The sequence below is a fragment of the Macaca nemestrina genome, chromosome 11 (assembly GCF_043159975.1).
Source record: "Macaca nemestrina isolate mMacNem1 chromosome 11, mMacNem.hap1, whole genome shotgun sequence".
NCBI lineage: Eukaryota > Metazoa > Chordata > Mammalia > Primates > Cercopithecidae > Macaca > Macaca nemestrina.
In genome coordinates, this window is record NC_092135.1 from 44,418,691 (window position 1) to 44,562,869 (window position 144,179).

A 144,179-nucleotide genomic window follows, 5' to 3' on the forward strand; every position below is an offset into this window, starting at 1 on the left:
CTAACATTCTCCACATTTTCTGCACAAATTTTCCTGTACAGAATCTTACATACAACAGAGTTTAGAAATCTAAAAACTAACCAATTATCAGTCAGCAATCTTGAAATTTACAGTTGATTAGTAAGCTTAAAAATGTACTATGAAGTCCAAATTTAGTCTCAATAACACTAAAATAATTCATTTGATTTTGAACTATTCGCTCCAGTAACAGGAAGTTTTACACCCATTGTTCAGGGTAACTTAGATCATTTAAATACATTCTTAATAATAAAGGTTACTTTGAACAGTTTCTAGAAAACCAACATATTGAATAGCAGTTGCTGTATCAGTTTATTAGCCTTCAATTTAAACTCTCAAGTAAAAAGTATTCTTTGGTTAAGTCAAATCACTGAGGACAATTCAGCCAGATGGCCATGGTGCCGATTCAGAAAATATTAAACTGCTTACTGGAATGAGTCAACTGCAGGACTGATTGATTTAGTCACATATTCAAAACTTTTGCTTCTTATCCCATTAAAAGTAGCACTAATGAGCAGCGGCTATGACCTTCCAGTGAGAAGCCACAAGTTCCACAACCCCTCAATATTTACCACTCAAATTTAATCTTTTTAATGGACACCTTAAAAGGGATCTGATAGAAAATACTAAGAGCTGCTCAGATACTAAAACACTTAGGGAGGCTTTTGATTAATGTTGCATGATTAATCAATTGATTAATATAGTTTTCAATACAGATGTTAGGACACTGTCTACTTTAATCAACCATTCTGAAAATAGTGAAGATAAATGCCATACTTTTGTGTCTGCTAGGAAAAAAAAATCCTTTCTTTAAAGGTTGTTAATTATGACATAAGCCTTATTTACCACACGCAAATTTTATCTAATGTTGACATATTTATACATAGGAATCATTAATGAGATAAGTGGGTTCCTTTTGGCAAAGCCATATTTTAATCACTTTAAAAATAATTTATTTAGCCATTTTATGGACCTTTTCCTTAATGAGAAATTATTTTAGAATAATGCTGTAAAATGCATTAGAATCTTAAAGTTTTTATTATTATTTTCCAAGACCATTTGTAATTTGTGATAATGCTTTCCACCATACTAAAACTGAAATCTTTATTCCAGTCAAAAATAATCACCCTGTAATTACCGTGACAAACTGCCCAAGCTGTATCATCGTGGCCATTTCAACTAATGATATTGTATTAGAATGCCTAGCAATAGACTTCAAATGGAAAATATAATTATGTGCATTAGTTTGTCTAAGCATTTATAAGATCACATATCCATCAGTTTTCAGGTCTCATAAAGAAAGCCATACATCACTGTCACTGTGAGTTTTGTTACTGAAAGCACAGGCCTAACAAACTGAGCTTAAGATGCGTATCTTAAATTTCACTTGTTTTGTGGATCACCAAAATCCCTGTAAGTTAAACCAGCATAATCGAGAAGAGCTTTTCCTCTGGTGATGGAGGAACTCTGAGCACAGACCACTTCACACTCTGACTAAACAGAAGACTAGCCAGCCCGAGACAGCTTAATCTAGCTTTTCCACACCTCCTAAATCTGTGGGAGACTGATTTGGCATAAAAGCCTATGGAAAGGCTTTTGGGCAAGGTATCAAATTAAAGGTTTCATACTGTCGGCTCCACTGACCTGAAAGATATTAGAAGGAAAAAAAAGTGCAAAAAAAAAAAAAAGATGTACATTTGAGTTGTGAATGGAAGAAAACAGTTCTTTGAAAAACAAATATGCAATGAACTTGAATAAATGATACTTCAAATAAATGACAGCATTAGAATTAAAATTTGATGATTATTTACTGAACTCTGCATACAACAAACCGTAGAACCCTGGGAACGTTGCTCAGCTTTTTTGTCTACCAGTGTTCTCATTTGTCAAATGAAGCCATAGGTGGATTTCTTGATCCTTTCTAGTTTTAGCTTACTGTAACAATGTGATTCAAACCTCAATTTAAAAAATATTTGCTCTATCAGTTAACAAAAATGTGCATGAAAAAGTGAAACCTACTTTGGGATAACAAAAGAAAATTGTTTTAATTGGTTGCAAAAAAATAACCCATCAATAGATGTAAAAAGTTTCTCTTCTACTAGGGATAATTATGTTACAAAATATTATACACCCAAGGGCCCAAATTTGAATTTGTTAACTTCTCATGTTGTGTGTTCATTGTCTGTAGAAAGTGATAATCTGTGTGTGATTTTCCCCTAAAATGTGTCACCTGTGCATGATGCTGAAAATGTGTTAAAACATGTTCTACCATCTTCAGATCAGTCTTCTACCAGCTCTGGAATGAGAAAATTTACTTCTCTATGATATAAACCTAATGGAGGCGTGTTTCTAAAGAGCAGCACTATTGACATTTTGGGTTGGATCATTCTTTGTGGTGAGGTTATCTTGCGTACTCCAGGATGTTTAGTGGCATCCTTGGTCTGCACCTATTAGGTCCTGGTAGAACTCACCCTCATTTCCAGACATGAAAACAAAAAATGTCTCTAGATGTTGCCAAATGTCCCCTGAAGGGCAAAATCACCCTTTGTTGAGAACCAATGTCTGACAGCATAAGCAACTAGTGAAAACATTGTTTGACCAAGAAAAAGTAGAATTCTCTAAAGTCATAAATATGTAGATTTTGAAATAATTCCATGGTTATTTATTTATTTTATGTATCTACTTTATACCAAAGCATGTGAAAAAATTTAAATAACACAAATACTTCTTGGCATTCATGTGTCTTTTTTCTATTGCTGGATCTGAAGATGCTTCCTAAGTCCTGCCTCTGAGAAAAAAATTGACCAGGAATAATTCTTAACCTAATTTTAATCTAACTGGAAAGAAAAGGTCAAAGTCAAAGAAGCTGGGGAATTAATAGATAAGGTAAGATATTTTTCTATTCATGAAAAGGCAGGATTTGTTGTTTTTTAATATCCAGTTGATTATCACGATTACTCAGCTCAATTAGTTAAGGTTCTCATGACCTCATGGATGTCTAAGACAACAGCTTCCAGTTGTCATAACCATACATACATATTTACCTACGTTTTACATCTTTTAAATTAATACATCATTCTCATAAGTTAGGAAGAGTTATTCCTATTCTACAGAAAACTGAGGCTTAGAAATGTGAATACTACCATTAGGTGACAGAACTAATAGTCAAGTCTAGGTTTTCTAACTCAATGATTTGTGATCTTAACTCACTGTTCTCAGCTAGGATTATTTTATTAAGTTCTGCATTATTTGTTACAAAGTATAAATTATATCTATACAGTAGATGAAAATGTTACTCAGTTCTGTTTGCCTCAGCTGTCTACAAGCCAAAAGCTGAGAAATAAATGACTTTATGATCTTAATTTTCATACAATGATCTCCCTTAATTTATAAGTAGAAAAAAATTTTTAAAACAATCAATCAAATCTTTTTTTTCCTCTTGAGACCACTAATTCATCAGTTCATGGTGTATAGATATGATTCTAAACCATATAAAATATTGTAGCACTAAAGTCATCAGTATTTCATCCCCTAAATTCTAGAATTTGATTTAGCATTTCCATGAAGTATTCACCAGGGGCTTAATTTCTGACTTTCTGAGTTCTGGAAGGCTTGTAGGACACGCAGAATAAGATAGTCATCTTTAAACCCCATGTTGAAGACAGGTCTTCCATTGTGGGAGCACATTCATTTTTCTCTTTAGGAAATGTTACCATTCCTTTGAAAGTCTAATGCTATGCTAACATCAAGTAACATTCAGCAAAATTCAGCCTACATTGTGTTATTTCCATGTTTTGGCGCTATATACATTTGTCTATGCTTTCAACTCAAAAGTTGAGCAATATTGCTTGCTGTATTTTGGTGCCAGCATAGATTTAAGCCATCCAAACAAGACTGCGTATTTGAACTGACAGAGAGTAAATGATTTGCATCTGGCATAACTGATGGTGGTGTCAAAACCTTGGAAGATAATTCATTGGTAAACATATTCCTCTGGATGCCTAGCCACACATGCCCAATTTCCTATCAAGGGATAGAGCCAGATCATTGCCAGAACAATGTGAAATATTTTATACAGATAATTCAAGAGATTATTTTGCTTTGACAGAAAACGGGGAGTGGGGGGAATATGGTAGTGTTCCTCATTGATGAGGCAAGATAATTTTTTAACCATCATTGCAGAAATTAAATTTCATGCAAAAATGCCTTTATTACAACTACGGAGTTGATGAACTAGTAAAAATAATCACAAACAGCAAGCTTAAAAAAAGTAATCTATAATTCCTGGTTGTAATTGGTAAAGAAAAAAAAAGTTTACATCAGGCCATGACTAAAATGATGACAAAGTAGGAATACAGCATTAAGGTCTTAACACACATATGCGTGAACTACCCAGGTCTCTTCAAAGAAATAGTCATAACTAGATACTGTGCTCAATGGAATAAAAATCTTTGAATCTTTCCATTCCTTTCCACTCATAAGGAATGTATACATTGCTTCAGATGTCTGTGTTAGTCTCTTCTTGTGTTGCCATAAAGGAACATCTGAGACTGGGTAATTTCTAAAGAGAAGATTTTTTATTGGCTTATAGTTCTGCAGGCTGTACAGGAAGCAGGGTGCTGGCATCTGCTTCTGGTGAAGCCTCAGGAAGCTCACAATCATGGCAGAAGACGACAGGAACCAGCATGTCTCATGGAGAGAGTGGGAGCAAGAGAGAGAGAAGGAGGAGGTCCCTAACTCTTTAACAACCAGATCTCATGTGAACTAGCTGAGTGACAGCTCATCACCATGGGGATGGTGCTAAACCATTCAAGAGGAATCCATCCCCAAGATCCAATCACCTCCCACCAGGTCCCATCTCCAACACTGGAAATCACATTTCAACATAAGATTTGGAAGGGACAAACATCCAAACCATATCAATGACATATACCAATGGAATTTTGTCCAGGTGTTCATAGAATTGGGTTGAGTTAAATAGTCTCTTGAAGAATGAATGCATGTCATATACAGGGAATAAACTTCAAGATAATTTAAATTAAATACAACACTCTTGCTATTAAACTACATGTACCGTAGTTTATTATCTCTCTGATCATTTAGTTGACCTTTCAGGATCTCATGGCTCAATCAAAAACAGCTATTGAGTACCTATTTTGTCATACACTCTGTGCCAAGTATTGGATCTGATACAAAAATGACTGTGGTTTTTATCTCTGTCTAGCTCTTAGTCCAGGGAGGATATTTAAGAAATTCGCTTTTAAAAATATCATGATGGTAGAGCATACTATTCCAATAGATGTGGGCACAGACTCTGCCTGGGTTATTTCAAAGGCTTCACTGTGAAGGGGATGGTGAAGATTGTATGTTTTTGTCCCCCAAAAATATATGTGCTAAAGCCTTAACTACCAGTTTGGCTGTATTTAGAAATGGGAACTCTATAGAAGTAATTAAGGTAAAATAAGGCCATCAGGGTAGAGCCTTGATCCAACAAGATCAGCGTCACTATGAGAAGAGACAGGCCAGGCGCGGTGGTTCACGCCTGTAATCCCAACACTTTGGGAGGCTGAGGAAGGCGGATAATGAGGTCAGGAGATCCAGACCATCCTGGTTCACATGGTGAAATCCTGTCTCTACTAAAAATACAAAAAAATAGCCGGGTATGGTGGCACGTGCTTGTAGCCCCAGCTATTCGGGAGGCTGAGGCAGGAGAATGGCGTGAACTCAGGAGGCGGAGCTTGCAGTGAGCGGAGATCACACCACTACACTCCAGCCTGGGTGACAGAGTGAGACTCCCGTCAAGCAAGCAAGCAAAAAATCAAGCAAGCAAGGAAGCAAGCAAGCAAGCAAGAAGGAAAGAAAGAAAGAAAGAAGAGACATCACCGAGCTCACCCACTCTCTCTCCCTCTATGTGTGCACACAAAGAAGAGGTTATGTGACCACATAGGGAGATGGTGGCTGCCTGCTAGCAAGAGTAGAGCCTCAGAATAAAACCTACCCAGCTGGTACCTTGATTTAAGACTTCACAGCCTCCAGAATTGTCAAAAAATTCATTTCTCTTGTTCAAACCATATAGTCTGTTATTTTGTTACAGCAGCCAGAGCAGACACATACAATGATATTTCAGGTGCATTTTCAAAGATGAATCAAAGCTTTCTTACAAAGATAAAACACAAGGGAACAGAAATCAGTGAATGGGGAGAAGGGGTAGATGGAGAGTGAAGAAGAGATCAAGAACAAAACAAGGGCAAGGAGCAGCCTGAGTAAAAGAGCCCTTTGGAACAAAGCAGGACAGAAAACATATGCATGGTCAGAGATAGAATGTGAGGAAATTGGCATGTGATTTATTGTTTCTTTTTCCTGTGTCAAGCCAATCTTCTGTTGTCAAGGGAGGTAGGGATAAATAGGTGGCTTAAAGTAAATTATAAAGGTTTGAAATATTTGCTTTGGGGAATGAAAAAATGAACTAACCACAAATCAATGGTGGTCCAACAGGATTATTAGAGCCAGGTTGGAAAGTGGTTTATAATGACTAATGAGTGTCTTTTAGTGGTGATAGTGATGGTGTTTTCCACATGCAACAAAAGTGGAGGAAACAGATGATTGGATTGGCCAGATCTAGCTGACTGGCAGGGCAGCTATGGCAGAAGCAGGAGGTAAGGTTACTGTGGGTGGTGGAAAAGGCTGCCTGGGTAATCTTATGCCCTGGCTGTGATAAAGAAAAAAACTGAAGTGAAGAAAGCAATAAATCTTGTGAAAGGGGCAAAGGTGTGAAAAGTTGAAAGAGAGGACAAAGGGGAAAATTTGGTTAGAGGATGAAGGTAAAAAAAATGATAGATTCTATTTAATGGAATTAAGAGACAAGAAGTTTTAAATATTATTGGGAATGTATTTTAACTTGCGAAGTATGGCAGAGACTGGAGGAGCTCTTTACCACACTAGTTTCCCTTTCCCTCTGGATGTCTAGATAAATCACCACTCTGTAGGGAAGAAAAAGTAGTTTTCTCCTCCCCCATCACAAGGTTCGTGGCCAAGGACCCTATAAATAAAAGACAGACTAACAAGAAAAATGCATAACAATTTTATTTAATCAAAGTTTTACATGCAGTGGGAGCATTCATAAATGAAGGCCCAAAGACACAGGGAAAACTATCTTTATGTTAAGTCTGATGAAATAAGAGGATAGTTGTGGAGAAGAAACATGTCTCAACAAAAAGGAATATGACCTAATGGTAATAAACTGGGGGAAACATAGGAAGGCCTGTTTGCTTCGTCTTCTCTGTGTCTCAGGCTGATATTCCTCCCCAGGTATGGGGCAAGACACTTGTCACATGAGGATCTTCGTGGGAGAAGGGAAAAGATCAGAGCCTGACCTTCCTAGCTTTTATGGCTTGCTTCGGTGGAGAGGAATTCTAGTTTCTATGACCCACTTGGGGGTAGAAAATGGGACTGGAGGAGGGAAGGCCAGAGTCAGTCGATGAAACTGTCTTGTTTCTGAGGCCTTCTCAATCTTATTCAGCTCAAAATCATCAGCATGTCAAAGTGTCATGCTTACAGGTATCATATTCAGAGCCCAAATAATTCCCATCTGGCTTATGAAGCATAAGAATTAAAATAAACCACGTTCAAGAATGGGCTATAGTAACCTCCTGAATGTGATCCTCACTTCTTTGACCTTCGCTGGTGACCTTGGAAACCATGTGTTGAAGATGCAGAGCCACATGATGGAAGGAGAAGCATAGCCACTTGCAAATCAAAATCACCTGCTTTTACTATTGCCTTAATAATAGAGGGAGAAATACAAAATATTTTAGATATTTCAAGTGGATTATTTTCTACAAATGTTATAAGAATACTTTTCAATTTCTATAATATAAATGCTAAGTAAGCTTATTGCATGAGCGCCCTCATAATGCCATGTGTGCTTTCATAATGCCACTCAGCTAATCAGGGAATTGCTGTATGATTTCATGTGAAATATTTTCGGGGTTCCAAAGAGAATAAGTGTAGTAATGACCATGAGCTGTTTAACCAAGTATAATGATTAAAAATATAGGCAAATACTTACAGATTTTTAACTCAAAATGCCCAAACATATCTTCTGAACACATTCCTTGCTCTCTAGGTATCTCTATAAAAACAGGTGGGAGCTGAGTTTTGAGTGTAGAAGGGGGAGTTCAGAGAGGTAGAAACCCTGAGGAGAGACTTACATACCTCAGTTCCACTTCTAACACCTTCTGAGTAGTTTCTCCTCCTCCTGCTTTCACCATGTCTTTGAGTGACACAAAGCCACTGTGTTTTGGGGAGAAAAAAATGCAATAGTCTCACACCCATTCTTCCTTTTAGCCTCCTAAGTGGTTTTCTAAGAGTATTTTACAGCTTGTTCCTCCAGATAAAAGAAGAGAACATTGTTTCAAAGCCGCCTCTAAAGCTCTATCCTTTCTCTTTTCACTTAGAAGACAAAGAATGCATGTAAATGCTAATGAGAGCTTTTGCATAAACAGAGGAAGAAGCAGTGAAAGGCCTTTTTTCTTAATCCCAGAAGTGGCAAAAATAAGTTTTTACCTCTGCTTCTTCTTAACTTGCCAAAGTCTACAACACTGTCCTCCCAGCCTCCCACATTCTTCTGAGACATCAGCCCTGAGGAAGGTAAGGGATGGTAGAGCTTGGCCAGCTGGTAACAATAAGACAGACCATTTGTGAGCTTTAAGGGAGGGTGAGAAATTCTGATGACCAGGCACTGTTTAACAAAGCAAGTACTGAAGCCCTGGGGTGCTTTGAAAATAACATGTTTTGGAGCCACTCAGACCTGAGTTAGACACTTTGTTCTATTGTTTAAGAGCTGTTTGCCTCAGATAAGCTATTTCTCTTCCTGGAATATCGGTTTTTCCTACCTAAACTGTGGGGGCGGGGGGGGGGGGCGGAGTATCAACTTCACAGACTTGTTATGAAAATTAAAGATAATTGGCCGGGCGCGGTGACTCACGCCTGTAATCCCAGCACTTTGGGAGGCCGAGGAAGGTGGATCACGAAGTCAGGAGTTCAAGATCAGCCTGGTCAAGATGGTGAAACCCTGTCTCTACTAAAAATACAAAAAAATTATTGGGGCATGGTGGCACACGCCTGTCATCCCAGCTACTCCGCAGGCTGAGGCAGAGAATTGCTTAAACCTGGAGGGGCGCAGGTTGCAATGAGGCGAGATCACACCACTGCACTCCAGCCTGGGCAACAGAGCGAGACTCAGTCTAAAACAAAAAAAAAAAAAAAAAAGAAAGAAAGAAAGACAGAAAAGAAATTAAAGAGTTAAACATAATAGTTGGCCATGTGCAGTGGCTCACGCCTGTAATCCCAGCACTTTGGGAGGCTGAGGCGGGCGGATCGTAAGGTCAGTAGATCAAGACCATCCTGGCTAACATGGTGAAACTCCATCTCTACTAAAAATACAAAAATTAGCCTGGCGTGGTGGCGGGTGCCTGAAGCCCCAGCTACTTGGGAGGCTGAGGAAGGAGAATCACTTGAACCCTGGAGGCGGAGTTTGCAGTGAGCTGAGATGGTGTCCCTGCATTCCAGCCCAGGCAACAGAGGGAGACTCTGTCTCAAAACAAAACAAAACAAAACAAAACAAAAAAGAAAAAAACCAGTTTAAGTAATGCTTGGAGCCTAATAAGGAAAATATTAAATGGGAGCAACTTGATCAGTCAAGAGATATTTGAGTACCCTACTATGTGATATCAGCTTTGTAAAATTAGCAGGGAAATGGTAGGGGAAGTAAGGTGAGTGTATTAGGGAATTGGGGTTTCAACGCAAAAGTATTTGAGACAGTTCTCAATCCAGAAAGTTGATTTTGGCAAGGCTAAGCATGGGCTTGTGACACAGCCTCAGGAGGCCCTGATGACATGTGACCAAGGTGGTTGGGGCACAGCTTGGTTTTAGACATTTTAGGAAGACATGAGACATCAACCAGTATGTGGGAGATGTACACTGGTTGTGTCTGGAAAGGCTTCCAAGTCACAGGTGGATAAGGAATAAACAGTTGCATTCTTTTGAGTCTTTGATCAGCCTCTCACTAAATATACAATTTGCATGTGAGAGAGGGTAGAGAAATAGTCACTTATGCCTTAGTCTGACTCAGTGAATCTGCATTTTTACATAAACAGTAGGACAGAGGAAGCAATCAGATATGCATTTGTCTCAGGTGAGCAGAGGAATGACTTCTGTCCTTCCCTGCTCCCCCCCCCCCCACCCCCGCCAGCCACCACCCATCTGTGAAGATAAGCTATCTATTTACATTGCCCAAGGTGAAATTCAACAGAACTGTTTTAGGGTAAAAACCTTGAGACCCACAAGGATTTTCCTGTGCTGGATAATCTTCAAACAAAGACAATAATAAGATCATAATTACACCTAACATAATACAACTATCCTTTTTACAACTGGAAATGTAGCAATCCCCAAATCAAATACTATTACATAAAGTTAACAATACTTCAATGCTGGTATGATTTCAATAAATCTTATGTCACATAATAGAGGAAATAAAGATATTTTCTTAGTACAAGTGTATACGTGTACAAACATGTTTTTAGCAAAAGAAGGAGGAAATACTCATGACAATTACAGTCCTCATTTCTGCAGCTGGTCACGTGGTTGTAGCTGGTATTGATGACTGCCTTCTTCTACTACCCATTCTGTATTCCCTTTGCCTTCAGTAAGCACCTCGGGAGATCATGGATTTTTTCCTGGTGGAGTGACAGAAACCCTCATTCCTGAGAACTACAAATCTGGCCCATTTGTAGTCCTGCCTGGATTGGGCTATTGTAGTTTCCCATTGACCTTAATCACAGGGCATGGTAATACTAAAAGATGCCCTAGTGGATCTCCTATATTCCATGCATACTCTTCCTTACTACTGTTGTGGAGTAGTAGACTGATTTCATCTTGATAGTCTGGGTCAATCACCCCAGCCAACACTGTAACTCCCTTCTTAGCCTGTTGACTTAAAGGTAGGAGGAACCCAAAGTGTCCAGGTGGCAATCATAACTTCCAGTTTAATGGAATCATTGTGTCTCCTGGTGGCAGCTTCCCTCCCTCTGGAACTAAGGCCTCTAGGACAACAGAATGTAATGTTGCAGGAACAGGAAGCAAACATTTTGCTAGTGGATCACTGGCGGTGATGGTGAGTGGTGAGTGGTGCTATTTCCACTTCCATCCCTTGATTTCTGAACCTGTGAATCCTGGCTATGGGAGAAATAGTACCATATATTGGATGCTGATTTGGAACATACATGACCTTCTGGAGAACTCTGCCTCACCCTGCAAAGTAGTGTCACCTTAGTGTTGTAATTGTGGCTTCAAAAAGCCATTCCACCATTCTATCAATCCAGCTGCTTCAGGATGATGGGGAACATGGTAAGAGCAGTGAATTCCATGAGCATGAGCCTATTGCCGCACTTCTTTAGCTGTAAAATGAATGTCTTGGTCAGAGGCAATGCTGTGTGGAATACCATGACCGTGGATAAGGCATACCATGAGCCAATGGATGGTAGTCTTGACAGAGGCATTGTGTGAAGGATAGGCCAATCCATATGCTGAGTAATTGTCTATTCCAGTGAGGACAAACCTCTGCCTGTTCCATGATGAAAGAGGTGCAATATAATCAACTTGCCACTAGGTAGCTGGCTGATCACCCCGAGAAATGGTCCCGTATTGAGGGCTCAGTGTTGCTCTCTGCTGCTGGCAAATTGGGCACTTAGCAGCAGCCATGGCCAGGTCAGCCTTAGTGAGTGGAAGTCCATGTTGGTGATCCCATGTGTAACCTCCGTTCCTACCACCATGGCCACTTTGTTCATGATCCCATTGGATGATGACAGGGTGGCTGGGGAAAGAGGCTGAGTGGTGTTCATAGAACTGGTCATCCTATCCACTTGATTAAAATCCTCCTCTGCTGAGGTCACCCGTTGGTGAGCATCCACATGGGATACAAATATCTTCACAGTTTTTGACCACTCAGGGAGCTCCATCTACATACCTTTTCCCCAGATATCTTTGTCACCAATTTTCCAATTATCCTTCTTCCAAGTCCCTGACCATCCAGCCAAACCATTGGCTACAGCTTGTGAATCAGTATATAATCACATATCTGGTCATTTCTCCTTCCATGCAAAGTGTACAACCAGGTACACTGCTCAAAGTTCTGCCCACTGGGAAGATTTCCCTTCAACGCTGTCCTTCAGGGATGTCCTAGAAAGGAGCTGTAGTGCTGCAGCTGTCCACCTTTCGGTGGTGACTGCATATCGTGAAGAGCCATCTGTGAACCAGGCCCTAATCTTCTCTTCCTCTGTTGACTGATCATAGGGAACTCCCCATGAGGCCATCGGTGCAGGCTTGGGGAGAGAAGGCAGGATGGCAGCAGTGGAGACCAGGGGCATTTGAGCCACTTCCTCATGTAACTTACTTGTGCCTTCAGGACCTGCTCAAGTCCGATCACATACATACCACTTCCATTTGATGATGGAATGCTGCTGTACATGACCCACTTTATGGCTAGATGGGTCAGAAAGCACCCAGTTTATGATAGGCAATTCAGGTGCCATGGTGACTTGATGACTGATAGTCAAACGTTCAGTTTCCACCAAACTCCAGTAACAAGTTAAGAGTTGTCTCTCAAAAGGAGAGTAAGTATCTGCAGAAGATGGCAGGAACTTGCTTCAAAATCCTAGAGGCGTCTGCTGTGATTCAGCTATGACGACCTGCCAAGGCTCCAAACAGCATCGCTATTTGCCACTGACATATCAAACACCATTGGAAAAGCACAGAAGCCTGGACCTGTTGCAGAGGCTCCTCCTGTTCTGGACCCCACTCTAAACTGGCAGTCTTTTGGGTCATTCAACAAATGGGCCAAAGTAACACACCCAAATGAGAAATGTATTGCCTCCAAAATTGAAATAGGCCCACTAGGCATTGTGCCTCTTTCTTGGTCGTAGGAGGGGCCAAATGCAGCAACTTATCCTTCACCTTAGAAGGAATGTCTCAACAGCCCAAATGTCCCTACACCATTGAACCCCTAGAAATTTTAATGAGGTAGAAGGTCCCTGAATTTTAGTTGGATTTATTTCCCATCCTCTGGCACACAAATGTCTCACCAGTAAGTACAATGTGTTTGCTTCTTCTTGCTCACTGGATCCAATCAGCATAATGTCATCAATGTAATGGACCAGTGTGATATCCTGTGGAAGCAAAAAGCGATCAAGGTCTCTCCAAATAAGATTATGACACAAAGCCAGAGAGTTGATATACCCCTGAAGTAGGACAGTAAATGTATATTCCTGGCCTTGCTGGCTGAAGGCAAATTGTTTCTGGTGGGCCTTGTGGACAGGAATGGAGAAAAAGACATTTTTCAATTCAATGGCTGCATACCAGTTGCCAGGAGATGTGTTAATTTGCTCAAGCAATGAAACCACATCTGATACAGCAGCTGCAATTGGAGTCACCACTTGGTTAACCTTACGATAATCCACTGTCATCCTCCAAGATCATCTGTCTTCTGCACAGGACAAATGGGAGAGTTGAACGGGGATGTGGTGGAAATCACCACCCATATGTCTTTCAAGTCCTTGACGGTTGCACTAATCTCCGCAATCCCTCCAGGGATGCAATATTGTTTTTGATTTACCATTTTTCTAGGTAGAGGCAGCTGTAATGGCTTCCATTTGGCCTTTCCCACCATAAAAGCCCTCACTGTACTAGTCGGGGAAGCCAATGTGGGGGTTCCACCAGCTGCCAAGTATGTCTATGACAATCATGCATTCTGGCACTGGGGAAATGACCACAAGATGAGTTCAGGGACCCATTGGACCCAATGTAAGTTGGACCTGAGCTAAAACTCTATTAATTATTTGACTTTCATAAGCCCCTACTTTAACTAGAGGACAACAATGACGTTTTGGGTCCCCTGGAATCAACGTCAGCTCAGAGCCAGCGTCATGCAGTACTGGAAATGTCTCATTTCCCCAATGCACAGTTACCCTGGTAAAAGGCTGGAAGTCTCCTTGCAAAAGGATGGGAGAAAGATTCACTGTATAAATTGTCAGTAATGTAGTGCAGTTCTTTCTCAAGGGGACCCAGGCTCCCCTTTATTCAAGGGGTTCTGGGTCTGTAAACTGGCTCAAGTCTGGAAATTGATTGAGGGGCCATGATCCTCAGTTTTTGTAATTTAAATTAGTCTTTTGTCCATTTGACCTAGAGGTTTTCTGCTTGTATAAATTAAGTAGGAATGCAGTAGGCTTCCTGTCAATTTCACTTCTAAGAAGTCCGTGATTAATTTGCCAATGCCAGAGGTCTACACGAGTCAGACTGTTCTGATTGCTGCTTTACCTCTGCTGTCCATTATGTTAGCTATGCCCACCTTACCTTTAACAGTTGAGTGCCGCCACTTGGCCCCTGCCACCTTGGGATCCAATTATTCCCATTGTATTTAAATTTTGTAGTTGAATGACTGCAGTTCCCATTGTTAGATATGGCATACAGAGAAGAGCAATTACAGGACTCTTCAAAGATGCACGTGTTGCCCTCACAAATCTACTTTGCAAGGCATTGGTCAAGGGTATATCTTCTGGACACTCCCAGCTGGGATGAGTAGGTCTAAAGTGACTAATCCACTCCACCATTCCAGTCTCCCTAAGCCTTTGGATCCCTTCCGCTACATTAAACCAAGGAAGATCAGGCATTTCCAGCTCACTCACAGTGGGTGACCTTTTAATCCACATTTCAGCTAACCAGCAAATAAACTATTAGAATCTTTTTTAACTCCTTGAGCTGCAATATTAAAAGCAGAGTCCCTACTTAGTGGGTCCAAATCAATAAATTCAGCCTGATCCAACTCTGTGTTCCTTCCACCACTATCCCATATCCTTAATATTCATTCCTATGCCTGTTATCTAGATTTCTGTTTGTATAAATCAGAGAACTCAAACAGTTATTTTTGAGTGTAGCATATCTCCTCACAAGTCACAGTCCCAATCTCCTCTCCAGGGGCCAACTGGGACTTCAGTCTAGTCATAGGTGTAGAAGCAAATAGGGGTGTTGGGGGTTTCTCCTGAGAAGAATCAACATTATTTTGCCTGGCAACTGCCTCAGGGGACGCCATCACTGCTGCCTCAGGCAGCACAGGCTTTATCTCCTCAGACCAAGGTGGAAAGGCTGATGGTAGCATGGGATAGGGAGTGGATGCTGTTTCCACTAGAGATGGGAAATCTGATCCTTCTGGCAAAAAACGTTTCATCAGAGTTTACAAACTCGGTGTCCCCAGCTTCATCAGTGTCCTCCCACATGTCCCCATTCCAAGTTTCAGGGTCCCATTCTTTTCCAATCAATGCTCTCACTTTACCAGTAGACACCTGTTGAGGCTGTGCATGCACCTTTCATTGCAGATCAGTCACTCGCATGATAAGAGCTTGTGTCTATTTTTCCACAATTTCAGCTCTTTCTCTACAGGAAATAAGACTCTCACTCTGAGCAATCTTAGCAGATTTGAGTCTCAGTATCTGCTTCTGAAGCCAGGAGACAGAATCCCTGAGTTCATCATTTTCTTTCATCACTTTGTCCACTGAACTTAGGAGGAACCAACCAGGATCATTATGTTCTCCAGATATGGTCAAAAGTATTATGTATAGGGTCACTAAACTCCTTGCCTCTCATGAGCAGTGAGTCAGGAATATCAAATGCATTTATTTTGTATAACTCTAAATAGTTCATGCCAAGGACTATCATTATTCTTCATATTATTAGAAGTAGAGTCCTTAGCATTTTTTGGGTCTAATCATATTAAGTAGCCAACTTCAGAAACCCCGATACCAACAAAATAATTCCATCCTTAATATTCTATTCCTCTAGAACCACTCCTGGTATGAAAATCTGTATTAATCAGGGTTCTCTAGAGAGACAGAACTAATAGGATAGTTTTTAAAGTATTAACTTACATGGTCATGAGGTCCCACAATAGGCTGTCTGCAAGCTGAGGAGCAAGGAGGGCCAGTCCGAGTTCCAAAATTGAGAAACTTGTAGTCCAATGTTCGAGGGCAGGAAGTATCCAGCATGGGAGAAAGATGTAGGCTGGGAGAATAGGCCAGTCGGGACTTTTCACGTTTTTCTGCCTTCTTTTTTTTTTTTGTTTTTTGTTTTTTGTTTTTTGTTTTTTTGAGACGGAGTCTCGCTCTGTCACCCGGGCTGGAGTGCAGTGGCTGGATCTCAGCTCACTGCAAGCTCCGCCTCCTGGGTTCACGCCATTCTCCTGCCTCAGCCTCCCGAGTAGCTGGGACTACAGGTGCCCGCCACCTCGCCCGGCTAGCTTTTTGTATTTTTTAGTAGAGACGGGGTTTCACCGTGTTAGCCAGGATGGTCTCGATCTCCTGACCTTGTGATCCGCCCGTCTCGGCCTCCCAAAGTGCTGGGATTACAGGCCTGAGCCACCGCGCCCGGCCTTTCTGCCTTCTTTATATTGCCTGATAAGATTGTGCCCACCAGATTAAGAGTGGATCTGCCTTCCCCAACCCACTGACTCAAATGTTACTCTCTTTTGGCAACACCCTAACAGACAAGTGCAGGATCAATACTTTGTATCCTTCAATCCAGTTGAGTTGACACTCAGTATTAACCATCATAACATCCTTCTTTGGGGACCTCTAAAATTTACTAATCCTTTATCTGAATCCACAATCCTTTATCTGAAACTTTTGGGACCAGATGTGTTTTGGAACTCAGAATTTTTCAAATCTCAGGGGGAAAAAAACCCCTCACAGAACATACTAAATGAGGTTTGGGACAGCACCTTGTAATAATCACATTATGTTAAGTCTGCAGTGAAATCGAGAATATTTCAAGAAATGAACTGGAGAATACAAATAGTCTCACATTTGGTCAGATCCAGTTTTGCCACCCAATGGACGGTAGGGGCTAAGGGCCCACTGAAGGTTCACTGAAAAATCACTGACATGAGGCAGATTAATAGAAGTAAAGGCATAGAAATGTATTTAACATGTATACATGGGAACCTTCAGAATGAAGACAAAAGATATACGGAAAATTCTCCATTTTTATGCTTAAATTCTACAATGTATGGACAGCCATGTAGAAACATGATTGGAGGAAAAAGGCATGATCTAACATTTAAAGATTGAGTGAGGAAACTCGCAAGCCTGTCTGTCTAGATTCTTATTGGCCTCTCCCAGCATAAATTTCTTCCTTGTATATATGGAACAAGATCTTCTCTGGAATGGGAGTCTTATAACCTACAGTCAAGGATGATAGGTCAGAGAGTTTCTTTAAGGCCAGTTTTTACACAGATAGGGAAGAGGGAAAGTTAGAGTAATACTTTTAGGATTTTTGGTTGGCTTTGGGGAAAAGAGGTTCTGGTTTTATGACACACTTTTGGGAAGAGGGTTTCTAGTTTCTATGGCTAGACTTGAGAGAAAATGGGCCTGACAGGAGGCGAGGAGAAGGTCAGAGAAAAATATTTTATTCTGAGGCTGTTGCTGAGCCCTTCATTTTGGGGTATGTTTTCTGAGCCCCAATAAGGCATTCATTTCAGTCTTAAGCGTCTTCAGGACTTAGAAATCCCAGATAATGGAATGTGAATATGCATACTGAAAATATCTTTGAATTGTCTGCAACTGAAGTTTGCTTTCCTTTCTCCCCCACTGCCCTATAGACAAGTCCTCAGCAGGGGAATTGCTTTCACCTCAGAAGTAGCAGACAAATGTACTCTGTTTACAAGTTTAAGAAAGAAAAAAGTAAAACGTAAAAGCTAAAATCACATTTCTTTGTCCCATTTTGACAATTCTGTGCCTTCTGTCTTCTTGGGATTAATTACCCATCTCCCACCCTTGTTTCAGCTTCCTACATGTGTCACAGGCTTAGTCAAGCTTTTCTTGTTTTAATGAAGAGAAAAAACAAACAAACAAAAAGTCAGGTCACTCTATTTTCCAGAAACTAAACCTTCATTGGAGACTATTTTATTTTCCCAATCATTAAAATAATTACTTATGCACTAATTTTGTTTTTCTTTTTTTGGTTTTTGACCTCCTATGTTAAAATTGGTAGACCAAATGAATATTGCAATTTGAGTAATTTAAAAATCTTTGAGTCTTGCCTTCTTTATAGATAAAATTAATTTAGAAATAGCATTTTTGAAACCAGACATTCTTTCTAAACTAAGAATTCCAGATGTTTTTAGTCGCTGCCTATGACATTTCCACAATCAGAATAAATTGTGTTTCCAGAGTAATGTAATAGATAGAAGTGCTGAATAAATCTCGTGCAGTTGGGATGACAAAATTAACATGCTGATGACATTTTAATGTTTCAATATAATCAAGGGGGCATGGATCATGCCTCCACCAGTTCTAATATAATTCTATTCTTGAATCCTTTTCGAGACAAAATAAAATATAGATTTCAGAAAGTATATAAGCACAGTGTGCTACAGTCTTCAGACAAGCTGTTTAGGATGCATCTGAAATGCTATTTAGGTTCAGCTTTGCCAGTAGATATTTTACCAAAGCAAATGAGTTATATATATAAAAATCATGGGTTAAGGGCAGATATTTTGTCAGTTTTATTCTCAAGGCTGCTATCGGTGCTTCTGCTACAATTACTATTTTATATTTAGGCAGATAGTTTGCTAATTGAAACAGAGAAAATAGTCTATTTTGATTGGATACAGTGAACAGCTGTTATTCACCTATTCTCACAAAAACAAGAAAAAAATGTAAACAAATAAACTTCTTGGACTCAAAATGAGAAAAAAAGAAAGACAAATAGCTGATAATAGCTACTTGAAATCTTAAAGTCAAATTTATCCCGGGGGGGGGGGCGGAAATAGCTTGACTAACTTGACTATACATGTAGGTTGAAAAGTTGTGTTAGGTGTTGACAAAGTTGTATCCTGTTTTCTCAGTGGCATTGGAGAGAAGAATGAAGACAAAGAGTTGGAAGAATGGCAAAATCTCTTTCCTCATCTGCCCACAGAAAGGGTGGTGATGATAGGCTAGATGGGGACAAGAAGCAATGATGTTTTTGCCAGAACTCAGGTATAGACAGAAATGAGTGACATAAGATATGTGATTTCTTGGACACTCATTGAGCTCACTGTAAAACAGTGACAGAACAAATGCTTATTGCTAAACAGTACTTTTCAAGCACATACTTGAATGTAAACCTCAAGATTTTCCTTGAGAAAATTTTTCTGAAGAAAAGTCTCATTCAGAAACAGAATATAAATATATTAAGCTTATAAGAGAAGACCCCCTTGAGTGGAGCTGGGTCAAATGGCTGGCCCTGCTGTGCCTTTCTAGAGTGCAATATTAAATCTACTGCTGCAAATTCACCAAAACATGGGACAGACACATTTTTCCCAAAAAAATTATTTTCCCAACATATTCTTTTCTTTCAGTCACTGCTGACAAACTGATCTTTCTAAAACATAGTCTTGAATACATAGTATCTTGCAATGGATTATGTATTATCCCAGCTTTCTCACCTCCACACCCATTGCAGAGGACACCCAGCCAGGCCACTAGTGCTTCTGCTTACCTCTCCAGTTCCCATGTGCTCTCTGTGTTGGTGTAGATGCTTTCAGCCACAGTGAAACGAAACCCTATTCAGAGTGGCTTCAGTAACGAGTAAACTGATTGTTCCCACCTTAGAGTTAGAGCAAATCAAAGCAGGAAAGGAAGAATGGCTTGATGATGACATCAAGGGGCTTAATTCTCTCATCTCTCTGGTCCATCAACCTATGGCTGTTTCTTCTGGTGTTCTAAAGATGGCTGACACAGAGAATTGTGGCTTCTCTTGTTCAGCTCTACCAAGAGAGGAGAGGGTTGGAAAGGAGAGGGGAGCAGGGGGGAGGTGGAGAAGGAAATTGAGGAGAGACGGAGAGCCAGGAAAGAGGGACAGAGCCAGTCTATAATCCTGGAAAATAGGTCCTCATTGGCCCAATCACAAACCATTAGCAATTGGCAAGAGAAGACTAAAAGTCAGCTAGCAGAGCAGAGGAAAGGACCATTCTGTGAGTGCATCCATGATTTCAACTCTACCAAACTTTGTCCCACAACCCTTCATCTGGTGATCTGACAGCATAATCCACACTCAACTGCCAAAATAAGTATTCAGAGGCTGAACACTGAACCTGAACAGCAGCTCTGGCAGCAGAGTCTGGATTAACATGTTTTGTTTGTTTGTTTGTCTTAGGTAGGGGGCTTTTTTGAAAGTATGTTGAATGTCGTTCAAAAGAATGTGTTTTAACGTCACACCCAAGGGATGCAAGTATACGATATATCAGTGTGTTTATTTCTCTCTCTCTTCTTGGAAACCTTGAAAGAGTGTACTGATATTTTGATCCTTCCAGAAAAGGCTGAGGAATCTTCAGAAAGTAGAATTGTTTTACACTAAGAAACTAGCCCACATCCAGGACATCACACATACAATCAAAACACTCCAAGTTGTCAGTTGCTTTAGCAGATTGATGGCTCTAAGGACCTCCCATACACTAAAAACCTGAAGTTCCCTGATAGAGGTTTAGTTAAGAGATGTCTTCCTTCCCATCTTGCTTATTGAATTTGAAAACTTCTTAGCTTTTTCTGTCAGGGAAGCTACAGAAAAGAGAATTGTTACAGGAATTAGTTAAAAGAAAAGAGTGAAAAAAAGATAAATGTAAATGAACTTTTTCAGCTCGAAACACTGGGAAAGACTAAATATGCTTTCACTGGAAGACTGTAAGGGAGGATTTTTTAAATAAGATTTCTAGTCTCGGAATACTCCTAACCACGATATAACACTGTTACAGTAGCCTAATACTTTTCTTTCAGTAAGAGAAAAGAAATAATTCAAAGCTTTCCAAGTTTGTTTATGCAGTAATGATAAAACTGTTCATCTTTTTTTCATTAAAAAGTGAATTACCAGTGCATTCTGCTATTAGGGTCAATTCAAGTCGAATTTGTGGAGATAGAATTTTTTATGGTCACTGTCATTGTTTTAGACACCTCCAAATATAGTACCAAATCATCCAAGAACCTCACTGCAGAAAATCGTAGCGATCTCTAGCTTTCTCAAACTCCTTCAATAAAATGAAACTTAGGTGCATTTGTGTGTGTGTGCAAGCTTTCTTCCGAGTGACTATATTTGTTTAGGGATTACACTCAATTATAAATAAATTTATTATTAAATAACAATTTCTAAAACTATTATCATAAGACTTGGGTAATACATTGTCTTTCTGATAAAATGTCTTAAGACAAAATGTAGAATTTCTTGAATGGTCCTCCAACATAACTTTTACAATGGACATTTTAGAAAACTTCTGGTAAGGAAGTAGAAAAAATTATTGGGTAGGCGTATTCCTATACATTGTCTACATATTAATCCAGTTTACCGAAGATTTCAAGATTGTCATTCTTAATACATTTTTATTTTTGTTACCCAAATAGCTGTTTTGAATATTCAAAAGAGTTCTAGATTTGGGGTCTCTTTAGTCTCATACTGGGGACAAGATTTTGGCCAAATTATTTAAACTTTTAAATTTCACATTTCCTCTGTAAATGGAATTACTGACCCCAGGAGTGTCTTACCTTATGGGTAATATAAGAGAGCACAGGGAGCAAATTCAAATACAATCATACCTATTGGGGTTAAGCAGTGACCAGTACATGTAAAGAAGTTTGAGTCAGAGTAGCAGTAAGGAAAGAGATGTTAGACACAAATTGGAATATTTTGAGAAAAAGTTCATGTGGTAGCCATCCTTCGAGGTGGCCCTTAATGATCTTTACCTGGTAGTATTCATATCTTTGTATAGTGACCTCCTATATTGACCAGGGTTGTCCCATGAAGCCAATAGGATACTGTAGATATGACAGTGTAACTTTTGAGGCTAGATCATAAATGACATCATGTGTTCTATCTTGCATTCTCTTAGATCACTCACTTTGGGGAAACCAACTGCCATGTTGTGAGAATACTCACACTAGCCTATGGAAAGTTCCATGTGGCAAGGACTAAGGTCTCCCAACAACAGGCATCATGAACCTGCTGGCTGTGTGAGTGAGCCATCCTGGAAGCAGATCCTCCAGCTCTAGTCAAGTCTTCAGATGACCACAGTTGCTGCCAACATCATGACTGCAACCTCATGAGAGACCCTGAGCCAGGACTACCTGTCAAGAATTCTGGAGGGTCTATGATTTTACCCTAATTGCCAGCTAGCATGTTAGCCTGCTGTATATTTATGGATTATAGCAGAAGACACAAGATTCCTGGGTCACAGTCAAAGAAGTTTGCATTCACAGCCATAACAATAGCCAGAGAGTTAGCATGTTCTCACACATGTTCAAATCCCACTTCCCATAGGCACCACAGAGGACCAGGTGACACTTGCACATATAATGAATTGCATTATAAGAGAGGAATCTTGAGCCTAGGAAACCTAAATATTTTATACTGGACAGTAAAGATGGCTATCCTTGGTTCAGGTAAGAGATCTTATAGCTATCTTCCAAGGCAGAACACTATACAAATATCTTTGAAAAGATAGCCTTGAATAAAGGTCATCAGTGTCTTGGTTCTCAATACATGTAGAAATGTGAGGGATTCATGGAGAGTCCTCTCTCGATCTTACACAGTTAAGCCACTCCTAAATTCCTGACTCACAGAAAATCGTGAGATGATTGTTCATCTGTTTTGAACTCAGAAGTTTTAAGGTAATTTGTTACATAGTAATAGATAACTAATATGGTTTATCTATAAAAAAGAAAAAAACTAAGTATTAATAGAAAACAATAATTATTACATAATGACTAATTGGTAAGGAGTATGCAGTGAACCTTGGACTAGCAGCAGTAGCAGTACTAGCACATGGAGGACTGAAGAGATTAGGGGAGGAAAAGTTTACTGAAAATAGGAAGGAGCAAGAGAACGTAGAACAAGCCACCACTTAAGATGAGGCAATCTTCAGTTAAGGCTGGTGATTTCACATGGGATTCATCCAGGAAAATAAATATCCTAACCTCTCTTCATTGCTTTGTACTTCTCCATTGGCTGAAAGCAAATGGAAACCAAAAGAATGGAAGCTTTGTTGATGTCATTCAGGCAGATACACTTCCCAGGTAGAGAAGGATGGAAAGTGAATGTAGGGAAGCAAATAGAGAATATCTATCACAACCTGGCAAATAAAATAGCTCATGCATGCCTCTTCTAAAAGAAACAGTTTCTATTCAGAAGTAAACGATTATATTGCTATTGGGTTATTTAGTTGGAAATACAGAAATTGGAGAGGCATCAAAGTAGGGGGTAGGGGAGGGTCTTAAACAAAAGGGAGAAATAAATTACTTACTGCATGGAGACTCCTTCCTCAAGGGTCATCAGTAGAAGGCATTACTGTTTGAACTCATTTCATTTAAGCCCAACAATGCTTCCAATGGCCAGGTATTCTTCCCAAGTGTCAATGTCAAATGTGGAGACATTTGATTCTCTGAACCCAAATTTTTGACCGTCTCAAACCACTCACCCGAGCCAACACTTGTAGGTAATTGAAATTCAGTTGCATATTGTGATTGTATTCTGGATCCCAAAACTCAGCTTTAGATAGAGAAAAAAGTGCTTTGCCAATTATCACACAGAAAGCAAAATAAAGTGGGACACTATGAACCCTTTTTATAAAAAGATCATTTATCAATTTGAAAGCCTTTATAAGTAATCAATGGCTTCTCATGATTTCTAGCAATTCAACTATAGTGGATTTTTACATAGAGTGTGATTTTAACCTAGATTTAATTTGTTTCCATCATTTACACTCAGGGCCAGACACAGAGAAACAGATTTTGATATATTTACTAACACTTAAATACAAAGCAGATATCACAAACTTCTCTATGAAACAAATACACTGTATTATTATTTGGAACAAAAGTTTTGGGGAGAAAACTACTTCTGTCTTTTTTTTTTTTTTCTTTTGAGACCAGTCTTCCTCTGTCTCCCAGGCTGGAGTGCAGTGGCATGATCTCAGCTCACTGCAGTGCAGTGGTGCAATCCGTCTCACTGCAACCTCCACCTCCCGGGTTCAAGCGATTCTCCTGCCTCAGCCTTCCAAGTAGTTGGGACTACAGGCACATGCCACCATGCCCAGCTATTTTTTTTTTTTTTTGTATTTTTAGTAGAGACAGGGTTTCACCATGTTGGCCAGGATGTTCTTGATCTCCTGACCTTGTGATCTGCCCACCTCAGCCTCCCAAAGTGCTGGGATTACAGGCGTGAGCCACCGTGCCCAGCTACTTCTATCTTTTTTAGAAGTTAAAACAATACGAAATTTTATCTATAAAAAGGTGATATTTTTAATGTAAAAATGGGGTTCAACCTATCATTAAAGCATTAGCACATTTACATAATATTACTTAAGGAGATATTAACTAACAATTCATAGAATAAATTACAGATAATAAGTACAAAATGATTAATGTATTAAGAGTCAAATAATTATAAAAAGAAAAAGATAATAATTTCAATTAACTAAGCTTTTCATTAGACTATATGTTGTTATAGAATTTCTAGAATGCCTGTTGGAAGTAAATAGCAATAAATTTTTAAGTGTTCACTTAATTTTATGTCAGAATTTCAATTTTAAAGACATAGAGATTTGAGAAGCGAATTGTACATAGAAAGATGAATCTCAAAGAACTATTTTACATTACCAAAAGTATTTGGAAACATCTCCAGGCTTAGCTACAAATTAATATATCCAAATCTCATATGTCATAATTTTGAATGTTATTTGGCTATTAAATGAGAATAAAATATATTTTTATAACTTTGAAATTTCTCATAATATGATAAAAGTAAAATAGAGACAATATTATAGACAGTATGATTGCAAGCATAATAAATAGTCATGTATATATGACTAAAAGTAAATATGCTAAAATATAAATATTAATTGAGGATATATTTGCATGGAAGGATTATAAATGATATTTTACTCTTTATAGTTGCTATTTTTCCCAATCTTTCTAGTAAATATAAACATCATTAACTTTTAAAATGTTCCTTTTCCTTATTTTAGAAGTCCAAATGAGCAAATATTGGCCAAGCGAGCAACATAAATGCACACTAAAATACCTTTTATGTACTGTCAAAACAACATTCTCCTAATCTTCCATTAATAAGGGGGTTTATAATATAAATTACTGAGTACTGTTCTATGACTCTAGTACCAAAAGTCATCAGTCATATCTGTAGCTTTTCACAACACACAATAGAATATATATATTGAATTCAAGCCAAGTGATTACTGACTGGTGTTTTAGAATGAGAATTCACGCCAAGTGATTGCTAACTGATATTTCAGAGTAAAATTTCTGGGAATTCAGAGTGATAGCTTCACTACTTGTTCTTTTTCACCCCATGAGCACACTAATGTTTAAAGTCTTAAGTATAAATTGAGGATATGTAATCACACAAAAGGATGTGGGCACAGCGCAGTGTCTTTTCTGTCCTTGGGAGGAAAAACACAATAGAGAAATATGTTTGTGCTATAACCATTCCTCTGTACATCTCTGTTTTGCTGATAAAATCAAAGTGGAAGGATATTTTCATTTTATATTAGACACATAATGAAACTTGAAGGTTTCAGTTTCCTTCACTTTATTGGTGTTAACTTTAATTTTTATAGATCTCAAACACTGCTTAAACTTTTCATATCATTCTACAATAACTATTTGAAAGTGTTCATTTCAATTATCTAGGGGATATTTCCTGTTCTGTTTATTTTATCTACTAACTAATACCACAAGGCATAGTTTCGTCATCTCTTGCCTGAATTGTTTCAGTAGGCTCTTGACTGTTACTATTGCCTCATTCCCTCCTTTCTTTCATCTATTTGCCTCACTGACATCAAAGTTACCTACAGTAAAATGAACATAAACAAAAATAAAACAAACATAAGTTATGTATTTCAAAATTCTTTAGCACATATTCACGATCTCAGAATATTCTTCAGCTGACCTTCTTTCCATTACCTCTGTGTGCATGTATATTCATACCTCCACAAATTTACTTCTTCTCTTCTTTCATATTCCACCTGGAACTCATGAACTCTGACTGTATCTTCAGTGTTGTACTTATTTAATAGTTCATTCTGCCATTTTATTTCTTCCTTGTTCTGTTTTGTTCCTTAGATTGCAGACAGTTGAGGTACATTTTCTTCAGTTCTCTGTATCTGCAGGATTTTCCCCAGTGATTTCATTACCTGTTGGATGAACAAAAGGCCTATCAAACTCAAAATTTTACTTCAAATATATATGTTGATATATATGTTGATCATTGCTCTATGATGTTTCATTTGTCTGAAACCTGAGTTAGTTACTTCTTCATTGTTATATACCAATGTGGTATATATGAGGCTCTCATCTTTTCCCATAATCTCATTGTTCCATCAACTCCTTCAGAGACTATCTAAATACGACTTTATGAAAAAAGATTAGTTCTTGGATATTTTCAAAATAATTTTGATGTACCAGCTTTTTTAAAAGTTAATTGAAAAATAATTAGTTTCTTCATAACTTTATCTTTTTAAATTTTTTATTTCCATAGGTTTTGGGGGAACAGGTGGTTTTTGGTTACATGAGTAAGTTCTTTAGTGGTGATTTGTGAGATTTTAATGCACCCATCACCTGAGCAGTATACACAGAACCCAGTTTGTAGTCTTTTATCTCTCACCTCCCTCCCACCCTTCCCCCTAAGTCTTCTTTCTCCCAATAAATAATTAGGGTACAACTCCAGTGTTCCAATTATTCCTCTAGGTACCAGGGGTATAGCAATGACCATGTCAGACACAGTCTTTGCCATGATGGATTTCTCAGGTTAGCAGCAAAAGCAGACATGATAGAAAGATTTACAGAAAGAATTCTGCAATTGGAATTCTTGGAATTATAGTAAGTGCTAAGAAAAAAAATGCATTCTTTCTGGTAAGGTTTATTTGGAAAACCTACCAATTCTGGGTAGTTAGAAGAGGCATTCAAAAGAAGCTCATATTTAAACTGAGATTTATGAAATTAGCAGCAATTGATGCAATAAAAATTAAGCAGGAATTATTCTACCTAGAAAGAACACTATAAGCAAAGGCCCTGAGCTTGGAAAGGACATGAAGTAACTGAAGACCAATGTGTCTAGAGTACAAAAAGGGAAAAGAATTTATCCAAGAAACATAGGTTGCAATAGTTCTCTGATAGTTCCTCAATTACTTATGTTAATGAGGAAGAATCGATTAAGTAAGACAATAGCTGTGGCTTGGTGAATACTTTGCAGCCAGCTTCCACTTCTGTAAAGTGACAAATGAGAATGGAGACTTCAGATAGGATGCCTCTGCTCTGTCACATTTTTTATCAACCCTGTGCAAAATCATCGAACTAGAAGTGGGTGAGAGTGGCTTTCAAATAAAATACATTCATCTTGATGTAGAAAACCTTATTATTAGACACTTTATAAGGAGCCTGTAGCAATATAAGTGAAGTCCCTCTTTTTTTTTTTTTTTTTTTTTTTTGAGATGGAGTCTCGCTCTGTCTCCCAGGCTGGAGTGCAGTGGTATGATCTCAGCTCACTGCAACCTCCACCTCCCGAGTTCAAGCGATTCTGCTGCCTCAGCCTCCTGAGTAGCTGGGATTACAGGCGCATGCCAGCACGCTGGGCTAATATTTGTATTTTTAGTAGACACGGGGTTTCACCATGTTGGTCAGGCTGGTTTCGAACTCCTGACCTCAGGTGATCGCCTGCCTTGGCCTCCCAAAGTGCTGGGATTACAGACGTCAGCCACCACCCTTGACCGTAAAGTCCCTTACATGAACATTTAAATTATTTTGATTAAAAATCTAAACAGTAGAAAGAAGAAACATAAAAATCAGGGAATTATAAGATGCAGAATTATAAGAGAGAGAGAAGAAACAGTGACAAAATAAAAAATTCAAGGAAGGATTCCAGCCACTATGGGAATAAGATTGTTATTCAAACTAAATTAAAAAAATTTTTTTTTTTCAATATGCTTCCTAGTGAGCATTTAATTCTTTTACCTTATTTACAAATTCCAGAGTTGTTTATAATAATTTTTTTAAAACTTTATAAATATATTAATGAGTTTTGCAAAATGTTGTGTGAAGGAAAATGCCTTTAAAAACATAACAAAAAACTGTCAATCATCAAAGGGTCTCACCAATACAGAATGCTTTGTTATGAGTGATCCAAAGGCAAACAGAAGACACTTTGTTTTACGTGTGGGAAGGATGGTTTTTGAAAGATATGGCTGTTTTTCAATTGATGTGCCCTCTGGTTTATAATTTTTCCACTTAGAAATCTTTACCAAAAAAAATTTTACTATATTGCATTTAACATGTTCAAAGAATCATTCTTTGATCCATTGTTTTGATTTTTTTTTTTTTTTTTTGAGATGGGGTCTTGCTCTGTCACCTAGGCTAAAGTGCACTGGCATGATCTTGGCTCACTGCAATCTCCATCTCTCAGGTTCAAGCGATTCTCCTGTCTCAGCCTCCCCAGTAGATGGGATTACAGGCACACGCCGCCATGCCTGGCTAATTTTTTGTATTTTAGTAGAGACGGGGTTTCACTGTATTGCCCAGGCTGGTCTTGAACTCCTGAGCTCAGGCGGTCCTCCAGTTTCAGCCTCCCAAAGTGCTGGGATTACAGAAGTGAGCCACCACGACCTGCCTTGATCTTTTCTTTTAAAGCCAGAATATTTTTTTGAAGAGAGAAGAAATCTATTTAAGACTAAGTAATACTGGCTCTCTATTAAAAAGCATTTTGCTAACACTGCAGATAAAATTATTCTAGCAACATTATCTTTAAAATGTTTACAGCAATATTTAACATATGTATTTTGAGGTCTCATAAAAATTGCAGATTAGTGAAAATTCAAATTCAAAGTGATAACCAGCATACTTCTCTAGGGCAGGGAGGTCTAAAAGATGGAGACATTCAGCTCTGGAGGTGCGCCTCCTGGGATTTCCTTAGCTCACATGCAACTCCAGGCAAATTTAAATAAATTGGGGTTTAGACACCCAGATAAATGGTCAGATTACTGCTAATTAGTGAACTATACAAAGAGCAACCAACAATATAGTTATTTGATCTTTGTTCACTCTCTTCTTCTAAGACCTTGCATACATTCCTGAGCAGAGAAAACAGATGCAGAGGATAGGCCACGGAAATTCAGACTTGTCGAAGAGAGAGAAGAGAAGGAGAAAGGGAAACTGAAAAGAGAAAAAAGAAGGAATAGAAAGGAGTGGTGGAATGAATAAATTATGGCTAGAAGGACAATGATGAAATATAGCCATGAGGAAGATAGGAAAATGAAGAGAGGAAAGTGTATGGAAATGAAATATAGCTGTTGAATCAGAAGTTCAATTAAATATATTTCAATGAATAGTCTCCCATTGTCTTCTAGCTTCAAATTAGTCAAAGCCACAGTAATTTGACTAATGGAATGAGGTAAAAAAGGGGTTGCGTAAAGTTTTACACATTTTTAACATAACATTACTTCTGGAGGCAGCATGTAAGAGAAGCAATATGCTTATAATATTAAAAAATAATACAATTCAAATTTGCATATATAATTTTAAAATAGTAAAACTTCTTTTCTCAAAAATAATGCTTGCAATAGGAATAGACGAGATAATGTCATGTCTCCATACCTCTGCCTTCTAAGATTCTTTCTCCCTGTGCTATCATCTATTAAGCCTATCATTTTAAAACATGTATATCTTGGGATCTGGCTGTCTTTTCCAATTACATTTTAAAAATATTTATTTAATAATATATTTTTGTCTAAAGTGTTAATTATGGATTCTATATTTTTATGGAAATAATTGTTTCTGAGCTCTGTGACATAAATGAAGTTCTTTTCTTTTTGAGTTGAAATGAATCAGTAGTTAGAGAAAAACAACTCAGGTTCAAACCACAAATGTAGACTTCAATTTCTCATATTTTTTTTTTTTACTACACTCTGAGGCATGTCTCCCTGTTATGTATATTTAAAAGACAATGTGGGATATATTTTATTTCGATTATAAAATTTCTAAGAAAACCTGAAACAATTTACAACTTGCTACATTATAATAAGTATGTGAGTCAAGTTCAGTATCCTCTTAGCTTCCACCCACCCTCATCAACTTCCAGATGCACATTCCACTTCCCAAGCTGCTCCACGGCCTCTATTATGTGTTCCCTATAATTTAATATCTATTGTACACTGGTTAGACACTGTTTGACACAAATATCTATACATAGTCTAGAGAAGAGACCACAAAATTCAGGGTCAAGCTGCTAATACTACTAAGTACTACTAATTACTTTGAATATAAAGGTCTTAATTCTGGATTCCAATTCATTGCCAAAATGAATTTATTCTGGGAACAACATCTCAAAGATATTTGAATAGCATTGCAGTTATGTGAACTGCCCTGAAGTCCATTGGAGTCACATATTTTTAATTTATTTCTCAAAAATATAAATGTAAAATTCAATATGCATACATGTTTCAGTAAATAAATAAGTATATATATACAATTCAATATACATTTGAAATCACTTCTGAAAAAGACATGATTTTGATGGTTGCAGAATACACTTTTCCTGCAACTTACACATATTCAATCATTATAAATAATTTTCATTCTAGGATAGAGTGTGCTTTGTCTTATAACAGTTATTGCTAATTTTATTCCTCACATCCCATTCATTAAATATCATTTGTGGCATGAAACGCTAGGTATTTTAGGGAATGTAAAATAGGCTCTTTTTATCTTTGAGAATTACATAAAGTAATAGGGCAAACAAGATATCTGGGAGCAATTTTGGCTATAATATGTATTCATCCATCCAATTATATTTATTCAATTATGTTCATCTTTTATATGCTATAAGACACTGAGGATAGGTAACATTTACTAAATGTTACTGTGAATGTGTGTCATATGAATTAGCCGTCGAGTTCTCACAAATACCAATAAGACAGGTACTAATTTATCTTTTTTTTTTTTTTTTTTTTTTTTGCAGCTCAGGAAATGAGTCACAAAGTGGTGAAGTTCCTGTGCCCAAGCCACATAGACAGTAAGTTGTGGCACTGGCAAAGTCTTTTCCAAAACTGACACCTTTAGCCATTGCATGTTGTAGTCCCTCAAATGCAAACAAAGGAGCAATTCCTTCCTTCACATTTAAAACCAAGTTGAGATGCCGTACCTGCAGATTTAACCACATTTATACATACTGGAGATAAGAAGAGAAAAATTTCAGACCAGTATAAAACAACCATTTTAAAGAATGATATATGGTATAGATAGTCCACGGATTCCTTTAGAACTTGAAAACTCTTCTGGCAGTAAAAATTTGAATATAAATGAAACATCTAAATGTGTAATTCAGGAGGACAAAATTCTCCTCAAAAATCCAATAAAGAAAGATTATGTCCAGGACGCTCCCTCAGACAACCAACAGAGCCAGCTGGGATTTGACCTGGCAGAGAAAAATTATTGGGCTTAAAATGAGTATGTAAGTTCAACAAACTAGCTAAGTCTAGTTCTTACCTTGTTATACCTCTGAGTTGTTTCTTAATGGCAAAATTTGTCATGATTCCAGGACTTACACACTACTCATTAGTGATATATAAATGCGTAAATAATGGAAGGTTTGGAGAGCAACATGTTAAACTTCGTGTCTTCAATAAGCATTTAACTTTGTTTACTAATAGAGTCATTACCTGTTAACTGAACACTAGTATTAGGTATATACAAAATATGAGTTAATTATGTCACTTAAAATAATGATATTAAGGACACACATTAGTGGATTAGCTATTGAGTTATAGCAAAGTTAAGCCTTTGACTTTTTGAGGGAAAGGAAGATTACATGATCTCTGACCATGACTCCTTTTCTGCATGGGAAGCTTTCATAAACAGTTAATATTAATGCATCCTGAGACCAAGGCCATTTCCAATGCAACTGTTTCTGAACATTTCCAATGCAGAAAAGGAGTCCTGATCTGAGATTATTTAATCTTCCTTTCCCCAAAAAGTCAAAGGCTTAACTTTATGTTCAGGAATGTATCCTCTTGCTCCAGCCTTTTATTATTTTTATATAATGTCGAGTCACTTTATTTTATATCCAGGTGTTTCCACCTACTACCTTTAACATAGAAAACCAGAAACTAGATCTTAATGATTGACTCAATAATAATTTAGAAAAGAATGCCATAGATTCCTGTTGTAGCTAGGAAGCAGCCAGTCTCTGTTAGGGCAACCACACAATCAAATTTATTATGTTGGTGACACCTTTGTATCCCACAGTTGTTTTTTTTTCACATGTAATTAAGATAATCACAATCAGTACTAAAATTTAACTTTTTTCAATAATGATCTGCTATGATTTGCAGCTAATAAAAATTATATTGTAAAATAATATTTGAGAAAAAGTGGCCTTTTATAAAGCATATTGTTATTAAATTTTATTAAGAAACTATACATATATAAATAAAAAATTATCGAAAACTCAGGTTAGATGTTGAAATTATATTTATATGACAATTACTACTGACATTTTTCCCACCTTGGTTCTTTACTAATTTAAAATATTGTTTGACAGTAAAATACACTTCTATTTCATTAAAATATTATTCTAAAAATCCTGCTACCTAGTTCTTATGTACTTATGTTATGCACTGTATGTAGAATTATTTAGTCTAACCCCTGACTCATGTCTTCCTTCTGATCTCTCGATCATGTTGAGCTAATGTCAAGAACCTCTATACCAGAGTCTTTCTAACTGCAAGCCATGATCCATCAGCTAATAGTTATAATGAGTATTTAAAAAATATATGTATATGTAAAATAGACAAATTTTTAAAAGAAAATATCAGTGTGCAGGGTGTGTAGTAAGAAACATACTTTGTGAAACTTTTTCTGTTTTATGTATATATGAAAATAGACTGGTGCATACAAGAAAATATATTTCTTACTACTGGACTAAGTCAGAAAAGTTTGAAAACGACTTCATTAAAATAAACTATATGAACAGATAAAGAAATGAAACTACAGAGGGTTTAAAACAACTTACTCTAGGGCTTACCTAAGTAAGAAGAGGTTGATTCAGAAGTGGTATTTACTTAGAACTGTCTAGTGGTTATTTTAATCATGTTGCCCACAGAGTACACTGTGTAAATCAAAGAATGGCAGCCAGCAAGAATATATGTACTCTGTATTTCAGAACTTTTATTCTTTTAACTCAGCAGCCTTTCTTATTATGGCAAATATGCAGCACTCCAGAAGAAAAACAAAGAACATATAATCATTTACATAATTAATTTGATTATTTTAATAAACATTGTTTCTAGTCCCTATAAAAATGATAATACCAAAAAATCTATATTTTGTTTCCATTAGTCTCAATTAGTAATGTAGTCATTTGTAAATTATATCATTGCCTACCATGCATGTATCCAATAATCTAAAATTAAAATCCAGTATGCTGTGCCATTCTCATTAAATGCCTTACATCTAATCTGTTGCACTTGAGCTAGTGAAGGATATTGTTTTGGAAAGGTAATTAGCAATATTATTTCTTACAACATTCTATCTGTTACAATAGAAATTTTCAGAAGAAACTAGCCAATATTCTAATTGAACTATCCATTTGACATAAGCATTTGCACTGATACTGTTAATTATCCTCTGCTTTAACTGGTCAATTAAAACTGTAAAAGGATGACCAATGTGAAAGTAGTGTTTTTAAAATGTTGTCTCCCCATCATTTAACTCCAAAAACTTAATTGTATCACTTTCACCAAAGTGAATCAAATGCTTCTAAAAGTGCACATATTTTTCTTAAAATTTAAAATCAAGTAATAGTCTGTGTCATATGGTGACAAGAACAGTTCAAAGTACCATTATCACTGCTATCATGGTAATAATTAATTCTTTATTTATTATCATAATGAGAAACCATGTTCAGAAAATGCTAATTGAAAAATGCAGATATCAAACACAAGCTATTCATTGCCCATCAGCCAAATTGCTTCTTACACTTTTGGCAGATTAGCACAGAGCCTTCCAAATAATTTATCTAGCCTACTCCAAACTTTTCTAGCCTTCTTATGTTTCACTTCATGATTTTTTTAATGGCCTGCTCTAACATGAAGTACCAGCATTACACTTTTATTTGTTAATCTGTGATGGATCTTTCATCCTAATCAGAACTGTTTCCTGATTTTGTTTTACATACGGTCTTACTTCATTCCTTAACTGGACTGATTGGAATAAGTTTGTAACTGTCTATGGTCAATTAAGTCTGAAACTTTAAAACTTCCAAGTATAACTTTATCAACTTCAAAAGAACTGATAGTCATTTTCATATTTTCATATTGCCCAGTGAAATCCGTAAGTGAACATTCCAAAGGACCTTAACTCTAAATTCATCTAGATACCTTATGGGTACAGAATAAGATGCTGCTGATTTTTCCCCAACATGTAAAAACTCCAAGGGCTATAGATCATTAAGTGTGAATTATCTCAAAATGACTGTTTTCTGATTTTTTTCTAGAGTTTCAGTCTTGTATTGACACGTGGGACACATCGAAAATGATGCCCTGTAATCACCTGAATATACACTGAACTCCCTAAGTTTTATCTTAACTTTGCTGACTTTACTGTCTCTTTTTTCCCTACTTCTCTCAATCTCAAAACTTGAGTGTTATTAAAATCAGTGTTTGTATTTGACAATCACACTCAACTGGCATGCTCATACATATATATCCAGTAATTGGGTTATATTACAGCATCATTTGATGCCTTTTCTTATGGTCCTGTTGAGTCATGAGGAGCATCATATAATAAGAAACAAATACAGACAGAGGATTCAGAGCACAGCACAAACATGAATAAAATATTGGGTGGTAAAGTGCAAGGGGGACATGTTTGCAAGGAAAAGATCCAAACTTCCTCAAAGGAAAGCACATATAAACTCATCCTTGAAAGTTCTTCTATATCAATATGTCCATTTCAAAAGAAAGGAAAGGTAAAATAAAAAGCAACAAGGGTAAAAATGAAAATTAAATGGTTGCTCCAGTTATATTCCCAGAGCCAACGAAAAGTGAAAATTCTGTGAGATGGTTGACCAATGGCTCCAGCAGTAGGAATCACAGAGTCCAAATTCCTGTTGAGAGGTTTCGTATTCTTACATTTACTGTCCTACAGAGAACTTTCTATATTAACCAAACTTATACCGTACTAGCATGTCAGCAATGTACTAGTTAAGGCAAAGCATCATTCATAGAAAATTTGGATTGAGATGATTCCTTCTCTATGAGGCATTTCTCTAGAGATATCTTTCTAAATTAAAGACTTGTTCAATATGTCTGTTCATTATCACAATCTAATAGTGCTGTCTGTCAGCTTGTGTATTAAGACTGGTATAAACTGCATTTACATCTTTAATATAGCTGCCTTTTTATTATTTAATGGTAAAATCTATTTTCTTCTTTACATGGGATATTTAAATATAGGTGAAAGGTGGCTAATGCTGTCTCAATATGCTTATTCAACAAGGATGACTTAAAATCTGACCATCCATGCAAATGGAATTTTGTACTTGTGGAAGCAAGAAGTCAGAAGGGGTTCTCTCCAAGTAACTAGTAACTCTGCGTGTTCTAAAGATTACTTAGTTCTCTGTTCAAGCTGTCTTTTGTACATAGTCGTGTATTAACACAGGACAATTTTGACAGTCCCTTGGCTAGGCAAACAGGAACTAGCCATCCTATCTCTTGGGTCAATAAATTCTGCCCAAAACATCCTGACTAATTGAGCTAATGGATACTTAGAATATGTAGGGTTGAAGAAACTGTCAGATTGGACAGCTGGGGGATCATTATGCACTACTATCATAACTAATCAAAAGTCTGGAAAGGGACCGGAATCATTGGCTGCTATTATTTAGAGGACAATCCTCCTCTGCTACTATAAAAAATACAGACCACATTCTGTTCTTCATTCAAACGATGTTCTTTCTCAGCTCTTTTATTAGCATATACTGTTTCCCAAGCTGACAATCGCTAATGTACTTCTGACTTTACCTGCCCTTTTTTCCTCCAGTGACTTATCTTAATCTACTTGATAGGATTTTCTTTTAAAACAGAATACCCCATATTTCTGTAAAGGCACACTTTTATAGACATTCAGTCAACTTCTCCTAACAGCTCTTAGTGTGAACAAAATTAATGAACAGTGCACTAAAATGGTTATAAATAGCACAAATAAATAGGCAAGGTGATGAACAGGTACAGCTCTTCCTCTTCCTCTTTCTTTCCATTTTGCTCTCTTCCCTTCCCTTTCTTCCTTAGTCCTTTTCCCCGTTAAAATAGTCAGACCTAAAGCTGTTAGGTACAGCACAATGACTTACGGGTTAAGGGATGGAAGCCCCTGGGGTGAGGTGGCAGGGAGCAGAACAGGTTATGAGAACCTAAGCAAGGTAAAGAAGGCATCTGTGCAGAGGTGCAACCCTGTGGGAGATGTTAGAAATCAAGCAGGAAAGCGAGGGCAGGCTTACATAACGAAAGCCGACCTTTGGATATTGGAGACCAAGCTGTAACACCATAGAAGGAATAGCAGTGGAAACAGTAGTTTGTATACATATAGGGTTTTAATCAAATGAGTATAATGAGAATATTGGTAGGCAGGTTTCTCAATGGAGAGGAAATTTACCAATATGGAAAAGTAAAAAAAACTAGAAGAAAACCCTGTGGAAATAGATTGGAACTGAAATTAGTGGTGAAGATGCACATACACAGGTGAACACACACATATATGCACATATATGGAGTTAAATGCAGAAAATACATAGATGTAAATTCAGTAGATATATATGAGATTTGCATCAATGATAAATATCAGTATAATGTATATATGTCCACACACCCACACCCACACACACACACACTCTGACATACTGACAGGTGCTAAGAGCAATGGTATCCTAGTAACAATAAGAAAATATAGAGAAATCAGACTGTGGCTTCTAAATACCACCCACTACTAAAACAAAACAAAACAAAACAAAATGAAAAACAGAGCCTGTTTGAGATCTAGTTGATTCTAGGACCAGAGCAGGATGAGCCAAAAAGTCTTGATTTATCAAAAAAAAAAAAAAAAAAAAAAAAAGGAAAGAAATGCTCAAAGAATGATGGGCGTAAGTCAAAAAGAGATAGAAACTAGCTTGAAGTGCTCCCACTGGACAAATCAGGATAGCATGACCAACAAAATAAATGATAGGAATGGATTAGAAGCTGCTGAATATAATAGAAAACCATGAGTTCATCTAGATATAAATAAGCTTATAAATATAATGAGGAGACTATTACATAGTTTAAAAGTATATAGAATACTTATTCTAAGGTTTAAAAATGGTTCAGAGGATTTGCAAAATTTGCGAAGAAGCTTCTGAGTAATTGTGCAAAACCATTAGTGGTCCACATGATGCATGTGTGCCTGGCTTTTCCTGGCAAAGATCACTCTGATCAAGCAATAAACATAGGCATCATAAATAATGGGAGAAACAAAAAAATCATGAGCCCCTTGATGGGACATAATGAGAAAACTACAGCATCAATTCATTGATACTCTTTTTAATGACGGATAATCTGAATGTAATCAGGAGCACCAATCCAAATTTAATAACGTCTGAAAAATAACTGACCTTTAAACTTCACAAGCATCAAAACCATGAAAGTCAAAGGTTCAGCAACAGTTCTAGGTTGAAGGAGACTATTGAGATGTAATAATTAAATACACTACTTGACTCTGATCAGATCCTTGGAGGATTAAAAGGAACTGCTATATAAATGTTAATTTCCTGATTTTGATGGTTGTACAGTGGTTGTGTAGGAAATAAGAACTAAAACATTTCAGGAGTGACGGGACATAAGGACACTGAGGTACACTCCACAGGTACAGGAAACAATGTTACTTGTACCATACTGGCAACTTTTCTGTAAGTTTATGCTTATTTCTAAACCAAATTAATTAACTAATTAAAATTGTGTAGAGAAATGAATAGAAAATAATCAAATGTGGTATATGGGTTTTCTAGCCATCCTCAATCTCATCTGTTCCTCTACAAACTCGTTTACCACATTGCATTGGAAAACACTGTTTAAATATCTCTCCTATAATCTCCTATATATTTATGTCCCCAATGCTTTAAAAAGCTCATATCTGTTCTTGAAGAGATCATACTTTGTTCATAACTGAGTTGTAAGTAACCTAACTTGGTTTGCCTTTTTTTTATACAAAAGAGAAAAGTTTAGATATATTTTAAAGCCAGCTAGAGAAACCAGAAGCAACTCAGTATAGCACCCAGAACATAATGCATTCTGCCAATGAATAGAGTAATGGCATTGGTTTCTTAGAATTATTCAGAAAATTATTTCTAAGTCTCACAAGCTCTCTGTGCCATTTTCTGGAAAAAGAAACACTGCATAAACCATTATGTTTTTTAAAAAGAAGTCAAACATAACAAAAGAATCTCCCAGCTTGTAAACTGTGCTGAAAATTTTCTTAACAGGAGGTTGTTTTCGTAAGATACTGACCAGGTAATGTTTCTGCTCTATTATTCCTTTTACTAATTGGCAAAATATGGTTACTGGATTAAATGATTTTTAAGATTATTCCTACTTTAATTTTTGTGGTTGTATCCTTTGTTCACCTTTTCAGAACTCTGAAGTAATCAAGGCTCACATTAACTAGAATTAATATACACAGGAGAAAATATTCATTTGCCTTTTGGGAGTCAAATATCTCATGGTATGATTTAATATAAAATTTTAATAATAATCATTAGGATTTTCATTAAAATAAACGATATGTAGCTCATGTTATATATGAATACTACGTGTCAAATGTCAAAACGTACCTTGCAACTAGTAAAATAATATAATTTCCATGGGTTCAAAATGGAATGAAGTTTTCTTTCTTTTAGGCCTGTTGCTTATTTTAAGTTAAATATCTTTGATAACCTTATTTTTCTCACTGCAACTGCAGTGAGTTGAGGAAATATATACATCTTAAAACTCAGGACTAATTTTGAGTTCTGTTTCAGTTGTCCCACCCCCACCCCAACCCTCTGCATTATTTCTTCTAATTTCCATGGACTATTTTATCCGAAGACACTGTGTTATATTAAATTACAATAATAGCAATCAAAGTCATGGGGAGCAAAAGGATTTTCGATTGCAGCCCATGCTTGGCTCTCAATAGCACAGCAGAAGGAGAGCCTGAAAAGCACAACAATTCAGAGAACTTGCCAGCAGACCCCATTGTCCTTTCGGTTTCTAATGACACTGAAGTACTTCCATGATTAAAATTTAAAGGCTTCCCGGTAACCAAGTAATTTGCCCAAAACTCCTTATCTAGCACTTACCAAGAAGACTCTGATTTTAATATACTATTAATCAAGCTCCAGCCAAGTTTACCACTGATACTTTCAATTATAGAGAGACTAGCTTCATCTCTCTCAGTATGTATGTATGAGATATTTTTTTCTGATTAGTCAGTTACCCAGCAATGAAATAAACCACAGACTTGGTTTAGATACACATTACTAAGACACTAGTTGTGGATTTGCTAACAAACTAAGATTTTTAAACTATTAACCACTTGTAAGATGATTAAAATCTGAAAGCCTTGGTGTTCATTACCAGGAATTAGCTATTAGTATTATTAAACCTGCAGTGTACTCATTAAGACACATGCTAAAACAGGCTTTATGATATAAAAATCAACTAAGAAATGTACTTCAAGAAAATAATGATGGATATATATCATCAGTTTCAGTGCTGTCCATAATATCACATATTTACAAAAATATAGAATATTTATATTTATATCAAATATATATGATATAGACATATTTACATTGCATAATATTTACATCAAAAAAAGTTGACTATATAAATTATGAATTATTCCTTCAAAAGATTGAATAATATAAAAATATGTTTATAATACTTTTTACTAATATGGAAGGTACTTAAGTGGAAAATAGCTGGTTTATTTTCTTAAAATATATGCAAGTGATAAATGACACTGTAAATATAATCACCTACACATGACCAATGCTTATCCTTTGGTGATTAGGGATTATTTTTACTTCTTTAATTCTGATTTTTTAAATTTGCATTTTCAACATCAAAAATATATTGCTTTGTAATCAGATAAATGACATAAATTCATCTCATTTCACACATAAGGCATCTATATAGCCAAGGAAAAACCGAAGTATTTTGTCCTTTTCTTTCCCCCTCAATATTTATTTAATACCATAATGACTATTATACCAAGTCACATAATTATTTAAAAAAATATATCTGGAATGCTATATTATTGATGTTTGCAACAAAAATGTAGACTATGTGCATGCAGCTTAGTGGATGATAAAAAGATAATCACTAAATTACTTTGGACAATTCAGTACAAAATAAAAATAATTTTGTTGACTTATTTTTTACTCTATTTTAATGTTTTATATAGGATAATTTTTGAATATAATTAAAGACCAGGAATTTTACTATATATGTAAGGTTAAATATAGGATGATTTTAAACAATAAGTGACTATATGATAGTATTTGCTAGTGTTAGCAAGATAAGATGAAATTAAAAAATTGACACTATGTAGATTGAATTCGAAATTGCTAATTGTATATTACCTTATGTATTGCTATATGTAAATTAAATTTTTTGATTAAATATTCATGCAATGTGGAAGACAAATTTTCTGAAGAGGGTTTTAGCCAACTTAAATGTATAGCTCCTAATTCTGGAGGCATGTGGTCTTATTACTGTTTTTATGATAATTTGAAATAACAGTAATATAACCGCAAAATCAAGTTTTTATACATAGCAATCATTCACTAATATGTTAGTCATAGTAGCTCATATTTATATAACATTTTACAAAACACTTTAACAATGATTAAAAGTAAATCTCAAAAAAATCACTGAATTTTATATTTTAATCATTATTTGCAGATGAGAAAATTCTGTATCAGATAGTATATAAAAATGTTCAACTTTGCTAATGATTAGAGGTAAATAAGTATCTGTTATTTTTAATTTTAATTTATAATATTAAAGATTCTTTTTTTAATATTTTGATAATATTTACTGTTGTTAGAGACGTAGTCTCCTAAGTTTTCTCTTATTTCTATGAAAAAGTATAGTCATTTTGAAAAGAAATGAAGCAGTAAGTATCAATTTTCAAAATATTCACATTATTGAACCAAATAATCCCCTTTCTGAGACTTAGGTCTAAAGAACTTAACTAAAATAGAGGAAGAGTTCAACTAAAAATAATTGACACAACTTAACACATAGCAATATCAAAATAGGCAATTAAATTTAAAAACTATACATTTATTAAAATATTATTAATAAAGTTGTTTTAAGAGCAAGATAATTTTTTATCTTATCTAGTGCTTTACTGCTTTGTCATGGTGATGTTTCTCAAAAAATATGAAGATTAAAGATGAAAATGAAATGTACCAAAATGTTAATGGTACTTATCTTGCAAAAATATTGGAATTGTTTATTTTCTGTTTTAATATTTCTTCTTTCTTATAGATTTCAGACTTTCAACACTGAGCAAATGTCACTTTTTCAAACAGAAAAACATAAAATTGATTATGTTTTAAAACTTTCCATGTTACCTAAACAGTCTCTTGATGTAGATTGAGCTTGATGTGACACTGTATTCACCTGACATTATCCAAAACAAATTAATTTAAGGATGACTAATACCATCAGAGAGATAAAATAAGATTTTCTATAAATGAAAATGTAAAATATTTCAAACATTTGATTTAATTTTTTCATTAATATTGGATTTGCAGAAAGTATATTTGGGAAAGTTTAAGTTTCATTATGTAGCCAAAAATTGATTGAAAACAATCACTTTGCAGTTTTAGATATTCTTGATGATTAAAATGATTTATATTATTTATGTAATAATCAGTAACTTGGATTTTAAAAATATTCCACAGTAGATGATTCATTAACCCTATCTCAAATGCACGTACTTTTAAGATCTCCCAGCATAAATAGATAAATAAATAAATAAGCCATTTCTTTTTCAGTTCTCCTTTCTGATAGCTATTGTCTGAGATTAACAATTTTCTACAAAATCAAATGTTAAGAAGAAGATGGAATGACACATTTTAACCAATTATAAGTATAATATATGTGAACATACACATGTCTTTAAAACAGGAAAACACATAAGTGTCAATATACTTTAGCATACACCATGAAAAAGTTTTTGAGGCCTTTCTAAACTAATTTTATACAAAGTAAAGAAAGACTTTTCTGTGAGCTTTGATTTGATATTTTAATAGTGTACAATCACTTGTACATAAAATTAGAGAAAAGCTTAGCTTCAGTTATTGAAAATGCCAAGAAAGTGGAATTAAAGTAAAAACATAAAATCACAGGCAGTTTGTACTGATTCCAAAAAAAAGAACTGCAAATTTTGTAACTACTATTTTTTTGTGTTCTTCACGATAGTGGTAACTTACTATAAACATACAAAAAATAGATCTTTACTCTTTCTGAGGTAATTACATTTATTTCACTTACGGTGCTTTTTACTCAGGTCATCTAAATATAATAACTATATATTTAACTTTTTAAAGTACTCTGCATCACTAATTTCTCAGGTTCCTAGAAGCTATCAAATGAGGCTACAAATGTGGAGTATATCTACCTTACATAATAGATAAATAATTACACAAACACATATATACACAAAGACTGAGTAAATAAAAGTGAGGAGTGTGACCTGAAAAGCAGCCAATATTAGTTCATTGATTTCTCTTTTTAATGAACACTTTTTTTCCTACTTTGCATATAGACTTGATTAAGACATATTCAAGTTGGCTATTACACGAAAGATTTGAGTCCTCCTATGAACTGCACCTTCTCTAGAATGCAGGTTTATTCTTTATTAAGGGGAATTCTCAAGTTTGTTTATGATTGCTAAGTAGATCTTACAATAGAATATTTAGGCAATTGTCTACAGTCTAAAATAATGTTGAGTTTCCCTCTGCATTACCTTCCAACAAAATGCACAGCATTAACCAATTCTTTTCTGTCAACTAGCAATTTTTGGCAGATCCCTTTTGCATGATTCATGAAGGACCAGTAAAAGGCTAATTGTTCAAATTAATTTGCGTAAATGACTAAGCAAGAGATAACAAAATTACATCTGCACTTGTTTGGCAAAGATTCAATAGCAGCGGCCCTGTACTGCCAGCTGCTTCCAGACAACACTCTTGCAGAAATTAAAAGCTACAAATATTAATTAATACACTTTTTTGGTACGTTAATTTGCACTGAAAGGTTCCGGAGTGCAAAACTGCTGAGAAGATGAACCATGATAATTAGAATTAATGGGATGGATGCATGTTTTTTGCAGCTGAAGTTTTAAAAACCCATGAATGGAACTGGGAACTTGAAACTGACATTCTCATAAATCTCTATGATAATGCAGCTATTAGTATTAGAAGGATTAAGTACTATGGCTCCAGAGTTATCAATCACATGACATGTTATATCCCATCTGTCATTGCAGTAGCTAAGACACGATAGCCGTCCTTGAGGAAGCCGTATGAAAAGCGTTGGGAATTCAAGGAATTGTAGTGATGACTGTCAGACTACAAAATGAACAGCTCAAAACTCTGACTTCCAAACAGAAATAATAGCCAACACTCTATTTGTCAGCTTGGTACTTTGCAAATACCCTAACTCTAGTATCTATATTTAAGATTGGTTAGGCAATGGGAATTATAGATAGATCACACTGGAAAAAAGAGTAGTAAGATGTCACAGACTTTACCTTTAATTCATATGTAGCTCCATGACTATGAGTTTGCCTGTAAAATATTTTTTACTGATTATATTATTAACTATACATAGAAACATCTTAAAATCTTACTGTTGACATACTAGTAAATATGCTGAAATAATCTTGATACAAAGTGATTAAGAAATAAAAATGCAAAGCTTGCGCTTTTAGCTTTATCCATTGATTTGTAGATGTTATAGTTCAAGAACTGTCTATCAAGATATAACATCAGTTTCTACATGTAACTTCCCAAATACTACTAATTAATATAATTAATGTATGCCACATATTTACTTTTGTTGCTTAAATAATAAAGCCACATTTGCATGAAAGTTTATAGGATACATGCAACACTTTATTTATCTAAGCTTTCTATTTAATTTACCTAAGTTTGTATTTAGAAAGAATACAGCATTGAAAATGCCAAGAGGAATTGTCTTACAGCATTCTAATTTGGATCCGTTAACACTTTTTTTTTTTTTTTTTTTTTTTGAGACAGTGTCTCGCTCTATCACCTAGGCTGGAGTGCAGTGGCACGATCTTGGTTCACTGCATCCTCCGCCTCCCGGGTTCAAGCGATTCTCCTGCCTCAGTCTCCCGAGTAGCTGGGACTATAGGCACCTGACACCACGCTCAGCTGATTTTTGTATTTTTAGTGGAGCCAGAGTTTCACCATATTGGCCAGGCTGGACTCAAATTCCTGACCTTGTGATCCGCCCACCTCGGCTTCCCAAAGTGCTGGGATTACAGGCGTGAGCCACCACACCCAGCTGTGGATCAGTTAACACTTTCTAGAGTGTCCCATCCACCATAAAATACTGCATTTAGCGAGAGATTATAAGAAAATGAAAAAAAGTTTTAATATTCTTTTTAAATATTAAATATTTGGAAAAATATTATTCTTTATACCAGGCTACCAATATGCAGATGGATGAAGGGAAAACTCTAGAATTAAGAAAAATTTTTCACTGATATTCAAAATTATGCCCTAACATGTTTATTCATTTTACAGTGATTTTATTTTTTATTTTTTTTCGAGAGAGGGAATCTAGCTCTTGTCACCCAGGCTGGAATGCTACGGCTCGATCTTGGTTCACTGCAACCTCCACCTCCCAAGTTCAAGCAGTTTTCCTGCCTCAGCCTCCGGAGTAGCTAGAATTACAGGCCTGCACCATCACGCCTGGCTAATTTTGTATTTTTAGTAGAGACAGGGTTTCACCATGTTGACCAGGCTGGTCTCAAACTCCTGACCTCAAGTGATCCGCCCACCTCGGCCTCCCAAAGGCTGAGGGATTATGGGCGTGAGCCACCATGCCCAGCTCATTTTACAGTGATTTTAAAACATATATTCCTTCTATAGCTTTCCCAGATATTATCTTTCCCTAAGATTTTGTGAAAACTTGTGTGTACTTTTTTCTTCTGGAGAAATGCCTGATTACATTTTATTTATTTATTTATTTATTTATTTATTTATTTATTTAATTTTATTTTTTTGAGACGGAGTCTTGCTCTATCGCCCAGGCTGGAGTGCAGTGGCAGAATCTCAGCTCACCCACAATCTCCGCCTTCTGAGTTCAAGCGATTCTCCTGTCTCAGCCTCCCAAGTAGCTGGGATTACAGGCACGTTGCACTGCGCCCAGCTAATTTTTGTATTTTTAGTAGAGTGGGGTTTCACCATGTTGGCCAGGCTGGTCTTGAACTCCTGACCTCAGGTGATCCGCCTACCTTGGCCTCCCAGAGTGCTGGGATTACAGGCATGAGCCAGTGGCCCGGCCAACCTGATTACATTTTAAAATTATATTTTCAAAAGTGTTAAGACTCAAGTTTAAATTCAAGGCTTTGATCTCACTTTTAGTAGAAATATATGCATTGTCAGGAAGGAAATATTTAAAACTGCAAACAGTCCTTTACTGTCCCTGGAAACAGATTTTGAGTCTTCCTTGATAATAGTATCCATAAAGGGTACCAGGAGGACACTGCTGTCATTATAGACGGAAAGAAGAGTCTCAAAGTGAAGAAGTTCGCAGCATCAGAAGGCTGAGTGACAGGGTAAACCTTGCCTAGCTTAGAACTGTGCTCAGAGCCTGAGTTGCTTCTGAGGCATGATAAAGGACCTAAGTAATTTATTCAGGGGATAAAAGATCATGCAGTAACTTAATAGTTTAAGTATTTGGTGACTCATTGCCATAAAGAGACTATAGATTGGACTTTATAGAGAATATCTTAGTGGCAAGACTGATGAAACCTGATGATACAAACCTGAAGAAAGTAGAGAGTGTTTCTCAGGGGATGAAGCAGAACTGTCACTCACATACTCTTATCACAATAAGCATTTCTCAAATTTTTTTTCCCAAAGGGAGGAATTTACAGCTATGAAAGCATACTCAGATATATTAACCTTTTTGTAAGCTCTTTAAATGGCCAGCTAATATGCAGAATAAGAACTTTTTTGTTAGGATGGAAAAGGTGATATGTCAAGGTGTTTGTTTACTTCATTGATAAAGTCTGTGCAAAAATTACAGAATGCTACCATATGGTGTTCATTTGTCCTACCCTTCCTGGGTTGTCTCTACTATTTACCAGGTATACTAGCTAGACTTAGAAATATGCCCATTCCACAAGCATTTGCACCCAATTGGAATTCCTATCATACCAAAAATTTCACAAAATGTAAACATGTTATCAAATACTTCTTTGAAAATTCAATAGGATTTGTTCTATAAAAAAATAGTTTTCATAAGCCCTTTAGTAGGACACGCCTAAAAATTGTTAAAATAGATGCTGTTTTCTAAATTTGAGAATGATATACAAGTTTCTAAAACACTTCATGAGTTTATTATCATTTGTTTATGAAGATGAATTTATACCTTTAATATTCATGATTTGAGTCTCATAAGGTCCTCGTCAGAGTAGTTAAAACATTTTATCAAAGAACACACAATAGTTTTCTCTATTGGGAATGTGTTTCTATGTATATATGTAATTTCAGAATCATATGAAAGCTTTATGGCTTTGTGGGCACCAGCTTAGAACAGTGCCTGACACGGATCAAGCTGCTGTTTTACCAGGGAAGAATTATTGGCCCTTGTGTAAGCATGATGGCATTGCCTGGCAAAATGTTAGCTGCTTCTTTTATCATCTTATTTGTAAGTTAATATTTCAGGATATAACCACGCAATAGGCAACAACATTCAAATTTGAAGAAACTCCCGTTTCTTCACGCAGATATACAAAGAAAGCGTCATGCAGATACTTTATGTCCTTAGGCAAAGTGTCAAAAGTTAAGAAAAAAAAATCTATACAACAAAATAAACATAATTTAAACAAAATCAAAACCAGCATTTTTAAAAATGATCAAATTCCTATCATCAACATTCAATCTCCATTTTATTTTGCCCATAAAGAAATATCTCATAAATAAAACCTAGAAGACATCTCTTTCCCAAATCTTAAGGCAATAAAACAATTTTCCTGAATCAAATTTTTAATATTACAGTATCATAAATCAAACACACATACACAGCTTTATCCCGTTTGGACGATCACACACAATAAAATCTGTGCAGCTATTCATAAGCGGGTGTAGTACAAAGTCTCAGCCTGACAGTTTCTTTCCAGAATTTTACTGTTTTAACCAAGGAAAAGGAATTATACCTCATCTGCCAATGAATTTCTTCCACCTAAAATACTTTCTGAGCAAACATTAGAAGAACTTCGTTTTAAAAGAGAAAAGTTTATGAAGGACAAAACCTACATTAGCCATTCTACTTTTAAGTGATCTTTCTGGCCTGCTACCTGCTATTCTCTGTACAAAGTATAGAGGTTTTATTTCTTTCAACTATTATTTGAATTATTTGTTTGTACTTATCTTTCAATCAGTCTTATTATTATGTTGCAAAACTGAATTGTAAACTCTTCGAGGACATGTTCTCAAGCTCATGTGACCTCATACAGTTTGGTATCCACTACAATTCCCAAATGTGATTTGTCTGCATTCAATTTACCCTGCTTTGGGAACGTCTTCCAACCTTACACTGACCCTCAATATCTGGAAATTTCACTTGTTAAAATCTGCCCCTTACTTCCACCAGGGCACACAATTGTAATGTGGGCATTTAAGCTAGAAAAATCAGACATTTTGCCCTCAGAAACTGGACATTTGTAACTGAGGAGTTGGTTTCTGAAAATCTTTAGAACTAAGTCAGTTTAACTATAGTAGTTTAGATTAAAAGTCTGTGAGATTCCTAGATTTTCATTCTTGGTCGTTTACTTGATTCTTGGATTCCTCACCATGGCTCAATAAAATTCCATAATTTTTCCTTTTGGGAAGCTGGCTGGAGTTGTTTTCCTTTTCTTTTTAGTTGTGTTTTCAGTTATAATTCTAGGAAACTTAATTAATAAATACGTATTCACTAGAATTAACATCATGAAGGAGTTTCAAAGAAATATATTCTTTATGCCAGGTGCGATGGCTCACGCCTGTAATCCCAGCACTTTGGGAGGCCGAGGAGGGCAGATCACGAGGTCAGGAGTTTGAGACCAGCCTGGTCCACATGGCGAAACCTCATCTCTATTAAAAATATAAAAAATTAGCCGAGTGTGGTGGCACACACCTGTAGTCCCAGCTACTCAGGAGGCTGAGGCAGGAGAACTGCTTGTACCCAGGAGGCAGAGGTTGCAGTGAGCCAAGATTATGCCACTGCACTCCAGCCTGGGTGACAGAGTGAGACTCTGTCTCAAAAAAAAAAAAAAAAAAAAAAAAAAAAAAAAAGTATAGTCCCTATAACAAATTTTAAGAGAAAAAAATAATGATTTCTTATCAAACCCCTTTCAATAAATGAATAAAAATACCTGCCTCTCTATGTATGTATCCTATGAACAAACCCATTATTAATAAAACATCTGTATGAGTTGTGGCAAATTTTATTACATATCAAAATATTCCATCTGATTAAAATATATTTGAAGAATCCCATTTACACTTGTGCCAGACTATTTACTTTGAGGTAGCTATGCAAGGTTTTTTTCATTTTGTTTTGTTTTGTTTTTGTTCCTAGGTAGAATTCTCAAATCAACATCAAAATAAAGCTGCCTTTTGAAAATAATTTATCGTTGCTAAATTATTCATTGCATTCTCTGTATCATTAAATGTATTTGTGATTAGGAAGAGTTAACATCCCATAAGACATTATATACACCTCCATAATATCTTAAAAAGCAAAGACAATTTTTCCATTAGTGAGTGAGAAAAAAATAAAGCAATCATTAAGAAGTCATATGATTTTGGGATTTGGGGGACAAAGATACTTTGAGAGAGCGTCTTTCATGACAAAGACTGTTCCTTTTTTTTGAGAGGCACACAGAATCTACTTGGTAGAAAAATTATTGATGCATAAGGAAGCCCAAAAGGTGGAAACCATTTATTTGTAAATCTATTTCTTGAACTCTTGTTTTTGTTTCTTAAATCAAGCTACTGAAATTGGTATTAAGAAGTAAAAAAAAAATTCATACACAGTAACTAATGTTATCACTCTATGGAAGAAAACGTTTGACGTGTATGTATAAGTTACATAATATATTTAGAATGTTGATGATATAAATAGAAGAGGCATTTTAACACCTTGTAGTTTCCTGGAAAACAACTTACCATCCAGTGTAGTGACGAAAATGAAAAGCCTTATATTTCCCCATCAACATGTGACTATGGTAAAATTTTAACAATCAGAATACCTAATGTTCAGTCTGGGTAGAAGGACTGGTTGTAGAATACTAGATGGATAGGTTAAAATGGTACCATATGTCTTCAAAACAATGCATTGTGACTAAATGATTGGCCACAGTGCTGTTGGCAACTGTTCCTCTGAAGTTCAACTTAGAAACGGAAAATGAATGAAACTTGTTTACCACCGACTGGTCATAACTCACTCTAATCTTGCCAAGGAAAGATCTGCTACCAGGTTTCCCATAATCTTAGGTTTTTGTCATCCTAATTCCTTTCAAACAAAAGGTTTTATTATTTGAAAGAACATTAGAATAAAATTCCTTCTGAGATTACTTTACATTTGCTATTCATAAGCCCCAAATAATAGCACACCAGGGTAAAAGCAGCAGTCTAATATATTCGCCACATGTCTGACCACTGATTACCTTTTATTTAGAGAAATATCCTGGAGATCAGGTATAGGTTTCTTACAGCCATGTGACAAAATAAAAAAATTATTGTTCTGGGAGCAACACTCCTCCAGTGGCTCTTGAGTGATCTTGAGGAAGTCATTTCAATTACCCTTGGCTCCGTGTTTGCATCCAACATATGGCCATGCAAACTCGGTATTATTCACTAACTCAGTGATTCAATTCAAAAAGGAATGTCTACTAAAACTGAAGGCTGATTTTATCTTTTCAAAAGAAAAGACAAACATACCAAAAAAATTGCCACTCCTCTCTCTTGGAATATATAATTCATTTTACATGGCATTTGTTCTTAATGCTTGAAAGCGGGGCTCAAAGTAACAAGCCAAGTGAATAAGAATGTGTCCATGTTTTGTTTCATGTAACCAGCACTCACTGTGGTGGTGACTGACTCTTTTTTTCTGGACCACAAAAAGGAGTTCATACTGTTTGCGTAAGAGATTTAAACAACCAGGCTTCATGTTTTTATCATTTGGTAAAGCTGCCAGAAGAGGTCTCAAATCTCAAACTATCAATGAGTAGAAGAAAAAAAAAAAGATCTTACTTTTTTAAAAAGACTATGGAAAATTGGAAAGGAAAAAAGAATATAAAGAAAGCAAAGCTCAGAGGAAGTAATAGGGTTTCCAGTACTACGTAGCATGTCAAAAATATCAGGGATTCAGTCAGACCTTTAATTAAATTTTTTTTCTTAGAGTGCAAATACGATGAAATGAGTAACTTCCTGATTGTATTATTTTTCCTCAACATTTGTCTATGATTCTTAAAGGAAAACTAAGTATCACTGAATGAAACCCCAAATCTGGCTTTCTGAAGAGTATTCGACCCTGGAAAGTGGTCGCATGCTTGTCACATTTAGTCTATTACATAGTTCTAAGTCTATGTAAAAAATACAAACAGATATTGCTAAACAAGGCCTTAGCAAGGCAGGACTGTGATTCAAACAGCCCTTTTCATTCAACACCTTCTGGTGAGTAGAACTAGCCAGGAGCAACGCAGACTGGGATTAAAAAACATGACCAGCTGTCCAATGGAGTCAGGTTCTATGAAACTAGTGGCATTTTCTCTTAGAAGCAATTGAAATAAACAAGATATTTGTCAGTGTTTCAGTTCAGAGAATGGAGAATATGCATTTTGAGAAGTGAGATAGTAAAAGGTTGAATTAGTTTAAAAAAATTGGAAGAGACATGCTGGTAAGGGCAAAGGAATGAGCTGATAAATTAAGACATTTTATAGGAAATATTTTGGTGGTTTTTATTATGTAGCTTTCTTTGGTTAGTTTTTCAGGTTCTTCTAACCTAAGCACTTTTAGGAATAAAGTGATTATGACTAATGTGTCTAATAGCTAATTTAGTTAATGTAACCAATTTATTTAATAATTATGACTAATGTGCATTTACATACATTGTAAATTACAAGTTTTATTTCTCACCAAAAACATGTTCTAGTGAATAGAGATTGTATTAGTTGGCTAGGAAAACCATACAAAATGCCACAGACTGCATGGCTTAAACAACAGAAATTTATTTTCTCACGGTCATGGAGCCTGGAATTCCAAGATCAAGAGGCCAGCAAGGTTGGTTTTTCTTGAGATCAATCTCCTTTGTGTATGCAAGGTCGCCTTGTTGCTATGTCCTCCCATGGCCTTTCCTCTCCGTGTGGGGGTATTTCTGGTGTCTCTCCCTCTTTTTATATGGACACCAGGTATATTGGATTAGGGCTCCACTCTTAGGACCTCATTTATCCTTAATTACCTCTCTAAAGATTCTGTCTCCCAATACAGTCACATTGTGGGTTAGGGTTTCAACACATGAATTTTAGAAGGGCATAATTCAGTTTAGATCCAGCATGCGATAACTAAATCATTTCTAATGCATTTTCTTATTATAAAGAGACTCCTTCCTTATTCATCCATCTCTTTAAAATAGTTATTACTATGACTTAAGTTTTAGCTCCTCTTTTAATGGGTTTATCAGACCATTTTTAGGAAGTGTATTTTAAAAAATTTCAAATATCAAATAAGATCTTGACCAAACCAGAAATTGTAAGCAGCCAATTTAGCATAAAAGCCAACACTGTCTACTTTGGTATATTATTGAAGTGACTCACCGATTTAATCAAACCACACTTAGGTACTAGTGTAGTGACAGAATTTTAGAATAATGTCTTTGAAGAAGTGCCTACATATAACTATTAGAAAAATTACCTGAAGTTTGGAAACAAGCAATAGATTACTAGATGCTCTTTTATTACTTTTCTATTTACTTTTCAAAATTTATGACTCTTTAGGAACACACCCTAATGTACAGATTTTTCTCAGGTAAATATGCAAATCATTTCTCTCCAATGAAGAGATAACTGTGAAAGTCACAATTTATTGCCCAGAAAGACATTAACTGGTTTTATACCTAACCCAAGAATCTCACCCTAATATGTTTTCTTAAAATTACCTCTATACTTACCTCATCAAATGTTCTTTGAACTGATTTTAACTTTCCTGGTCCATTCATTAATTAACAGGTTAAATAAAATCTTTGACACATGTCTGTTTAATATTTGCCTCAGAGCCACAGATTTACTTTCCTGAAAATAATACTTAAGCATAACCAATAAACACATATTCATTAATATCTTATGTTGGCATACTATAATAAAAAATCTAATCTGGAAATTGAATCATTAATAGAGACTATAATACCAAATGATTTATAGTTTAATTTTAAAATTACTTGTCATGCTTTTAGGGAAAAATGGAAAATTAAAACTTTAAGAAAAGCACCTGGAGCATTAAAAAAAGATTTTCTGTTATTTCTATGTTTATGTAAACTTATATAGTAAAAGATTACATTTCTTGTTTCCCATTGTCGTTTAATAACCATATGTTAATTCTGTATGTAGGCATTGTGAATACATATTTACAAAGAGAAAGAAGGGAAATTAGTATGATTTTAATCTATGGCTATCTATAATAAAGCAAATCATTTCTAACCTAATTGGCTTTGAACTCCCTGTTACTAATTTGGCTAGAGTCCCACATTGACTCTAAGTGTTTTGTGGGGGAAGCAGCAGCTCAGTGGTTTTTCTTCCAAAGAAATTTGGCCTAGTGTCATGAAAGGAAAGGAACTAGCTAGGTGGATTGTTGGTTTATGGAAATCTAAATACAGGTAGGATCCTTTTGATACAGTCTTACTGGGTCAATTCTTCTGTTTCTTCAACGTTTAAGGTCAGGAATCTTTTTCCATTGGGAAGTCTTCCTTGCCTACAAACATTAGCTAAATTAGATGCCTCTGAACTCCTATGCCGTCCTTTAATTGCACTTAATATGTATTTCGTATGTTTTATGATTCTGCCTCCTCCTTTATTCCATGAGTTCAATAAAAAGAGAAACTGCAATGTTTATCATCCAACTAATTTAATTTTTGACATCTACATACTAAGTAAATAAACCCAGATAAAATATATTTGATCAGAGGACTAATTAGCTTGACATAAAAACTTGAATATGGCCTTTCTCCCTAAAAAAATCTTTTAAAAATACCTCCCAAAATTTCCCCCCAAATCGGCATCTACTCCGTCAGAGAATTATAATATTTTTTCTTCCGCTTTTATAAAATAACCCGGTCAACAGTCAAGACCGACCAGCTGCAAGGAGGAACCAGGAGATTGAGGCCTTCCCGCCGCCCGAACCGGAGACCCGCACAGTGGCTCCCCGCCGGCAGCGCGCAGACAGCGGCGGCCAACCGACCTCACTCTGTGGCTGGTAAGTCATTTCCGATTTGGTTGATTTTTTGTCCCTCAGCGCATGCCCTTGCCCCCTGCCCTCGGCTCCGAGACCCCCGGCCCGGCACTCGCTCTCCTCCTCTCATGAAAGGGCCGCGGCCTGTGGCCCTGCGGGCAGCCGTGCCGCGATGAACCCCAGCGCCCCCAGCTACCCCACGGCCTCGCTGTACGTGGGAGACCTGCACCCGGATGTGACTGAAGCGATGCTGCAAGAGAAGTTCAGCTCAACCGGTCCACCCTCGCCATCTGGGTCTTCAGGGACCAGATCACCCGCCGCTTCCTGGGCTACGTGTACGTGAACTTCCTGCAGCCAGCGGACGCGGAGCGTGCTCTGGCCACCATGAACTTTGATGTTACAAAGGGCAAGCCAGTATGAGTCCTGTGGTCTCATTGTGATCCATCACTGCTCAGAAGTGGAGTGGGCAACGTATTCGTTAAAAATCAGGACAAATACATTGAGAAGGCACTATGTGATGCATTTTCTGCTTTTGGTAACTCCCTTTCGTGTAAGGTAGTTTGTGATAAAAGTGGTTCCAAGGGCTGTGGATCTGTACACTTTGAGACACAGGAAGCAGCTGAAGGAGCTATTGAAAAAAAATGAATGGGATGCGCCTGAATGGTCTCAACGTATTTGTTGGACGGTTTAGGTCTCCTAAAGAAAAGCAGCAGAACTTGGAGCTAGGGCAAAAGAGTTCAAAGTTGGACCGACCTTAAGTGTGAAAGTAATGACTGATGAAGGTGGAAAATCTAAAGGATTTGGATTTGTAAGCTTTGAAAGGCATGAAGATCCACAGACAGCTATGGATGAGATGAATGGAAAGGAGTTCAGTGGAAATCAAATATATGTTGTTCAAGCTCAGAAAAAAAAGTGGAAGGGTAGACAGAACTTAAGTGCAAATTTGGACAGATGAAGCAAGATAGAATTACCAGATACCAGGGTGCTAGGGTTTATGTGAAAGATCTTGATGAGAGTATTGATGATGAACGTCTCCAGAAAGAGTTTTCTCCATTTGGTATAATCACTAGTGCAAATGTTACGATGGAGGGTGGTTGCAGCAAAGGGTTTGGCTTTGTATGTTTCTCCTCCGCAGAAAAAGTAGCTAAAGCAGTTACAGCAATGAATGGTAAAACTGTGGCCAGCAAGCCATTGTATGTAGCTTTAGCTCACCTCAAAGAAGAGCACCTGGCTCACCTCACTAACCAATATGTGTAGAAGATGGCAAGTGTACGAGCTGTGCCCCACCCTGTAATCAACCCCTACCAGCCAGCACCTTCTTCATGTTACTTCATGGCGGCTGTCTCACAGACCCAGAACCTGCTGCATACTATCCTCCTGGCCAAATTGCTCAACTAAGACCAAGTCCTCCCTGGGCTGCTCAGAGTGTCAGACCTTATCCATTCCAAAATATGACCTGTGCTATCCGCTCAGCTGCTCCTAACCACCACTCTGAGACCAGCTTCTTCACAGATGTTACCAGTCATGTCTACACAGTGTGTTGCTAACTCATCAATACAGACAATGGGTCCATGTCCTGTAGCTGCTACTGCTGGCTCCACTCCTGCTGTCCACATCATTCCACAGTACAAATATGCTGCAGGAATTCACATTCCTCAACAACATCTTAATATACATCCACAGGTTACCAGGCAGCAGCTTGCTGTTCATGTCCAAGGTCAAAAACTTTTTACCGCTTTCATGTTGGCATTTGCCCCTCTTCAGCAGCAGAAGCAGATATTGGGTGAACGACTGTTTCCTCTTATTCAAGCCATGCACACTACTCTTGCTGGTAAAATCACTGGCATGTTATTGGAGCTTGGTAATTCAAAACTTCTTCATATGCTTGAGTCTCTGGAGTCTCTGAAGCTGTAGTTATACTACAAGCCTACTGTGCGAAAGAGGCTCCGGAAAGCAGTTAACAGTGCTACTGGTGTACCAACTGCTTAAAATTGATCAGGGACCATGGGGAAAAAAAAAAAAAAGCAAAAAACAAAAAACTTGTGTTTCAACAAAGAAAACTAAACATCAAAAAACTAAAATATGATGGAAAAACTTACAAAACATAAACAAGGAAAACAAACTGTGAACCTTATGTACTGAGGAAATACCAAGTCTAGCAAACTTACTAGTCCTAGATTACTTATTGATTTGAAAATAACAAACAAAACACAAAAATATAGGAAAATGTAAAAACAAGCCAGCCATGGTGTCTCATGCATGTAATTCCAGCACTTTGGGAGGCTGGGGTGGATCACCTGAGGTCAGGAGTTCGAGACCAGCCTGGCCAACGTAGTGAAACCCCATCTCTACTAAAAATGCAAAAAATTAGCTGGGCATGGTGGCGGGCACATGTAATCTGAGCTACCAGAGAGACTGAGGCAGGAGAATTGCTTGAACCTGGGAAGCAGAGGTTGTAGTGAGCCAAGATCATGCCATTGCACTTCAGCCTGGGCAACGAGCAAAAAACTCCATCTCAAAAAAAAAAAAAATTAAAATTAAAATTAAAAACAAATTAATGTTTCATAGACCCTGGGAAAAAGAATTTTCAGCAAAGTATGAAAATTTAAAGCATTTCTTTAATTTTGTAACTCTTAACTGTGGAATAGCTCAGAATGTCAGTTATGTTTTAAATAACAGAATTGATAACTAAGCAAGGAAATGTAACTTGGATTATGAAATTCTTGGTTTAATAAAAATTCCTTAAATGGTTAAAAAAAAACCTAATAGGGTCAAAAACATAAGGTGATTATGCAGTGTATGTACACATAAAAGGAGGATGTGGTCGGGCGCGGTGGCTCACGCCTGTAATCTCAGCACTTTGGGAGGCTGAGGTGGGCAGATCACGAGGTCAGGAGTTCAAGACCAGCCTGGCCAGCATAGTGAAATCCCATCTCTACTAAAAATGCAAAAAATTAGCCGGGCGTGGTGGCGGATTCTTGTAATCCCAGCTACTTGGGAGGCTGAGCGAGCTACCCAGGAGACGAAGGTTTCAGTGAGCCGAGATCATGCCATTGCACTCCAGCCTGGGCGACAGTGCGAGACTCTGTCTCAAAAACAAACAACAACAAAAACATAGATGTGTATGCATTAATACTAATATGTGAATCAAACAATTAGTCAATTTTTTTCCAAAGTAATTGCTTATTTAACCTAATTCCACCATTTTGTTGTTTTTTCAAACCTTAATGGGAGTATAAACACAATCTGACTTTCAAACAGGTTAAATCTAAACCCTCTACACCTTTATCTAGCAATTGCTATGTTGTATAGCTTTCTTCACTGTCACATCACAGCTATGATTTTGTAAAGCATTTATTTTTATAGCATTGGAATTTGTAGCTATTAGAATATCAAAGCTATAGGAATATTTCAAATATTCCAAATATAAAAACAAATTTGATTTCAGAGGGAGACTTTACACATTTAAATGCCTGAAAATAAGGCATATAATAAAGAGCCTGGTAGACCGTGTACTCTGACAATATCACTGAAAATGGCTATAAAATCTGATGGAAACACTGAAAAATTACCTTTGAGGAGGATGCAGAATCTGTTTTCTTTGTAAACTGACCCTGAAAATGTGTCAACACATTTTTAATATCCACAATAAAAAGTCAACGGCATGACTGGGAGATTTCTTGGGCCTGAAATAAAATATTCATTTTAGTGATTTTTCTTATTTAATGTGGTGAGGTGAAAAATTGATATAGTCTATCCATTTTTCTTTAGGTATCCCTATTAATATCCACTTCTAAACTTTCAAAAAGCGTAACTAAACAATGCAAAAAATATTTGTGATTGCCAGAGTAGCACAAGGGAAAACGAAGACCTCTCAGCCATGAAAGAAGGAAACAAATGGGTGAATTTTTTCAATGCTTAAAAGGAATCCATCTCAACCATGTCAGTAGTCCATCTTATTTGATTTTCTTCCAATGTAAGCTAAAGTACAGGTTATTCTCACACCTCAGTAAGGATGTAAGGTATTTGAAGACGAGCCCTGTAAGATTAAAATGTCAATAATATATTTATATATTGCAGTAAGATGCAGCCTTTTGCAGTCTGATATTTCGATTAGGAAAATGAAATATGCTACTCTGGTTTTTTGAACTTCTTTTCAAGTTTTTAAGAGATTATTGTTTTAGCCTAGCAGTTATTATTACTCAAAACATACTTTTTTTTTGTTTCTATGATGTATTTATTCTATTAATATTTACTAAGTATTAAGTATGTATTATCAAAAAATGATGCATTCTTTAACCTTTCTTGGAAATCAATATTTGGAAGGATAGGCTGGTAGAACTGTTACTAAAATATGTAGGCAATTAATTCCTCATAGGGATAAAATATCTTCCAACAATTAGTAGATATTATATCCCATTACCAATCTTATTCCATTATGACAGTCAAAAATTTGTTTCCTAGTCAAAGAAGCACTTCATTTATCAACACTTATGTATTCTGTGTGTTTCAAAGACTTCGGTAGTTGTCTCCTTGTAATATTTCAGCTTTTAAGCTGCTTCCCTGCCTCACTGAGCTCACATAAGATACATCTGAAAGCTTTAGTACAAATTTACTTCAAATAAAGTCTTCAATTCATTTTCATGGCACCAAAAAGACAGCTTTAATAACTGCAATGACAAATAAACTGGAAATCATTCCAGGCCTTTTCACTTAACTGACAAGTAGAACACTCTCATAATGAGCCGCAGGTTTTACGTTTTCTCTTTGACCATAATAGCTTCATTTAAGAGTGTCAGACCCTGACACTTCATCATTTATCTACATTATTTCTCTTCTTCTTTCAAATAAATTATGGAATACTAGACTGAGCACATAAAAACAAAGTGACTTGTTATCAGTAAACAGTAAGATAAATTGTCCAGAAGTTCCTCATTTAGTTCCTTTTAAATTTAAGGGCAAGTTATTGGGTGCACCTTTTTTAACTTCCAACGTTTGCATTTTTACAACCATCTTATTTCTCTTGCCACTGGCCTCTGTGCACTCATCCAGAGCCTGATGTGGAAGGCATAAAGTAATCCCATTATCCCAAGGTTGGCCGCTGAAGTACAAAGAGGCAGAAGGGGAGAAAATCAAATAAACAACTTTGAGAGAGATTTCTCCACATCTATAAAAACCCCCATCCATAATACATCTTGTCATACTAGAAAATGTGACACTTCCAAAGTAATGAACAGTGCAACTGTAACTGTTTTAGCCCTTGGAAATACAGCACTGACTTTAAATGGATGGGTGAATGCCATCTCCTCTCATTTCATCTTTTTTTTCACCTTATGGAACTGGAGGAAATCAGAATCCCAATCGGATTGTATTTCTCTTTGAAACTGTTGACCAAGTTTATGGAAATCCTCACCTCTCTTCCTTCTTACGTATTGGTTTAGTATTAACTTAAAAGGACTTAAAGAATCAGATCAGATTAATTAATAGAAGTATCAGTATTTTAGAAACACTAAAATGTGTTTGTGTATGGGGCAATGCATATTAAAGTCTTATTTATATGCTAAATGTATCAATGAAAGATGTATAATGTAGGCTGATTGTATATTAACAACTTTTCATTGACGTGAGTTATTCTGGAATTAAGCTTTAAGATACTGTTGTTTTACTTTGCTTTTCCTAGATATTACAATCAGTTTGGTCATAATATCTCACAGATTTAGCAACAATGTAACATGGAAATTTAAACACTGGTAACTTAGTAATGTTTTATAGATGCCCTACTCAGTGCAAAATTCTGATATAGGGAAATACAAGAAAAGGCTATATGACATTACCCATCCTCAAAGATCTCTGGGAATAGGTTTACGTATCTAATTTTGGGATGCTATTTAGCTTCTGAGATTCTACAGTGGTGAGAATAATTTAAGGTGTGAATAATTTATATGCCTCTATATTTATATTTTGAGGAACTTTTCCAAGTTTTAGTTCCTGAGAAGTTGGTGTAATAATATGCTATTTTGGCTCCTTCTACTAACCCAAACATGAAGATATTTCAGAAAGAGATGTTGATGAATTTCTCAGCCAGCAGATATCATAGAAATGTTGGTGGATGTGTGGGGGCAAAAGAAGATGGTTAGGGCTGTATGTGAATGGGAGAGTGTTGGGTGGTGGAGGTCAAGGTGAAAGGAATGCAAGGCAGAAGAACTTGGAGTAGAAACAGTCCAGGTAATGTCAATTTAGGTAGTCATACGTTTTGGTGGAAATGTGCCTTTTGCTTTCTTATATTTTGTACCTTTGCAGGAATAGTCAGCCTAGGAGAAGGGGAGAAAAGAAATATCTCTTTAAAAGACAGTGTCTTAGTAAATGTACAGATTATCTCATAAAAGCTCTTTATGCTATGGCATGTCTCCTATTCCCTAAAGTCACAAAGAAAGACAAAAGCCGGGACAAAAATTATCTTCCCATCCACAAGTATACAACCCAGTAAAGGTGACTAACTCACAAAAGACAATACAGACTCGCAAGGGAAAGTAAAAAACAAATATAAGACAAAGACAAGAATCAGCAAACCTATAGGCTGAAGACAACAAACTTCAAACCTAAAAATTAACTTTAAAATGAATATGCTAAATATCTTCAAATAAGCAAAAGAAAGTATTGTACACTTTGTTTATTGAAACAGAAACAAACAATCATAAAATATAACAACAATGACGACCAGTAGTCTGGGTGTGAAACATCACAGAAAAGAGAACTCAATATATGGTTCACACACATGCAGCTGAAGAATTGGTAAGAGAAATGGAAAATAAGGTGAAGGAGTTCATTGAGAAAGATTACAAAGGGAGAATGCTAATAAAGGAATGCAGAATGAAGGGAAAGGGTTAAGTTACATATCCGAAAAATTCAAACAGATTGAAAAAGAAATAACTGGAAGAATTTAATGAATTACTGGTGCGGAGTTTAACAAATAAAATTATGAGAACTCAGATACAAAGGATTTATGGCAAGGCAAGCAGGAAAAATAATAAAAAGACTGATACCTAGAAATGCAGTGAAATCTAAGAATTGCAGAAACATAAAGACAATTTTAAAGGCCACCAAGGAGAAAAAAAATAGATCTTCTATAATAAACTGAGAAACAGATAGTCATTATGCTTCTCAACATCTATAGATAATGTACTAAGTAGCAGAGCAGTAATATTTTCAGCATCACAAAGAAAAAGAAATTCAAAATATATAGTTATATATATAAACTACCATTTAAATGAGCAAAGCCCAATAAAGATATTCTCAAGCACATTTCTTGATAAGTTTCATTACACAAGACCCTCTTTGATAGTACCATTGGGTATAAAAAGATAAATACATTTGGGTGGTTTCTATCAGCAGAAAAGAGAGTATTAAAAACTATGATAAATAATAATATCAAACATATAAATCCCCTGAAGTTGGTCTTATCATTATCTCTGTATTATGGAATACAAAATTGAAGCAAATAAATTTCACACACATAGGAAATAAAAATGCCAGGATTTGAACCCAGTAGTTTAGCTCCAGAGCTTGCATTCATACTTGCTACAAACAATACACATACACACATTTATACACACACAACACACACACATAAAACAGTTCAGAGTGAAAATTCAAAACTCCAGAACTGCTGTGTCATCTAACTCTAGTGAGCACCATTCACATGGAATATATTGTAATAACAGGGACCATCCTGCACTTTGTAGTTTATGTAAAGGGCATCTTTTGGAGCTGTGCAATACAATGGCTCCATTTTTATTAGAATGCTATAATTGGCTAAGTCTATTTAAAAAAAAAACAACAACAGCTAACTGTAAAACTCATACTTCCACATATGAACACATACTCCAAATTTATAGAATTAAAAACAGTGTAAAATTGGTTCAGTAATAAACATTTAAATCGGAACAGAATGGAAAGGTAAGCAACACACATATATACGTGGGCACTTGGCATATGAAAGCAGTGGCACAATAAACCAGCAGAAGTATGTACAAGTTAGATAGAAAATGTTGAGAAAATGGTTTATTATTTGGATACAATTAAGATATATCGCAGTTACACAGTCCACAATGGTGAATTATGTTAGCTAAAATGTCAAAGTTAAGAAGGACTTCTGAGTAAGACCCCAAAATTACAAACAATAGATAAAGTTGAATGCCAGAGGAATATCTGTGTTGAATAGTAGATACTGCAGATAAGGTTAATATGTGAGTAATGTGTTCAGAGACAAAAGCGGGCAAAGAATTAATGCTTGCAATTCAAGTACTTTTGCACATCAACTAGGAAATTTGCTGAAACTTAATGGGAAAATGAACAGAAACATAGATGAACAATTTATACAAAGGACGACTAACAAACATCAAAATCATTCAGAATAAAATGGAATAGTTATTTCCCTAGCAAAATGTCCTGTATAAAAAAGGTAAAATTTGAAATAAATACTCTCACCCACATTTAATCATTTTCCTATTTATTATCTAAATTATATTCTGAGGAACACTAGCTGGACTCAATTTTACTATGAATTCTTCAAAAGAAAAACTGATAAATATCTAAAACACTCAAAATATTATATATGTAGTCTGCAGCCAAAATTTAAAAAAGGAAAAATATGTGAATATGAATACATATATATTTATAATAATAGTTATGACTGATTTATAAGAATCAAGGAAACCAATGAAAAATGGAAGCAAATTTATATGGGGTGATACACTTACATCTCAATGTTTAAAAATGTGCAAAAGCTATTTAAACAGAGTTAGTGGCCAGGTACAGTGGCTCATACTTGTAATCCCAGCATTCTGGGAGGCTGAGGTGGGTGAATCACTTGAGGTCAAGAGTTAGAGACATATATATATATATATATACACACACACACACACACACACACACATATAAATATGTCTATATATATGTGTGTTTGTGTGTGTGTATAGTAGTAGTTGTAATAAGAGTAATAGTAATAATAACTTACCAGTCCCTGCAACTACATCAGTAAATCTCAAAAACATGATGTTAAATAAAAATATGTGGATATAAAAGATTACATGCTGTGTGATTTCATTTATATGAAGTTCAAGAACAGGAAGGGCTCATCTATGGTTACAGAAATGTGAAGAATACGTACTTATGAGGTATGTGAATTGACTGCAAATGGATATGAAGAAAATTTCTGAGATGATAAGAATGAATGATTTATATGTTGACTATGGTTTTTGTACTTAGATATAAATATTTGTCAATAGTCATTGACAAACACCATATATACACCTATGTAGATTCTATCTTAATAATAAAAAAATACTAAAAACCCCCTTACTAGTTTGGTGGTAGATATCCCACTGGATGGGCTTAACATACTGAACACAGCAGAGAAGCAGATGAGTGAATTCAGAAAAGATGTCAATAGAAAACATTCAAACTGAAGTATAGACAGAAAAATGAATTCTAAACAAAAAAGTCAGAATATATGAGAAGAATAGGTGGAACTCAACCAAAAGATCAAATAAGCTTTGACTAGACTCCTAGAATGAAAGGGGTAAGAGAATGATGCAAAAAAATTTTTTTGAAGTAATAATCCAAAGAACAGTATCAATCCACAGATGGAAGAATCTCAGCAAATCCCATAGGATAAATACATAGAAAACTAATCATAGGCAATCATTGTCAAATTGCTAAAAATCAAATACAAAGATAAAATTCCATAAGCAGCCAAAGCAAGATCTGATATTACATTCACGGGAGCCGTATACTGATGACATACATGTCAACCAAATTTGGGGAGCTAGAAAACAATAGATTGAAATATTTAAAGTACTGAAAAGAATAAAAAAGCTACTAAAGTGTATATCCACTCAATATGTGCTTTTAAGATGAAGGTGAAATAAAGATTTCAGATCAAAACAAACAAAAACCCTGACTCCTTGCATTCCTCACACTTGCACTTCAAAAATTACTGAACAGATTTCATCACCATGAAGAAACATGATCTCAGATGCAAACTCAAAGCTTCAAGTTGGGATGAAATGACCAGAAATGATAAATATGTAAGTAAATGAAAATGAATATTAATGACTTAAAGTTATTTTAAAAAATCATGTTCTGACCAGGAAACAGAAAGCACAGTAATAATTTGAGCAGAAAAACATTAATATAAAAGAATTATTAATTAGGCTGGGCTCGGTGGCTCACAACTATAATCCCAGCACTTTGGGAGGCTGAGGTGGGTGAATCACCCGAGGTCAGGAGTTTGAGACCAGCCTGGCCAACGTGGTAAAAACCTGTCTCCAGAAAAATACAAAAAGTATACAGACGTGGTGGCAGGGGCCTGTAATCCCATCTACTCGGAGGCTGAGGCAGGAGAATCATTTGAATCTGGGAAGCAGAGGTTGCAGTGAGCCAAGATCATGCCATTGTACTCCAGTGTGGGTTACAGAGCAAGACTCCATCTCAAAAAACAAACAAACAAAAAATTATTTATTAAAAAGTGGTTAACAAATATAACAAAAGAATGTAAGAAAATGCTAAATAATACAGGGATAGCAAATAGCCTTCTATCTCCAAGGCTAAGGAAGAGCACCCAAAGATGAAATAAACCTGGGTGGGACTACAGGCGGCAGAGCGAGACTCCGTCTCAAAAAAAAAAAAAAAAAAAAAAAAAAGAAATAAACCTGGGTGACCCGTTGCTTCCCAACACTACTACCAGCCTGAGATTCAGTCCTTGCTAAAGAGGGTAAGTCTGTGGTCTTATCCTCTTTAAGGTGAAGGGTGAATACATTCACTGTGTGCCATGGCACAGAGCTGTTCCACAGCCAGTAAACTAGGAATGGTGAGCAGGAAGTTGCTTGATTTCTGGTGAAAATCTGAAACTTGAGAGCCACTGAACACTGTTTCATGTTCAGTGCTGGAAGCACTGTCATAGGAAGCAGAAAGAAAGGCCAGTAGAACTCAGAAGACAAGCTTCTTCCCTTGCTTTGCCCTGCAGTGTCCCAACAGCCCCCTCCACTGCAAAGCTTACTATTGAGCCAACTGATGAAGGAGAACTGATTGCAGCAAGCTTGCCCCGCCCACGGTCCATGGGCTACTTAGATGACTTTGAATGCAGCCCAACACAAATTCGTGAAATTTCTTAAAACATTATGAGATTTATGCATCACTTGAAATATGCACAACAAATAAAAGTTTGCTAGATCTAATATCTGTACACTCTGGTTTTTTTTTTTTTTTTTTTTTTTTTTTTTTTTTTTCAGCTTATCAGCTATCGTTAGTGATAGTGATTTTTATGTGTGGCCCAAGACATTTCTTCCAATTTGGCCCAGGGAAACCAAAAGATTGGACACCCCTGGATTATGGAGTGCAATTCTAGTATCATGAGCAGGTAATGTAGGGCAGATCACAGCTGAGAGGCAATAAACTTATAACTGGTGTTTAACATGATATCTTGTAGGAAATATAAAAGGTGTAATTGTAAAATATGTGACTATACCAGCACAAAGAGTGAGAGGAGGGTAAACAGTTAAATCAATGTGAGATACTTCTTTAGTTTGGGACATAAAAAATAAAGTAGTTTCAACATATAGATGTATATCATACTAAAAATTAACCAAAGACGTCTCATTAAAAAGATTTTTTTTAAAAAAAGATCATCAGCAAGGATATGTCTTCCTTTTTCTCATTATTATAAAGAATTAGAAATAAATTTTTTCTAGCAATAGGAAAAAATTATATTTATCCGCACAACTAAATATGGTTCTATAATTTTAGAGAAACAGGAGTTGTAAATGAATATCTACCCACAACAAATGTTCATTATATGCAGTCTAGTGATAAAAGCAGGTTTTAAAACTGTAAATACTATCTTATAATAGCTAGATTATTGAGCACTTGTGGTATACCAGGCACTCTGCAACATGCTCTCATTTTATCTTACTGGCAGCCCTATAAGGTATTATCTCCATTACAATATAATCCCATTTTCATAAATACAGTCACACATATATTTATAGGAAAAATATTAAATTTATCTCTTATTTGGTGTGATAACCAGTACTTTTAAATTAACCTCCATTGTGAACATGTATTAGTATTCTGAAAAAAAATTAATTAAGCATGTAGAATTAAAGCAATGGGTAATCTAATCACAATTATTTACCTCAGATAGTGGAAAAATTAACCTATAAATTTAAGAAATATGCCTGAAGATTATGAGACTAAGCAGTTTATAACTCAGCAGTTAATGTAGTTTGCAGATTGTTTTTATTTGTTTGTTAAAAAGAATCAGTATGGAAGATTTGGCTTTTCATCATGCCTCTACCATTAACAAGAGCAAGTTGTTTGCAATTACTTTGAATATGAAAAACTGCAAATATTACTTTCAAGAGATTAATTAAGGTCTCATAACTTGATCTTTTAATTTAGGTACACTGACATAAGGTATCCACAGATGGTTCACACAGTTGATCCATGGTTGAAACTACAGGACCTGTATTATATCTGAAATAAAGCAAACAGAAAGACATGAATTTGCTACTCACAAAAAAGATAGCAATCTTTATTTAAACAGCTCTGTGTAATATGAATAAAAGAGAATAGAGAGTTTAGTAAGTAAGATGACCCAAACTTTTATGCAAGATCTATGGCATTCACCATTTTTGTTTTCTTTTTTTTTTTTTTCTCCTGAGCACATAAATGTCCTTGCAAAACAAACAATTTGGGGACTTACTGTATAAATAAATTGATCTATGTAAAGTAAATTATAATAATATGAGGATAGAATATAAAGTCCTCTAAAGGTATGTAAATGAAGTTTTAAAATGTGTGTTCAAGGGAGTCTTCCATAAGGAGGTAACATTTCATCAGGACTGAGGGTCCAGACCTGTCCTGGGATATTCTTGTGTACTACAGAAAAGGCATCACTTGAAATAAGCACTCCAAATAAAATTTCACTAGATCTAGTATCTGTACACTCTGTTTCTTATCCTTTCTTCTATAAGTTTTTAAAATCTTGCTGTCTCTCATGATCCAGTATCTTGGTATCTTCTACTGGTCTCTCTCATACCTGTGTAATTCTCTTTTATTCACAGCTATTCTGCATTAAAACTATTCATAAACTTTTTAATCTTGTTTCTTAGAATTTCCAGTTCTAGAAGTCATATTTGTCTTCTAATATTATATCATTTCGAATTATTTTTCCAGATTGTTATTCTCATCTTTAAAATGACCTGAAGTGTAGTAAGCATTGTTTATATTGAAAGTCTGCATTTTATATTTCCAATATCAGGAGCCCTAGTGGGTGTCTTTCTGTTTCCCTTTTTTCCAAATTATTCTGATTTATATTTCTTTGTTCACCTTGGTTGTGTATAATTTGATGCTTGACACGATAATTGATAATTTATTTGTAGATACAGTTTGAAGTTTAGGATATTGTTTTCCACTGGTGTGTCACCTGGGAGAAGTAGCTTTCCAGAATATTCTAAAGAAGTTTGAGTAACAAATATTTCCAGGGCCATTCAAATGACTAGAGGCTGGACTATGGTTTGGTCTGTATGAGGACTGATTTGTGTCCACTTCACCTTCTGTCCCAATTCAGAAATAAGGGCATTATACCAGGGTCACTGTCCTTGTGAGCCCTTTGCTCTGAATTGTGACTGCAAGCCATGAAAGAATTTCAGAAGAGCTATTCAGTCTTTCAGCCACCTCTCTGAGAATCTGCAGAGGTCCCAAAGGTGACTCACCTCGTGGATTTCAATCTCCTCTTGGAAACTGAGCTAGAAACATTTCATAACTTTTAGCTTTATTATGCCTTCAAGCAGCTATTTTGAGTAACTGCTCCCACTTCCTAATTTCTAGTTTTCTCAATGAGAAGGTTACTCAGTTATTTTATAATCTGCAATTTTAAGAAGAGGAAGTCTCCATACACAATGTTAAGGACATATACTTTACAAGTAGTTCAAATTGGAAGAAACACAGCTAAGAACAATCCAGGGGTTATAAACAAAACATAGTCTGCAGGAATTTGACCTAATTGGTGAAAGTCATTTGGCTTTTCGTGATGAAATATTTTTTAAAAAATCAAACAAGTGATTTTTTTTTTTTTTTAGAAAGCTAACTCTGCAGGCCTCTGAGGACTTGCGAATGTGCACCGTCTGTGAGGCACTAATATAAACACTATCCTTCCTGCCAAGGTAATACTCCATGACTAGAAATGGGAATGCCGTGTTTATACCATCAAGCTCTAAAGACACACACACACGCACACACACACACACCATTTTCAGTCATTCATTGACCTTAATTATGGCTTGTTCTCTTAGCTCATGAATTACACAAGGTTGACTTCAGAGAAAATAACTCAGTTGATAACATTTGCTTATGTTTATGGATAAAAACAACTTTTAAGAACACAAATATATTTTTCCTTTGATTAAAACAAATGATTCGGGAAAACATGACACTGTTTTGTTTTTTCTCTATCTTCAAAATAGTTTTATTCTATTTTGGGAGGCAAGGCTCTATCAGTTGTCAACTACTGCATTCTAGGACACTGTATATAATTCCAAAATTTGAAGCATATGATTTGCTTAAGGTAATCAAATAAACTAAGTTCTTATCAAACCTTACTTCTTCTTTTACCACGCGTGAATAACCTAATAATGATGGAGACCAGAACCATTGCCTAGTTTTGCATAGGAGAGCGTAAAAATACAGCCTTCATTTGTGAATGTCTTTAATAAAAATGAAACATAAATATTTTTCAGTTTTATTTTACAACTCAAGTTCAAAACATCCGTATTTTAAAGACCATTCAAAGATAAAAAGGTAATGCAAATTTTAATAAGATATACCTGTTTTGAAATAATCTACTCTAGTAAGTATAAGAGATTTTGTCTTATTGATACCACTCAAACAGTTATAGATCAAATATTACAGAATGAGCATACATTTTGAGATTGCTAAAAAAAAAAGTAGCATTAAAAGAATGGATACACAATTTTATGCTATTTAAAAGTTCAAAAAGAAATAAAACCTGTATATCAGATAAGGCATCAGTTTAAAATTTGCAAGAAATATGAAATTTACTGTAGATTGGTTTTCAATGCTCATTTTGTACTTACATTACAGTGGTATTTATTAAAATATTTACAAGTTGTTTCAAGAAGGAAGAATAATCTGTAATTTAGATTTATATTCAAATATCTCTGTAAATAAGATGTTAAACTGTTAATTTAGACTATTTCTGATCTACAATGCAGGCTTTAAGTATAAATCCTTAAAAGAGTGCCTTAATGTGTATCTTTTAAAAATGTATCCAGGCATGTAAGATTTTAAAGAAAAAGAACAGAATAATTTTGTGAAACAAACTGTGAGTTACATTAAAGAAGAGTACTTAGTTATGAATATATTAAATCAATTCATAATTTGTACTCTTTATGACTGAAATTATGTAATGTTCAGTTCTGTATGTGTGTTTTACTTGATTGATACCCAAATGAATGCTGTATTGATTATATATTATCCTTCTTAATTATCTTAAATCTAAATGTAAAATAACACACATATATGTACAATATCTATGTCTCAGGAGTACCTTGGGGTGTGTAGCACTTTTAATTAAATTTGGTTAACATTGTAATGTTCCAAAATTTCTTTTTATTTTCTGATTTACTGTTAGTTGTGCAAGAGATTAAAATAACCAGTAAGAGGTAATATAATCAAGCAATAATGTTATGAGAACCGGTACATGCATTACTTTCTAAAGCTGACATGTTTCTCCTGGCCCTTCTGCTTTTTAAACTCGATTGCAGCCTGTATTTTCTAAAGCAATGGATGGACTATATAAGTCTGTCTTCTGAAGTGATGAGTTAGAGAATGTTGCAAGAGTACTTGCCAAATCATAGTACCATTATTAATTCAAGCATGATGAAATTGCTCATTTTTACTATAATCATGTAATTCATCAAAATACTACTAGACCATATCACTCTCAGCTATTACACTGATATAGCACCTAATTCTAACACCAACAAAAGCAGAAAATTATTTTGCTGTTTATCTCCCCAAAATAGTAATTGTTTTGAATTTGGGCAAGCGTTGCCTCATATTTTGATAAAAGGAAAATTTCAACATGTTTTTATGTACTGACTTGAATGTAGTTGTTTTGCATTTGAATAACCTCATCTATTAAGCTTTAAAATATGTCAGGGTGTTGAGAACTGAAATTCCCTCATGTCAGTTTCTTTATTGTTCTTGATGAATATATCACAAACTGGGGTAGTATACAAGTAAATATCCCCTTAAGTCATAAACAGAATCATGAAAAATTACAGTCTCATTACTGAACAGCTCTTCCTTGAAAATTTCTTTTGCCATCAAACCTATACACTTCCAAATACTATGTTGGAAATTGAAATGCAGTGGACAATAGCCCTACTTATTGTCATTTATCCATAAAAGTTTTGTTGGGCACAATTTATTAGGAATAAAAAAGTAAAATTTTGTACATATTTTTTACTAAGATACTCAACTTTTGTCTAATGCTCATGGATTTATTTATTTCATAAGAACCATTTACTGCTACTAAAATAATATTGCAATGAATAACAATATCCACTTATTTATATGCTGTACTTGAGCATTCAATATGTGTGAAATTGTCCCTGCTCTTTTCTGAGGACTGAATTGTCTGCACAATAGTGCCATGCAGAGGAACAACCTTATTAGAAGTTAGAGTTATCAATAAATAGATAAATTAAAATAAACTAAGATAAGCTAAAATAGATTTTAAAAAAGAAACTCTGGTTGCTTCCTGTGCCACTGAATCTATTATTTTATTGTACGTTTCCTTTGTCTTTAGAGTTTATGTTTGTAAATTAGTTTTCTTCATGCAGTGGGTCTGACAGCCTTGGAAATCTTCAGCTTGGTGAATTTCTAAGGTAGGTAGATCCCACTACCCCCACTGATTCTGATTTACATGGGAAGAGGAACACAGGCTGAAACATATTCCTTGCCCTTGCCCCTCCTCCTTTCCTCTACCCTGATTTAAGATCACTATTTATTTTATTTATTTTTTATTTTACTTTAAGTTTTGGGATACAGGTGCTGAACATGCAGGCTTGTTACATAGGTATACATGTGCCATGGTGCTTTGCTGCACCTATCAACCCAATCATCTAGGTTTTCAGCCATGCATGCTTTAGGTATTTGTCTTAATGCTCTTCCTCCCCTTTCTCCTGATCCCCCAACAGGCCCCAGCGTGTGATGTTCCCCTTCCTGTGTCCATGTGTGCTTATTGTTCAACTCCCACTTATGAGTGAGAACATGTGGTGTTTGGCTTTCTGTTTCTGTGTTAGTTTGCTGAGGATGATGGTTTCCAGCTTCATCCATGTCCCTGCAAAGGACATGAACTCATTCTTTTTTATGGCTGCAGAGTAGTCCATGGTGTATATGTGCCACATTTTCTTTATCCAGTCTATCATCAGTGGGCATTTGGGTGGGTGCCAAGTCTTTAGTATTGTAAACAGTGCTGCAATAAACATACATGTGCATGTGGTTTTATAGTAGCATGATTTATAATCCTTTGGATATATACCCAGTAATGAGATTGCTGGATCAAATGGCATTTCTAGTTCTAGATCCCTGAGGAATTGCCACACTGTCTTCCACAATGTTTGAACTAATTTACACCCCACCAACAGTGTAAAAGCATTCCTATTTCTCCACATCCTCTTCAACATCTGCTGTTTCTGGACTTTTTAATGATCACCATTCTAACTGGCATGAGATGGTATCTCATTGTGGTTTTGATTTGCCTTTCTCTAATGACCAGTGATGATAAGCTTTTTCTCACATTTGTTGCCCACATAAATGTCTTCTTTTGAGAAGTGTCTGTTCATATTGTTTGTCCACTTTTTGATGGGGTTGTATTTTTCTTGTAAATTTAAGTTCCTTGTAGATTCTGGATATGAGACCTTTGTCAGATGGGTAGATTGCAAAAATTTTCTACCATTCTGTAGGTTGCCTGTTTAATCTAGTGATAGTTTATTTTGCTGAGCAGCTCTTTAGTTTAATTAGATCCCATTTGTCAATTTGGCTTTTGTTGCTATTGTTTTTGGTGTTTTAGTCATTAAGCCTTTGCTCATGCCTATGTCCTGAATGGTATTGCCTAGGTTTTCTTCTACGGTTTTTATGGTTTTAGATTTTACATTTAAGTCTTAAATCCATCTTGAATTAATTTCTGTATAGGGTGTAAGGAAGGGGTCCAGTTTCTGTTTTCTGCATATAGCTGGCCAGTTTTCCCAGCAACATTTATTAAATAGGGAATCCTTTCCCCATTGCTTGCTTTTGTCAGGTTTGTTGAAGATCAGATGGTAGTAGATGTGTGGTGTTATTTCTGAGGCCCCTGTTCTGTTCCATTGGTCTATATATCTGTTTTGGTACCAGTACCATGCTGTTTTGGTTACTGTAACCTTGTAGTATAGTTTGAAGTCAGGTAGCGTGATGCCTCCAGCTTTGTTGTTTTTGCTTAGGATTATCTTGGCTATATAGGCTCTTTTTCGGTTTCACACGAAATTTAAAGTAGTTTTTTCTAGTTCTGTGAAGAAAGGCAATGGTAGCATGATAGGAATAGCATTGATCTATAAATTACTTTGGGCAGTATGGCCATTTTCACAATATTGATTCTTTGTATCCATGAGCATGGAATATTTTTCCATTTGTTTGTGTTCTCTCTTATTTCCTTGAGCAGTTGTTTGTAGTTCTCATTGAAGAAGTCCTTCATGTCCCTTGTAAGTTTTATTACTAGGTATTTTATTTTCTTTGTAGCAATTGTGAATGAGAATTCACTCATGATTTGGCTCTCTGCTTGTCTATTATTGGTGTATAGGAATGCTTGTGATTTTTGCGCATTAATTTTGTATCCTGAGTCTTTGCTGAAGTTGTTTATCAGCTTAAGCTGTTTTTGGGCTGAGACAATGGGGTTTTAACACTCTCTTCTTTAAAAAGAAAAAATTAAATTTATTTATTTATTTATTATTATCATTATTTCTTTTTTTGGTAGAGAGAAGGTCTTGCAATGTTGACCAGCCTGGTCTCATGCTCCTGGCCTCAAGTGATCCTCCTACCTCAGCCTCCTGAAGTGCAGGGATTACAGGCATGAGCCACCATGCCTGGCAAGATGACTCTATTCTTCGGGTTCTGGAAGTTCACAGTAAGCATCTTCCATTAACAAAAACTGTAAACACGGCTTCCAGAATGTGGAAATTAAATTTACAAACTGAGGCAATTGGATTAATTTAAACAGACCAAAGCCATGCCACTCAGCAACAAAGCCCTTGTACCTACTTTACGAGCTGCCTGAGGCTCTTCTATTGACTGCCTATTGGCCAGTGATCTCCTCCTCATCTGTTGTAATACATCTCATGTGATACCTTGTAAGTAAAATGAATATATAAAATCCTGCTGTATCCCAGTTCTAGAATATCCAAAGTGAAAAGAATATACATCTTTTTTATAATAGCACAGATGTAAAAGGTTCTGCTGAGTGCAGTAACATAAAACTATACAAAGCAACTTCCCCAAGAATTAAACAAGTATGAGATTGAATTGCGAAAACAAAAAAACAAATTCTGTAAGCTTATTTTTTTCAAAGCATTTATTTTGCTTAATCTCTAGTGTTAACAAGTGAACTATGATTAAAAATAATAGTAAGTCTATGTTCCATACTAACAGAACTTACTGTTGTGATACTGTAAATAATATAACTCCTTTATCTTGTTCATGGCTATCAGACTTGGCTTTTGTTGAATTTGTTTGTTTATGGCTTCTGGAATTTAAGAAAGCAATACAAATTTCTAATTAATCTACCTAAGTATATGGTAGAAAGATCTCATGTAGGCCAGTTTAAAACATGCTGTGAATTCCTAGATTCTTCATTTTGAAACTAACTTAAATAGAAGTTTATGTGGTAATTCACTTACCTTTCACAAAGTATGCCTTCATATGGTAAAGGGGGAAGTGTTCATCAAAGGATTACAAAACATAAAACATTTATTGAAAATTAGGAATTTAACCTTTTCCATTCAAAGTGAGGAATACATGTGTATATATATATGTATTGACTCATCTTCTTAGTAATGGAATTCCTAGGCAGGGAGGGGGAAAGATGAAAACTATTTGAATATTGGATAAGATTAAAACAATCTTCCTCTAGGGAGATTGTTCTTTATTTCTGCTATAGGAAAAGAAAACATTTTGCTAAATCTTTACTAAAAGTTCCTATTCCATTGGGATGTCTCCTAGACAGCGGGCTTTTTTGTGTAAGAATTGAACTTCTAGGATGAACTTGAATGTGTCAAGTGGATCAATATGAGTTTTCTGAATAGCATACCATTTCAGAATTCTCACCTCAGAACCTTTATTGGGTTATGATGTTTCTCTTTTTCTTTCCTCATCCCCCTTTAAGAGCATACTTTTTTTGTAAGTTTGAATTAAGACAAGACTATTTAATCCTTTTACATGATTATTTATGTCAAAACGTCACTTTGAGCATTATATATATATTTGCTCAATTATACCTTAATAAAACTGGAAAAAGTTTTCTTTAATGTTCTATCTTGCAAACATTATATAAATATTTGCATATATGATACATATGTATCATAATATATGTATGATATGAAATATTCATCTGAAAGGATTAAAGCAATGAACAAAAAAGAGACCATATAATCTATAAACAAATTTTAAAAGAAACACAAATTTTTAATACTGTCTCACGCTAACATATAAAAGACCTGATGTCATCAAATATTTCTCTTTGACTCCTTTACAAAATTTAGATGTGGGTGTTTTCTTTAATTTTATACCATGATATATACCATAGAAGTATTTAGAATAAAAGATAGTCAATTCGACCCCTGCTTTTTAACATTATAAAATGTGTTCAGTTTAGTAATAATAAAACTCAAATAAAAATGAGAAATAAAATTAATTTTATTTTTTATTAAATAAATTTTATTTATCTGTAACTTCACAAGCATTTATTTAATGTTTGAAGCTAGAATATTTTAAACGTTTTTTTCAGCTGTATTAAGGTATAATTGACAATTAAAATTGTATATATATAATTCTCAAAGTGATGTTTTGATATATTCATGTGAAAGGATTAAATCAGGCTAATTAACATATTCGGCACATCACACACATGACTTTTTTGTGGTAAGAAAGTTTGAGATTTAATCTTTAATCAGTAATAATACAATACTATTAACAATAGTGACAATGTAGTTCAATAGATTTCCAGAATGTATTCATCGTAACTAAAACCTTGAACCCTTTAGCCAACATTTCTCCAACTCCCTGACTTTTCTCTGCCCTGTGTCCTGGCAACTACCATTCTACTTGGCTTCTCTCCGTTGGATTTTTTAGATATCCCATACACATGAGATAAGGCAGTATTTATCTTTCTATGCCTGGCTTATTTTACTTAACATAATGACTTCCAGGTTCATCCAAATGACAAGATGTCCTTCATTTTAAGGCTCACTAGTATTCCATTGTGTATATATACCATATTTTCTTTATTCATTTGTCTATTGTTGGACAGTTAGGTTGCTTGTATATCAGGGCCACGGTGAATAATGTTTCAATGAACATGGGAGTGTAGTTATCTCTGTGAAACAGTGATTTCATATACTATGGATATACACCCAGTAGTGGGATTGCTGGATCATATGACAGCTTTATTTTTAAGTTTTTGAGGAGCCTACATATTGTTTTCCATAATGGCTATGCCAGTTTACATTCCTGCCAACAAGGGCATGAATTCCCTTTTCTCCACATCCTCACCAAAACTTATTAGCATTTGTCTCTTTCATAATAGCCATTTTAAAAGGTATAAGGTGATATTTCATTGTGGTTTTTATTTGCATTTCCCTGATGATTAGTAATATGCACATTTTTTCATATAGCTGTTGGCCATTTTTTGATGTCTATTCAGGTCCTTTGCTCGTTTTTCAGTAGGATTATTTCCTTGCTATCGAGTGTTTAATATATATATTTTTGATATTAACCCCTTATCAGATGCATGGATTACAAATATTTTTCCCCAATTAATAAACTGTCTTTTTGCTCTGCTGATGATTTTCCTTTGCTGTGCAGAAGCTTTATAGTTTGGTGTAATCCCATTTGTCTATTTTTGTCTATTTTGTCTGTGCTTTTGGGGTCATATTCAAAAAAGTAATTTCCCAAATCCATGTCATGGGGCTTTTCCCATATGTTTTCTTCTCGTATTTTATAGTTCAGGTCTTATGTTTAAACCTTTAATCCATATTGAGGTGATATTTTTATTTGGTATGAAATAAAAATCTAATTTCATTTTTCTGTATATGGACATCCAGTATTTCCAACACATTTATTGAAGAAACTCTTTTCCCCATTACGTGCTCTTGCCAGTCTTGTGAAAAATCAATTGACCATAAACATGTGGGTATATTGCAGGCTCTCCATTCTGTTCCATTGGTTTATGTGCCTGTTTTTAGGTCACTATCATGGTGTTTGATTACAATCACTTTGTAGTAGATTTTGAAGTTAGATAGTGTGATGCCTCTGGCTTTGTTTCCACACCCCCCTACCACCCCAATATTGCTTTGACTATTTGAATTCTTTCATGGTACCATACAAATTGCAGGATTTTATTTTTCTATTTCAGTAAAAAATTTCATTGGAATTTTGATAGGGATTACATTGAATCTGTAGATCACTTGGGTAGTATGGACATTTTAACAATATTGATTTTTTTTAATCCATGAACACAGGATATCTTTCCATGTATTTGTGCCTTCAATTTCTTTTATCAATGTTTTATAAATTTCAGTGTGCAGATCTTTCACCCTTTTTGTTAAATCAATTCCTAAGTTTTTTGACTGCTTTTAAAATAGCAATTGTAAATGAGTTTTTTTTAAATTTCCTTTTCAGATTCATCATGGTTAGTGTGTAATAATGCTACTGATTTTTGTATGTTAGTTTTGTATTCTGAACCTTTACTGAATTAGTTCTAATACTTTCTAATAGTTTTTTTTTTTTGGTGGAGTCTTTTGGGTTTTCTACATACAAAATTATTTCTTTGCAAATAGGCATAATTTAATTTCTTCCTTTCCAATTTAAATGCCTTTTATTTCTTCTCTTTCTTTCTTTTTTTTTTTTTTTTGCCTAATTGTTCTTAGTACTATATTTAATAGAAGTTGTGAAAGTGGGTGGGCATCCTTGTCTTGTTCCTGATCTTAGAGAAAAAGCTTTCAGTTTGTTTTATTGAGTATCAAATTAGCTGAAGGACTGTTATATATGGCTTTATGGTGTTGTACTACATTTCTTCTATACCTAATTTGTTGAGAGCTTTTATCATTAAAGGATGTTTAATTTTGCCTAATGCTTTTTTGGGATCTGTTGAGATAAGTGCACGATTTTTGTTTTTCATTCCTTAACATGTTGTATCACATTTATTAATTTGCATACGTTGAACTATCATTGCATACCAGTACTAAATTCCACTTCGTGATGTTGAATGGTCCTTTTCATGTGCTGTTGAATTTTATTTGCTAGTATTTTGCTGAAGATTTTTACATCTATGTTTTTCAGGGATATTGGCCTGTGATGTTCTTTTCTTGTAGTTTTCTTGTTTGTCTTTGGTATCAAGGTAATGTTATCCTCATTAAATGAATTTGGAAGTATGCTCTCCTCTTCAATATTTAAAAAAAAACTTTGAAAATGATTCATATTTGTTTCTCTTAAATGTCTGTAGGAATACGGCAGTGAAGCCATAGATCTGAGCTTTTCTTTGATAAGAAACTGTTTTAAACTGATGCAATCTCCTTACTCCTTATTGACCTGTCCAGAGTTTTTATTTCTTCATAATTTGGTCTTGGTAGGTTTTAAGTTTCTAGGAATTTATTCATTTCTTCTAGGTTATCCAATTTCTTGGTAAATAATTATTTATAGTAGTCTTATATAATTATTTGTATTTCTGTGGTATCAGTTGTAATGTTTCCCCTTTTTTTCCTAATTTTATTTCTTTGAGTCTTTCTCTGTTTTTTTTAGTCTAGCTAAAGGTTCTTGATTTTGTTTATCTTTTCAAAAAAACACAACTCTTCATTTTGTTGATATTTTCTCTTGATATTCTAATCTCTATTTCATTGTCTCTGCTCTGATATTTATTAATGTCTTTCTTCTATTAACGATAGACTTAGTTTGTTACTTTTCTAGTTCGTTGTGGCATAACATTAAGCTATTTAAGATCTTTCTTCTCCTTTGATAGGCATTTGTTGACATAAACTTCCTTTCTAGAACTGCTTTGCTGCATCCCATAAATTTTGGTATGCTGTATTTCCATTTTTGTTTAACTGACACTGTTTTTTAAAATTTCTTTTTTGATTTTTTCTTTGACACATTGGTTTTTCAAGAGCATGTTGTGTATATCCACATATTTGTCATTTGAACAATGCTATATACTAAAAGGATCTAGAACATTCCATCAAACAGCAGCAGAATATACTTTTTTCTCAACCACTTTCTTCAGAACAGATTATGTGTTAGGCTACAAAACAAGTCTTAGCAAATCTAAGAAGACTGAAATTATATCAAGCATCTTTTCCAATCATCACAATTCACTTTCTGCCTATGTGTGTGCTTAAAGCTAAAGAAAGTTCCTTGAGGCAGCATATAGTTAGAAATTGTTTCTTTATCTATTCAACCACTCTGTGTTGTTTGATTGGAGAAGATAATTTATTGACATTTAAAGTAATTACTGATAGATAAGGACTTACTATAGTTATTTTGTTGTTACCTGCTTTATATTTCCTTTAACTCTTCCTGTCTTCTTCCTTTGTGTTTTAATAACTTTTGTAGTCATATGCTTTAATTCCTTTTTCTTTATCTTTTGTGTATCTATTACAGGTTTTTTCTTTGTGGTTACTGTGAGGCTTACATAGAGTTTACTATATTTATAACAGTCTGTTTTTTAGCTGATAACCACTTAACTTCAACCAAATTTTTAAAAACTACATTTCAATTTCCTTTCTCCCCACATTTTACATTACTCATGCCACAACTTACATCCATTACCAAATCTTGAGTGTTCATTACCAAATCATGTGGCTCCACTTTATTCATATACTTTTACCTTTTAACTGTCTTGTTGGAATTAAAAATTAGAATATTCTGAATTTCTCCATATTTTTACCTGTACACTGAATTTATAGGTTTTCATGTTCTTAGCATCTTTTTATTTCAATTGAAGAAATTTCTTTAGCATTTTTTGTAAGGCAGGACTAGTGGCAATGAACTCCCACAGCTGTTGTGCATCTGAGGAAGCCCTTATCTTTCCTTAATTTCTGTAGGACAGTCTTGCCAGGTATAATATTCTTGTTGCTTAGCAGTTTTTTTTTTTTTTTTTTTTTTTGCTGTCAGTACTTTGAATATATTACCCTACTCTCTCCTGGCCTACAAGGTTCCTGTTGAGAAAGTTACTGATAGTCTTATAAAAATTTCCTTGTATGTGACAAGTTGCTTTTCCTTTGTTATTACAAAATTCTCTTTTGAATTTTGAGAATTTGATTATAATGTGTCTGGATAAAGATCCCTTTTTTTTTTTTTTTTTTTTTTTTTTTTTGAGACAGAGTCTCGCTGTGTCACCCAGGCTGGAGTGCAGTGGCACGATCTCAGCTCACTGCAAGCTCTGCCTCCCAGGTTCACGCCATTCTCCTGCCTCAGCCTCCCAAGTAGCTGGGACTACAGGCACCCACGCCCATACTCGGCCAATTTTTTTGTGTGTTTTCAGTAGAGACGGGGTTTCACCATGTTAGCCAGAATGGTCTCAATCTCCTGACCTCGTGATCCACCCATCTTGGCCTCCCAAAGTGCTGGGATTACAGGAGTGAGCCACCGCATCTGGTCAAGATCTCTTTATATTTAATTCATTTGGGGTTCTTTTTTCTTTGAGTGGCCTGTTTAAGGTTCAGTCTTCCCTGCTCAAATGTCTCTGCCAGCACCATTCAAGGGCCCAATCCATTGTCATGGTGTCACATATATCACTGTGGGACTCCCATAACCACGAAACCATATTATAACATAATAATCATGAAACTTATTGTTCTGTGTACGCAGCTGCCCTGATATAATGGGAAAATTGCTTGTTGAGAGGTGAGCTAAGGTACCAGCTCAAGAACACCACCTTCAAGGTTGAGTGGCCATCCACTAAAATAAGGTATATACACTTAACCAATAGCCAACAATCAGTGACTAGAACACACAGGTCAAGGAGCAAAGGATTGGAAATAGAAACAGCTCTTATTGCCAGCATTCTCAGGGACCTATCTATGGAAATCAAACTCTTCACAACATTCTTCTTTCTGTCTCTTATTCAGATAGGTAAATGTTTGCATGGAATTATCTTACTGACCAAATTAAAAATCAGTTGTCCAGTTATCCTACTGGACACCTGGATTTCCATATACTGATTAGTATAGGACTGGTTGTTGCATATGGGTCTCCAGGAGATAGACCTCAATTGCATATCTGAAGCAGGGGTTGGAAAAACCATGTATTTAAAAATGTCATGACAAACTTCTGCCCAGCAAGGAAAATAATCAACAGAGTGGAGAGACAACACAAGATGAGAGAAAACTTGTGCAAAGTATACATCTGATAAAGGGTTACTATCTAAAATATATAAGAAATTCAAACAACTGAGTAGCAACAAATAATGTGATTTAAAGATAGGCAAAAAATGTTCAATGTCACTAATCATTTGGGAAATGAAAACAAAACAAAACACTATATCACCTCACACCTCTTACAATGGCTGTTATAGAAAGACAAAAGCTGGTGGCTGGCAAGGTGGCAAAATAGGAACAGCTCTGGTCTGCAGCTCCCAGCAAGACCAATGAAGAAGGTGCATGATTTCTGCATTTCCAGCTGACGTACCAGGCTCATATCATTGGGCCTGGTTAGACAGTGGGTGCAGCCCACGGAGGGCAAGCCAAAGCAGGGTGGGGCGATGCCTCACCTGGGAAGCACAAGGGGTCATTGACCTCCCTCCTCTAGCCAAGGGAAGCCGTGAGGGACTGTGCCATGAGGAATGGTGCACTCTGGCCCAGATACTATGCTTTTCCCATGGTCTTCACAACCTGAAGACCAGGAGATTCCCTCAGGTGCCTACATCACCAGGGCCCTGGGTTTCAAGCACAAAACTGGACGGCCATTTGAGCAGACACCAAGCTAGCTGCAGGAGTTCCTTTTTCATATCCCAGTAGCACCTGGAACACCAGCAAGAAAAAAAACCACTTACTACCCTGGAAAGGGGGCTGAAGCCAGGGAGCCAAGTGGTCTAGCTCAGCGGATCCCACCCCCACAGAGCCCAGCAAGCTAAGATCTATTGGCTTAAAATTATCACTGCCAGCACAGCAGTCTGAAGTCGACTTGGGACACTTGAGCTTGGTGGGGGGAGGGGCGTCCACCATTATTGACTACTGAGTAGGTGGTTTTCCCCTCACAGTGTAATCAGACTTCCTCTCTACATTCCTCCTCTCTGGGCAGTGTCTCTGAAAGAAAAGCAGCAGCCCCAGTCAGGGGTTTATAGATAAAACTCCCATCTCCCTGGGACAGAGCACCTGGGGGAAGGGGTGGCGGTGGGCACAGCTTCAGCAAACTTAAACGTTCCTGCCTGCTAGCTCTGAAGAAAGCAGCAGATCACCCAGCACAGCACTCAAGCTCTGCTAAGGGACAGACTGCCTACTCAAGTGGGTCCCTGACCCCCGTGGCTTCTGGCTAGGAGACACTTCCCAGTAGGGGCTGACAGACACCTCATACAGGAGAGCTCTGGCTGGCATATGGCAGGTGCCCCTCTGGGACAAAGCTTCCAAAGGAAGGAACAGACAGAAATCTTCGCTGTTCTGCAGCCTATGCTGCTGATACCCAGGTAAACAGGTCTGGAGTGGACCCCTAGCAAACTCCAGCAGATCTGAAGCAGAGGGGCCTGACTGAAGGAAAACTAACAAACAGAAAGGAATAGCATTAACATCAACAAAAAGGATGTCACACAGAAACTCCATCTGAAGGTCACCAACATGAAAGACCAAAGGTAGATAAATCCATGAAGATGAGGAAAAACCATTGCAAAAAGTCTGAAAATTCCAAAAACCAGAGCACCTCTTCTCCTCCGAAGGATCACAACTCTGCGCCAGCAAGAGAACAAAACTGGACGGAGAATGAGTTTGATGAACTGAGAGAAGTAGGCTTCCGAAGGTGGGTAATAACAGACTCTTCCAAGCTAAAGGAGCATGTTGTAATCCAATGCAAAGAAGCTAAGAACCTTGAAAAAAGGTCAGAGAATGGCAAACTGGAATAAGCACTTTAGAGAAGAACATAAATGACCTGAGAGAGCTGAAAAACACAGCAGGAGAACTTTGTGAAGCATACATAAGTATCAATAGCCAAATCAATCAAGTGGAATAAAGGCCATAAGAGATCGAAGATCAACTTAATGAAATAAAGCGTGAAGACAAGATTAGAGAAGAAAGAATGAAAAGGAATGAACACAGCCTCCAAGAAATATGAGACTATGTGAAAAGAACAAACCTATGTTTGACTGGTGTACCTGAAAGTGATGGGGAGAATGGAACCAAGTGGAAAATGCTCTTCAGGATATTATCCAGGAGGACTTCTCCAACTGAGCAAGACAGGCCAACATTCAAATTCAGGAAATACAGAAAACACCACAAAGATACTCCTTGAGAAGAGCAACCCAAAGACACATAATCATCAGACTCACCGAGGTTGAAATGAAGGAAAAAATGTTAAGGGCAGCCAAAAAGAACGGTGGGGTTACCCACAAAGGGAAGCCCATCAGACTAACAGCAGATCTCTCAGCAGAAACCCCACAGGCAGAAGACAGTGGGGGCCAATATTCAGCATTCTTAAAGAAAAGAATTTTCAACCCAGAATTTCATATCCAGCCAAACTAAGCTTCATAAGTGAAGGAGAAATAAAATCCTTTACACACAAGCAAATGCTGAGAGATTTTGTCACCATCAGGCCTGCCTTACAAGAGCTACTGAAGGAAGCACTAAATATGGGAAGGAAAAACCGGTACCAGCCACTGCAAAAACATACCAAAATGTAAAGACCATTGACACTATGAAGAAGCTGCATCAACTAATGGGCAAAATAACCAGCTAGCATCATAATGACAGGATCAAATTCACACATAATAACATTAACCTTAAATGTAAATAGGCTAAATGTCCCAATTAAAAGACACAGACTGGCAAATTGGATAAAGAGTCAAAACCCATCAGTGTGCTGTATTCAGGAGACCCATCTCACATGCAAAGACACATATAGGCTCAAAATAAAGGGATGGAGGAAGATTTACCAAGCAAAAAAAAAAAAAAAAAGCAAGGGTTTCAATCCTAGTCTCTGATAAAACAGACTTTAAACCAACAAAGATCAAAAAAGACAAAGAAGGGCATTATATAATGGTAAAGGGATTAATGCAACAAGAAAAGCTAACTATACTAACTATATATGTACCCAATACAGGAGCACCCAGAATCATAAAGCAAGTTTGTGAAGACCTACAAACAGACTTAGACTCCCACACAGTAATATTGGGAGAATTTAACACCCCACTGTCAATATTAGATCAACGAGACAGAAAATTAACAAGGATATTCAGGACTTGAACTCAGCTCTGGACCAAGCAGACCTAATAGACATCTACAGAACTCTCCACCTCAAATCAATAGGATATATATTCTTTGCAGTACCACATCGCACTTTTTCTAAAATTGACCACATAACTGGAAGTAAAACACTCCTCAGCGAATACAAAAGAATGGAAATCATAGCAAACAGTCTCTCAGACCACAGTGCAATCAGATTAGAATTTAGGATTAAGAAAGTCACTAAAAACCACACAACTACATGGAAACTGAACAACCTGCACCTGAATGAGTACCAGGTAAATAACAACATGAAGGTAGAAATAAATTAGTTCTTTAAAACCAATGAGAACCAAGACAAAACGTACCAGAATCTCTGGGGCACAGCTAAAGCAGTGTTTAGAGGGAAATTTATAGCACTAAATTCCCACAGGAGAAAGTGGGAAAGATCTAAAATAAAATCTAACATCACAATTAAAAGACTAGAGAAGCAAGAGCAAACAAATCCAAAAGCTAGCAGAAGACAAGAAATAACTAAGATCAGAGTAGAACTGAAGGAGATAGACACATGAAAAACTCTTCAAAAAATTAGTGAATCCAGGAGCTGGTTTTAGAAAAATTAACAAAATAGATAGACTGCTAGTAAGACTAATAAAGAAGAAATGAGAGAAGAATCAAATAGACATGATAAAAAATGATAAAGGGGATATCACCACTGATCCCACATAAATACAAACTGCCAACATTGAATACTATAAACACCTCTATGCAAAAAAAAACTAAAAAATCTAAAAGAAATGGATCAATTCCTAGACATATACACGCTCCCAAGACTAAACCAGAAAGAAGTCAAATCCCTGAATAGACCAATAACAAGTTCTGAAATTGAGGCAGTAATTGATACCCTACAAACCAAAAAAAAAGCCCAGGAGCAGATGGATTCACAGTCGAATTATTCAAGAGGTATAAAGAGGAGCTGGTACCATTCCTTATTAAACTATTACAAATGACAGAAAAAGAGGAACTCCTCCCTAACACATTTTATGAGGTCGGCATCATCCTGATACCAAAACATGGCAGAGATGCAACAAAAAAGACAATTTAAGGTCAATATCCCTTACGAACATCAATCTAAAAATCCTCAATAAAATACTGGAAACCAAATCCAGCAGCACATCAAAAAGCTTAACCACCATGATCAAGCCAGCTTTATCCCTGGGATGTAAGGCTGGTTCAACATACGCAAATCAATAAACATAATCCATCACATAAACAGAACCAAAGACAAAAACCACATGATTATCTCAACAGATGCAGAAAAGGCCTTTGACAGAATTCAACAGCCCTTCATGCTAAAACCTCTCAATAAACTAGGTATTGGTGGATTGTATCTCAAAATAATAAGAGCTACATATGACAAACATAAAGCCAATATCATACAAAATGGGCAAAAGCTGGAAGCATTCCTTTTGAAAACCAGCACAAGACAAGGATGCCCTCTCTCACCACTCCTATTCAACACATTATTGGAAGTTCTGGCCAGGGCAATCAGGCAAGAGAAAGAAAGAAGGAGTATTCAGATAAGAAGAGAGGAAGTCAAATTTTCTCTGTTTGCGATGACATGATTGTATATTTAGAAAACCCCATCATCTCAGCCCTAAATCTCCTGAAGCTGATAAGCAATTTCAATAAATTCTCAGGATTCAAAATCAATGTACAAATATCAGAAGCATTCCTATACACCAATAACAGACAAATAGAGAGTGAAATCATGAGTGAAATCCCATTCACAATCGCTTCAAAGAGAATAAAATACCTAGGAATCCAACTTACAAGGGATGTGAAGGACCTCTTCAAGGAGAACTACAAACCACTGCTCAAGGAAATAAGAGAGGACACAAATGGAAAAACATTCCATGCTCATGTATAAGAAGAATCAATATCGTGAAAATGACCATACTGCCCAAAGTAATTTATACATTCAATGCTATCCCCATCAAGCTACCATTGACTTTCTTCACAGAATTAGAAAAAAAGCTACTTTAAATTTCATATGGAACCAAAAAAGAACCCTTATTGCCAAGACAATCCTAAGCAAAAGGAACAAAGCTGGAGGCATCACACTACCTGACTTCAAACTATACTACAAGGCTACAGTAACCAAAACAGCTTGATCCTGGCACTAAAACAGATATCTAAACCAATGGAATGGAATAGAGGCCTCAGAATAATACCACACATCTACAATCATCTGATCTTTGACAAACCTGACAAGAACAAACAATGGGGAAAAGATTCCCTATTTAATAAATGGTGTTGGGAAACTGGCTAGCCATATGCAGAAAACAGAAACTTGACCCCTTCCTTACACCATATACAAAAATTAACTCAAGATGGATTAAAGATTTAAATGTTCCACCTAAAATCATAAAAACGGTAGAAGAAAGCCTAGGCAATACCATTCAGGACATAGGCATGGGCAAAGTCTTCATGACTAAAACACTAAAAGCAATGGCAACAATAGCCAAAATTGACAAACAGGATCTAATTAAACTAAAGTGCTTCTGCACAGCAAAAGAAACTATCATCAGAGTGGAAAGGCAACCTACAGAATGGGAGAAAATTTTTGCAATCTATCCAGCTGACAAAGAGCTGATATCCAGAATCTACAAAGAACTGAACAAATTTACAAGAAAAATACAAACAACCCCATCAAAAAGTGGGCAAAGGATATAAATAGACACTTCTAAAAAAAAAGACATTTATGTGCCAGCAAACATATGAAAAGAAGCTCATCATCCCTGGTCATTAGAGAAATGCAAATCAAAACCACAATGAGATACCATCTCACACCAGTTAGAATGATGATCATTAAAAATTCAGGAAACAACAGATGCTGGAGAGGATGTGGAGAAATAGGAATGCTTTTACACTTTTGGTGGGAGTGTAAATTAGTTCAACCATTTTGGAAGACAGTGTGGTGATTCCTCAAGGATCTAGAACCAGAAATACCATTTGACCCAGCAATCCCATTACTGGGTATATACTCAAAGGATTATAAATCATTTTGCTATAAAGACACATGCACACGTATGTTTATTAAAGCACTGTTCTCAATAGCAAAGACTTGGAACCAACCCAAATGTCCATCAATGATAGACTGGATAAAGAAAACGTGGCACATATACACCATGGAATACTATGCAGCCATAAAAAAGGATGAGTTCATGTCCTTTGCAGGGACATGGATGAAGCTGGAAGCTATCATTATCAGCAAACTAACACAGGAACAGAAAACCAAACACCACATGTTCTCACTCATAAGTGGGAGTTGAACAATAAGAACACATGAACACAGGGAGGGGAACATCACACACTGGGGCCTGTGGGAGGGTAGGGGGCTAGGCAAGGGATAGTATTAGTAGAAATACCTAATGTAGATGATGGGTTGATGGGTGCAGCAAACCATCATGGCACATGTATACCTATGTAACAAATCTGCACATTCTGCACATGTATTCCAGAACTTGAAGTAAAATTTAAAAAAAGAAATAAAAATAAAAATATAAAAGATGAAAGTAACAAGTGATGGCAAGGATGTAGAGAAAGGGAACCTTTGTACACTATTGGCAGGAATGTAAATTAGTACAGCCATTATGGAAACAATGTGAAGGTTCCTCATAAAATTAAAAATAGCACTGCCTAATGACCCAGCAATCCCACTGCAATCACATAATCAAAGAATATGACATCACAACGTCAAAGATATCTGCACTCCCACATTCATTGCAACATTATTTATAATAGCCAAGATATGCAATCAACCTAAGTGGCTATCAATGGATAAATGGATAAAGAAAATGTGGCGTATATCCACAATGGAATACTAGTCAGCCTTAAAATGAAGGAAATATTGTCATTTGTGACAGCATAAATGAACCTGGAGGACATTATGTTAAGTGAATTAAGCCAGTCACAGAAAGATACATATCCCATTATCTCACTTATATGCGAAATCTAAAAAAGTACAACTGATAGAAGCAGAGAGTAGAGTGGTAGTTTCCAGGGACTGTTGGTGTGTCAGGGGACATTGGTTAACATACACAAAATTTCAGTTCAATAGGAGGAATAAATTCAAGAGACGGTAGTTAATTATAATATATTTAGTCTTAAAAATCACTGAGGACATTTTGTTCTCACCACAAAAAATGATGTATATGAGATAATGTATATGTTAATTAGTTTGATGTAAGCCATTTCTATACATATTTCAAAACATGTTTTATTTCATAAATATATATACCATTTTTCTCAATCAAAATAAGTAAACTTTAAGAAATGTCCTGATGTGATGAACAAATGCTACCACATTGGAACAACTCTCAATTCTAACAAGAGTATGAACAATGTGTGTGTGTATTTGTGAGTGATGTTGAAAGTCACAGAAATTCCCATTTGACCAAATGCCACCTTACATCCTCATTCTTTGATTTCCCTCAGATAAGAATCCTAAAATCAAAGAGTTGGTATTATTAAGGTATCTGAAAACCAATAGGCATATTCCAAACTTGGACCCTTTAAATTCTTTTTAACAGATGAACTCAGTCACCCCAATGAGCATTCAAATCCCTTGAGATTCTTTAAAATCATGGGAAGAATTTTGTTCTAAACCTTGCACATAGCATGCACTTAATAAATAAATAAATAATGGATTGAATGTCTGATTAGATTATGTATAACTGAAGCTTCTGTCAATATTTCTTTAATCCCTGGACTCCAGTGGGACTCACTGGGCTATCTACCACTGAACACCACCTGTCTTTCACCACTGCAGGGTGAGACTTATGCTTCTTTCTTAGGACTGGAATTTCTTCTCATCTGTGATGGCTCAGCGTTTACCAAGCACCATGTGTTCTCCAGTTAATATTTAAATAACTTTCTTTACTTTTCTACCAGCAACTCATTTAATTAGTAATTCAATGTGTATATGTGTGCCCCTTTATTTTTGACAAGATACAACTTTCTAGTAAAAGGTTCAAAATAAAAGACAGTTTTATAAATGTTGCACATCTCATTTATTTAATAAAAATTCACTAGATATGAAATCAAAATGCATCATCATCCATTTGAACCCTATCTAATTTTGGCTCGGGTTGTAGATAACACAGTAAATGTAATTTGTCATCATAAATTTATGATTATTTAATCATATGAAACTTTTGGTTTATCTTGAGCAAACTTTATAGTAGTTTTAATACACAGGAGCCATCCCTGACAGATATGATGAAATAGATTTATCACCCTTGACAAATTATATTGCAAAATGTCCTCTCATGACTGCCCACAATGGAACTCACATTCCCATATTCAACAGGAATGTCACCTGTGATTCTTATTTTATAACCTTGTTTGGTGGCAATCTAAAACTGCTTTTTGGAGGGACTGTAGAGTACTTAGAATGTATGATGGTTATAAGAATAATTGTATGAATGAAGGAAACCTGTAGTCCTTTAAATCAAACTAAGTAGTGCTTTATTAAAGTGCTCAGCAAATCAATCTAAATCCAAGGATAATAAAGCCCTAATCAGGTGGTAGGAAAAATAATAGGTTGTCATGCATGAGAAAAAATAGGCAATCATGAAATGTTTTCTTTAATTAGGTCATGTAAAGTGGAGGAACTGAGTAGGAGCTGGCAAGACATTCATCATGAGCAAGGTGGGAAATTATTTAGATTACTAAGGAAGAAAAATTGAGTGTGATACACTTAGATTTGACTGGACAGAAAGCTAAAGCTTTTTTTTTCTTCACTATATGTCCTATTTTAGTGGTGATAACTATTGACAGGTATGGGATTTTTTCTTTTTTTAAGCTGAATTCAGCCAGTTAGTCATCTAGTTGGCTAAGTACACATACGTTACTTGTTATCTAATGATTTTGATTTCAACAATGCTCTCGGACGCTGAATGTGTTCCTCTGGCATTCTTATTGCAAAACTGCCTCTCACCTCCAATGGAATTTAGTTCCCAATAAACTTGAGATTGATTATTAAGCACTTCTCATTTTCTTCTTAAACTGAAAGGAGTAATTAATACTATCTGGGATTGTTAATACACTGCTCTGTACAGGGATACTGTTACAAATTACAAACGTCAGTAGACAGATTTCTTGTTAGACGTTGTTGCCTTCACAGCTAAGAGTATTAAATACGTCTTTTTAAAAAGGCCTAATTTAGGGAATGTAATGACAAGATTTCTAATATATGCAGTATTGTGACAACCACCTTAGACAAAATTACTTTTACCAAATTAAATCCGAGAACTCAGCCTTCACCGTCCCAAATAGCATCATCAAACAATTGGAACATTGTTGGCATTCTCTATTGTGCAAGTCATTTCTATATGTTTCCAGTGATACTGCTAAGTAAAGACACTATGGTAAGGCAATGGCGCTTCTGTACTTCTTTTTACATCTATCAACCATGCAGAGGAAACAAACATACTACAGAAATCTGAGAAGGTTTAGTTTTCCTAAATTGTATTCATGGGGTTTATAATAAACTAAGGAATGGCAAATGCTGCCAAACACACCTGCAATATCTGTTGACAGACTTTCCCTCATTAAGTCTAGATTTGACTTACGAATCTTTTTGGAGTGCTGCATAGTGTTTGTGCTTGTCCACATTTCCCTGGCCCACTTTGGAGGTCAGATGGCACTTCTGTGGTTAGTTCCAGTATTTGTCAGAGGTTTCTGTGTCAAGCGCCTGTTTCTAAGAAGATTGTTTGACCAGAGCACAGAGTAGGCCAGAGTGCCAATGTGTGACAATCTCAAGAGCATGCCAGAGAGACCACCCCTCCACACTGAGTGATGAAGGCTGGTATTACTATCCAGACTCTTCACCTCTGACAGCAACTTGTCTGAGTTGTATTCTTTACAATGTTTTAAAGGGTCTCTAGTGGGATTGAGCCCCAATTGTCCAGAGTAATAAGTTCACATTAACTGAGCCCTTATTTGCTTACCTCCGTTCCCTTTCCTAATTCATCTGCCAAATAAGCTATTTGTTTTTGGGTCTACTTCTGTGGCAACTTCTCAACACAGAATTCTGGGCAGGTATTACCAATCACCATAGCTGCCTACAAGATGAGAATTCTCTGCCAATGCAGCAGTAGGTATTGGCAATATTATAATCTGACTTCTACTCAAGCAGCAATAGACCGAATATTGATTTATTATTTTATTTCCTCCCACTCTGTCATAGGCATTTCTGTATAATTAATTACAAGACCAAATTATTTTGAGACTCTTTGTTTAATTTGGCAAAGTCAAGCTACTGTACTTATAAATTAGGTAGATACCTTACAAACAAGCATCTCTTGCTTTTTGTGGACAAGTTCTTACTGAAAATATTCCTCAGAGGGTAATTTACCAGAAGGACAAATTTTCCCATTACTTTTAATTGAAAAAAATTACTTATTCTTGAATCCAAAACTGGTATCTATTATTTTAAAATAGCGGGATACTCCAATTAGAGATAGTTATTTCAAAATTCAACATCGAACATTTCCCTTTAATGAATTATGCTATTTACTGCTTTTTGTTAAACACTTTTTTAATTATTATAAATGAGATACTTAATAGTATGCTAAAATAAAACATTAATAATATATTTTAAAATGCACATAAATTAGTAAATATAAAATAAATCAATACAATAATGCATTTTGGATGACATAATGCACAATATTTTATAGACTAACAAACCAGATACTTTGAGAGGAGTTTGTAACAAAATACATACCTATTATAAAAGTGTTTAGGTGATTATGTTGTTGTGTTTCATGTGGGAAATCTTAATAATCTCTTTAAAATGTAAAATATTTTTTAAAAAGCCTCAGAAGCCCAAGGTAAGGCTTAATGAAGCTCCTTGTACAGTTGAATCTTGTCAACTACATTTGTTAGGAAAAGAGCTGAACCTCAAGATGGGTAGACATTCCTGAAACTCACTGACACGGTGTAGTTGTTTTTGTTTCCCATAGTGTCTGAGCCTAATACATTGGTTCTTAAAGTTTAGATTTCATCAGAATCACCCAAGAAGTTTTCTAGAAATGCAAATTTCTAGCTTCAAAAAATCCCCAGAAAGTCTTAATACATCTGGGATGGGCCAAACAAGTTACATATGTTTCTGCAAAAATCCTGGTCAAAAAATTCAGAAATAGACAGTCCACAGACAGAACTTTCAGAAAACGCAGTCAAATTAGTACTTAGTTATTGTTGAATTGAAATTTAAATGGTCAAACAAGTTGACTATAAATAATTCTCACCTTGCTTAAGCAGGAAGAAATATATTAAGATAAACATATTACATATTTTTCCATGGATCATACCAATCTATTGACAGTCAGTGGATGTGAGAACAATTAAACTACGACTTGCTGAAAAGCAGACTCTCATTAGCCTACTAGAGATTTGCAGAAGATTGAAATCACACAGTTTGGTCCCAGGAATGTGTACCATGTTCCATTACCTTCAGGTAATATTAAACTAACTTCATACTTGCATAGCTTTCATATTTCCATGTGCTGCCTGGCTGGATGTCAGACTGAGTGCCAGCAAGGTCTGCTTGATTTAGTGGTTCAACAAGCCCGCCAAAGAGGTCCTATTGCCTCTCTTCCACCACTCATGAAGAACCAACCTACAAATCACTTGTCAACAACTTTGATCTACCTTGTTTCAGGTGGTTTACTCTCTGTCTATTATTTCTGTTAAGAGACCCGTGAAAATTAAATACAGACCCTGCTGATGCTTGACTGACCCGGTGCTCCATCATAACAGCAGTGTAATAGCAATAAATCATTTCAACTTTAATCTATTGTTATTGATGAATGTACAATTATTTGTCATCTAATATGCTGAAAATGATGACCAAAGAAATAGATCAACTTTTTTTCTTCTTCCAAGTGCGGCATTGATGGATTGTATCCCTAAGCTGTTATTACACTTATAATGTACTCCTCTGCACTGACAGCACAGCTAGTTTTTTAATCATTCCATAGTAATCAACTTAAGACAACATAGCAAGACTCATAACTCATGTTCTTTTCTTTTTTGGCAGTGATGGGAAATGAAAATGTTTTTATTCTTTTGAAATAATTCTTACCTGACTAGGCTGAAGATTGCTCTAAAATTGTAAATAAATGGTTGTTTATTGAGCTGGAACTGAAGTGTGACATATTAAAATGTCTCTTTCCAAAGGGGGGAAAAATATTATTTAGGCCTGAGTGGAGTGAGACAGTGAAAGTATTTTTTTTTCTTTAACTGGTTCGTTGCTAACTTTATACTTTAAGAGAATATTTAAAAAGCAATGTATTGGTCAAAAATGCTATGGAGAAAATGACAATATTAAAATAAGAAACAATAATTACTCTTAAAGCACTACTCTACTCTCTTCTGGCAGATGTTTCACCAGTCTTCTCGTTGGCTTCCATTACTAGCTCAGGTGGCTGATAATTTTTGCATAATGAACCACACAAATCAGAAAGAAAATAGAGAAACGCTGCAACAAAAACTTGATTCAAGATAAAGTTTCTTTTTAATCCAAATGTTGGATTAAGCTAAATGGAAGGTTCAGCATATGTGGGCCAAAAAGTGAATCAACTTTAATTTCTCTCATAATGTCTACTCATGTCATGAAATTTTTTTTTAAAAAAACTTTCTACTAAACTCTAACCTAAATATCTCTTGCTGCCACATATTCATAGGAATGATTTTCCCACAACTAAAAAAAAAAAAAATACTAAAGTACGATCACTGGGTGTAAGTGAACAAACTTTGACTTCCATACAGGGTCCTGCTTTCAGGTCCTTACTAACTTTAGAACTGGTAAAAGCAAACAAACAAATAAACAGCTGTATCTTTAGGTTCTTAAAGATATACAGTTAGGATGTTTTGTAAATAGGAAATAGTTGATAACGTAATTAAATATAACCTAATGCAGTGGCACTCAAAGTGTAATTTATAGACCAGCAGCTCCAGCATTACCTGGGAACTTGTTATAATACAAATGTGTAGATCCCAACCTGCTAAATCTGAATCTCTGGGGGTGGGCCTCAGGAAACAATTTTAACAAGTCTCTAGATAATCCTGATGTATACAAAATTTAGGAAGCACTGACTGTGTAAGGCTTCCTCTATTTTGTTATTTCTTACCTGTGAAAAGTTCCAAGGTAGATATGGCAGGAGGATACTTCTATAGTTGGCCAGCATAAGATAGTTATTGAGAGGATGACTCTGGAACCATCCTGCTTAAAATGTGTCTGAGTTTCTAGTGCACTATCTGTATGACCCAGGAGAATTTATTTACTTTCTTTGCCTCAGTTTTCACGTTGATAAAATGGGGATAAGAGCAGTACTTACTTACATAGCATTACTGAGAAAATCAATTAGTTAATGGATGTAAAAGGCTTAGATCAGCATCTGGCATATAGTAAGCACCCTATAAATATTAGCTATTAGCATTACTCTTTTACCCATGTTTGCAGAATATTTTTGCAGAAGTAAAAATGACTTGAAAAGGATAGTGACTTGAAGTAAAGTGGGTAGTTCCTATATTATGCCTTAAGTAATGTTTTAAACCATCAAAAAGGTTCATTTTGAAAATCATGTTTTACTCTTGCTGTATAGTTGAGAATACATGAAAATTAAAAAGGAAATAAGTACCATTCTTTAATTCAGCTTGTCAAATTCCTGATTTACAAAAACAAATGAAACAAAACAAAACTGACATGACTTCATGATTCAGATCACTACTACATATCACTTAAAAGGCACGACGCTTCAGTCTTAATCTAGTAATTACTTATGTTTTAACTTTCTCTGATATGTCTGGTTATTCTGAAACGCTGGCCTCTGTTGGGGCAACATGATCATGGCTTTAAGATGTGACCTTTACTGTGGCTTGTTGCTGTTAATCGTCTTTTAGGGCAAAACTCCAGGCATGTAGGAAATAGTCAAATTGCAGTCTTATGAATTATGACTTCAGTTATCTTCCACTTGAAGTCTGTGTCTGTTGTGGAGAAAAGCAGGAATGAACAACACTGAATATTCTCAGAGGGAGTAGAAAGCTCTGTTAAAATTGAGCCATAGAAGGTGAACTGAGTTACAAGCTGTTTTCTGCAATGGTAGGAGATAACTGGAGAGGCTCATAAGCAGAGGAGACTTACTGTAGCTACAATGTCATAAATGACAGTCTACATGTGCTATGGTTTAAATGTTTGTCCACTCTGAAACTCATTTTGGAACTTCATCCCCAATGTAAGAGTATTAAGAAATCAGGCCTTTAACAGATGATTGGGCCTGAGGGCAGAGTCCTCATTAATGGATTAATCCATTCATAATTAATGAGGTAATGAGTTATCATAGGAGTAGGATAGTTATAGAACTAGTGGGTATAGTGGGTCTGTTATAAAAGCCAGTTTGACTTTCTCTCATGTGCCATTCTCATCCTGTGATGCTTTCCACAATGTTATAAAGCAATAAGAAGGCCTTCATCAGATCCAGCCCCTTGATCTTCAACTTTCCAGCCTCTAGAACTGTAAGAAATAAATTTCCTCTCTCATTTTTAAAAATAAATAAATAAATTACCCAGTCTGTGGTATTCAGTTATGGAAACAAAAAATGGACTAAGAAAACAGGTGACTTAGACCACAGTTTGCCATACTTGCCACTGATCTTCCTTTATCAACTCATAATAGAGACTATGGTGTAGAATCAAGGACTTTCTGAAGTTATTCTAATTAATCACACTGTAATAGCAAATATTCATTTGCTGTATTCTTTAATAGATCTTTATCCTTAATCATTTTATTTCCATTACTATTCTCTGTGATGTTCATACAGAGAATATTTGTATGAACAGATGGCAAAGACTGGGGTGGCAAAAACATGTGTCCTGTCCACTTTCAATGATAGCATAGAGGATGAAACTTTTCCTTAATTTAACAAAAACAACAACAACAACAACAACAACAACAAAAATCCTACTTCTATTGTAATGTTAAGAAATCACTATTGTTGTGACTGTGTTTTTAACTGCCAAACAGTCATGCACACTTTTAATTTTCTGTCTCCTTTTCACTCTTTTGAAGTTATTTATACTAAATTTTCATCTAGTCTTAGAATCTTTTGCAAATTATAATACTTTGCAAATGGAATCCCTTTTGTTGTGTTCTTTCTATACTGATTAACATCTTATTTATTTGGCTTCATTAGTATACATCATACCACTCAGTTTATTATGTGTAAATTTTATTAAGACAGGGGTAATTGAGAATGAGTTAAACAATACCAAATGGTACCCATTATAGCTGCTTTCTGGCACCATTCTTATATTTAAAATTATTTAAATATACAAATGAATATTATATTTATATGGTAAATGAACAGAGCTTGTAGAACAGTCTCTCCTTTTCAGTGCCATAAATTAATTGAGCATTGGCTTTGTTTTAAATACAAAGTGTATGGAAACATAAATTTCTAAAATATTATTTATAATGAGTAGATAAACAGAATCTCAAAACTTATTTTATCTTTATCTCAAAAATATGTCTGGACAATATAAGAAGCCTTCAATCTAAGGAAGATGTCAAGTAAAATGTCTTTTATCCAGGCTAAATCATTATTTGCCTATATGTTCACTCTACATACTTAAGTTTCTGTCTAAATTTGTTTTTGTTAGTGATTAATTATTAGCAAGTTGTCCTATGTAATATTACATCATTTCATGAATGGATGGTGAAAAGAGTTAAGAAAAAGAAAGGGGTAGAGTACTTAGGTAGGTGCTCCCAAAATTGGTCAATTCTTATGAAATGCTGCGTTGTTTTGGTAATATGCAAGATCTGAAACATTTCAAAAAATATTCAATATGTTAAAATAAGTATCATTAGGACCCATGTATTAGTCTCCATATTCTTCTGCAGAATTCCCTCTACATACTACGAATTCACAAAATAGCAATAGTTTATTGAACATTTTCTCTGTGTCAGGTATTCTACTAAGCGCTTCATATCCATTAGGCATGATTACCCTTATTTAATGTATCTAGAAATTAAGATTTGAGATATGAACAATTTTCCCACTGTTATTAAAAGGCAGAAACTGAATGAAGAGGCTAGATGTGTGTACTTCAGTGGCAGTTTTGATGAAAACAGTGCTTGTACACCAAATACTATAAACACTTTTCTACCTGTCTCAGGCTATTTTGCTATTATATTGAGGCCATGTGTTTATTTCCAGTTAACAAACTTGGAATAGAAGTGATGTGTGTCACTTCTCGACAAGATGGATAAGAAACAGTGTACAATCTCCATGCTTCTTTCTGTTAAGCCTTCTTTAGAGGTATCTTCCAGATGGTAAAATTACATAAAGGAGAATGTCCTCTTGTATTACTAGCTTCCTAGGGCTCCTGTAACAAAGCACCATAAACTAGGTGACCTAAACAACAAAAATTTATTACCTTACAATTATGGAGGCCAAAACTCTAAAATCGAGATGTCAGCAGAGCCCTGCTCTCTCTGAAGACTCTAGGGAAGAATTTGTTCCAATTCTCTCTCCCAGGTTCTGGTAGCTTTATGTATTCCTTGCCTTGCAAATAGCCATCTTCTCCCTGTGTCTCTTCATGTGGTCTTTGCTCTGTGTGCATCTGTTTCTATGTCCAAATTTATCTCTTTTTATAAGAATACCTATCATATTGTATTAGGGCCCATGCTAATGATCCCATCCTAACTTGCCTGGATCGGAACAGACTCTGTTTCTAAGTAAGGTCATATTCTGAAGTACTAGGTGTTAGGACTTCAATATCTATTTTTTGGAAAACACAATACAACCTGTAACACCACCCAATCTGCATTAGACATGTGAACAAAAATTTAGTTTTTATTTTATATACTTTTTCTGTACTTTATAATATAGAATATACTATACTATATAATGTATTTATATATGAGGTATAGTACCACAGGATACCCTCTCTTCTTAACTTATTCTATACCATAACAATTTTGATTAGTTTTCTTTTTCAGCATTTCTATTCCCATGCCATGTTTAGTCCAGTTTAATAAAACTACGTGTAGGCATTATAACAACATTTTGATTCACAATCTTAGCTAAACCTCAGAGTCCCTTTAGAATACTGGTCCTGGTCAATGGTCACACATTTTACCATTTTCCTCATTGACTATTATTAATGGGCAATATTCCTTTCAAGACCCATAATCAACCTGAATAATTCTTTATATCTTCTTCTTCCTTGATAAAATGACAGTCACCATGTTTAAGACAGCCTTCTGGCCCTGTGAAAGGTATATTAGAAATAAGCAGCATAAGGATTTAGTCCTAAGTCTATGCATGGGAGTATAAGGATTTCTATAATATGGCCCTGTATACTTACTTCCCCAGTCCTCTCCATACCTCTCTCCTCCACTTACCTGACATGACAGAAATACTGAATGATAGGACACATTGCATCTAAACAGTTTTTTATTTCTCTGTGCCTTTGCTCTTGTTATTTCCTATGTGTAATTGATCTACCAAACCCCACCCCCATCTCTTCTATATATACCACCTGGAAAAAAAACAAAAAACAAAAAAAAACTCATATATACAATTAAGGAGTCCGTTTTCAGCATTTCCTATTACCTTCAGGCAGATTGGTAGATTGGTAGATTAGTTATAGGAGCATTTGCTGCTGCAATAAACTATCCCCAAATGTCAGCGGACTGATATGTGGACACATCAGTCCAATTATAATGTTCCTGGTCAGTAATGATTTAGAACCCAAACTCCTTCTATCTTGAGGTGCCACTTTCCTTGTTAGGGCAGGGGAAGGGGAAAGAGTTGGGAAGGCACATTGATATAACAAGGTCTGGAAGATATGGTCCTTTTCTGGGAACACATCTTCGCCAATAACTCTATATTAGTGGTCAGTAGGCCTCTCTGCCTCACTGCTCCTTGTACTCACCTCTTTCAGAGTATGTATTGTATTAAATTGCAGGATGCATTCTTTTTCTTATGTTTGCCTTCCAAATAGACTGTTAATTAATTGTGAGAGCCAATAGTGACTTGATAATTGTATTTTCTCAGAATGGTACCTGACGTGAGGTAGGAAGCAAATAAGTGTATATTTCACTTACTTATAGGATTAACCTAAATTGTCAATTTCTGGCACTGTTTGTACTTTCATTATCCTGTGATTTCTGGTCTCTTAAAATCAAATAGGATAAAAAAGAATCCAACCCATTTGTAACACTCTGATTTTTTTTTACTAGATCTAAAAGATAGTTAGCTAATATTCATAGCTAAGCTTGTTAAGCAGTACGCTGAAAACCCCTAATCAAATCTAACATTGCCGGTGGCATCTAATTGCTCAAATATTCAAGTAATAGAATGCTGAAGCATACATTTTGTATTAGTAAAGTCTTGATAACATCTAATTTGGTTATTACTATTTCCAATGATTTGAAATTCAATATTGTTTCTAAGAAGTTTATATGATAATGAATTTCCCTGTTTTATTATTGCTTAGAATTGTTTGGGCTATGGCATTCACATTGTTCATGGAACAAACGAAAACCTATAGAACTATTTGGAGCACTAAATAAGAAGAAGTAAATTCTAAATATGCAGCTGCATGGAACCTCTCATGTTAAAATTTATTTTAAAATTTTATGATCAGTTTAGATTTCATTATGTATGGTTCCACATTTTTATTTGTTTCCACATGTGTTAGCTAAAATAAATAGCTGTAATTAGTATAAATTGCCGTATAAGAGAAATAAAGAAGTTAAAGCTATCTTGAGGCCACTATAGCTCAAATTTTGGTCAGGAATGTCCCAATTCCTCTTCTCCACATGGTATCATTAAAACATTACACACTTAATAAACAGAATTTTTAAAGAAACCTAACAGCCAAGTTGATAACATTAATTCTCGATTATAAATCTCATCATAAAATTATATCAAGACAATATATCTTTTGTTATTAAACCAATAATATTGAAATATTTGTGAATAGTTCTTTTATAAATTTGAATGATAGATACTCAAGTTTCTATGCCACAAAAACCCTCAATAATCCATATTTTAATAATGTTCTAAATGCATATCTCAGTATAAGCATATCCCAGTATAAACTCCAAAACTATGTATATGCAAACAAAAAGCAAATGTTGATTTTCAAGCCATAAATTCTGACTGTCAAAAATATAGCTTGATTTTTAAAATAATTTCATCTTTACTTTGAGATTCTTTTCTGACTAATGGCAGAAAAAACAATCTAGTTAACATCAGATAAACTGGATACTCTACTATTTTTCTTAGCCATTTCAAGTTCGAACTCAGCCAAATAAGATTTCTTTCTTTTCCCTGTCTTCTCCGTGGGCTGGACAGTTTAGGTATCCAGGCTTTAATTAACCATGACCTTAAGAGAAGGAGTTGGTTTCTGTTCATGACAGCCTTTTTGGGTTGTAAACAAATCTCTACTTCTTAGCTCCTCCACACTGATAATATCAAGCAGTGTCTTAATTCATTATGAATGCTTTACCAATATAACATAGACTGGGTAGCCGATAAGTAACGGGAACTTATTTCTCACAGTTCTGGTGGCTAGGCAGTCCAAGACGAAGGTACTGGCAGATTCAGTGTCTGGTGAGGGCCCATAGATGGGACCTCTTTTGGCTCATAGATGGGACCTTCTCACTGTGTCCTCACATGTTGGAAGGGGCAAAGGGTGTCTCTCTCTGGCCTCTTTTACAAGGACACTAATCCATTCCTGGTCACTTTCCAAAGGCCCCACCTCCTAATACAATCACCTTGGGGGTTGGAATTTTAACATAGGAATTTGAGGGCACACAAACATTAAGACCATAGCAACGAGCCTCCAATCAAACAGTCCAACCTGATACTTTCTAGGGCCCTGACCAGCTCACTCACACGCTTTCTTACATTCTGTAAATGTTATATTATTCCCCAGTTATGGGTAACAAAAAAGTTCCTTGTTTACTGTTTTGCAGTGTTTCATATAGGCAGTAGATCACTTGACCCTTCTATTCTCACAATCTGCAGAATTACCTAGTTTTATCATATTCCTGGAGTTCGGCCTAGAACACTGAACATAGGGCCCCCCTTTGGAGACTCTCACTATATGCCCACCAGCACCAGAAATATTTTTAAATTGTAAGCAGTTAAACTGGTTCTTAGATTATATTACATTGCAACAGTTGTCATAAATATGTAATAAATATACTTATTTATGTAAAACAGAACATAGCTAATAAAATAATGTATCAAAATGATCAACCAAAGAATCAGTGGGCAATGAGAGTGCCAACAGGTCAGACTCCAAAGTGAAGGAGTTGCCCAGCACTGGCCAGAGGAATGCATACCTGTCAAGCTAAGTCAAGAATCTCATCTGCTTCAAATATTACAGCATGAGGCCATTACACATTTGGATCATGTAACTAATTATCCCTATGCTTATTTTAGACTCACTTAAATAACCCTCTAGCAAGCTAACTTCCCAAATGATACAGGAAATATACTGGTGAACTCTCATACATTTTATTGTACATGAATGTATCAGCATAATTTTATACATCATCCTCTAAAGAGTTTTATTTACATAAGTTCATATTCTCAGTTCTGGTTTAATGCCAGGATACTCAGAAGAAAGTACCTGCCCTCCTGCCACCACTGGGTTCGCAAGACTGAAAAAAGTGGTGAATTAGTTAGGCAACTGCTTTCTTCTGTGGAATATTTGTCTCAGTGTTCTTTCCTCAAAATTCTACAATATGAATTTTCCAGGTCTACAATATCATACTAATGTAAAGGCTTTTTACATGTTTTTTTTGTTTTGTTTTGTTTTGTTTTTGTTTTTTGTTTTTTTGAGATGGAGTCTCACTCTGTTGCCCAGGCTGGAGTGCAGTAGCATAATCTCAGCTCACTGCAAGCTCCGCCTCCCAGGTTCAAGCAATTCTCTGTCTCAGCCTCCCGAGTAACTGAGATTACAAGTGTCCGCCACCAAGCCCAGCTAATTTTTGTATTTTTAGTAGAGACAGGTTTCACCATGTTGCCCAGGCTGGTCTCGAACTCCTGACCTTGTGATCCACCCGCCTTGGCCTTCCAAAGTGCTGGGATTACAGGCGTGAGATGTTTTAAGTGATAGCCTTAAGTAGAGCTGCTCCACAATTTTCTTTTATAAAAGATCTCTAAATACAATGCCGGTGGGAAATTTACTAAAAAACTTGTTATTGGCTGTTTATAAATATTAGCCCAATATTTATTGCTATTTGGCATATAAATGTCTAAAATATTTCATTGTGCTTAGTTTATATCTATAAGTGAGACTGTCCTGGTTAAGGAGGTATATTCATACATCAGAGCAGTCAAGGCTCACCTCTGAAAGTAGAATCATCTGACGCCAAGAAAAACCAAAAGTAAGTATTGTGAGGGTAGTAGGGAAAGCCTGAGTAATCCACATACCTGAACGAGTACTTGTCTGCACCTCATATTCAACTAGTGCCAAACAGGAGTTAGTTATTATTGATTCCATAGAGCTGAGTCACATGAAATTCATTCTCCCTGGGATTTGGCCAGAAACAAGGTTTATTAAGCCTTACATCACTTTATTATCAAGGTTAACTCCTCACTCTAAGGGCTGTTAAGAGAGCTTTATTATTAGTTTGTAATTTTGTATGTTTTCAGTGGAATGACATTATTTTGCCCAAGTGAATAAAATGAAGCACAGTAATTGTAATTGCTATTGCCAGATTCCATAGCGAGCCTCGCAGGATTTTCCAAAAGTAAAATGACAATGCATCTTCGTCAACCTGGACACCATCCCACCATGATGATTTCTGGCATATTGCCAACACTCTCCAACAATTCTTGGATATCCCCGCATAAGATATATGACATGTCAAAGTCCAGATTCATTACATTTCTGCTTTTTTTTTCCTTTAGTACAAGATAATCCTTCATCATTGACTCATTTTTTAACGGAGTGCTCCAGTTAAAAATATATCAAGATCTTACCACAAGATGTCTTGACACTGACTCATTATTATAGAAAAGAATATGTTCAAGGAAACTAATGGGTAGGATAATGGCCAAGTGACAAAGCACAGCACTATATACATAAGATGGATAGCATTGACATAAGATGATAAACTGGAGTACCTGAACGCTCATGATAATTTAAATCGTATCCGTTTAAGAAAAGTGCAGTTGAGAATTAAAGAGAACCAACACATCATATGAATATAACAAAGTTAATGCCTTAGGCTTACATTACCTGGTCCTGGGCCTAAGAGATAATCTCATCACTCGCTGCTAATTTCCCTCCTCACTCCCCTTCATGTTTCGTATTTGTCTGTATGTGTGCAACATGCATAATGTACACACATGAGCACATACTTGTAACCTACCAACTTGACTTCTGACAGTTTCTTGACTACTTCATACTTGTACACATTACTGGCATTTTGTTCTTCTAGTACCATCTACTCAAAACTTCCTTGTTTACTCTTTGTTCCTTTACTCTTTGTTCTACTATAGGCCCAGTATAGATCTTGATTCCCAGAAATATTTGGTTTACAATGAAAGAAATTAAACCGGTACAAATTTAAGCCAAAATGTGGATGCCACAAATGACATGGCCATTTCTCATAGAACCCAAGCATAGCCATGTGGTAGGAACAAGGTTCAGAATTTGTGTGTATGTGTGTGTGTGTGTGTATCAGTTGTAAGAGAGCCATCATCTAGGACGGTCCAGTTTCCTCACATATGGTAATGTAGTTTCAACTAAGTCATACTCAAACTCTGCTTACACTATGCTAAATGACCTGTCATACATACCTGTGGAGTTAGTATCAATAAATAAAACAAGCTTTATACAAGTATTTGTCAACACTTCTGAGAATAAAAGCATTTCTGCCTCATTCTCTGTAATCCTCAAAGAAAAATCAAAAGAACTCTGTATATCTTTGATTTGAATATGCCCAGAGATTGATGCGATAGAAATATCGATTGAAATAAAGAAGCAACAAATAACCTGAGATCACTATGTTATGTCTATTTAGTTTGATTATACTACAATTTGCTTCAGAATTTCAGAGTTATAGTAATCATATAACGTAACTGGTTAACCCTGTGGTATTGCACACGAGAAAACTAAGGCTAGGTGGGTTTAGTAAATTACATAACCAAATGTACATTAAAAAAGCAGTATCTACCTCTAGAAGGGCTCATGTATACTAAGTAGAGAGAAATTAGGCTCTCGACAGAAAATTATATAGTTGGCCAACTATGGTGACTTTCTGCTATGCTGATTAAATACTCTCACTCTAGTTTCTCTTCTATAAAAGCATGATAATAATACATGCTTCGTAGGATATTGTGAGAAATATATAAAATAATATCAAGGAGACTCGTAGCCCAATAACAGGCACAGAACAGGCCTCTTAATAACATCTTTCTCTTCCTGGTTAACTCACATGAGTTTGAGTTTAAAATACTATTTTAATTTATTTACAAATTAGATTAGTGTGCAATGTATCAGATTATTTTTCACTTTTATATTTCCACAGAAAAAATATATTATTTGGGGTTTATGTGTTACGTGTTTTACATAAGTGTTACATTTCCATTGTACCTTGCTATCTTTACCAACAGTATAAATTAAATAAATTTCCATGTAGTTATATTTTGTTCTTTTTAATGATGGCAGAGTATTTTATAGTATGAATATTCTAAAATTGTTTAAGCAGTCTCTAATTTATGGACATTTAGATTAATACAGTCTCCCTCATAATATTGTTTTAAAGACTGAAATAACTTAACTGAAATAATATTATAAAGTTCTCAGCACAGTAAGCAAATAACAAATGCTTGAAGTTGGTATTCTATGTTCATAATATTATCATAATCAGTTTAAAAATTATTCTCATTACCATTTTCCACACTTTTCCATTTCCCCTCATAATTTTTTTGAAAGGCAAACTTTATATCACTCTATTTTTTTCAGTTCCCTTTAAATTTGCATCTTACTGTAGTTTGATTTCATCCCCATAAAGATTTTACAAAAAAATGCTTTACTGAGAACATCAACAATCTCTAATTTTTTAAAAAATAATGGAACAATGTATAATGTTTACAGAAGATCTTTTTACTGTATTGGCAACATTTATCTTTTTTTTAATGTGTGTATGTATGTATGTATGTATATACACTCCTTCAAGAATTATATAAGAGTTAAAAACCAAAACTGAAATATATAAAGTAAGCAATATTTGGATGCTTTTTGAATTGTACTTAAAGTGAATTATCCTCATTATTATTTACTACTATTACTAAAAATAAAGTAATATATTGTTCATTGAAGAAACCATGCAAGCCAAAAGACAATGGAGTGATGCCATCAAAGTGCTGAAAGAAATAAAAATGCTAAACCAAGAGTCTATACCCAGCCAAAATATCTTTAAAACTGAAGAAGATGTACTTTCTCATATAAAAAAAATTGAGAGATGTATTGTCAGCAGACATGTGCTGCAAGAAATATTGAAATAAATTTTTGAAGAGTATGATACCAGGTAGAAATTTGGATCTACATTAAAAAAATGAAAAGTACAGGAAAATAAATAAATATAAATAAATATGACTTTTCCCCTTATTTTTAATTGCTTTAAAAAAACTGGATGTATGAAACAAAAATAGTAGCAAGGGTACTGTATGTGTATATTTCAAGTAGGTAAAAGTAAAATGCATGACAAAATATTGTTAAGGATGGAAAGAGGAAACAGAATACTGCTGTTAAGTTCTTTACACAACATATGAAGCGCTATGCTAATATTTAAAGATATAATCTGATTAGTTAAAAATAAATATTATAACGTATGAGGCAACCAAAGAAAAATTTTTTATAACCAGGCATGAATAGTAAGGCAACAGTGAAGATAAAAAGCAATCCTAAAGATACAAAATTAACAAAAATAAGAAATTAAGGATGAGCTTGCTGTTGCAATAAAAAATAAATATACCAAAAATGAAAAAAAGTCATAAAAAAAGAGAAAAAAGAAACAAAACAGAGGTAATAAAAAGAAAACAATTAACAAGATGGTAAATTTTAATTCAGCCATATCTATAATTATAATAAATATCAACGGTCTAAATATATCAGGTAAATATAGAGATTATTAAATGAGATAAAAACTAAGACACAAACACATACCTTCTTAAAGACATGTGTTACCAAAAGAATGAAAAAGTGCATACTAATTCATACCATGCAAACATGAATCAAAACAAAGCTAAAAGAGTAATACTAATATTGGGCAAAGTAGCTGAAAGACTTATACTAATACTGGGCAAAGTAGAATTTAGAAAAGGAATATTATCAAAGAAAGAGAAACATCATATGATAACAAAAAAGTCAGTTATCTAAGAATAAATGATAAATTCAAATGTTCAAACACCTTTATATGCAATTTCAAAATACATAAAGAAAACACTAAAAAAAGAAGTAGACAAATATATAATCGTAGTTGGGTACTTCAACACCCCTCTCTCAGTAAATGATACAGCAAAATGCAAAAACCAGCAGAATTCAAAGTAGGCAGTTCTACAATAATAGTTGGATACTTCAGTATTCACCCACTTTTAATACAGAATAAAACATCGAGGTAGAAGATCTTTAAGGAAATAGGTGACTTGAACAATACTATAAACCAACTAGACTTAACATTCATAATTATTACACAACACTCTAACATTAGAAAACGTCACATTTTCCTCAAGTGCACCAAAGACATTCTCTAATATAAACCGCATATTAAGCCACAAAACAAGTCTCCACATAAATCTTTTCAATCACATAAAAAGATTGAAATTGTATAAGTATCTTCTCCAATCATAATAAAATGAAACTAGAAATCAATAACTGATAGAAAACTAGAATATTTACAAATATGAGAAAATTAAACAACACATTTTAAACAAACAATGTGTCAGAGAAAAAATATAAGGGAAATTAAAAAGTACTTTGAGATAGATGAATATGAAAATACAATATACCAAACTTTGTGAGATGCATAGAAAACAGTGCATATAGAGAAAATTATAGCTATAAATGCCTCCATATAAAAAGAAGATCTCAGCTGGGCATGTTGGCTCATGCCTGTAATCCTGGCACTTTGGGAGGCCGAGGTGGATGGATTGCCTGAGCTCAGGAGTTCAAGACCAGCCTGGGCAACATGGTGAAACCATATCTCTACTAAAATACAAAAGAAATTAGCTGGATGTAGTGGCATGCACCTATAGTCCCAGTTACTTGGGAGGCTGAGGCAGGAGAATTGCTTGAGCCCAGAGGTGGAGGTTGCAGATTATCGCACCACTGCACTCCAGCAACAGAGCAAGACTCCGTCTCTTAAAGGAAAAAAAAAAAGAAAAAGAAAAAGAAGATCTCAAATCCACAGTGTAATTTTAAAACTATAGGAACAAGAAAAAGAAAAGCAAACTAAATCCAAAGCTAAGAGAAGGAAGAATTAAAGCAGACATAACATAGAAAACAGAAACATTCTGTATTTTAAAGCAGACATAATACAGAGAATAGGAAACCAATGGGAAAAATCAATGAAACTTATAGTTTATTCTTAAGTTAAACACTTATTACATAAGCAGAGATAGAAACAAATTTACCAAAAAATACACTAGACTAACTAAGAAAAAAATGACAAAGTTAGGCACAGTGGCTCATGTCTATAATCCCAGCACTTTGGGAGGCTGAGGCAGGTGGATTAAGAGGTCACGAGTTCGAGACCAGCCTGACCAACATGGTGAAACCCCGTCTCTACTAAAAATACAAAAATCAGGCAGGCATGGTGGCGCACACCTGTTATCCCAGCTACTCAGGAGGCCGAGGCAGGAGAATCACTTGAACTTGGGAGGTGGAGGTTGTAGTGAACCAAGATCACACCACTGTACTTCAGCGTGAGTGACAGAACGAGATTCCATCTCAAAAAAAAACAAAAAAAACAAAAAAAAAACAGGAGATACAAATAACGAAAATCAGATGATTTTAGTGAAAGTGGGCCCATTACTACTGATTTTACAGATATAAAACAGACTATAAGCGATTACTATAAACAATCGTATGGCAATAAGGGAGATAACCTAGGTGAAATGGACAAATTCTTAGAAACACAAAAACTGCCAAAATGCACTCAAGAAGAAATAGAAAATCTGGAGAGACCTATCAGAAAGAAATAAATTGAACAGTAACAAGAATCCTCCTATCAAAGAAAAGCCCAGGGCCTGAAGGTTTCAATGGCAAATTCCACCAAATATACCCAATATTATTCTTTGAATTAATACCAATCATTTTCAAACTCTTCCAGAAAATAAAAGGGAATACTCCCTAACTCATTTTATGAAGCCATCACTACTTAAACCTGAAAGTCAGATAAAGACATCAGAAGAAAAGAGAATTACACACCAATATCCATTATTAATATAGATGAAAAAAATCTCAACAAAATGCTAGCAACTTCAACACAACAGCATACTAAAAGGAGCATATACAATGATCAAGTGGGATTTATCTCAGGAATTCTAGAGTGGTTAAACATGAAAATCAATCAATGTGATATATCACATAAATGAAGAAAAAAAAAACCACATCATCATCTCAATTAGTATAGAAAATGCATTTGACAAAACAATAACATCTGAGTTAGTCCATTCATGTTGCCAAAAAGAAATACCTGAGTCTGAGTAATTTATATAGAGAAAAGAGGTTTATTTGCCTCACATATCTGTAGGCTGTACAAGAACAGTGGCCACAACACCTGCTTCTGTTCAGGGTAGAAGATGAAAGAGTAGCAGGTATCACGTGACGAGACAAAGGAAGCAAAAGAAGTGGGGGAGGTGAGAAGCTCTTTTTAACAATCAGTTCTCATGGGAACAGATAGAAGAAAAACTCACTCACTACACAGGAACAGCACCAAGGCATTCATGAGAGATCAGCCCTCATGATCCAAACATCTCCTATGAGGCCCTAACTCCAATACTAAGGATCAAATTTCAACATAAAATTTGAGGGGAACAAATAGCCGAACTATATCAGTATCGTAAAGAATGAACACATTAAATAAAGAAGTAAAAGATTTGTACACAGAGAACTATAAAATACTGCTGAAGGAAATTAAGAGGACCTAAATAAATGGAATGGCATCCATGTTCACCTGGAAGACTAATGTTGTTAAGATGGCACTACTACCCAAAGTGATCTACACATACAATAGAATCCCTATCAAAATCCAAAAGACCTCTTTTACTGAAATGGAAAAGCTGATTCTAAAATTCAAATGGAATTGCAAGGAAACCTGGATTTCCAAAACAACGTTATCATCTCAGTAGAAAAATCATTTGACAAAACTTACCATTCATTCCTGATAAATCCTCCAAGAAAAGTAGAGAAAAAAAAGACTTCCTAATCCTGACAAAAGGCATCTGCAAAGAAACCTACAACTAACAGCACGCTTAACATTGAAAGACTGAATGCTTCCCTCCTACAATCAGGAAGAAGAAAAGGATGTCCATCATGGAATTTCTAGACAATGCAATAAGGAACATAAAGGAAATAAGAGGTATTCAACTAAGAAAGACAGAATTAAAGGTGAAATAAATATTTACAGATAATATGATTTACAGATAATTTAATTTACAGATAATATAACTTACAGATAATATAAAGAAAATGTAGAGGGATCCACCCAAAAGCTACTATAACTATTAAGTTTAGCAATATCACAGTAGAAATGATCAATGCACAAAAATTAATTGAATTTGTATATACTGGCAACACACAACTGAAACTTGGACTAACAGGATCCGTTCCAAGATGGCTGAATAGGAATAGCTCTGGTCTGCAGCTCCCAGCATTTCCAACTGATGTACCTGCTTCATGTCATTGGAACTGGTTGGACAGTGGGTCCAGCCCATGGAGGGTGAGTCAAAGCAGGGTGGGGCGTTGCCTCACCCAGGAAGTGCAAGGGGTTGGGGGACTTCCCTTTCCTAGCAAAGGGAAGCCATGACAGACTGTACCTGGAAAAATGGGACATTCTCACCCAAATACTGCGCTTTTCCCATGATCTTAGCAACCGGTCGGCCAGGAGATTCTCTCCCATGCCTGCCTCAGTGGGTCCCACACCCACGGAGCCTTGCTCACTGCTAGCACAGCAGTCTGAGATAGACCTGCAAGGCAGCAGCCTGGCAGGGGGAGGGGCGTCTGCCATTGCTGAGCCTTCGGCAGGTAAACAAAGTGGCCGGGAAGCTCAAACTGGGAGAAGCCCAACCCAGCTCAGCAAGGCCTTCTGCCTCTAACAGACTCCACCTCTGTGGGCAGAGCAGAGCTGAATGAAAGGCAGCAGAAACTTCTGCAGACTTAAACGTCCCTGCCTGACAGCTCTGAAGAGAGCAGTGGTTCTCCCAGCATGGTGTTTGAGCTCTGAGAAGGGACAGACTGCCTCCTCAAGTGGGTCCCTGACCCCCATGTAGGCTAACTGGGAGACAACTCCCAGTAGGGGCTGACAGACACCTCATACAGGGGGTTGCCCCTCTGGGACAAAGCTTCCAGAGGAAAGATCAGGCAGCAATATTTGCCGTTCTGCAGTATTTGCTGTTCTGCAGCCTCTGATGGTGATACCCAGGCAAACAGGTCTGGAGTGGACCTCCAGCAAACTCCAACAGACCAGCAGCTGAGGGAACTGACTGTTAGAAGGAAAACTAACAAATAGAAAGGAATAGCATCGGCCAGGTGCAGTGGCTCACGCCTGTAATCCCAGCACTTTGGGAGGCCAAGGCGGGTGGATCATGAGGTCAGGAGATTGAGACCATCTTGGCTAACATGGTGAAACCCCGTCTCTACTAAAAATACAAAAAAATTAGCCGGGCGTGGTGGCGGGCACCTGTAGTCCCAGCTGCTTGGGAGGTTGAGGCAGGAGAATGGCTTGAACCTGGAAGGCAGAGCTTGCAGTGAGCCGAGATGGTGCCACTGCACTCCAGCCTGGGCAACAGAGCAAGACTCTGACTCAAAAAAAAAAAAAAAAAAAAGAAAGAAAGAAAGAAAGGAATAGCATCAACATGAACAAAAAGGACATCCACACCAAAACTCCACAAAACCCCATCTGTAGGTGACCAAAATCAAAGACTAAAGGTAGATAAAACCACAAAGATGGGGAGAAACCAGAGCAGAAAAGCTGAAAATTCTAAAAACCAGAGTGCCTCTTCTCCTCCAAAGGATCACAGCTCCTTGGCAACAACAGAACAAAGCTGGATAGAGAATGACTTTGACGAGTTCACAGAGGTAGGCTTCAGAAGGTTGGTAATAACAAACTTCTCTGAGCTAAAGGAGCATGTTCTAATGCATAGCAAGGAAGCTAAAAACCTTGAAAAAAGGTCAGACAAATGGCTAACTAGAATAAACAGTGTAGAGAAGACCTTAAATGACCTGATGGAGCTGAAAACCATGGCACTAGAACTTTGTGATTCATGCACAAGCTTCAATAGCCGATTCGATCAGGTGGAAGAAAGGATATCAGTGAGTGAAGGTCAGATTAATGAAATAAAGCAAGAAGACAAGTTTAGAGTAAAAAGAAATGAACAAAGCCTAGAAGAAATATGGACTATGTGAAAAGACCAAATCTACATTGGATTGGTGTACCTGAAAGTGATGAGGAGAATGGAACCAAGTTGGAAAACACTCTTCAGAATATTATCCAGGAGAACTTCCCCAACCTAGCAAGACAGGCCAACATACAAATCCAGGAAATACACAGAATATCACAAAGATACTCCTCAAGAAGAGCAATCCAAAGACACATAATTGTCAGATATACCAAGTTTGAACTGAAGGAAAAATTGTTAAGGGCAGCCAGAGAGAAAGGTAGGATCACCCACAAAGGGAAGTCCATCAGACTAACAGTAGATCTCTTGGCATAAACCTTACAATCCAGAAGAGAGTGGGGGCCCATATTCAACATTCTTAAAGAAAAGAATTTTCAACCCTGAATGTCATATCCAGCCAAACTAAGCTTCATAAGTGAAGGAGAAATAAAATCCTTTACAGACAAGCAAATGTTGAGAGATTTTGTCATCACCAGGCCTGCCTTACAAGAACTCCTGAAGGAAGCACTAAACATGGAAAGGAACAATTGGTACCAGCCATTGCAAAAACATGCAAAATTGTGACGACCATTGACACTATTAAAAAACTGCATCAATTAATGGGCAAAATAACCAGCTAACATCATAATGACAGGATCAAATTCACACATAACAATATTAACCTTAAATGTAAATGTGCGAAATGCCCCAATTAAAAGACACAGACTGGCAAATTGGATAGTCAAGACCCATCAGTGTGCTGTATTCAGGAGACCCATCTCCTGTGCAGAGACACACATAGGCTCAAAATAAAGGGATGGAGGAATATTTACTAAGCAAATGGAAAAAAAAAAAAAAAAAAAAGAAGGGGTTGCAAACCTAGTCTCTGATAAAACAGGCTTTAAATGAACAAAGATCAAAAGAGACAAAGAAGGCCATTACCTAATGGTAAAGGGATCAACTCAACAAGAAGAGCTAACGATACTAAATATATATGCATCCAATACAGGAGTACCCAGAATCATAGAGCAAGTCCTTAGAGACCTACAGAGAGACTTAGACTCTTAAACAATAATAATGGGAGACTTAAACACCCCACTGTCAATATTAAACAGATCAAAGAGACAGAAGGTTAACAAGGATATCCAGGACTTGAACTCAACTCTGCACAGAGCAGACCTAATAGACATCTACAGAACCCTCCACCCCAAATAAACAGAATATACAATCTTCTCAGCAACACACCACACTTATTCTAAAATAGACCACATAATTAGATGTAAAGCACTCCTTAGCAAATGTAAAAGAACAGAAATCACATCAAACTGTCTCTCAGACCACTATGCAATCAAATTAGAACTGAGGATTAAGAAACTCATTCGAAACTGCACAACTACATGGAAACTGAACAACCTGCTCCTGAATGACTTCAATCACGAAATGCAGGCAGAAATAAAGATGTTCTTTGAAACCAATGAGAACAAAGACACAACATACCAGAATCTCTGGGACAGACACAGTTAAAGCAGTGGGTAGAGGGAAATGTATAGCACTAAATGCTCACAAGAGAAAGCAGGAAAGATCTAAAATCGACACCTTAACATCACAATTGAAAGAACTAGAGAAGCCAGAGCAAACAAATTTAAAAGTTAGCAGAAGACAATAAATAACTAAGATCAGAGCAGAACTGAAGGAGATAGAGACAAAACAAAAAACAAAAAACAAAAAAAAAAAAGAACCCTTAAAAAACAAATGAATCCAGGAGCTGGTTTTTTGAAAAGATCAAAATTGATAAACTGCTATCAAGACTAATAAAGAAGAAAAGAGAGAAGAATCAAAAAGAGGCAATAAAAAATGATAAAGGGGATATCACCACCGATCCCACAGAAATACAAACTATCATCAGAGAATACTATAAACACCTCTACACAAATAAACTAGAAAATCTAGAAGAAATGGATAAATTCCTGGATACATACACCCTCCCAAGACTAAACCAGGAAGAAGTTGAATCCCTGAACAGACCAATAACAGGCTCTGAAACTGAGGCAATAATTAATAGCCTACCAACCAAAAACAGTCCAGGACCAGACAGATTCACAGCCGAATTCTACAAAGGGGACAAAGAGGAGCTGGTACCATTCCTTCTGAAACTATTCCAATCAACAGAAAAAGAGGAAATCTTCCCTAACTCATTTTATGAGGCCAACATCATCCTGATACCAAAGCCTGGCAGACACACACACACACACACACACACACACAAAAAAAAAAAAGAGAGAGAAAGAAAATTTCAGACCAATATCCCTGATGAATATCGATGTGAAAATCCTCAATAAAATACTGGCAAATTGAATCCAGCAGCACATCAAAAATCATACCTACCATGATCAAGTCAACTTCATCCCTGGGATTCAAGGCTGGTTCAACATATGCAAATCAATAAACATAATCCCTCACATAAACAGAACCAATGACAAAAACCACATGATTATCTCAATAGATGTAGAAAAGGCCTTCAACAAAATTCAACAGCACTTCATGCTAAAAACTCTCAATAAAATAGGTATTGATGGAACGTATCTAAAAATAATAAGAACTATTTATGACAAACCCACAGCCAATATCACACTGAATGGGCAAAAACTGGAAGCATTCCCTTTGAAAACTGCACAAGACAAGGATGCCCTCTCTGACCACTCCTATTCTACATAGTTTTGGAAGTTCTGGCCAGGGCAATCAGGCAAGAGAAATAAATAAAGTATATTCAGTTAGGAAAAGAAGAAGTCAAATTGTCCCTGTTTGCAGATGACATGATTGTATATTTGGAAAACCCCATCATCTCAACCCCAAATCTCCTTAATGTGACAAGCAACTTCAGCAAAGTCTCAGGATACAAAATCAATGTGCAAAAATTACAAACATTCCTATACACCAATAACAGACAAACATAGAGTTAAATCATGGGTGAACTCTCATTTACAATTGCTACAAACAGAATAAAATACCTAGGAATCCAACTTACAAGGGATGTAAAGGATCTCTTCAAGGAGAACCACAAACCACTGCTCAATGAAATAAAAGAGGACACAAACAAATGGAAGAACTTTCCATGCTCATGGATAGGAAGAATAAATATCATGAAAATGGTCACACTGCCCAAGGTAATTTATAGATCCAATGCCATTCCCATCAAGCTACCAATGATTTTATTCACAGAATTGGAAAAAACTACTTTAAAGTTCATATGGAACCAAAAAAGAGCCTGCATAGCCAAGACAACCCTAAGCAAAAACAACAAAGCTGGAGGCATCATGCTACCTGACTTCAAACTATACTACAAGGCTACAGTAACCAACACAGCATGGTACTGGTACCAAAACAGATATATAGACCAATGGAACAGAACAGAGCCTTCACAAATAATACCACACATCTACAACCATCTGATCTTTGACAAACCTCACCAAAAAAAAAAAAAAAAAAATGAGGGAAGGATTCCCTATTTAATAAATTGTGCTGGGAAAACTGGCTAGCCATATGTAGAAAGCTGAAACTGAATCCTTTCCTTACTCCTCATACAAAAATTAATTCAAGATGGATTAAAGATTTAAATGTTCCACCTAAAACCATAAAATCCCTAGAAGAAAAACTAGGCAATACCATTCAGGACGTAGGCATGTGCAAGGACTTCATGACTAAAACACCAAAAGCAATGGCAACAAAAGCCAAAATAGACAAATGGAATCTAATTAAACTAAAGAGCTTCTGCATGGCAAAGGAAACTATCATCAGAGTGAAAAGGCAACCTACAGAATGGGAGAAAATTTTTGCAATCTATCCAGCTGACAAAGGGCTAATATCCAGAATCTACAAAGAACTTAAACAAATTTACAAGAAAAATACAAACAACCCCATCAAAAAGTGGGCAAAGGATATAAATAGACACTTCTCAAAAGAAGACATTTATGCAGCCAATAGACATATGAAAAAATGCTCATCATCACTGGTCATCAGAGAAATGCAAATCAAAACCACAATGAGATACCATCTCATGCCATTTAGAATGGTAATCATTAAAGTCAGGAAACAACAGATGCTGGAGAGGATGTAGAAAAATAGGAACGCTTTTACACTGTTGGTGGGGGTGTAAATTAGTTCAACCATTGTGGAAAACAGTGTGACAATTCCTCAAGGATCTAGAACTAGAAATACTATTTGACCCAGCCATCCCATTACTGGGGATATACCCAAAGGATTATAAATCATTTTGCTATAAAGACACATGCACATGTATGTTTATTGTGGCACTAGTCACAATAGCAAAGTCTTGGAACCAACACAAATGTCCATCAATGATAGACTGGATTAAGAAAACGTGGCACATATACATCATGGAACACTATGCAGTTATAAAAAAGGATGAGTTCATGTCCTTTGCAGGGACATGGATGAAACTGGAAACCATCATTTTCAGCAAACTATCACAAGGACAGAAAACCAAACACCACATGTTCTCACTCATAGGTGGGAATTGAACAATGAGAACACTTGGACACAAGGCGGGGAACATCACACACTGGGGCCTGTCGGGGGGTGGGGGGCTGGGGGAGGGATTTCATTAGGAGAATTAACTAATGTAAATGGCGAGTTGATTGGTGCAGTCAACCAACATGGCACATGTATACCTATGTAACAAACCTACACGTTGTACACATACACCCTAGAACTTAAAGTATAATAATAAAAAAAAATTTAAAAAGTTGGAACAACAAACACCATAGATTCAATAGTTTCAAAACTATAACATATGAAAGGATAAATGTGGCTTAACATATGCAAGTTCTATATTCTAAAACCTCAAAATTTTTATGGTCTTAATTCTCACCAAATCCATCTATGGCTTCAAAGTAGCCCCAATAAATATTCAGAAAGACTGTCTTTGTAATAATTGACACACTGAATTTAAAATTTGTATAAAAAATTAAAGTACCTACAATAGCAGAAATCACTGTGGAAAAAAGAGAACAAAATTGGAGGGCTAACAATCGATATTAAAACATATTAGAAAGCAAGAATAAGCAAAATGTGTGGTATTGGCATCATGATAGATGAACAAATCAATGCAACAGAAGAGAGTTCTAAAATAGGGTTGTGCACATATAGACAACTGATTTTAGACAAAGATGCAAAAGCAATTCTGTGGAGAAAGTATAGTTTTTCAGGAAATGGTATGGGAACAACTGGATATCCATATTTTAAAAAATGAACTTTGATTCATACCGCATGCTATATGCAAAATTAACAGAAAGTAGATCATACTATTAAATGTAATATTTAAGACTGTAAAATGTATAGATGAAAATATGAAAAAAAATCTTTTTGACCTTGGCTTAGGCATGGCTTTCTTAAATATGACATGAAAAGCATGATCTATAAAATAAAACTGACAAATTTGATTCTTTCTGTATTAAAAACTTCTGTGTTTTGAAAGGTTTTTAGGAGAAAGAAAAGACAAGCCACAGACTGGGAGAAAATATTTGCAAATTATATTTCTGATAAAGAACTTATATCTAGAAGAGATAAAGACTCTTAAAAATCACCAACAAGGAAACAATCTGCTTGTTGTTTGTTTGAGGGGAAAAGAATATGAAAGGACACTTAATCAAGGAAAATGCATACGTCAAATAAACACATGAAATGATGCACACCATTAACTATTAAGCAAGTTAATATTAGACACAATGTGATACCACTATACACTTACGTGAATGGCTAAAGTTAAAAATATTTACTTATGTAAGTTACACAAGTTTTGATGAGGCTACTGAGGAACTGGAACTCTTAGCGCTACTGGTGGAAATGAAAAATATATGACTACTTTGGAAGACAGTTTCTTATAAAGTTACACATATATCTACCATATGACATCCATCTTACTCTTAGATGAGGGAAATGAAAACATGCATCTATATAGAGACTTGCATACTGATAGGTATTGCAGCTTATATTTTAAAAGCAACTCTGGTAAGACCACAAATATCATCCACTGGTGTACAAATTAGAAAATTTTAATATATACATAAAATGGAATATTACCAAGCAATAAGAAGAAATAAACCCATTGATACAGGCAAAAACATGGATGAATATCAAAATAATTATACAGAATAAAAGAAGCCAAACCAAAACACAAGCAAAAAATAATCATACAGTATTTTTCCATGGCTAAAAAACTTTAAAAAAGCACATCAATGTATACTGACAAAAAAATCAGTAGTTACCTGGAGAGAGTATGTGGTACGACAGAGAAGGAGGGATTAAAAAAGGAAAAGACACTTTGGGGGTTGTTAAATATGTTCATTATCTTGGTTGTGGTGAAGAAATAATGAGTTTACATATTAAGCCTTTTCAAATGATATACTTTAAATAGGAACAGTTCATTTCATGTTGATTATGCTTCAATAATAAAAATAAAGAAAACAGAAAATTTATGTTTGTATGGCTAACTCTAAACTGTGTATGCTAGGGAAATACAAAGTAGTAATCTTGTAATTCCCTTGTAGTTAGGGAAACTGAAGCAATTGTTTATAGAGACAGAAAAAGGAAGTCTCCGCAAAGAGAAGAAAAACGAGAGCTGGAAAGAAGGGATTTTACGGGTTCTCTGTGGTTCTAGGTTCTCATTCTTACCCACTTCCAAGACCAGTTTGCATGCAGCCTCACACATTCCAGGACACACTACCTACTGAATACATCTTTGTTATTCATTCACATATTCACATTTAGTGTTTTTGTTTTTGTATTTTTGGCTTAAGTTAGCACAAGGAGGCTTCTGTTACTTGCAACCCAAAATATTCAACTAATATAATAACTATCCCATAACCTAGTACCCCTAAAGCTGCAAAATCAGTCCTTTCTCTCTTGTCAGATTGACAGCAGAGGCCATAGCATAAGTAGCTTATTTGGCAAATATGGAAGCTACACAAAAACAGCTAAATTAAAGTGTTAATAGATCAGAGTCACATAGCTTTACATTTTAATGTCATAATAGCATGTCTTAATCTTGCCGATGAAGTTGTAGTAATAGTCCAAGTCCATTTTTTTAAGCCTCTCTTTTTTGGACAGTGCTTGAAATAGTATTTATTTCCAACATTATCCTCTGTAATCATATCATCTTTATATTCATCACTTGTCAATCCCCATTTTGCAATATTTCTTTAAATAAAAGGCTATACACTATCAAGTTCAAGTTGAGTCTTCTAGGTGTCTCTGCTTATCTCTTATCTAATAAATGTTGATTTAAAAAATTAATACTTGCAGAAAAAATAATATTTCCCTTATTTCCAGGTCCTTCAGAGACACTCCATCATTATTCCTCATTATTAATGACAATATTCACATTATTAACGGGGCTGTAGTCAGAAATAAATTTTAAAATTTTGTGAAATTACAAACTGGAAACTCTATCCAAATGTGAAATCTTATTGTTTTAAAGTAGTCAAAAATTGTTTTAACATGCATTTTTGTCTCTGTATTACATTACTTTCTTTATTAGAAATGGAAATTATCTTACTTATTTAAGTCTCCTATGTCATTTAGCAGCTAGAGGCTAAAAGGTATTAGCCCAAAATATAATAGATAACTATACCAGGAGTCATATCATCTCAGTGCATACTACTGGATCCATAAATGACTATGTTGTATAGAGTCTAAGAAAAAGATGAGGTGACATTTATTCTACATCTTATGAATGGAGGGGTGTATGGATGGAGAGACAGTAGACATACAAATAGATGATAGGTAGACAGGTAGATATTCATAATTACTGAGCATTTGGATAGTCTATAGAAAGTATAATGGTTAAGGAAAAATTAAAAATAAAAAGTCACACATTAAGTCCTTGGAGGCTCAGATATGTGAGCAGGATTAAGAAATACACATATTTCAGACATGAAGTTAAAGCATTCTGTCAGTAACAAGAAGCAAGTCAGTCCACTGGAGGCATAGATAGCCTCAGACAGGGCCTGAAATGGAGAAGATATTTGGCCATATCAAAAACTTTATGAATTTCCAAACATGGTAGAGACTGTTCCTTATCCAGAAGTTAAAAAGTACCTACTCTGAAGAGTCAAAAAATGTAAGATTAAAATGTATTAAAATGTGATACCACTTCTTACCTATTAGAATGGTCAAAAACTGGAATACTGACAACACCAAATGCTGACAAGAATGTGGAGCAACAGGAACTCTCATTCATTGCTGGTAGGAATGCAAAATGGTACAATCATTTTAGACAACAGTTTGGCAGTTTCTTACAGAACTAAACATATTCTTACCATATGATTCACCAGTTGAGCTCCATGTATTTACCCAAAAATGTTGAAGACTTATTTCCACACAAAAACCTTCACATGAATGTTTATTCATGTTTACTCATAATTGACAAAACTTGGGAACAACCAAGATGTCCTTTAGAAGACGAATGGATAAATAAACTGTGGTACATCCAAACAATGGAAAATTATTCAGTACTAAAAAGAAAATGGGTTATTAAGCCACAAAAGACATGGAGGAACCTTAAATGCACATTACTAAGTTAAAGAAGCCAATCATACATACTGTGTGAATCCAATTATATGACATTCTGCAGGAAGCAAAATTACAGAAACAATAAAAAGATCAGTGGTTTTCATGGGCTGGGAGTGGGGAAAGGGGTGAGAAGGCAGAGCACAGAGGATTTTTAGGTCCATGGAAATACTCTTGCATGATACTGTGATGATGGATATGTGTTACCATTTATTTGTCCAAACCCATAAAATGTGCAACACCAAGAGTGAACCTAATGTAAACTATGGACTTTGGGTGATCACGAGGTGTTAATGTAGGTTCCTCAACTCTGACAAATGTACCCCTCTGGTGGAGATATTGATAATGAAGGAGGCCATACATAGGTCAGGAGGATATATGGAAAATCTCTGTACTTTCCTCTCAATTTTTCTATGAGCCTAAACAACTCTAAAAGAATAAAATATTTTTAAAAATTATTTTGCAAAATATGTTTTATTTAGGAAATATACTCTGCGGTCAGATCTCTTGGGTTCTGATCCTCACTACTACTACTATGTGACTTGGACACAAAACCTTTATCTTTTTCTCAGTGTCATTTGCAAAATAATGCTATTAACTGTTCCTACTTTATAGGTTTGTTGTGATGATTCAATAAGTTTAAAATGTATGGCACTTAGACTCATGGTCTAAATAAGCCCTGCGATGTGGTCAGTGCTCAGCAAGGGCTGGTTTTTATGATCAGTACATGAATGACCACAACTCTTCACTCTTCTTGCCATTGCAGAAGATCAGGCCCAGGCCTCAGAGGTCACATACATTTATTTTGCACACTGCATCATCTGGTATAGAGGAAAAAGAAAAGCCTGCATATTCTCACATAAATTCTTCTTTGCTGGTAAAATATTCTTTAGTCTTAGTTGATTTATTTCCCTATGATTTACATTTATTTTTCTGTTTCTTAGAAAATTCTACATTTCAATTATACCTTTATTCTCTGAAGAAACTCAAACACCTTTGTTTAAAAAAGATTAATTTACATATGATCTGCCTGAAGGGAAGTTCTAATCTCTCTAGTCATTAATGAAATCTGTCTTTATGAAGGTAATAAAAATAAAATTGAGAGTTTATTATGAATCAAACACTGTACTAAATGCTTTATTGTTTTTTAGCTTATTACATTATCATAAGAACACTATGAAATAAGTATTGTTATTTTCCCTAGTATACAGGTGCAGAAATTGAAGCATAGAGAAGTCAGCCTTCTAGTAGGCAGCAAAGCCAGAATTTTGTTGTGCTCTGGCTTCAGAAAGAGCTTACTGGTTACCAGACTCAGGGTCAAGCACTTTACATGGATGTTGTTGAATTTTACCAAATGCCATAAAAATCTGCTTCAAAATTTAATTGAAACCAATCTGTAGTTGAAAATTGAGAGGTCCTTTCATCCATTTTTTCTGTGCAGAATATTCATAGAACAGACATTTGTAGAACACACATTTTTTCTGTGTGTTCAGCTTTCAGGTACCAAAGCAGGTACTGTAGATACAATAATAAATAAGCCAACTACCTATTAAGGGCAGACATTGAAGTCAAATCCAGAAATAAGACATGCAGCTTATTGCACACTCTTCTCCTTTTAGCAGACAGCCAATCAGTAGCTTTTGGCCAATACTGTGGGTAGTTATTACATACATGATGTGTTTATTATACACTGAGTAAAGCCGTAGTCAAAATGTAGCCTTTGACTTCAAAGGTCATAAAATTTAATTTAAAAACATTACTACAAATCTTAAGCTACATTAAATGGAGATATACAAAAATCATTGATTTAAGACATCTGAGGGAGCAGAAATCATGAAAATGGGATGTTGATTACACTTCCCAACTAAACAATAACAGGAACAAAACCAGGAGCAGTTCCATTTTATGCGTCACTCAGTTACGTAACTAAGTAGCATTTAGTGTGAACCAAGAGATTCTTGGCTAAACAAAGAGTCCAATAACTATCAGACTACATCCCTTTTATCCTTCACAGTTTACAGGTCACTATGCAGTTACTGAAACAACTCCCTCCCTTCCATGCCTGTGAATTTCACATCAACTTCTCCCTATCCTCCTGCTTATAGAGTTTCCTGAAAACATTTTTCAAAAATTAAAAGATGTAACACACAACATCTTGTTCTCCACTCCTCAGATCTGTCTTTATTCAGGTTCCAAACTTGCTCTCTATGGATTGGAATAGAAAATCTCATCATTTCTTCTCATTTGGCAGCTCTTCTTGCCACTCTACCAATTCTATAACCCTGAGTTTGGTAACAGCGCATGAGAAAAGCTATGTTCATACGACATAGTGGAGATTTGGTAGAACAAAAATAAAAAACATTTAAATGCATCAAAAGAGGTACAACTGAGTACAGTTTCATAGAGTTTTATGAAATTAATGCTTGATAAATCAAAATGAGAGTATGGGCTTTGGAATCAGATAAATCTGGGTTAAAATTACAGAGCTTCTAATTAGTCCGTATAAAATCGGACAATTTATTTAATCACTGATTGAACCTCAGGAAATAGGGATAATAATAGCTAAATGATAAGTTATTATGAAGTATGGTACAGCAAATTAATTGTTACGTAAAAACATGGCCAGACATGGTGGCTCACACCTGCAGTCCCAACAGTTTGGGAGGCTGAGGTGGGCAAATTGCTTGAGCTCAGGAATTTGACACCAGCCTGAGCAACATGGTGAAAACCCATCTCTACAAAAAATACAAAAATTAGCCAGGCCGGTGTTGTGCGCCTGTAGCCCCAGCTACGCTGGAGGTTGAGGTGGGAGGATCAATTGAGCCTGGGAGGTCGAGGCTACAGTGAACTGTGATTGCCCTACTGCACTCCAGCCTGAGCAACAGAGTGAGACCCTCTCCCCAACAACCAAAAAAAAAAAAAAAAAAAAAAAAAAAAAGACAAAAAATGAGAGCTCTAGGTTTTATATTTGGGTGGATTTCTTTGCCCTACTCATTCTACTGTGTATCCAGCAATGCCATAGTCCCAGACAGAAAGTAAAATGGTTACTGTTTTATCTTATATATATAGATACTGCATATTTTATTCATCAAGTATTAACTAATAAGCTATTATTGAGGGCACTGAGTTTTAGATTGGGGCACAATATAAAGTATATGAAAATACAAGTTGAGTTGTCTAGTAAAAATCCCAATAGCTCAGGTTGACTGAAGCAATGACCTCCTTTTAGTTTCCCTAAAACTTCAAACTTATCTCAGAATTACCAGGTGCTAGCCACCTGCACCCTTAGAAAATTTCCTTTACAGCTGGAATTCTTACTCTACTGCCTAAGTACTCTCTTTTACACATTACAGTAGCTCCCCACTTATTCATGGTTTCACTTGTTGCAGTTTATCCATGATCAACCAGAAATATTAAATGGAAAGGTCTGGAAATATATAAATTTTACTCTTTAAATGGCATGCTCTTCTGAGCAGTGTGACGAGATATTGCACTGTCCCTCTTTGTTCTGTCCAGGACGAGAATCATCACTTTGTCCCATGTATTCGTGCCATTTATACCACCTACCTACTACTGTATAAGAAAATCATAGTGTATATAGGGTCTGGTACTATCTGTGGCTTCAGGCATCTACTGGGAGTCTTGAAATGTAACCCCCATAAATAAGGGGGGCACTAAAGTAAGTACAAGGTTTTTCTCACCCTTGTATCATGAGAACGTTGAAGAGCAGGGGAAAGGATTTCTTCCCCTGACTCTTATTCCACTGTATATCCACCAATGCCATAGTCCCAGTTTGTCTTTCTTCTGGATTAAGAGGCAACAGGACCCTCTTACCTCCCTTTTGCTGAGCCTTGAATTATATTTCCCTAAAAAGTCTGTTACTTACCCATATGAGATTACGATATTTGCTTTTTCTCACTTTCACACATAAATGTACAATAAGGTATGGCTTTTTTACTCAATGACTTCAAATGTGTAGAAACTGTAATTTATAAAATATGTTAAAGGCATTGACAGGTTCTGAACAGAAAAATATTTAACACTTAAATTAATTTTTGAGAAAAGGCAATTTTCTTTATTTTTATACTGACTGTCAGAGTCCCTTGGCAATAAAATAAGTAGCAAGCAAGTTTTAGTGGCATCTGGGAATGAATAAGCTATGTATGATCATGGCAGGATTTTTGCCTATTGTTAAGTCCATCTGGGCTTCTGGTATAATTTAGAAATGATTAGAATGCTGCTATAAACTAATGTTTGTGTCATATGGTGACAACCTAATAACCTAACTCAAAATCCATAAACTGAAAACATAATCAACAATGTGAGATATTGAGAGGTGGAATCTTCGGGACGTAGTTCAGTCATAATGGTGGATCCCTCGTAAATGGGATTAGTGCCCTTATGAAAGAGACTTCAGAGAGCTCCCTTACTGCCTTCCAGCATGGGAAGATGCAGCAAGAAGAAGGTCATCCATGAACAAGGAAGCAGGTCCTCACCAGATACTAAATCTTCTGGTGCCTTGATCTTAGACTTTCTAACCTCCAGAACTGTCAGGAATAAATTTTGTTGTTTATAAGCCACCCAGCCAATGGTATTTTCTTACAGCAGCCTGAATGAACTAAGACAAGGGACTGTTTTCAGAATCTTGGGGCCGGGCGCGGTGGCTCACGCCTGTAATCCCAGCACTTTGGGAGGCCGAGACGGGCGGATCACAAGGTCAGGGGATCGAGACCATCCTGGCTAACACGGTGAAACCCCGTCTCTACTGAAAAATACAAAAAATTAGCCGGGCGTGGTGGCGGGCGCCTGTAGTCCCAGCTACTCGGGAGGCTGAGGCAGGAGAATGGCGTAAACCCGGGAGGCGGAGCTTGCAGTGAGCCGAGATCGCGCCACTGCACTCCAGCCTGGGCGACAGAGTGAGACTCCGTCTCAAAAAAAAAAAAAAAAAAAAAAACAAAAAACAGAATCTTGGACACCACTCTTGACCTAGTGATGCCTGACTGTATCATAGGAGCTAGCAGTGCTGCATTTCAAATCCTATTCAAGGCAATACATTGGAAGAAGTTATGCCTCTCACGATATTTCAAAATTATTTTGCATTTCAGCCCATCTACCAATTATTGTAATAAATAATATTCCATTATAAATAGGAGTTTACAAAGAGATTTGAGAGGAGCAGGTCTTCAGGCACAGCTTTTCCTACAACTTGAAGTTACTTATCCTTATGCATATTTATCCGATGATTATATTATCTTTCTATGGAACCCTGGCATCTTGTCACTTACACTTCTTTGTTAGCCCTGGAAAAGTCTTGAGCTGACTTCAATTATGCCCACCCAAATTTGATGTCCTTAAAAATAAGAAACAATAAAATTGTATTATATTCCATATCCTAGGTCTCTCTAACTAATATTAAAAGGGACTTCTGTTGGTTGTATCAATCTACAGATTTTTTAAAAAGTGAATAATGTTAGACAACTATAAAGTCACTGCCTAAAAAGAGAAAAAGGAATACAGATTTTACCTGGTTTAAAATTCTCATTTCCACTGACCAATTAATTAAAACATATTGTCCTTTACTCAAGGACAACCCTTTACCTTCTAAAGAAAGGAAGTTAGAATAAAAGCCGGGGTGGACACAAAAGTGTACTCAAATGAATCACAGACCTTAATTTAAGAACTGAAAGTGTGTAACTGTAAGAAGAACACATAGGAATACATTTTCATGACCTAAGGTCAAGAAATGTCTTCTTAAATAAGGAACCAATAGAACAAAAGCAAATGCAGATTAATTAAACTTCATCAAAATTAATAACTTTTCTGCTTTAAAGGACATCATTTCAAAGTAAAAAAAAACCCAGAATGAAAGAACATATCTGCAAATGATGTATTTCATAATAGATTTGCTCAGGAATGCATAAAGTACTTCAAAAGAACAATAAAAAAAGAAAACTCAAATGAAAAATAGGCAAATGATTTGAATAGACATTTCTCCAAAGATATACAAATGGACAATAAATACATGAAAATGTGCTGAATATAATTAGCCATTAGGGAAATGCAAATGAAAATCACAATGATATACCACTCTGTACCCACTAGGATGGCTATAATAAAAAAGACAGATAATAACAGGTGTTGGTTAGTATGTGCAGAAATTGGAACTCTCATACATTGCTGGTAAAAATGTAAAGTGTTGCAGCTGCTTAGAAAAATAATTTTTTTGAAAACTTGAACATGGAGTTACCATATGATCCAGCAATTCCACCCTTCAGTATATAACCAAGAAATGAAAACATAAAATCTTATTTTGACACAAACACTGGTACACAAATGTTCATCGCAGCATTTTTCATAATAGCCAAAAGTCTAAACAATCCAAATGTCTATCAACTTCTAAATGGATGAATAAAACATGATCTAGCCATACAATGGAATATTATTTTTCAATAGCAAGGTATGAAGTACTGATACATATTACAATATGCCTTGAAAACATTAAGTGAAAGAAGCTGATCACAAAGAACCACATATTGTATTATTCTATTTATATAAAATGTCTAGAATAGGTAAATTTATACAGAAAGAAAGTAGATTAGAGGTTGCCAGGTCTGGAGGATAGGGGAGAAATGTGAATAGGAAGTTACTGCTAACAGGTATGGAATTTCTTTTTGAGGTGATGAAAATGTTCTAAAATCCACAGCTGCACTACTTATTGAATATGGTAAACAACATTGAATTGCACATTTTTAAAGGGTAGAGTGTATGTTTTAAAATTGCAGTTTAATAAAGCTATTTTTTAAAAAGTCAGGGGTGGGATGGCATTTGAGTAAGTGACCAATGGCATCTCACTGCTACATATCCATTTGTTGAGTCAGAACAATCTTAAAGGAAAAGCAAAACTGTTAAATATTTTAAAGATGTCTATTGTGAGCCAACATGAATGACTGTAGCTCAGGGATACAGAGTCTCAAGAGGTCCTGACCTGTGGCAGTCAGATTAGTTCGGTTTTATACATTTTAGGGAAGCAAGAATTATAGGTAAAGACTTAAATCAGTACATGGAAGGTATACATTCGTTTTGCTCAAAACGACAGGCTATCTTGAAGTGGAGGTAGGGCCTTAAAGGCTATGGATAAATTCAGAGATTCTTTAATTTGCAGTTGGTTAAAGAAGTAAAGCTCTGTCTAAAATTTGGAGTTAGCAAAAAGAAATGTTTTAAGTTAAGGATGCCATGTAGTAACATTGATGGCCTGCAGATGTGACTTAATCCTTGCCTTGCACAGCTTTAGGTCTTGTTTATAATTTTGTATCTTGTTGTCTCAAAGAGTTTGTTCTGTTAGTCTTATGATCTCTAGATTAACATTAATGCTGGTCATTTGTCCCTAAACTCCAAAAGGGAAGGGATATAATGAGGTATGTTGCACTTCCCTTACCATCATGGCTGGGAATTCAATTCTTAAGTTTTTTCTGGGGTCCCCTTGACCAAGAGAAGGGTTGTACTCCTTTAGAAACCAGAATGGCCTAATTTCTAGATTTGATCTAGTTGTTTCTAACCTATTCAGAACTAATGGTGCTTGAGCAGAATGAGTCAGCTTTCAGAGAAAATATGTCCAGAGTTAGTAAGCCTTTCAACAGGGCCTTTGCTGGAAGCACTTTAACCATCCTTTAAATCAGGAAGAGGTTTCCCAGGTTTCTTCCTGCTATGTTCAAGAAAGAAAACATAGAAAGCCAAAGGGCTTTAAAATTGCCTCAGTAGATCAAGCCGTGTGGCAACAGTCATGCCACCAGAGATAGATGAATTCGCCACTGATCATGGCCAGATATGGATAATGCTCAAATTGATGTCACTTGTATGCCAATATGAAAAGAAGTATATTTTTAAAATGACTTCTCAGTCAAGATCTGTGACATTATTGACTGTAGAAAGGTCAATGGCTGTCACTTTAAGACCCTTAAATGATGCTCACTATTATTATTAAATGCATTTTAAAGGTAGGGGCCCCGTGGGAGCTTGTAAGCACTTGATATTCTTATATGTGGAAAGATGGCAGGCGAACAATTATGATGATATTAAATAAGCAAAATAAAAAGTTTTCTGTCCAATAATTTGTCATAATGTGTAGTTTGTATTATTTTAGACCTGATCAAAAGTTAGTAGTTACATATTTTCTTTACATCTTTTACTTTATAAACAAAGTGAATTATTTAAAAAATATATTTACCTATTTATATCATCAAGAAAGTGTATTAAATGAACTAATTAAATGTATACTAAAGGGAAGAAATTATTATAAACATTGAAAAATTATGCAATAGAGCTTCATTAGGATACTTCATTCTATCTAAAAAGAAGATCTTTCTTTCGTTATTAAGCTATTTGCAAGATTTAACTGTTGCTATTCCACAGAGCATGGTTGACAATGGATCGTTATTCCTCTTTACACTTTAAAAGGCAACCTGCTTAAACTAAAGACAGACACTCTCCCTCATTTGGAATTATATTTACTTAATTATTTGTCCTGCTTTCTTAGAGAGATTTAAGTGGGTTTTTTAGAAGTCACTAGATTCACTGGGCCCAGAGACATTATCATTTTCTATAGCAATTCTCATTTTTTCTTAAAATCATGACCCATTTGATATCTTAAAAACAGCAACATTAATTTTAATTTGTCTTATTGTAGGGTATAAATTGACTAAATGTTAATAGCCTTCTTCTAGAGTAATCAGTTCTACATGATTAACCTAAAAATTGCCAAAACATTGTTTACTCTTCATTTGTATCTGAAGAAAAAGGCATGATGAGTCCGACAGATTTGGATTACTTTCTGATCTGCATTAAAACTTGCCACAATGAGTCATAATCATTTTACTTGATATTTATTTTGACAAAACAACTTAATTTTGAAAGCAGTTCCTTGGAAAATAATTTAGGGCCAAAAGGTATTCCACTTCATAACTACAATTAAGTTTCATGGAAAATACTATTCTACTTTATTTTTCTTGCTTCTTCTCTATCTAATAAAAAATGGGCAAAATACAACCTATGAAACATTGTAAGCATTCCCTTTTGAAGACTTTTTTTTAAATAAAATCAGAGTAGGTAGCTTGTGCTTTTACCACCATCTAGTGGGCTTCTTTTGTGACAGCAACTGACTACTAAGGAGAAACAAATATTCAGGGAATGGGATACTGACCATTAAACATGTTAAACTTTCCAGAATTTTCCTGAGAGGGCAGGGTCAAGGGGCTTACAATGAAGAAGACACCTAGTTATATGCTGCAATTAAAAAAAAAATCTTCATTTGGCATCTTTTCTTAAGAATGAGGAAACAGAATAGTGACCACATACTCTTTTTTCTTAAAAATTGTTCTGAAAATGGGAAAACACCAAACTCACCTTCAGAAGTGTAAATTGACAGTGTTTCCTTTTGAACAAATAATTTTGACCATAGATGATTCAGCAATACAACAGAAATAGATATAGCTAATGAAAATAATATAATGAAATGTTAAAAGTATAGAATTCCTTTATCTTGTTTCAAAAAAATAAGATTTTAACACACACAAATTGTTAAAATCTTAGTTAATGATTTAAAAGATATGTTAGAAATAGTAACTGATTTTACATTCACTATAGCAAAAGATGAAACACAATAACTTTATAACCTTTCTTTCAAAGGTACCTGATATTGAGATTACATGGAAACCAGGGAACCACAGTCTTCAAATATTCAACACTACTCATCATTACATATAAACCTCGGCACATACTTATAACAACCTATATATTCAAACTTGGCTCAACATAAACAGTTTCTTCATTTTCAACACAAAGAATTGAATCCAGTCTAATATAGACAAAGACCTAATCCAATTTCTACCATAATTTACTTAAGTATCTATACACCATTCTAATGAAATCATTTTTCTCATGCTATCAATCAACTCCTCCATACTAAATCTAATAATTTCTTTAAAATCTAATTATTCCTGACTTTTAAAAATGTATATGATATTTTGAAAATTGTTGAATTTTAAAAACTCTTTTTTCCCCCAGTTTCTATGAAAGAAAATAGGAAAATATGCTTTTTTGAACCTCCCTTTTGCCTTCCTCAGTTTCCTCCACTGCTCTTTAAATGTAAATAAGCCCAGTTTCTATGACTCTTGACTTTTCTTGCTTATGTAACCAGCTATCACTTCTATCCAAGCAATATACAAATATAGTTACTGGTTTCGAACACTCAACAACATTTTTTTTCCTCTGCCTTAGGGGCACAAATATTTGTCCATCTAGCTTATCGTTTCAAATTCAATTTGTATAGAACTATCCTCTGACCTAAAAAATTCACTTTTCCAATATTATTTAAAGTTTCCATCATTTGAACATTATTCTTCTATTTAGAATCAAATTTAATTCTCTACACTTAAAATCTGGTTTGAAGGTCAGGCACAGTGGCTCATGTGTGAAATCCCAGCACTTTGGGAGGCCAAGGCAGCAAATCACCTGAGGTCATGAGTTCGAGACCAGCCTGACCAACATGGAGAAACCCTGTCTCTACTAAAAACACAAAATTAGCTGGGCGTGTCAGTGCATGCCTGTAATCCCAGCTAATTGGGAGGCTGAGGTGGGAGAATCACTTGAACCCAGAAGGCAGAGGTTGCGGTGGGAAAAAAAAAAAAAAAAAAGAAAGAAAGAAAAAAAAAGAAAACCTGGTTTGAGCACCACATTCTAAGAAAATGCGACCTTAAACACATTTCATTCTGCACAAGTAAGACCACATACTCTTTCACATACAATCAATTCATTTTCTTGTCATGCATTTGGTCATGTCATTGTCATTGGAAAACTCCTTTCTCTCCTCGGTATAGTCTAAGATATCTTTTCTTAAAAAGCACACTCATTTAGTGACCTCTTCATTGTGCTTCCATAAACTTGAGATCCATAGGAGTCATCATGCATATGAGGAACACACATTGTTGGCTCTTTTTTTCTCTTTAGTCTACTTCTCCAACTAGATTTAAATCCTTTTGACATTAAATGTGAGGTGACAGAACTGTGTATTCCCAGCACACAAGCAGAAAGCTGTACACACATACAGTATTCAGTAACTATATGCTATTAATTCTGTTGATGTCAGAGTGGTAATCTTTGTAATAGGTAACAATAACCAGGTAGACAATATCAATCATTTAAACATTTTTTTACTCTAAAATTTAATATATAAGCAAAAAATTTTCATCACTATTGCATTCACTACTCTTCCTGTCACCATCGAATCTAGGACCACACAGTTCTCCATCCACAGTATGTCCATTCATCAAATTAATATCTATTGAGTGTCTCTGCTTTAGGTGCTGAACATATAGAAGACACATACACACACATACACACAAAGATGTGTTTATTCCCCCTTATGATGCAGTACAGCAGGAGAAATGCATATTAAACAAATTATTATATATATAGCAGTAGTTAATATTTACTGGATATTCATCATATGCTAGGCACCTTTTTAAGAGCTTAAACAAATTAACACTTTCAACATATACAGCAATTCTATTATGTAGGTATTATTTTTCTTATGTTTAAATGGGAAAAAAAATGAGGCGTTGAGAAATTTTAAAACTTGTCCAAAGTCATCAAGCTGGTAATTGGTAGTCGGTATTCCAACTTAGGTAGTGCAATTACAGAGATGAGGCAGAACAAATCTCATTGTAGATTTGTTGGTGATGAGGTTTGAGTTCCTAAAACTGAGACTTTTGGGTATAAGGTAATAGGCATTAATGAAAATACCATTGATCCTTGGGTAAGATAACTTGGCTTTACAATGTTCACAAAGCCAGGGAAGTTGTTATATGGGCATCTGTAGAACTTTATTGAGCCACTTATGATATAGGTAAAATTATTCCCATTACTATTTTACAGATAAAGGAAATGAAATCTATGTTACATGAATGGATAAATTAAGTTCTGAGAGATTCCTAAACTTACCAAAGCTCTCAAGTCTGGAAAGGAGTAGGGATGAGATTCAAACCCAAATTATACCTCCAAGTCCAGGTCTCATCTGGCTGTAACAGAACTGCCATGAGCAGACAAAGCAAAGACACTAAGGTGTTTTAATTTCATAGAACAATTTCTTCATTTATTCTTTCATCAAGTATTTATTAAATAGCTCCCATGTTCAGTCACCATTCTAAATGCTTTGATATATAAGATCTGGTCTCTGTTCTCCACCACTTTATAATACAATTTTGGAAAAAGTTATGTATACAAATACCTATGATATAAGGCAGGATATGACAAATCCCATGTGAATATGTCCTAATGGTGAGGGAGAAGAGTCTCTTGTATAAAGCAAATGTGGCAGAAAACCCTTGTAAAATCTTGCTTCAGCCCACCCAAGGGCTCTCAGCCATTTTGTATGTTAGCATTCCCTTCACTTGTGAACATTTAGACTTCTTATACTTTTGCTAAAAGAATTCTATACAGCAAGAGCTAGACTGTTGTAATCCTATAGTAATTAGCCTAATACAAATGGAAGATAGAACAAAAGCACAATATGTTCTAAAGTTTTTAAAATTATACACTGACAAATTATAGTTACACAGTATAGCTAATAATTGAGTACTGTACATCTCAATATCACAAGAAAGTAAATCTCATGCTCTCACAGCAAAAAATGTCAAATGTTTGAAGTGATGAATAGGTTAGTTAGCTTAATCTAATCCTTTCACATTGTATTAAAAAAATCGTAATGGCAATTTGTGCCTGTATTCATCCTACTGTGTAACAGACCTCAGAAAAAATCAAACTTATTTCTCCTAACTGAGGCTTTGCAGTCTTTCGTGATTATCTCCCCATTTCTTCTACCCCTACCACTGCCTCTGGTAAATACCACTTTACTCTCTGGTTCTATGAGTTCAATTGTTTTAGATTCCACATATAAGTGAGATAATGTGGTGTTTATTTTTCTGTGTTTGGCTTATTTCATTTAGCCTGATGTTCAGTTTCATCCATGTTGTCACAAATGACAACATGGCTTTTTTAAGGCTGAATAGTATTCCATTGTGTATATATACCACAATTTTTTAATCCATTCATCCACTGATGGACACTTAGGTTGATTCCATAACTTGGCTATTGTGAATAGTGTTACAATTAACATGGGTGTGCAGACATCTCTTTGACTACATATGATAAGGGATTAGAGATTAATATGCAAATAACATAAGGGACTCAAGCAACTCTATAGAAAGGAAACAAATAATTCAATTAAGAAATGGGCAAAGGAGCTGAAGAGACATTTCTCAAAAGAAGACACATGAACGGCTAACAGATGAATGAAAAAATGTTCTATAGTTTATTTACCTTCATAAGGGTTTTTCTATTTGGTATCTTTCTATTAGTAACTCACAGAAAATTTTACTCCAGGCCCCAAGTGAGGAATGAAAAGTTGCAATTAGATGTTGTGCTTATCAGTCATCTTGGATATCGAACTGGAAACAGGTTGCTGAGTGAAAGGCATATTGAGAATAGGAACCAACCAATTTTGCTGAGACTTTTAAAACTGCTCAGAGAGAAGTAACTATCTGAAGGGTGAAATCATGGAATGGGCAATATCTGATTATAACTTTAGGTTAACTTGAGTTAAAATTAGCAATTTGTTAAGCCCTTGTAAATAATCTCTAAGTCTTGACACTCTAAAGTGTTCTTTTACTATCTTCTACTAAGAGCTATTGGAATAATGTGAGGCCTGAAGAGTTCTTCTCCTCACACCACCCCATCCCTCAATCCCTAAAACATCTAGTGAAGGAGGAATTGGGAAAAGGTGATGTTTTCATAAATCCTAAAAAAAGAATAAGATTTTGATAGACAGGAGGCAGTAACGTGGAGAGAACAAAGAAATGAAGGTTTCAAAGCTCATTGTTTTGGGGAATGTCCATTACATCATATTGAGGCTTTGTTTCATTTGCTTGCTTGAAGAAAATATGTGAGTCATATGACAGGGAATATAGGGTATAGCCAGAACGTGGAATATGAGGAACTAGAAAGGGGATTTTGAAAAGGTATCTGTAGGCAATGGTTAGTAACTCAACAAGAGTGTGACATGATCTCAGATATATTTTTCCAATAGAATCTGGAAAATTAACTTGGTGTGAAGTTATTGCAGAAGTTATGCCATCAGAGGCAGTGGAACTTGTTAAAATCAATTGTCTAAGCCTGGCCTAAGAAGTTAATAAATGAGAATAAGGGAAAGCTTTACAGATAAAAATGATGGATGCACAATCTGTGGAAAACAAAAAGAAATTAACAGGATTGAGAACTCTTCCTGAAAGTGTGAGGTAAAGAAAAAGGAGCAAAAGGGTTTAAGCCAAGGATGAACTCCAGAAAGTAATGTAAAATTAACAGATATTATAATGCCAGAAGTAAAAGCAAGGTTTGAAGGAAAAAGGAATAGAAATAGAGTAATATTTCTTGATCTAGATGTTCTGTTCGGACTTTTATTTGGAAATGTTCTTAGGAATTTGGAATTTCAGAACTGGAATGCAGAAGAGAGATCATGGATTACAGTGTGTGACTCCTGTAAGGGAAAGACAATAGAAGGATCCAGGTAAAACAAAACAAAAACAAAAAACAAACAAATAAACAAAAAAAAAAAAAACAAGAGAAGGTAAAAAGAGCCAGCAAAGATATATGAAGTTCAGAGAGGTAGGAAGAGAACTAAAATAATGCCAGTAGGAAAGCTTTCTGATTCAACTCATTAAAATGCATTACTTCAGGCAATATTTTAATTAGCTCTTCAAGTTCAGAATTTAAAATTTTCTCTAAAACTGTCTATTATCTTTCACTAAAATCTACAAGTAAATACATCAGTTTAAAAAACATAAAAATTGAAAAAAAATGGGTTTATTCTAGGGATAATTTTTGCCAAAATTTGTTTCCTTAAGATTCTAGCTTTTCTGGAGTTGAAAGTGATTTGCACGTTACAATAAAAACATCTATGGCTGGGTGCAGTGGCTCACGCCTGTAATCCCAGCACTTTGGGAGGCTGAGGCAGGAGGATTGCTTGAGCCCAGGAGTTTGAGACCAGCCTAAGCAACCTAAGGAGACCCTATTCCTATAAATAAGTTTTTTTAAAAATAGCTAGGCATGGTTGCATATGCCTGTTTTCCCAGTTACTCTGGAGGCTGAGGTGGGAAGATTGCCTGAGCCTGGAAGTTAGAGACTGCAATGAACCATGATTGCATGACTGCACTCCAGCCTGGGTGACAGAATAAGACCCTTTCTCAAAAATAAATAAATAAATAAATAAATAAATAAATAGAAAAATAAATCTATGCACTCTATCAAGAGAGAAAATTAACTACTTTTCAGAAAAAGACATTGATTCTAAGCTACAATTCTAATTTTAGAACAATATTTCTCTTTTACCTAATTTATATTTTCTCTAAAACAAAAATCTGAGGGAAACTTAGAGCAAAATTTTTCAAATCACCTTCTTGTATTCTAGAAAAGTAAAGATATTTTAAAGGCCATGTTGTCCCTCAGAGTTACTGAAACATTTTACCAAATATATAATATTCTTGAGTACCATGGACATGGTACCAGACACATCACAGATACTATTTTATAACTTAAAATAGCATGTAAACACAATATTTTAAGATCAATTACTGCCTAAGCATCATCTGTCCATTCACTCATTCATTTGAAAATATTGATTGTGCACTTGAGATGCATCAGTGACTAAAACAGACAAAAATTCCTGCCCTCTCATTAGACACGGTTGTCGTACAAGACAATGAGACTGAACTCAAACTGTAACTTGACCCTTTGAAATATGGAACATTTGCTGTTAAATTTATCAGTGTATTTATACTCTGTGTGTGTAAAAATATTTTTTTTCCTCAGAAAATCTATGTCTTTCAAATGTGAGGGAAACCAAATGACCTTTACTCCTGTCTACTTTAATAATACTTGGACTGTTAATTTTTACTAAAACATCCTAGTGGCCGCACTCCTCAAAAGCACACACACGTGTATTTTTAAACGAGTTTGTAACAAAAGATAAAAGATCTGATTTCAAACAACTAATCATTGAGATCCCATGTCTCCACTTTGTCCTTCCTGGAGGGAGCATAGATTTTGCACCTAATTAGGTAGTGACTGAGTGATGGATTAGTACTCTCAATGATTTTCTGATTTAGTTGACTAACTGAAAATTTCCACAGGGCAGAGTGCAATTTCCTCGTGTGCCCCAATTAGCACTGCTAACTGGGGCACAAAATCGGCATAAAATTGGGCCCTGATTTTGTATCGGCCACCATCCAGAGAATGGCAAAGAGCCAAAAAGACTCCGAGGAAAATCTTTAGCATCCTTCCTTTTGTCATTTGCGAAATCACCCAGTAGTCCACTGCTAATTTTATAGAAAAGTTTACAGTTTGTGGATTACTTTGGATTATCCTAAAAAAAAAATGTGGCTCATTAGGAAGGGTTTGAGGACTGAAAGCTTTATACTCATTGGGAGACAAGAGAGCAATAGAAACACTGGGAATTCTTTTCTGGAAAGTCTTGTGTGCTGAACCCCCAGCAACATCTTCTCTTGTATATGGAAATACATAAAATGGTAGAAGTAATTTTATACCTGATAGAGAAAACTTGTACCATATTTCCATAAATTGTTTCTCTTTGGTGAGGTCCCTGTAGCCACATAATAAAAGTTCTTATTTATTATTTACAAGTTTTCTCTGACATCTTTTATAATCTTTCAGAGGTCCACAGAACCACATTTAACGAATAAGACTTTTCAACACATTTGTTTGCCGTTTGAAAGTCCAACATTTTCTTTTACCTAATATTGCATTTTCCTGCTATTTATTCATTTAATAATAGGCTTCAATGCAAACACATAGTAATGTTACCAAAAGGGCAAGTGCAGTAAATAGCCTTATGTGGGAAAGTCAGCCAGCTTTTCCTAATGCAAATTGGGAATCTTGTTAAAACATGATTGTGCATAGGACCTTTGCAGAATGAAAACAACTCTTCCTCAGAAACTCATTTGACTTTGCCTAAATTACACTGAAGCAAAAGGACAATTGTGGCTCTTTCATTAGCCTCTATCCTGCGCTGCCTCTCCTCTGTGCATGCTACAGGCACACACAGTAGTAATATAGGTGAGCCGTGCTTGTGAATGAAGGCACAATTATTTAATACGTGTGCCTGCATTTTGCACAAACCTAATTTGTTCTATTAGGTTGATGCAATATAATGGCAGGTTTTGCTATTAAAAGTAATGGCAGGTTTTGCTATTAAAAGTAATGGCAAGACCGCAATTTCTTTTACACCAACCTAACAGAACAAAGATGAAGTAACAGGCTCAAGACAACTTCAGTTTAGGAGATCATGTAGATATGAGTCAGTCATGGCCTCCAAAACTTAATAACTGCCTTATTCAACTGTGACACTAACACTCCACCTGCACACCAGCAGCATGAGAGTTATGTGGTCCTTCAACAGCCTAAGTAGTGCATTGATATTCTGAGATACACAGTTTTCTTCAATGTGACAGATGCATTTTGCAATTCTGCACACTTTTGTATTATCATTGGCCCAATTACCAATGCTAAGTTAAATTCCCAACAGCAACATTATTTAAACAACTCTTTAGAACACCTTGAAAATATGTCAGATATACCAAAAATGTAATCCAATTCAAGAAGGTCTTGGATGAATTCAAAGGCAAGATGGCAAGACTATGGTTTTGTTGCTGTTGTTGTTGTTTTTGTTTGTTTTTTATGTTGCATGCACTACTCTAACAAACGTGGACAAGACTGTAATTATATCCTTTTTCTTGCCCCCAAGCCCCCATATAATTAATAAATAAATAAAACATATATTAAAAACAAGATGGAACATTGGGTCATGTGGCTGTATTCATGAATTTATATTTACAAATTATTTGACCCAGATTATATTTTAACTTACTGGATAAAATTATTCAGTCCCAGTTTTATATTGTTGTTACATGTGGGGATAAGGAGAGAAACAGAATGAATTGCCATTGGATGAGAAAGAGGAAGAGGGGCAAGGAAAAGTAAGAATAACGAGGAAGAGAAGAAGAAAAAAATAATAAAAGGAAGAGAAAGTAATTTTGGCATCACTTTCACATGGAGTAATTTATGTATAATTAGTTATGCCTGAAAATTCACTGACTATAAAAGCCAAGGGTTGTCTTTCGATGTGTACAATGCCATCTCTAGCATATTTCATAGCTCATATCAGTCTCAGTGATTTTGTCTATATCTGAGCTTTTTAATCACATTGTTTCACCTTTTAGAAGGCTGAAAATTCCTTTTTTGCAACTACTGATTGGTGACAAGAATTTTCAATTTCGTAAATGCATTTGAATTCCAGTGCAATCACTAAGACCACATTAAATATATGGACCTGTTGTGTAAAAAGACAGTAGAACATTTTCATAATTCAAAAGGAAAGTTGGAACTTTCTACCCCTCTTACAGGTTAAGGGGGCACGTGATCTGGTATAAGAAAGTCACTTGATTTTGTAAGTTTAACCAATTACATTCATTTTTATTCCAGTTATTGTATTTGTATAATCTGGTAATTCAATAACAAGCAGATATAACTGTAGCCTAAAGAAGATGATGAAATCATAATTACTTCCAACTAATTTATCTTCATCTTCAGTAATAGCCATAGACTTAAGGCTTTTGTGATACTAAGTTTAGTTATCAACATATTTCAGATGTGACTTAGGCTGCTTTAGCACACTACTTCTTATTTTGGGTTCCTTGTTGTCAGTTACATGCTCTGAATTCAATTTTAATATTTCTGTGTTTAGCTGAGAAAGGGAGTCTAGGAATTCCACTAAGGAACCCTTTTAATTTTATGGCTTGTTCTTTAGTATTTTTAAGATGCTCCCATAAACAGCATGTGATTTGATCTTTGCAAAAATACAAGTGAGGAAGGTGAACACATGATATTATCCCTATTTCACATAGGATAAAACTGAGGCTAAGACAGTCAATTTGCTCTTAAGTTAACCATTTGGAATTAGAATTCTATTCTACATTCTCTAAATTGTCTTAGACAAAGTAGAAATCCTTTGTGACAGCTTTAGATGTTTTTAAGAATGAGGGACTGAAATATAATATTAATATCTATGTACAAAAATTATGCAGAATAAAAAGTTAATCACAGACCTAAAGGTAAAATGCAAAACTATAAATCTTCCATAGAATAACACCGGAGAAAATCTAGGAGGTCTTGGATTTGGTGAAGACTTTTTAGATATAATACCAAAAGCACAAACCATGAAAGAAAACATTGATAAACTGGACTTCATTAAAATAAAACACTTTTACTATATGAAAGACACTATTGCTTTCTTTGCTGCGTCTACTGCAAGAATGAAGACCATTCTCAGCAATCAGACTGTCGACATTCCAGAAAATGTCGACATTACCCTGAAGGGACGCACAGTTATCGTGAAGGGCCCCAGAGGAACCCTGCGGAGGGACTTCAATCACATCAATGTAGAACTCAGTTTTCTTGGAAAGAAAAAAAAGAGGCTTCGGGTTGACAAATGGTGGGGTAACAGAAAGGAACTGGCTACCGTTCGGACTATTTGTAGTCATGTACAGAACATGATCAAGGGTGTTACACTGGGCTTCCGTTACAAGATGAGGTCTGTGTATGCTCACTTCCTCATCAACGTTGTTATCCAGGAGAATGGGTCTCTTGTTGAAATCCGAAATTTCTTGAGTGAAAAATATATCCGCAGGGTTCGGATGAGACCAGGTGTTGCTTGTTCAGTATCTCAAGCCCAGAAAGATGAATTAATCCTTGAAGGAAATGACATTGAACTTGTTTCAAATTCAGCGGCTTTGATTCAGCAAGCCACAACAGTTAAAAACAAGGATATCAGGAAATTTTTGGATGGTATCTATGTCTCTGAAAAAGGAACTATTCAGCAGGCTGATGAATAAGATCTAAGAGTTATCCAGCTACAGAAAGAAGATGCCAGATGACTCCTAAGACCTACTTGTGATATTTAAATGATGCAATAAAAGACCTGTTGATTTGGAGCTTCTTAAAAAAAAAAAAAGAAAGAAAGACACTATTACAAGAAAGAAAAGACAAGCCACAAACTGGAAGAAAATCTTTGCAAAACATCTATCCAATAAAGGACTGGTATCCAAAAATATACAAAGAATACTTAAAACTCAACAATAAGAAAGTAAACTACTCAATTTAAAAATGGGCAAAAGATCTGAACAGACACTTCATCAAGGAAGATATATTACTGGCAAATAAACATATGAAAAGATGCTCAACATTGTATGTCATTAGAAAAAGCCAGTTAAAACAAAAATGAGATACCACTACACACCTACTAAAAGAACCAAAATCTGGAACCCTGACGAAATCAAATGCTAGTGAGGATAGGAAGCAACAGGAACATTCATTCATTGCTGGTGGGAATGCAAAATGGTACAGCCACCTTGGAAGGCAGTTTGGCAGTTTCTCACAAAACTAAACATACTCTTATCATATGATCCAGCAATTGTGCTTCTTGGTATTTACCCAAAGGAATTGAAAACTTATGTCCACACAAACGCCTGCACATGCAGTTTTATTCATAATTGCCAAAACGGGGAAGCAACCAAGGTAACCTTCAAAAGGTGAATGGATAAACAAACTGTGGAACATCCAAAAAAGTTAAAATTAATTAGCAAGAAAAAGGAGTGAGTTATCAAGCCACAAAAAGCCATAGGAGACACTTAAATACATATTACTAAATGAAAGAATCCAATCTTAAAAGGCTGCTATATAATTCCAGTACTATGTAATTCCAACTATATGACATTCTGGAACAAGTAAACATTGGAGGCATTAAAAAAAATCAGTGGCTGCTAAGAGTTTCAGGGGGAAGGAGGGATGAACAGGTAGAGTCCAGGGGATTTCCAGAGCACTGAAATTATTCTGTGTGATATTACAGTGTTGGATATGTGTCATAATCTCTTTGTTAAAACGTATAGAATGTGCAATGCAGGCAGTGAGCTCTAATGTACACTATGGCCTTTAGTAATTAGTAATGTATCAATATTGTTGACCAATTATGACAAATGAGCCACACTAACATAAGATGTTAATAAAGGGGAAACTGCTGCGAGTGGGAGTTTGGTGCATGAGGAGATAGTTGGGAACTCTGTATTTTCTGATCAATTTTTCTTTAAAGTAAAAACTGATTTTAAAAAGTATCTTAAAAAATACAATTATGTTGGAAAAACATATAGCAAAATGTCCTTTCAATTTTCTGTGAAACTTGTTTTTACAAAATTAGTAAAGGAGAAGATTATTAGCCTCTGATTTAACCAGCCCATAACATGTGCATGTAACTGTTCAGAGTGAAAGATGCAGAGATAAATTTGTAATTCTTCTTCATTCAGTGAATCCCCAAAGCCTTAACTCTTAAGCTGTTTCACCTGCCATGCTTAAAAACAAAAACTAAAATCTTATGCACCGAGAGCGCTAAAGGCAGACAGTAATCATGTTTATGACAAGAAAATGTGTGTGAGTGATGTTTACCTGCATTTAATGATGCATGTTGCGGAAGATTTTTATCTGGAGCTCCTATTATTACAAGTATAACAGCACAAATATGAGCGTGAGCTATGCCCATGTATAAAAATACATATAGACATTCAAATACAGATGCAGCTTATGCATGCAAAAATGTACTTTGAGTTTAATTCTCCACAGGTAAATGTATCTAAATTATAACTTTCTACACAAAACTCTCAGAATTGGAACTCCCTCATTTCTTTCTGAAGTGCGATAATATCTATTTAACTTTGATCATGAAGCCCTCAGAAAGGGACCATGTCATCTTCCCCACTTAGAATAATGGTAGAAATTCTATCAGCCCCACAAATAACAATTAACAATAATAATAATGGTAATGTGAGAGCCAGTGTAAGCTATAATAATACCCTAGATGAAATGAAGATCTGCCATCCTCTCTATCTCTATGCTCAGCCAGCTTGCTAATCAAACACTGGCAGAATGAACTGAAGTTTAAATGGCATCATTATTATGATTTAAATATAAGTTCTTGTGAGAGACTGACAATCTTGGAAAGTAAAGTCATCCATTTATTCACAAAATCAAGAGAGCACTTGCAGTGAAAAAGCTCACTTCCCCTCCACTGACCTGCCAAGTAGCTTGAACTCTTTTCCAAAAGACCACATCTGGTGAGAATAGAATCTTAACCATTAGGGTGCAGATGCCCACATCATCATAACAAAAATAACAGTGCTGGCAAACTGGGGACATTAAAAAAAAAAAAAACTCTATATGCTGTTCCCTGAAGACTCATAGCGTGTTCAAGCTACTGCGAGTCTCAAGAATTCCACATATTATTCCTCCTTTCTTAGGAAGTTTGTCTATAATAGAACTTAATTAAACCAAAGCTGTGAGGGACATTCAGCTTGCATTCTATCTCCAAATGTTACTGCATGAGTTTCTGAGGGCCCAATAATCTATAGGGCCTTGATGGGAAAGAAACGTACAAGCAGTTAGTCTTTCCTGACTCTCTACTTACCAGTCTACCCAGTTCTTTGTTTCTGTGACATCTCAAAAGTCATAGAGGACACCACAAGCAGATTAAAATATTGATAACCAAATTTCCATTGCGCTTTCTCTGAGCTTCAACAAACATCATTCCACACTGTTGTGGTCACAACTGACTTCTTTGAGTTCCTCATGATATTTTATAATTACTTCATGGTCCTTTTCTTTATCCCTGAGTCAGCAGCCTCCGGAATGAAATTCTCTTTTACTGGGACAAATCCTAGCTATATATACAATAATACTAAAAACAGATTCACTTTTTGACCTTCTACATTCCTTATTTGTATTAACCAATTCAATCCTCAAAACCACCCTATGAATATCTCCATTGTACTGATGATAAAACTGACGTCAATTTCACAGAACTGGTATTTGATGGAACTTATTTATAGGGATAGGTAGTCATGTTCTTCTTCGTCCCTTGCCAATAGTTTGAACAATATAACACTAAGTACACAAGATGCCCCATACTACATAAATTGTAAATAAATTCCATTTGATTCAAATTAGGTTCAAGGGAAACAGAGCTTTCCCCACCAAGACACTCTCTAATTTGGATCATCATATTATGGTCCTGTACAGCGAGAGCCTCCATCATCCTTTCTACCTCCTCCTCATACTTCCTTATGGACAGCCAGCCTCACACCAAACTTATTTCACTGCAGTATAGTCTGTTCCTAAATATTTCTACAGTCAGAATATTCTTTCCACTTTAGCACTATTTGGTTTCTCTCAAATCATCACAGATAGTATTTGATAAATGACTAAAATCCAGGAGAATTCCTTAAGAATCATTTCAAAAAGGCATTTCATGTCTGAATATAATAATTCAAATAAGAACAATAAAATCTGAGTGGAATAAGTCAGAAAGAATCTGATGCAAAAATATTATAAGTTCTATATGTAATGAATATCTAATTCTCTATGTCTTAATTTTTCCTGAACTACCTTAACCTTTTTCAACCAAAACCAAAATGAAACAAAACAAAACAAAATCTGGAAGCACCACTACCAAAACACATACATACCCACAAATACACAAATATATATGGACATTGTAAATGAGATTTTTAAAATTAGATGTTATAAATGGTTCTAGTTAATAAATAGTCTCACAGTAGGATGTAAAATGAATGTCATCATTTGACTAAAAATGACCAAAGCAAATATTGTTAATTGATTGTATTGGTCTTTCCCAACAAGCTGGTATAGTGTATTAGAATCATTTTTTAACAAACTCTTCATGCAGGAACATCTAGAGTTGGATTGTAAGATGAAATGTATTTTCCATATTTGATTTAGTTAAGTTATATCATATACAAATTTCCTAAGAACATAAAAATGCCATATCAACTTAGCTATTTCTGGCAAAGATATTGTTATATAAGCCCCAGATGCAGAAGAAAAAAAAAAAAACATGTATTTTATTCTGTTGTGACTCTCTTTTTTTCAAAATTATCATCTGTCACAATTAAGTATCCAGCATTTTGTGTTGGGCAGAGGACTCAGCTGTAGCCCTCATAGAACTCTGTTTCTCATTCAATAAGTGGTTTATTTCATG

At 35.6% G+C, this 144,179-nt stretch overlaps 1 long non-coding RNA gene and 2 pseudogenes across 3 annotated transcripts; all 3 read left to right on the top strand.

The window, feature by feature from the left end:
• Positions 1-53,558: 53,558 nt before the first annotated feature.
• Positions 53,559-88,704, top strand: LOC105492714 (uncharacterized). Of its 2 annotated transcripts, XR_011609751.1 has the most exons (5): positions 53,560-53,940; positions 68,058-68,141; positions 70,811-70,889; positions 73,013-73,162; positions 88,450-88,704. It is a non-coding gene; the product is annotated as an uncharacterized lncRNA (long non-coding RNA). The 2 variants fall into 2 exon arrangements; XR_011609750.1 differs by lacking the exon at positions 88,450-88,704 and having other exon boundaries at positions 53,559-53,940; positions 73,013-73,842.
• LOC105492713 (polyadenylate-binding protein 1 pseudogene) lies at positions 53,930-57,544 on the top strand (annotated as a pseudogene).
• A 50,665-nt stretch (positions 88,705-139,369) lies between the features above and the next one.
• On the top strand, positions 139,370-140,070 carry LOC105492712 (large ribosomal subunit protein uL6 pseudogene; annotated as a pseudogene). The gene has a single exon (XR_011609752.1). The product of XR_011609752.1 is annotated as a large ribosomal subunit protein uL6 pseudogene (transcript).
• Positions 140,071-144,179: the final 4,109 nt, after the last annotated feature.